Genomic DNA, 107,950 nt, shown 5'->3' on the forward strand with positions numbered 1-107,950 from the left:
TTCCGCCGGCAAATCCAGCCCGCCATTGCACCGACAAACCCTGGGGATGCTTGTAGTGTCAATAGCATGGTTCTCTAATTGTGTTTGGACACGTGGCTCTTGAATAGACATGCGCCACTTTTGAGGATATGATTCAATAATAGTTGAAAAGTGTGCAGAGATTATGGCTATGGAATAGTCTGAACCATCATTGCATATGCTTGGAACTATAATCCATTTTACTTTTTGACTTGGATATATTTACTGTATAACTTTGAGAATAAGACAAAAATGCAAAAAAAAAAAATTAAAAAAAAAAAATCCTGTTTAAAACAAAGAGTACACGTAAAAGCCCTAGACTCCTGAAATATAAGGACAAAAAAAAAATCTAGAAAGTAACGGCAAAACATGTTGAATCATTAAGAAATCCATATTGATTCAAAGTTATATGATTTTTCTCCCATATGGCATATTAGGGCAAGAAATTTCTTGACAAAATCTGATAATTTCATGGTTGGGTTCATTTTCTGAATCTAAAAAAAAAACCCAACCGACGATTCCGCTGGCAAATCTAGCCCGCCATTGCACCGGCAAACCCTGGCGATGCTTACAGTGTCGATTGCATGGTTCTCTAATTGTGTTTGGACACGTGGCTCTTGAATAGACATGCACCACTTTTGAGGATATGATTCAATAATAGTTGAAAAGTGTGCAGAGATTATGGCTATGGAATAGTCTGAACCATCATTGCATATGCTTGGAACTATAATTCATTTTACTTTTTGACTTGGATATATTTACTGTATAACTTTGGGAATAAGACAACAATGCAATATTTTTTTTTTAATTTTTCCTATTTAAAACAGACAGCAAGGCAAAAAATAAAAATAAAAAAAAAATTGTAAAAAAATTGTAAAAAAATTTCCTGTTTAAAACAAAGAGTACACGTGAAAGCCCTGGACTCCTGAAATCTAAGGACAAAAAAAAAATCTAGAAAGTAACGACAAAACATGTTGAATCATTAAGAAATGCATATTGATTCAAAGTTATATGATTTTTCTCCCATATGGCATATTAAGGCAAGAAATTTCTTGACAAAATCTAGGAATTTTTGGGTTGGGTTTTTTTTCTGAATCTAAAAAAAAAAAAAAAAACCCAACCGACGATTCTGCCGGCAAACCCAGCCAGCGATTGTGGCGGCAAACCCTGGCGATGCTTGTAGTGTCGATTGCATGGTTCTCTAATTGTGTTTGGACACGTGGCTCTTGAATAGACATGCGCCACTTTTGAGGATATGATTTAGTAATAGTTGAAAAGTGTGCAGAGATTATGGCTATGGAATTGTTTGAACCATCATTGCATATCCTTGGAACTATAATCCATTTTACTTTTTGACTTGGATACATTTACTGTATAACTTTGGGAATAAGACAACAATGCAAGAATATTTTTTTTCAATTTTTCCTATTTAAAACAAAGAGCACATGTAAAAGCCCTGGACTCCTGAAATCTAAAGACAAAAAAATAAAATAAAATCTAGAAAGTAACGACAAAACATGTTGATCTAGAAAGTAACGACAAAACATGTTGAATCATTAAAAATGCATATTGATTCAAAGTTATATGATTTTTCTCCCATATGGCATATTAGGGCAAGCAATTTCTTAATAGAATCTTGAAATTTCTAGGTTGCGTTCATTTTTTGAATCGAAAAAGAAAAAAAAAACCAATCGGCAATTGCGTCGACAAACCCTAGCGATGCTTCCAATATCAATTGCATGGTTCTCAAATTATGTTTGGACACGTGGCTCATGAATAAACATGCACCACTTTTGAGGATATGATTCAATAATAGTTGAAAAATGTGTGGAGATTATGGCTATGGAATAGTCTGAACAATCATTGCATATCCTTGGAACTATAATCCATTTTGCTTTCCGACTTGGATATAATTACTGTATAAATTTGGGAATAAGATAGCAATGCAAGATTTAAAAAAAAAAAAAATTCCCATTTAAAACAAAGAGTACACGTAAAAGCCATGGACTCTTGAAATCTAAGGACCAAAAAAAAAATCTAGAAAGTAACGGCAAAACATGTTGAATCATTAAGAAATGCATATTGATTCAAAGTTATATGATTTTTCTCCCATATGGCATATTAGGGCAAAAAATTTCTTAACAGAATCTGGGAATTTTTGGGTTGGGTTCTTTTTCTGAATCTAAAAAAAAAAAAAACTCAACCGACGATTCCGCCGGCAAACCTTAACAATGCTTGTAGTGTCGATTGCATGGTTCTCTAATTGTGTTTGGACACGTGGCTCTTGAATAGACATGCGTCACTTTTGAGGATATGATTCAATAATAGATGAAAAGTGTGCAGAGATTATGGCTATGGAATTGTCTGAACCATCATTGCATATCCTTGGAACTATAATCCATTTTACTTTTTGACTTGGATACATTTACTGTATAACTTTGGGAATAAGACAACAATGCAAGATTTTTTTTTTCAATTTTTCCTATTTAAAACAAAGAGTACACGTAAAAGCCCTGGACTCCTGAAATCTAAGGACAAAAAAAAAAAAATCTAGAAAGTAATGGCAAGTGAACCAGATGTGAGATATGTAAGCTTCTTTTCGTGGAAACGTCATTTCAATCGCCGGAAGTCAAAAGGATCCACTTGGTAGAAAACAGGAAGGATGGGTCGGCGACATTCACAAATTTTTCCTTTTATTGCTACATTTGTGTTTAATATTTTAAAATAAATGAGCTATGTATATTTGTTGCCAAATAACTTATATTATGTAATTTTATTTATTTTTGAAATATGAAAACATGTTATTATTGTGTAAAATAATCGGCCCAAAGGAAGATTATTTTAATATGATAATAAATAAAGTAGTCATAAATGTGTGACATATAAAGTTTACCTTGCATACTATATGTCAGTTCAAAGAAAGGCATATTGCTTCGATTTTATTGTCATATTTATGAACTAATTTTATAAAATAGTACCAATTACAAGTTGATATTTTTGTCCAAAGACTAAATATTAATGTTTGTGCTAGGTATCTTGTTATGGGCGCACACACACACACACACACATATATATATATGTGTGTGTGTGTGTGTGTGTGTGTGTGTGTGTTAAATTTTTATTTATTCATATATGTATGATATCTTTTGTGACTAATTGTGAACTTTATTGTTATTTTTCAACATCTTCTATATCTGCTAATGTTAATAACATTCTTGTGCTTAATGGTATAAACTTCAAGAAATGGAAGGAGCACATTATGATTGTGCTCGGGTGCATGGATTTGGACTATGCATTAAGGGAGGATCGCCCTGTAGACCTTATTGATGCCAGCACTACTGAGTAAAGGGCTGCTATGGAAAAATGGGAGCGATCCAATGGCATGAGTCTAATGATAATGAAGCACTCGATTCCAGAAGCTATAAGGGGTGCAATACCTGAGGAGTCCCGAGCCAAGACAATCTTATACCAGATAGTAAACCGATTTGCTGCAAACGAAAAGGTCGAGACAAACAGTATTCTTAGTAAGCTTGTCTCCATACGGTACAAAAGAAAAGAGAATATAAAGGAGTACACAATGGAAATGTCCAATCTTGTGACTAGACTCAAGGCACTAAAGTTAGAGTTATCAGAAGACATACTCGTGCACTTGGTCTTGATATTTCTGCCTACACAATTTAGTCCATTCAAGATCAATTACAACACACAAAATGAAAAATGGACTTTGAATGAGCTTATTGCTCAATGTGTGCAAGAGGAGTAGAGATTGAAACAAGAGAATATAGAAAGTGTTCACTTGACTTCCACATCTTAGGGACATGGTACCAACAAGAAAAGAAAGAAGGACAATAAGGGAAAACAAACTGCATATTCTGGGATATTTGAACAAAAGGGGCAGAAGAAACAAGATAAGAAGATCGCTTGTTTCTTTTGCAAGAAGGCTTGTACCAAATACGCCGCTTGGAGTGAAAAGAAAGGTACACTTCTCAATTTTGTTTGTTCAAAAATTAATTTAGCTATAGTGCCTATTGACACTTGGTAGATAGATACGGGTGCAACTACTCACATAAGTGTCACAATGTAGGGTTGCCTAAGGAGTCGAATGTCAATTGATGATGAAAGATACATCTATGTGGGAAATGGCAACAAGGTTGCAATGAAGGCTATTGGTCTTTTTAGATTACAGTTAGATTCTGGTTGTACTTTGGATTTAGAGGAGACTTTTGTGGTATCGTCATTTAGACGAAATTTAATTTTTGTTTCTTGTTTGGACAAATATGGATATTTTTGTTCATTTGGAAATGAAATGGTTAGTCTTTATCTAAATTCAAGTGTTATTGGTACTGGTAGTCTAATAGATAAGTTATACAAATTGAACATAAAGGCCTCTAATGGTAATGAAACATTGCATTCTAGTAATTATGACATTAAGCGAAAGTAACAAATGAGAATTCATCAATGTTATGGTACAAGCGTTTAGGTCATATTTCAAATCAACGTATTCAAAGGCTTGTGTCAGAAGGAATTCTTGATTCACTTGATTTGTTAGACTTTCAAGTCTGTATAGAGTGTATTAAGGGTAAACAACAAATGTGAAGAAAAAGGATGCCAATAGGTGTGGTGACGTCTTGGAATTGATACATACAGACATTTGTGGTCCATTTCCTACCCATTCTTGGAATAGACAACAATATTTTATCACTTTCATTGACGATTACTCACGTTAAAGCTATCTTTATTCGATTCATGAGAAGTCTTAGTCATTGGATGTGTTCAAGAATTTTAAAGTCGAAGTTGAGAACCAACTAGACAAGAAAATAAAGGTCGTTAAATCTGACCGTGGAAGTGAATATTATGGTAGATATGACGGATCCAATGAACAACGTCCAAGGCCATTCACCAAATATTTGATGGAGTGTGGTATTGTCCCTCAGTACACCATACCCGCTCTAAGCCAAAATGGTGTAACAAAGAGGCGAAATCGTACTCTTAAGGATATGGTAAGGAGTATGATCAGTCATTCCACCTTGCCATAATCACTTTGGGGCGAAGCTGTCAAAATTGCAGTTTACATTTTGAATAGTCCCAAGCAAAGCAGTAGCCAAAACCCCATATGAGCTATGGACTAGTAAGAAACCTAGTATTAGGCATTTGCATGTCTAGGGTTGTCCAGCTAAGGCTAGGCCTTACAAGCCAAATGAGAAAAAATTGGACTCAAGAACTGTGAGCTACTACTTTGTAGGGTATTCTGAAAGGTCGAGAGGTTTCAAGTTTTATGATCCCTCAACTAGGTATTTCTTTGAAACGGGTAAAACTAAGTTCATTGAGGATGTTGAGTTAAGTGAGAGAGAGCCATTAAGAAATGTGGTCTTTGAAGAGGAGTTTGTTAGTATTCTCATTATTGAAACTGGACATGGTCATATTATGTTTGATGGCACTATCCAAAATGTACAACCAATAACACAGATTGTAGACACACCTGAAATTCCTCATACTCAAGTTGTGGAACCAATTCAAGTTTATGAAGAGGTCACTCAACAACCTCAAGTACAAGTGCCACTGAGAAGATCCACTAGAGAAAGGAAAAGTACAATTTCAGATGATAATGTTGTATATCTCCAAGAACATGAGTTTGACATGGGTCTGGAAGATGATCCAATTTCAATTAGTCAAGTCAAACAAAGTTCTAATTCTGAAAAGTTGATAAAAGTCATGAAGGATGAGATGAAATCAATGAAATACAATGGTGTTTGAGGCCTAATAGATTTGCTTGAAGATGTAAAACCGATTGGTTGCAAATGATTTTTAAGACCAAACAGGATTCAAAAGGCAACATTGTAAGGTATAAGGCACGCCTAGTCGCAAAAGGTTTTACTCAAAAGGAAGACATTGATTATAAGGAGACCTTTTCATCGATTTCGTCAAAGGACTCCTTTAGAATCATCATGGCACTTGTGGCTCATTATGATTTAGAGCTACATCAAATGGACGTTAAAACTGCGTTTATTAATGGTAACATTGATGAGATAATATACATGGTGCAACTGGAAAACTTTGAGTCTGATGATTCAAAGCAACTTGTATGCAAATTAAAAAAGTCCATATATGGTTTAAAGCAGACATCCCAACAATGGTACTGAAAGTTTGATCAAGTGATTACTTCATTTGGTTTTGAAGGAGAACATCGTTGATCAATGCATATATCTCAAGTGTAGTGGGATCAAATTCATTATCTTGGTGTTATATGTAGATGATATTCTACTTGCAAGTAGTGATGTGGAACTTTTCATGAAACCAAGCAATTTCTATCCAGTAAATTTGACATGAAGGATCTTGGTAATGCATCTTTTGTGCTGGGTAAACAGATTTATAGGGATCATTCAAGAGGTATACTTGGGCTATCACAAAAGTCCTACATCGATAAGTTGCTAAGTAGGTTTGGCATGAACAATTGTGCACTAGGAGACACACCTGTGGCAAAAGGCGATAAATTTAGTTTGGAGCAATGTCCACGAAATGAACTTGAGAGGAAAGATATGGAGAGGTTTTCATATGCCTCGGCAGTAGGAAATTTAATGTATGCACAAATTTGTACGTATTTGGATATTGCGTACATTGTTGGAATGTTGGGCAAATATTTGAGTAACCCAAGTATGGATCACTGGAAAAAGGCAAAACGGGTTATGTGGTATTTACATAGAATTAGAGATTATATGCTCACATATCGAAGATCCAGTCATTTAGAGATCGTGGGATATTCAGACTCCAATTTTGCGGGATGTCTTGACAGTAGGAGATCCACTTCAGGTTACATCTTCATGTTGGCTAAAGGAGCAATTTCATGGAAAAGTGTTAAACAAACACTTATTGCTTCCTCCACTATGGAGGCAGAATTCATAGCCTGCTATGAGACATCAAACCATGGGATATGGCTACAGAATTTTATCATTGAGTTGCGCATTGTTTATGGGATTGAAAAACCATTGAGAATCAATTGTGATAATAAGGTCGTAGAATTGTATTATAAGAACAACCGATGTTCGTCAAAGTCTAAACACATTGACATCAAGTTCTTGGTTGTGAAAGAAAGAGTTCGGAGTCTTCAAGTATCAATTGAACACATAAGCACAAACTTCATGATTGCGGATCCGCTCACTAAGGGTTTGCTGCCCAAAGTATTTCATGAGCATGTCACACATATGAGTGTTGTACATATTAATGATATGCCAGTATAGTGGGATTTTGTATTTGGGTTTTGTGTTTGTTTTCTTGATGTATTGTTATGTTTGTGTTATCTGTACAGACTTTAGTTTTAAAGACTATTGTGTTTGAATACTCTGAATTGAAATGATGACTTTCAGAAGTAGTTTAACATTAAGTGTTGAAAGTGGAATTTGACTATTTTTAGTCATAAAGTAGGATCAATTGGAAATAGACATATTAAAGATCACATTTTATGTAATTTCCATGCTACACATCCATACTTGATCCATGTTGCTAGTTTTATTAATATTGTGATCATTGATGGGTCTAGTTATAGTTATTATTAACGAAGGCCGCTTTGATCCTGTGTTAGCATAATTAGTAGACCGGATTGTTTAAGGATATTTGGATGGGATAGCAATGATGAGCTCAATAAAGTATTATCATGAACATTATTCGGTAATATATGTGGTCCAAGTGGGAGATTGTTAGAATAACTATGGACTCACATATATTAATAATTGTTTATGATTAAGTTATCTATACATATTCAATTTATATTTATTAAGTATGGGTCACCTTATGTGTAGAGCCCAAGTCACATGTGTCTTACATGATGGGCCTAAGACACATGTGGCCCAACAACCCAATGGGTATGGTATCTAAGGCATAGAGGAAATTGATTTTTGGTGTCTTCTTAAGTTTTATTTTCTGAAAATACAAAACATTCCATCTCCTGTCTCCCATCACAAGAAATAAAACAGAAAGGTGGTTTCCTCCTCTATTGCCTTAGAAGAACCATACTTCTTCAAGACCGACAATGGATTCAGGTTTGTCTATATTTTCTAATCTAATCGACATGTTTTCTTTATATGATTTAGCAATTTTGTTTCGTGTGCTACCTCGTGATAATCTTATTAACATAAAAATAAAATAAACAACAACTAATAAAACATTTTTTTTGAATACAAATAGGGGATTAGGTTAATTTTCAATAATTGTTAATTCACGATAATCAATCTCATGCACAATAACACAAGATTTCCAATTGCACAATAAACATAGGATTTAACATTAAAAAAATAAAAATAAAAAACCATTTACGTGGAAAAAAACCCATTAGTGATCTCTCCATCATAAATTTAAGAAAATAGTATGTAGTTTTACTTGATTTGATACACTTACTTCTTAAAATCCTATAATCAATGATGGATGGATGGAGGGCCCTTCGACTCAAGCATGAAATCAATGTTGAGTCATCAATAATCGAGAGGGGCACCACTAAATGAGATTAAGACAAACACCTTGTATGGGTTGGGGAAAAGCCCCTTGACTAACAAGCGAGAAACTTAACTTTGAGAAAGAAAGGGACACTAATTTTAATACTTCTGAAGTGCTAATACCCTATCTATAGTAAGGTGCCTTTTCTTGCTCGTTAGCGCTTTAGAAAGACGCCTATACTCCTATTTATTGTTGTTTATTTTCCTTTAAAAAAATAAATAGAAAAGTTAAATTATTTGAATTGATTTTAATTTTTTAAAATAAAATTTACAACCAAGTACACTATAATAATTTTTTTTAATCTCACTTAATTTATTATGAGAATAATATTTATTTATTTATTCCTAATTGATATTCATCAGTAAATGTGTAATTTAAAACAATATAACTTTAAAAAATAAAAATAAAAATAAAAAAGCTATGTGACATATTCTCCACCATAGAGTTAAGAATTTGCAACATGTTGATATACTACTAAAAGGTAGAAAATCCTTTATCCTCTTCTAGAATGAAAATGATTCTAATAGGGGTTTGTTTATTAGGTATTATTATTCTTGGATCTTGATTATCAAATGTTTCAGCAAAATCTAATTTATATTGTATTACATTTCTAATTTGTTCATTTTCTTGTTTTAATTGATCTATTTCTTTCAAGTCTTCAATAGTTATAGGTTTTTGAATCTTTTTGAATCTATTAAAAATTTCATCAATTGAGTATTGTGTAGGTTTAATTTCTTCAGTTTTATTTGAATTTTCCGTGAGAATTAAATTTTTTAAGTTTTGTAAATAATTTTTTTGTGTTTCCTCATCTTGTATTTTGTCTATAACATAAAAAAATACTTGCTTATTTACTTTTGAAGATATTACATTTATTTTTTTAATTATTTTTGTTTTTTCTTTATTTTCTACTTTTGGTGTTTCATTAATTTCTCTTGTTGCTTTTTCTATCTTTGATGTTGTTGATTTGAAACAAAGTTTGACATAAATTTTAGTTGATTTTCTATTTGATTCAATTCTTCATCTAACTTTGAATTATTAAATTTTATATGATGACTATATGATGATGCAGTTGATGGTGCAGGTAATGAATTTATAAATATGTTTATCTCATATGAAGAACTTTCTAAATTATATGCATAATTATTTGATGCAGATGCAGAACTATCATGGGACTTATGAGATCTGGAAGAACTAGCTCTACTTAATTCCCTTATAATATTACTCATTGTCACATCAAATAATCACAACTTTGTCCTTAATCAATTCAAATAATTTCCTGAACAGGGACCACCACAAGCGGATCAACACGGGACTTACCACCTCTATCTAGGTTGACAAAACCGTTCACAAGAAATTCAATTCGAACTAAGTCATGACTAAATCAGTGATTAATTACTGTTCCAACTCGTAACACCACTCGGTTCTAAGGCAAAACGTGACTCTGATACCATTTGCACCTAGGACATACAACAGTTCATGCACACGGCAAATTAATTTTGTCTAATGAGCTCCAAACATAAAAACATAAATAATTACTATCTAATTCTATCTAATTTATTTCAAAAATTTAATCATAAAAACACAGATATTTGAATCTGAAAATATTGTTTGTTGAAAATATACCTTGATTATAGAGAGTTGATGAATACAAGCTTGTTAACAGCAGAGGGATGACTCAAAGTGATGAATACAAATGACAATAATTTTTGAAAGAGGAAAATACAAGAGGGAGAAATTTTTAGAACACTCTTGAGTTCTTCAGCTCTCAAGTTCCCAAGTTCTCTAGTTCTCTCGTTCTGCCTTGTGAGGAAGTTGGCTTCTCTACTTATAGACGATGAAGTCGAACTTGAGTCGATCTTGAGTCTTCATGCTTGAAAATTTTTGAAATTCGTCACCACGTGTAGATACAGCAGGAGCCTTGTTTATTCAAGTTTGTAGAATGAGAAGAGTTTTTGCATCTTCATCAGATAATTCTGCACAAACATCACTTACTCAAAATATTGTTAATAGTCAAGAAATAAATATAGCACAAATAGAAAATCAATTACATAATTGGTTAATTCCACACATGAAAATTCATACAATATATCAACAAAGAAATTTCAAATTTAATCAAAATTATTCAATTAAAATTGAAGAAAAAACTATCTCTCTGAATCAAAATTTAGAAAGTCTTCAATTGTTGAGTCAAAACATTATTAATCATCATAGGAAGAAATTTAATTATATTCATATAAGATTAGTTCAAGTTGCAATAAAACCTTTGTTTCGTTTAGGTCTAGATATTCCTGTTTTTGTCTATTTAAGAGACGCTAGGTCTACAAAATTTACTGATTCCATCCTTAGCATGATTGATTCAAACCTTGCAAATGGTCCCGTTTATTTTAATTGTTTTCCAAACTTTTCCATGAACATAAATGATCATAGTATGCTTTCTATTTTAACTTTAAACATTAAAACTAAAAATATGAATTTTGTAGAAGAAGCCCAAACCATAACAATAATTTATAGGATATATTATAAAGTCATGACCACTCAATTAAATCCTAGAGTTGTATGTTAATCTGTCAAAGATGAAACATTATTATTACAATATAATCCTAATAATACTCAAGCTTTTGTTCATAAAAAAACTAAAATTGAATGAAATTACTCAAGGAGGTCAATGGGAATTAAAAGATTTAACCCATCCAAAACCAATCAAACCTTTAAGAACTCCTTAAAAAATTATACAACATATAGATGGTACTATTCAAATAGAATTAGTCTAACTTTTAGATATTCATTTAATCAAGATTTTATGTTTGCAAGATCTTCTACTTCAAATGCAAGTTTAAATGGTGTCCGATTTTACTCCAAAAATTCCTATTCCAGTATATCAACAACAAGAATCTCTTCCTATGTCACCTACTCATTCGGATATGTATTTTCAAACACTTCCTCCTCAAGCTAGAAATGCATTAAGAAAATAATATGAAAAATATATGAATCAAAAGAAAATGACAATTCATTTTTTCTATTGGTTTTTCCTATTTAGAAAACAAAGAAAACAAATTATAATTTTAAGAAATGAAAAAGGACATCAACTAGCAATAAAACACACAGAAAATGTTCAAAAAAGAATTTCAACAATAACCTCAGAATTAGGTTCCCAACCACCCTTAAATAATCATCAATTTAATTTTGATAACAATTCAATTTTTGTCTCACCCTTCAAAATTCCAAGAACCAAATATGAACAAAGTCCCATAATTTACAAAGATATTAGACAAGTTCAACAACAATTAAATTATACAAATCATTATCTTCAACATTTAAATCAACAAACCTCTTCTAGATTGAAAATGATTCTAAATTATATTTACATTTTCATCTTTGTGTTAAAATATTTTATATGAAGGTAGAATATCTTATTTTCCTCTAAATGTGTTGTCAAATAATAAATTTTTAAATCTTATAAAGATTTCACATCAATACAAACTTTGGGTATAAATATAATTATTGGTTTATATTAAATTATATAAAGATTTAAAAAATTATGTTTATTTGAATCTTGAACTTTATCTTAAAAATAAAAAATTAATTTATTTTTCTTTTACCAAGGTCTTGTTTTTTTTTTTTTTTTTTTTAAATCAACTTATTTTCGAATTTCAAATAATTTTTATTTTTATCTTTTGTTAACTTATTACTACTTTTTTATTTTTATTTTTTTGACTTAAGAAAGTCAAATATTTGGATAGTGTTTTTTTTTTACTTAATTCTAAATAGAACTTAAAATTAAACAATGCTTAATAATGTTAAATATTAGGTAGTTTGTTTTTTAAACGTTTTATTTATATTAATATTAAGTATACAAAAATAAAGAAAACCAACATGTTTATTGAAAAATTGTTTTAAAAAACAATTGTAAATAACTCAAAAGATTTGTATAGAGTTTTTAACAAATTCTTAAATTGAATTTATCAAAGGAGAGTTGAATTCCCTTCCTGACTTCCTTACTTCCTTTACTCGGGAGTTTTTGCAGGGTAAGGATCAAAATAAAGAAAACCAACATGTTTATTGAAAAATTGTTTTAAAAAACAGTTGTAAATAACTCAAAAGATTTATATAGAGTTTTTAACAAATTTTTAAAGCACCGGATTTAATTAAAAATATATCAAATATATTTTTTAAATTATAAAAATGTTTTTTTTATGAAGATAACAAATAAATCCCAATTTTCTATGTATAATTTTTTTTTTTTTTTTACTTTATAATAAACCTCATTTCACATTAAACCAAAATTATTTATTTATTTTTTAAATAAATCAAATTATTTTCCATTAAATGAAAAATTTTAAATAAAAAAACTATCTCTTTAAACCCACAGATTTAAATAAAAATTCCACAATTATTAAATAAAAACAACACTATATTTTTATAACATAAAATAAAATAAAATAAAAATATATACAATAACATGATTAAAAAAATAAAAAAATAAAAAAATAAAAAAAAAGAAAGAAAAAAGAGGGAGAAATATGATATATGGGAAAAGTTTTTGGGTGATAATAATTATTTCCAAAATCTCTCTCTGAGACTCAGAACAGCTCTTAGCAAGCTCCGGCCACGCTGATCTGCAACCTCATCTCAAAAGAAGGAAAACAAAAAAAAAAAAACAAACCCTAGTTTCTCTCTCCTCAGGTATCACTCTTTCGCTCACTTCTTCTCTCTATCTACTTTAGATTTGCTCTTTCTTTTGATTTTTCTCTGGTCTGGTTCGGTGTTAGGGTTTTGTTTTGTAATTGTTCCGGAATGAGTGGTGTTTTTGGTGGGTATTTCCTATTTTTCTCTTTTGGCGGCATAAAAGGGGAGGAAAAACGGGAATTTTTTTTTGAATTTTAAATTTGTGTTGTGGGTTTGTTTGGGTTGTTTTGATTGGAATATCGGATTTCCGTGGCCGTTAAGTGGAGGAAAAAGTAGGGGAAGTTAAAGATTTTGTTTGAAAACAATTCGTCTTGTTTCGTTGCGGAGAGAGTGGAGGAGACGGAGACTAAATGAGGGTTTTTTATTGCGTGTTTTTTTTTGGGAATATCTGATTTTGTTGGCCGAGGAGTGGAATAAGTAAAGAAAATAAAGTTTTTTTTTTTTAATATATAAAATATTTTAATTTCTTGTTTTGAATTGGAATCTCTCATTTGGTTAGTGTGAAAATTGGAAGAAGAAAAACATGCCGGTGAATGTTTTAAAAGAGGAAGAAAAATTTGATTTCATGTTTTGTGTTGGAATATCTGATTTAGTTGCGCGAAAGAGTCAATTATTTTTCTATTTTATATTCGTTTGGTTGCGGAGAAAGCCAAGTAAGGGGAGAGAGTGTAGATTTTTATCGTGTTTTTCTTGGCTTAGAAAATCTAATTTGATGGGTCACTGAGTAGAGGAAAATATCAAAGAAATTGAATTTTTGTTTTTATTAAAAAAATTTAATACCGTGTTATATGTTGTTTCGGACTAGATGGTCTTCTTTTGGTCTGGGGGGATTGGTTTGCTTGGTTATCGAGGAATAGGAGGAAAGGGGGAAAACATGATTTCTTATCGTGTTTTGCTTTGATTCTTAGGATAGGATGTCTAATTTGGTTGGCACGAAAGTGGAGGGAAGTGAGAAAAAAATGAAGATTTCTGAGGGCATTTTGCTTGTGTTATTTTGATTGAAATATCTGATTCCATAATTTCTTTTAGGCTTTTAATTTAATGTTTTATACCATTTTGGTTGCTGAAATGGGTGTGAGTTTTGTTTGTTGCTGAGCAAGCCCAGAAGAGGAAATAATGAATTTTTTTTATTCTGTTTTACTCTCTGATTCTGTTGGGAAGAACATGGAGGAAAAATGAAAGAGCATTTTTTTTTTTAAATTCTATTTTTTTTTTTTTGTTGTTTTGGAATAAGGGGTTTGGTTGGGGAAAAGATGGAGCATTTTATGGTGTTTTTCTTGGGTTTATGTTTTCTGTTGCTTTAGAATAAAGGGGTGGTTTCTATTTGTTGTGGAGAGCGTGGAAAAAAGGGAAGAAACATGAAAGTTTGTATTATGTTTTGCTTGAGTTGTGTTGATTTGAACATTTGGTGAGAAAATGGAGGAAAAAGAAGAGAATACAGGTTTTAGTTGTTTTAGAATTTTAGTTTCATGTTTTCTGTTGGTTTGATGCTAATTCAGGGGGTGGGTTGGTTTGGTTGGAGAGAAAATGAAGACTTCTTATTCTGATAAAAAAAAAAAAAAATGAAAGCTTCTAATATTTATTTTAAAGTTTCTTGTTTTTGTTGTCTTGATTGCTCTCTGGTACAGGTTTCCAGGAACAACTAATTCTCATCCAGAGGCTTTTGCAGGAAGCAAACTCTTGTATGTCCTGGACTGATCTTCATCTGTCTCTGTTTCTGGGTATTAAAAAAATGAACGCTTATTTTTTGTTAAAACCCTAATTTATGGCATCTATAATTCCTTAAAATTATATGCATATATGCACACACTACATGTTCTAATCATGATAAATTGTATCACTTGTATATTTATTTATATTTTGGTTGATAGATGACTATTTTTTTTTCCTATTCCTGGGACTTAAACCTGGAATCTATCACTTCCTCACTCCAATCCCTAGCCACTGGAGATTACTTGTACATCTATCCTTACTTTGAGTTCTTTTTTCTGACTTCAATGGGTTATATTTAGTATGAGTTACCATTTGTTGTTCCATGTTGCCATTGTCTCAGATTTCAAACCATGTGCTTGTATAGTAAGATGAACTTGTGTGATTGCTTACATCATGGAAGAGAATGATATCTAGCTTAGTTATGTTAAAGTTAGAATATGTATACTGAAATTATTCCAATGGAAAAATATTTTAAACAAAAAGAAAGGCGGTTTTCCTTGTAAATGGTAAAAATATCTAGAATTAATGGGAGTATATATGCCACAGCGTACTTTTTCCTTGGCCTACAAAAAAAATTGATAAGAGGAGAGGGAAAGGGGGTTTTGGAGGCTTGGTGGTTGTCGCAGAGGTGGGGAGAAGGTGAGTTGTGTGTGTGGGGATTGAGAGGGGTCTTGAGTTTGTGAACTTTTTGGACGATCAAGGTAAGAGGGTGAAATAATCCTAGTTGAAGGTAGAATGGTGATTGAGTGCTTTCAAGGAACAAAGATCAAATTGGGTACTAAAGAAATGTTTAGGGTGTTGGTATTGAAGTTTTCTTAATTGTGTTTTATTTTAGGTGTTGTGAGCGCTTTTGGAGTGTTCTAGTTGTGGTGAAAATTTTATCTTGGGTTCTTAGCAATTTGTTGGAAGGGGATGAGTAAGACTTTTAAAAATTCCTTTTCCAATTTTAATTACAAGAAAATTACAAGCTTCATCTTGTAAGTCACTATTTACACTTCTTGTAGCGTAAGAGTTTAAGCAAAGACCCTTTTTTTTTGGATAGAGAAAAAAGTTTAAGCAAAGACTCGGTAGATGGATATGATATATTAAAAGAAACATGCATCTAATTAGGGAAAGAAAGACATTCAAGAGGGACATGGCTATACAACAATGTGAACATGTATGTGAACAACATAGAGTAACTTGGACCTTTTTCCTTTATATATATATATATAACACTATTAAAAAGTAGATTCACTTAAATGAGGATATGGAAGGGGATGAGGGCTAATACAAGGAAAGTAATACTAAGAATGAATGCATTCATGAGAAGTCGGAGTTGCACAATTTTGAGGAAAAGCTGGGGGAAACTTGTTTAGGTGGTTTGATCATGTGCAACAAAGTCTAATAAATGCCTTAGCAAGTTGATGGTCAACAAGAGTCTTGTGGGAGTTGCTGTTTGCCCTTTTTGGGGTGTCTTGGGTGCTTCCATTGTTGGTTAGAGAAACTCTTTTAGGGTGGCATGGGTGGTTTGTGGCCAAGGAGCGCAAGAAGGTGTGGAAAGCGGGACCATTATGTTTGTTTTGGATGAAGACAAGAAATAAAATTGCCTTTGAGGGGGAAGAGCTCTCTATCTAAAGGTTAAAAAGTTTATTTGTTTCTTGTCTTTGGTCGAAAGTAAAGAGGTGTTTAGATGATGTTCATCTAACTCTTTTTAGCTTTCTAGATTGGCCGGGCCCTTGGTGAGGGTGGGGTGGTTTTGTTCCTTTTGTCTTGTAATTTTGGTTTCCTGTGGTGGTGGTTGGTGGTAGCTGTATACTTTTTGTATACATTGGGCTGCTATTTTGGCAACCCTTTTTAATATATTCTTCTCTTTATTTATCAAAAATATAAAAAAAGTTGATGGTGCTAGAAATTTGAGAGGAAGGCCATCGATAATGGGGGTCAAGGTGGTGAGGGAAGATGTGATAGCCGATGATTTTATGGAAGATGTGGCTCTAGGTAGTTATAAATGGTGGAAGAGTATCTGTATAGTTGATGCCAAATTAATGTGATTTTGCAAATTGATTGTACTTTGCCCCCTCCCCCCCCTCTTTTTTTGGATAGGAAATAGAATGTATTTTTGATTAGAAATAGAATATATTAGAAAAGTACATAACAAAAAGGGGTACAACACAACTACGTGGGATATGCAAGCAGTTAATGTTTTAAAGGGCGAAAGACGGACTTGGAGCTTTTTGCCCAAATGAGGCGAGGTGTAAGCCTTAAGGCAAAACTAGGTGTAAGCTTGAACTCAAACAAATAAATAATTAAAAAAATATATATAAAAAAGAAAAATACTCATAAAGTCACAAGAAAATCAAATATATATATATAGAAACTGTTAGATAATGTATAGTTATTTAGGTTATTTACTTTTCTTTTTCCTTTTCTTTCCTTACTGTATTGTGGGTCCCACTAGCATGTATATATATACCCAAGTCCAATGTGTATTCTTCATAGTTTTTCAATAACAATAATTAGAGATTCTCCCTTTTTTTCTCTCTCTTCACATGGTATCAGAGCCAAGGGAGAAAAAAACCTAATTATTTCCGGTTTATCCGTGAATCCATTATGGGAAATCTTTCAGTGACTGTATTTCATTCCGGTCACCCTTCCCATCTCCTAAAGCTTTCCGATCAACCGTATCACCGTTAGAAAACCCTCACCGCCGGCGACTTTTCCAGCGACATCCTTTTCCGACACCGATCGTACCATCAGGTGCGCAAGGAGGAGGTCTTCAACTTTTCTCAAAGCACCGGAGGAAGAATCCCATCCACGCGTCGGCCACTCGCGTCTCTTATCCGGCAGCCTGAATCTCACGCGCCGGCGCGTGGGTCACTTTCCAGCCACGCGCTTCCACCTCCAGCCTCGCCTGACGCCGTCTAGCCACCCTCCATCTTTGCTTGTGTCATTCAAGCCCTGAAAGTGCATTTTTTTTGGGTTTTTTGTCTCCGCCGGCCCTCTAAACAGCCTTTCCGGCGACCTCCGGTGACTTCCTCTCCACCCCGAGCCTTGCACGTGTCTTAGGAAGTCCGCGATAAGCCGTATTAGGGCTCTCTTCAATCCAAACGTATTTCATTCTCCAGATAAGTAGATATGGCTACTAAAAGTTCCACTTTTTCCTCTGTCATATCTGGATCTCCTATGATTACTTCGGAGAAATTGGTTGGCAGTGAAAATTATTTGTCCTGGTCTACCTTTGTGGAGCTTTGGTTTATGGGTCAAGGTTATGAGGATCACCTTGTTACGCAGGAGGCGAATATCCCTGAGGTTGACAGAGTACAATGGAGGAAGATAGATACACAATTATGTAGTGTGTTATGGCAATCAGTTGATCCTAAGATTCTGCATCATCTTCGGGCCTACAAAACATGCTTTAAATTTTGGAATCAGGCGAAAGGGCTATACACGAATGATATCCAACGTCTTTATAAGGTGGCTTCTTCTATTGTCAATGTCAGACAACAAGACATGGATTTATCTACTTATATTGACCAGATTGCCTCTCTTAAGGAGGAATTCTTGACCGTGATGCCTCTTACTACTGATGTTGGGGATCAACGAATACAGATTTACAAGTTCTTCATGGTTCTTACGCTTATTGGCCTTCGTCCAGATCTCGAGACCGTCCGCGATCAGATTCTTGGCAGTTCCTTCGTTCCATCCTTGGATGATGTGTTTGCTCGCCTCCTCCGTATCTCCTCCACTCAGACTTTGCCATCTGATAACACTTCAGATTCTTCTGTGTTAGTTTCTCAAACTAACTCTCGAGGAGGACGCAGTGGTAACTGAGGTAGAGGCCAACGTCCTCATTGCACCTATTGCAATAAGATTGGCCACACTCGTGATCGGTGTTATCAGTTACATGGGTGGCCTCCTTGCACTGCCCACGTGGCCCAGTCATCTGATCCTCAGTCGCCTCAGCCTCCCAGTTCCTCCACATCTCAGGGTATTTTCCTAACTGACAGTGAGTATGACGACTATCTTCGTTATCAGACCACCAAGTCAGCTTCTATTGCCCAGACTGGTAATGCTTCTGCTTGTCTTACCCACACATCTTCTCTTGGACCTTGGATTCTAGATTCTGGCGCTTCTGATCACATATCTGGTAATAAGGATCTTTTCTCTTCTATTACTACTACCTCTGCCTTACCTACTGTTACTTTAGCTAATGGTTCCCAAACTATGGCTAAAGGTTTTGGTTTCGCTCATCCTCTCCCTTCCCTACCTCTCCATTCTGTCCTTTATGCCCCTGAGTGTCCTTTTAATTTTTATTTCCATCAGCAAAATAACTCGCACTCTTAACTGTTCTATCACTTTCTCGGATAAATTTGTGACCTTGCAGGACCGGAGTACGGGGAAAACGATTGGCATAGGATGTGAGTCTCAAGGCCTCTATCACCTCACCTCGCCTTCACCTGCAGTTTGCATTTCCACTGATGCTCCCCTCCTCATCCACAGTTGCCTGGGCCACCCTAGTCTATCCAAGTTCCAGAAAATGGTCCTTAGTTTTTCATCTTTGTCATCGCTTGCGTGTGAGTCCTGTCAGCTTGGGAAACATACTCGTGTCTTGTTCCCAAAGCGTTTGAATAATCGGGCAAAGTCTCCTTTTGAACTTGTCCACACTGATGTTTGGGGTCCTTGTCGGACCGCGTCTACTTTAGGATTTCAGTATTTTGTCACTTTCATTATTCTCGATGTACTTGGTTATTTTTAATGAAAAATCGAGTTGAGTTATTCTCTATTTTCCAGAAATTTTATGTTGAAATCCAAACCCAGTTCAATATTTCTGTTCGTGTGTTGCGCAGTGATAATGCCAGAGAATATTTTTCTGCACCATTTACTTCATTTATGTCCCAACATAGGATCATTCATCAGTCTTCTTGTGCTCATACTCCTCAACAAAATGGGGTTGCTGAACGTAAGAATCGACATCTTGTTGATTACATGATCAGATTCCTCATTCCCTTCTTTTCCCTGACCAACCACTTTATTTCCTTCCTCCTTGTGTTTTTGGTTGTACTTGCTTTGTTCATATTCTCACTCCTGGACAGGACAAACTTTCTGCCAGAGCTACAAAATGCATCTTCTTGGGATATTCCAGACTTCAAAAGGGTTATCGTTGTTATTCCTCTGAGACTCATCACTACTTTCTCTCCGCTGATGTCACTTTTTTTGAGGACTCATCGTTCTTCTCCACCTCTGAGTCTCTTCCTGTTTCTGAAGTCTTACCCCTTTCCATTATCTCCCCACCTGATGTAGTGCCTTCTCGCCCACTTCAAGTTTATCATTGCCGTCATCGTGTCGCTGTTCCTCCTTCTTTGGCCGAGGTACCTGCTGACTCACCTCCTATCCTTTCGGCTTCTCCTGCCCCGGCTCTGCCTCCTTCTGTTGACTTACCCATTGCTCTTCGGAAAGGTAATCGATCTACTCGTAATCCTCATCCCATTTACAATTTTTGAGTTACCATCAATTATCTTCACCCTATTCTGCATTTGTTTCTGCTATATCTTCTGTTTCTCTTCCCAAGAGCACCCCTGCGGCTCTTTCCTATCCAGGCTGGCGACAGGCAATGGTAGATGAAATGACTGCTTTACACTCCACTGGCACTTGGGATCTTGTTGTTTTACCCTTTGGTAAATCTACAGTTGGTTGTCGTTGGGTCTACACAGTTAAGGTTGGCCCTGATGGTCAGGTTGATCGCCTTAAGGCCCGCTTAGTTGCTAAAGGTTATACTCAGGTTTATGGTTCTGATTATGGTGACACTTTCTCTCCTGTTGCCAAGATAGCTTCTGTTCGTCTATTGCTCTCCATGGCTGCTATGCGTTCTTGGCCTCTTTATCAGTTAGATATTAAAAATGCTTTCCTTCATGGGGATCTTGCTGAGGAAGTTTATATGGAGCAACCACCTGGTTTTGTTGTTCAGGGGGAGTCTGGTTTAGTGTGCAGGTTACGCCGTTCTCTATATGGCTTGAAACAATCTCCTCAAGCATGGTTTAGCCGTTTTAGTTCTGTTGTTCAGGAGTTTGGCGTGTTCCGTAGTACAACAGACCATTCCGTTTTCTCTCATCATAACTCTTCGGGGCAGTGTATTTATCTGGTAGTTTATGTGGACGACATCGTCATTACAGGCAGTGATCAGAATGGTATTCAGAACCTAAAGCAACACATTTTCACCCACTTTCAGACTAAAGACTTGGGGAAACTCAAGTATTTCTTAGGGATTGAGATAGCTCAATCCAGTTCCGGTGTGGTTCTTTCCCAAAGGAAGTATGCTTTAGACATCTTGGAAGAAACCGGTATGTTAGATTGTAAACTGGTAGACACTCCTATGGATTCAAATGTCAAACTTATACCAGGACAGGGGAGCCTTTAGGAGATCTTGGGAGATATCGGCGACTACCTCACCATTACTCGTCCAGACATTTCTTTTCCTGTAAGTGTTGTTAGTCAATTCTTATAGTCACCATGTGATAGCCATTGGGATGCTGTAATCCACATTCTTCGATATATCAAAAGCACACTAGGCCAAGGTGTGTTGTACGAGAACAGAGGTCATACCCAAGTTGTTGGTTACACATATGCAGATTGGGCTGGCTCACCCACAGATAGACATTCCACTTCCGGGTATTGTGTTTTTATTGGAGGTAACCTAATATCTTGGAAGAGTAAGAAACAAGATGTAGTGGCCAATTCTAGTGCTGAAGCCGAGTATTGACATCTTGGAAGAAACCGGTATGTTAGATTGTAAACCGGTAGACACTCCTATGGATCCAAATGTCAAACTTATACCAGGACAGGGGGAGCCTTTAGGAGATCTTAGGAGATATCGGCGACTTGTAGGTAAACTGAACTACCTCACCATTACTCGTCCAGACATTTCTTTTCCTGTAAGTGTTGTTAGTCAATTCTTATAGTCACCATGTGATAGCCATTGGGATGCTGTAATCCGCATTCTTCGATATATCAAAAGCACACTAGGCCAAGGTGTGTTGTACGAGAACAGAGGTTATACCTAAGTTGTTGGTTACACAGATGCAGATTGGGTTGGCTCACCCACAGATAGACGTTCCACTTCCGGGTATTGTGTTTTTATTGGAGGTAACCTAATATCTTGGAAGAGTAAGAAACAAGATATAGTGGCCAGATCTAGTGCTGAAGTCGAGTATTGAGCTATGGCTCTGGCAACATGTGAACTCATATGGCTGAAACATCTTCTTCGGGAGTTGAGATTTGGAAAGGATGAACAGATGAAGCTCATCTGTGACAACCAAGCCGCTTTGCATATTGCATCCAATCCAGTCTTCCATGAAAGGACCAAACACATTGAAGTTGACTGTCACTTCATTAGAGAGAAGATCGCATCAGGATGTGTGACGACTAGTTTTGTTAATTCAAATGATCAACTAGCAGATATTTTTACTAAATCTCTCAGAGGTCCTGGAATTAAATATATTTGTAACAAGCTTGATGCATATAACATATATGCTTCAGCTTGAGGGGGAGTGTTAGATAATGTATAGTTATTTAGGTTATTTACTTTTCCTTTTCCTTTTCTTTTCTTACTGTATTGTGGGTCCCACTAGCATGTATATATATACCCAAGTCCAATGTGTATTCTTCACAGTTTTTCAATAACAATAAATAGAGATTCTCCCTTTTTCTCTCTCTCTCTCTTCACAGAAATAAAATGTATTAGAATTGGGTAAAACAAGTACATGAGAAGGATGAGGCATCCTCCTTAAATTTACAAAAATTGATAAAAAAAAATGGAAGAACACATGTCTATTTGGGAACGTTTTCCAAAACTCTTCTCGAAAAATAGTTTTTGAGAATGGTTTTATGATGTTTTCTATAACGAAGGTCTATTTGAGAACTTGGAATATTTTTAGCTTGATTTCTACGTTTTTGAATATTTTTTAAAAATAAATTTTATTATGTAGTGCTTTATTTTCAATTATTCTTCATATTTCTCCCATTATTTTTTAAAACAGACCTCAAAAACAAATAAAAACGACTGCAATATACTCAAAGAACACCTTGGAAAACTGTTTTGAGAACAATTAACAAATAGGCTCACTCCAAAAAAACCAAAAAAACCTATATATCCATATTGAACCATAGTAGAATATACAACATAAAACCTCTCATCTCTTCATAAGGATTAACATAGCTCCTTTGAATAGAAATTGAAACAAGAAAATTGAATAATACAAAATCCATAAACCTTATAATGATAAAAATTAATTATTTGTTATTGTTAATAGTTTCTAATTTAGTTCATTTTTTTTTCTTCTAAATTTAGCTCTCCCTCATGTTTTTATCAAATAATTTTCAACATTACTGTCACTATTACTAGTAGGATTCTCCAAGGAATAAAATCATATCGAATTGCTATATCCTCCTTTGTATTAGTGTTAAATACCCATTCTTCTTTGTCTATCAACGACAATGGTATTTTTTATTATCTATCAATAATAAAATAATGATTATATATGAGATCAACCACTAACACAGTCAACAACCCTTCTCTTTCTTCTCAATCTCTTGTTTTCCCTTCCATTTAGAAGGTTAATTGGAAGTCAATTAATTACTTATTTTATAAAAGGTTTAATCAAGTTGAGACCTAATACAAAACTCATGTAACCCATATCAAAAGCCAACAAAACCATATATGATGCAACCTATTAAAACTCATATAGAATATTGAGGCTTAAGAGTTAAGCCTCTTATAAAATATGTACCAAAAACCCACAAAGGCCAAAAAACCCTTTGGATATTTGAGGCTTATGCCACAATAGCCTTGGGGTTATAACGTCAAAGTTGTAAGCCTTGACAGGGTGAGGCTTAAGCCTCAATTACCCCAACTAAGGCTATAGCCTCAAGGTTAATTCATAGAGCCTTGCCTTGAGGCGAACCTCAAGGCCTCAATAACCTTTTCAAACGCCGCAAGAGAAATGACAAAGTGTGGAAAAAAAATGAAAGAGAAGAGAATATAATAGTCTAAAACCTGTAGCCCCTACCTGCACCTATTGAAGAAATCCAGAAGTGAACAATCCAGTTCCCTCAAGAGGTCCTCCCATCCTCTCCTAGATGCTTTCCGCACACACACTCCATCCCTTACTTCCCCTAACTGGTTTAAATGGAAGATATGATATGATCTGCAAATTAGGTGGCAACTTCGGTTGATGTGAACTTTCAGGGAATATGTAACATTCATTCTACTGGTTACAAAGCTTGTGTCAGAAGAGTGTCTCAATGAAGGTTGAATATTGACAATTGTGGAAAGAAGCATTTCTTGCATCTAAATTAATAGAGAGAAAATAATCTCCACTTTACTTGATAAGCGATGATAAGAATCTACACTTGTCTTAGATTTTGAACACTACTGTTGATGCCAACTACATTGGAAGTCTATTATTATGGTTGCCGGATGTTCAAGCAGGGGTGGCAATTTCCACAAAATCATGGGTTCTACACTCTTCAAAGTGGAGAAAAAGGTTTTTGAGGTCAAGTTTGAAGGCATTCATGGGGGTCCTTGAATCTCGGTTACAAAGAGGTTTCAAGGAAAAGCTTTTTCGGTGGCTTTTGAAGAGGAGGAAGTCATTTGGATAATGGAACAGTTGAAGAAAGCTATGGTGTTGGCAGGATATCGAGGTTTCATTCGAAAGTTTAGGGGTAAATCGAGGACACATTTGTTGGAGGTTTGTTTCAATAGCTTGAAGGTGTCAAAGGCCGAGGATGGGAAACCCTAAGGAAATCGTTGTCCTTAGTGTCGGAGTTCTATTTTCTTTCTGCTAGTGGAACAGAGAAGGCATAAGTGGTGACGATGAACAAGGTGGGTATGGGATGGTGTAGCGGGAACCATTCTTATGCTAAAGTTGTGGAAGAGGAGGGTCTAAGGAAAGGAGCTCTCTTGCCAGTTGGAAAGTGGGCTAGGGCTGTGATCTGTGAGTGCCAAGAAAAAGGTTCAAGATTGGGGTGTTGTTGGTAAGGTTCTTGCGAGAATGATGGGGGCGAGGGGAATGATCTCCATTAATCCTTTTACAAATTACAAAGGTGTTTTCTTCGTGGACTTTATTGAAAGAGTGGAGTGGTTTCAAGAGCGAGGAAGGTTGGTATTGAGAGGAGGAATGGTTTTGTGTTTGCGGAAATGGCCACTAAGAGAAAATGTAGTGGTTCTTGGAAAATTTAGAAGGGTTGGATAGAATTACGAGGTCTTCCATTCCATCTATGGGATGAAAACCAGTTACGGTTCATTATGAAAAACTGGGGGAAGGTGACAGAGGTTGCTGGTTGTATGTTGTCTATCCCCTCTACATCACCATGTTTTGTAGCATTTTCTACTACTACTGGTTTTATGATGTTAGTTTCTTTTCCTATTGCTGTTTGTATGTTGTCTACTTCCTCTACATCACCATGTTGGATCGAGACACCTTAAAGCTTGTAGATTTGTCTAAGGTCAAATTGAAGGTGGAGATGAACCCAAATGTGGTGTTGCTAGCGCTGTTGGAAGTGATAGATGGTGCTTGGGCTTTTACAATAGCAGTATTAGTTATCGGAGGGGAAGGAGAAGGGTTGCAAAGGAGGATTGAGTTAACTCGCTGTAGAAGTGAGTTGCTATCAGTGGGAGTTTACATGCTAAAATGTTCTTCACAGAAATTGAGGACACGTGGTGGGGCAGGAGAGAATTTAGGGAACAACTGCCACCCACTTTCTCTTGTTTCACACATCATTTCAAATTCAAATGGGAATATTAAGCGGGTTGTTGACTTAAGGGAGAAGGAAGCCTGTGCAGAAGGTATCACAGGCCCATCTCAGAAGAAAAGCCCAAGGTCCTCCAAAGTTTTTTTAAACGATGGACTTGGGTGTTTTGAGGGTGAGCCCAATGCAAGCAGGGCCCATTCCAAGGAAGACTCACCTCGCGGTTTACACCTTGGGTCTTTTTCTTTTGAAAAGCAAGCCCTTTTAGCTAGCCCTAGAGACGGAAGTGTGAGCTGCAACGTAGGTGACTCGTTGAAGGTTTCTCTCCCAAGGATTCTTAGCTCCTCTCTCCATGTGTTGAAGCCTCATCTTAGTCCAGACAGGAAGTTGGGCCGCAGGTGTGAGAGAAGTTTGCCCCCATCATCCTTCCTTGAGAAGCTGCGAAGCTCTTTGGGAGCATTGCCGTGAGGGCAGAAAGGTGTTTTCAAGAGAGAGAGCTCTCTTGGAAGGCGAAGATTTTCTTGGGAAGTGAGAGCCAGAGCTTATCCCTTATGGAGAGATCAAGGCAGTCAAAAGCTCGAGGGCTGACGGAGGAGGCAGAGGGAGTTTCAACCCTGTGTTTGGGGGATGGCCCAGGAGGGGTTAAGGTTAGAGGGGGTGCTCTTCATTGTAGGAGTCAAGCCTAGGTACAGTCTTTTTCTCCACTCTCTATGGTTGAAGGCCAGACTTTAGAAAGGGCTCTTGAGCTTTCTTCTCCTTTTTCCCCTATTGCTTTTCTTCAGTCCTCGGGTCTTTCTGTGGTGTTTTCAATCCTTCCTATGAGCTCTTTAGATTGTCTTTTGCCTTCATTGGCCAATCCTTCAAGGTCTAATAGGTGTCCTTCTGGTTTACTTAGGGGTTGTTCATGTCCCAAAGGTATGGTGTCCCTAGTAAGCAAGCCTAGCAAAGAGTTAGAGGACGTTTCTTTTCTCAGGTTACCACAAATCAACCCTAGTGGAGTTTCTTCCCCAGTGAGGAGTCTGTCTGTGGAGTCTGGTCCTGCTTAGTTGGAAGATTTCCATATTGAAGGCATCTCTTCTTCAAAATTGGCTTCCATTAAGTTGGTTTTGGAAACGTTGCAAGTTAGGATTGGCAAATATAATGAGAGTGGAGCTTAGTTGGCCAAAAGCAAAGGCATCTTTGTGCAAAAGGTCTACTCTAGAAGGAAGAACAACATTGCTTCTGTTGCCCCTAGGCTTCTTTAGGTTTTTGGGTTCTTTGGTATTTTTTTGGTTTTTTTTTGTAATTATGGAAATCATCAGTTGGAATACTAGAGGTCTTGGTTCCAAAAAGAAAAGAAGGGTCATGAAGGATTGTCTTTGTCATGAAAACCCGAATGTGGTTATGTTGCAAGAAACAAAGAGGGAGTCTTGTGATAGGAGGTTTGTGAGTAGTGTGTGGAAGGTAAAAAATAAAGAGTGGGTAGCTTTCCCAGCTTGTGGGGTGTTGGGAGGAGTGACAATCCTTTAGGATGCTTTGAGGTTGTTATGGGGTCTTTTTCTATAACAGTGAAGTTGGAGTCGGAGGATGAAAGGGCTTTCTGGTTAACTTCGGTCTATGGTCCTAGTTCGTCTTAATTGAGAAAGGATTTTTGGTTGGAGCTTCAAGATCTTTTAGGCTTAACTTTTCCAAATTGGTGCGTTGGTGGGGATTTTAATGTTATTAGAAGAATTTCTGAAAAGTTAGGGGTTCTAGGCTAACCACAGGCATTAGGGATTTTGATGACTTTATAGGAGATTGTGAGTTAATTGATCCTCCTCTTAGGAATGCATCCTTCACTTGGTCAAACTTGTAAGAAATCCCTTTTTGCAAAAGGTTGGATAGATTCCTATATTCTAATGAGTGGGAACGAGGTTTCCTTCAAAACATCCAAGAAGCACTTCCCAAATTGACTTCGGATCATTGCCCAATTGTGTTAGACACCAACCCTTTTGTGTGGGAGCCAACTCCTTTCAGATTTGAAAACATGTGGCTGATGCATTTTGACTTCAAGGATAATTTAGGTTGTTGGTGGAATGAGTGCGTTGGGAAGGTCACAAATTCATGAAAAAGCTTCAATTTGTTTAGTCAAAATTGAAAGAGTGGAATAAGGTGTCTTTCGGATATTTAAAAGAGAAGAAGAGAAGTAATCTTTTGGACATTGTGGAGTTGGATGAGAAGGAGCAAGAAGGGACCTTTACTCCTGAACTAGTAGCAAGGGAGACCTTAAAGAAGGGGGAATTAGAAGAGGTGTTGTTAAAGGAAGAGGTGTCTTGAAGGCAAAAATCTAGGGTCAAATGGATAAGAGAAGGGGATTGCAAATCTAAATTTTTTCATAGGGTGGCCAATGGCAGGCGAAATAGGAAGCTCATTAATTCCCTGGTGTCAGAAGATGGGGTAGTCTTAAATAACATTGAAAGCATTTTAGAAGAGATTAAGCGCCACTTTGGGAAGTTAATCTCTAAGCCTCCAGGAGGTTCTTGGAGGATTGAAGGTTTAGATTGATCCCCTATCTCATCAGTGAGTGCTGAGTGGTTGGATCGCCCTTTTTTGGAGGAGATTCACAGTGCCATGTTGCATTGAAATAAGGAAAAGGCCCCTGGCCAGATGGATTCACCATTGGGTTTTTTTCAGCAGTGTTGGGAGATGATCAATGAGGATCTTTTAAGAGTTTTCTTAGAGTTTCACAATAATGGGATGATTAATCAAAGCATGAACGCTACCTTCATTTCTTTAGTGCAAAAAAAAAAGTCAAACAAGCAAGATCTCTGACTACATACCCATTAGTTTGGTTACCAGTTTGTATAAGATTATAGCTAAAGTGTTATCAGGGCGATTGCGTAAAGTCTTTAAAGCCACCATTTTTTCTTCTCAAGGTGCTTTTGTTGAGGGGAGGCAGATTTTGGACGTCGTTTTAATTGCTAATGAGGTGGTGGATGACAGAAGGAGATCAAAAGAAGAAGGGGTAGTATTCAAAATCGATTTTGAAAAGGCCTATGATCATGTAGATTAGGATTTTTTGGATCATGTTCTTGAAAGAAAAGGTTTTAGTGCTAGATGGAGGTCTTGGATGAGGGCTTGTCTTTCTTCGGTGACTTTTGCAATCTTAGTGAATGGAAATGCCAAGGGTTGGGTTAAGGCATATCGATGTCCTAGAAAAGGTGATCCCCTTTCCTCTTTTCTCTTCACCATTGTGGTTGATGTTTTAAGTAAGTTGGTAGTGAGAGTGGAGGAGAGAGGTTTATTTGAGGGGTTTTTAGTGGGTAGAAATAGGACCAGGGCATCTCATTTACAATTTGCTAATGACACCATTTTCTTTTCTAGAGCATCCTTGGAAGATTTGCAAACTCTTAAGCAAATTTTGATGGTGTTTGGGCATTTGTCTGGGCTGCGGATCAATCTAAACAAAAACACTCTTTCTGGGATCAACATTAGTCATGATCAAACCACCAAGCTGGCTTCCTTGCTTGATTGTGCTGTCTCTGAGTGGCCTTTATCATATTTGGGTCTTCCTTTAGGAGGAAACCCAAATTTGATTTCCTTTTGGGATCCAGTTTTGGATGGAGTCTCTAGGAGGTTGGATAGTTGGAAAAAAACTTTCTTGTCCTTAGGAGGTAGAATCACCCTAATTTAGTCTTGTTTAATGAATATCCTGAGCTACTTTCTTTCTCTTTTCAAGATCTCAACTTCAATAACTTTGAGGATTGAGAAATTACAAAGGGATTTTCTTTGGTCGGGTCTGGGAGGGTAAAAGGGATTGCCTGGTCAGTTGGGACTTAGTGTGTAGACCTAAGGAGTTTGGTGGGTTAGGGTTAGGGAAAATTACTTCAAGGAACTAAGCTTTATTAGGGAAGTGACTTTGGAGGTGCCCTCAGGAAAGTTTTGCCCTTTGGCATCAAGTTATATTGAGTATCTATAGGACACTAACAACATGGTTAGATGGTCACATCATTGCCCCTGGAAGGCCATTGCACATATTCTCCATGTTTTTTCTATATACACCCGCTTTGTAGTGGGTGATGGGACCAAAATTTGTTTTTGGGAAGATTTGTGGTGGAGAGACCAATTGTTATGCTTACAATTCCCAAGACTTTTCAGAGTCACCACAACTAAAAAACTTTCCATTCAAGCCATTTTGGGTAATGATACTTCTTCATCTTGGGATCTTATCTTTCGTCGCAATTTGACAAATGTGGAGATTGAGGATCTTAAAAGACTAATGTCTTTACTTTCTCATGTTCATTTGACGCCTTTTATTCCAGATGCGAAAACTTGGGTTCCGTCCTCTTCAAGAGGTTTCTCAATTAAATCTTTTCTTTTAGTCTTATCCGATTTCTCAAATTCTACTCCTTTTTACCTTGCTCATTTTTTATGGAAATCAAGAGCCCCCTCTAAGGTTATGACTTTTGCCTAGTTAGTGGCACATAAGAAGACAAATACCAATGACATGCTACAGTTGAAAAGACTTTTCAAAGCCCTTAGCCCTGATTGGCGCATCCTTTGTAAGAGGAGTAGTGAGACAGTTAATCATCTTTTCTTACATTGTCTGATCACTTTGGCATTGTGGCATAGGATCTTCTCACAGACAGGGATGGAGTGTTCAACCAGACATTATTCGTGATATGATGGTGATCTCTTTCAAGTGTTTTGGAAACTCTATTAGAGGCAAGACTCTTTAGAGGATTGCGTGTCTCTCTTTGTTGTGGATTGTGTGGAGAGAGAGGAACGCTAGGATCTTTGAGGACGCTTCGAAGACGCTAGACATGACGTGGGATGTGCTTCATTTCTTTGTTTCTTTTTGGGCTTACTATACAAACATTTTTAAACCCTATCTTTTGAGTGTAATTCAACTTAGTTGGTTGGGTCTACAGGACCAGGAGTTGTCACACTTGTATAGTCTTTTGTTTGTTTTGTTTATACCCTTGTATAAAGGAGATTTACTTAGCTCTTTTTGATCAGGTCTGTATTTCATGAGGAGGATTTCTCATCCTTTTCATGTTTTCTTTTCTTATTTAATATATTTGTTTGTTTCTGATAAAAAAAAAAAAGAATCTACACTTATCTTCATGAATAATGATTCACATGTTACTTTATAGTTGCTAAAAGTGTGTTTATCTACTTTTAAAATAATATCAATTTTGTTTTACTTGTAGGGATTGCTGCAGGATATGTAAAAAATTGTTAAATAGCAGGATGAGCAACGACGTTTTTGATGGACAGTTGTTAGCCGAGAAGTTGTCGAAACTCAACAACTCACAACAAAGCATAGAGTGTATCCTTCATATTGAAACATCATACTTATATTTATAGTTATGGAAAACTGTGGCTTGATTTTATAAAACCTGCAAGGCTTGATTGCTTATTGGTCCTTAAATGGCATTTAACTGTAGTTAGTAGGTATGGGACTCTAAGAGGTTTTGATTTAAGATGAAATAGTTATTTTATATTTTCTGTTTTGTAGCTGGGAAAAACTGTGAGATGTTTTTTGTTAACCAATTTGGCCATGGCGAGAGACAATATGTTTGCCATTATGAGGGGTGTGGAAAGGCAAGAATGTCCATGTTATTCTCGAGCCTAGTAAAAGTGGTGTCTATGACTTTGACATTGCAAGGGGATTTTCTTTGGTAAGGATTGGGGGAATAGATGATAGACTACCTTGTTGATTAGGAGCATGTGTGCAAATTGAAAAGAGATGGAGGTTTGAAATTGCATAAGATCTTAAGGCTGAGCTGTTTTCAACTTTGTAGCAAGATGAAGTGCAAAGTTAAAAGGATTATTGTGGAGAAAAAGTCCTTTCAGGTAGAGTTTGAAGGATTGAATGGTGGAACTTGGGTATCAGTAACAGAGAGGAGCCGAGGTTTCGTAGTTTCAGTAGGATTTGACATGGAGGAGCTGGATTGGTTGATGGAGCATTTGAAGAAAGCTGTGGAAGTGGAGGCTTCCAGGGGTTTTGTTCGAAAGATCAGGGGCAAGACTAAGACCCTCTTGATGGAGATATGCTTCAATAACAGAGGGTGGTTCATGAAAATTACAGAATTGGTTACAAAAAGGAAACCTTTATTTCTTGTTGTCCCCGAGGGCGTCAAAGGGAAAGGGTGGGAAGATCTTAGGAAGGGGATCCTATCAGTGCAAGAGTATTCTGAACGAGACGGAGGAGCTTTGAAGGAGAAGAATGGTGATATCCGGATGAATAGGGACACTTTCAGAGGAGGTTGGTCATATGCAGAAGTGGTGGCAGAGGTTGGTTTTAGGACTGGAGGTACGCTATCAACTGGAAAATGGGCCAGAGCTGTAATATGTGAAAGCCAAGAAAAAGTCCAAGACTGGACTCACGAAGGAAGAGCCATTGCGAGGATGATGGGTATGAAAGGAATGGTGTCCATAAATCCCATTTCCGCTTTCAAAGGATGCTTCTTTGTGAGTTCAACAAGGAGAGCGGAAAGGGTTCATGATCAAGGAAGACTTTCAGTGAAAGGAAGGACGATTCTGCTAAGGAAATGGTCGCCTAAGGAAAATATGGTGGTGCACGGAAAGTTCAAGAGGGGTTGGTTAGTATTGAAAGGTCTTCCTTTCCACTTGTGGGATGAAGTTCAGTTGAATTTCATTTTGAAGAAATGGGGGAGGGTAACGAAGGTGGCAAAGGAAACTTTGAAGCTGGTGGACTTGACGAGGGCGAAGCTGTGGGTGGAGATGCTTCCAAATGTCGTGTTACCAGCGTTGCTTGAGGTGGAAGATGGGGATTGGTGCTATACAGTAGCAGTTTCAGTCACCGGAGAAGATGACGAAGCCGACGATGTCACGTTCGAGATAACCCGTAGCAGGAACGACTGGGTGAAAGCGGGAGGTTGCATCTCTTAGTCGTCAAAAGCTGCAGAAGGGCTACGAGATAGTATTAGGGACATTGAGTGCTACAGAAAGAGGCGTCTTTCTCGGGCACGTCATCGGCAGTCAAGGACGAGTTTGGCGGACAAAGAGGAGAAAGGAGGGGGAAGGAGCAGATTGGGCCCAGCAGAAGAAAAGTTTATTGGCCCGAGCTTGAGATCTCTTTTAAAGCCCACTCGGTAAGGGCCCAAAGTGGGATGAGGCATCGTGGGCTTCAAGATGGCCCAGAAGCTCCTCAAGCCCACCAAACTGCATCGGCTTTGTCCCCTTCTCCCCAGCGAGCTGTTTCCTCTGCAAAGGCGATTGGGAAGCTCTGTCCAGACGGTGCAAGGGCCGGCGCCGCGGCTTTCTTTGGAGAAGAAGGTCGGGCCGTTGAGTTAAAGGCCCAGTCCCTTCCCAACCCTAGTCCATCGTCAGACACCACCGTGGGCTGTAAGCTTAAAGGCCCGTCGGGGTTGGGCCAAAACTTAGGAGGATCGAAGCCCTCTGGTATGGATGTCTGGTTGCGAAGGGAAAAAATCGAAGCGAGGAAAGGGAAAGCCCCAGCGGTTCACACGAGAGATGCTACGCATGAGGAAGAGACGACAATTTCAAAGAAGACGTGGTCTACCCTCTTCCCTCCAAGCGTCAATCAACGACAGGGTCATCGGTGTAGCAGTGAGCCTATTTTCACACGGGGTTTGTCGTCGTCAAGTGAAGACCGCAACATGGAAGAGGAGTTTGGGATGGGATTTCAGAAGGAGGGAGGAATCAGAGTGAATCCTCTCTCCAGATGTCCTCTGTTTGGTAATCTTTCGAAGGAGGACACCTTGGCGAGCCGTGATGAAGTCAAAGGAGGGCTAACGGGACGAGTGGGGTTTGATTCGCGTGGCTCTTCAGACATGGTTTCACCTTTTAATTCAATAATCAGAGGTAAAGGACTCATCTTTGAGGGGATTTGCGAAATTCCGGGAGCCAAAAACTTGGAGGTATGTCAGCCCTTTTCTTCTCAGCCACCTGAGTCAACTTCTTTTCCTTCCTGTAGTCCGGATTCTCCTTTGACGAGTCCCTCCAGTCCACTTCTCCCCAATTCAGTCCCTTTTCCTCAGTTTCCTACGAAAAATCAAGTTATCTCAAAATTTTTTTATGAAAAAGGTGGTGTCGACTATTTAAAATATGGTGACATCCCTGACCGAGTTGAGGAGGAGAACCGGGGTGCTTTATCTAACCAGATGACTGAGAGCTGTACCCCTAAGGAATCTATTGTCAGGTCGCATAAGGAGGATTCAGGTGATTTCCTTATTGATGGTCTGCCCTACGAGAAAATGGCTAAAGTGCGAGAGGTTTTATGCTCTCTTGACATTAAGGTGTATTCCAGGAGGAAGAACAGAGGCCCCATAGGTTATTGAGACCTGTTGGTTTTGGCTCGAAAGGTTAGGGTCTTTGTGTTTTCCCATGAAAATTATTAGCTGGAACGTTAGGGGTTTGGGTTCAAGGAATAAGCGTAGGATGGTTAAAGATTTTCTTAGGTCAGAGAATCCAGATGTTGTGATGATTCAGGAAACAAAAAAGGAGAATTGTGATAGAAGGTTTGTGGGTAGTGTCTGGACGGTCAGAAATAAGGACTGGGTTGTTCTTCCGGCGTCTGGGGCATCAGGTGGGATTTTGATCATCTGGGATTCAAAAAATCTGCGTAGAGAGGAGGTGGTAATAAGATCTTTCTCGGTCTCAGTCAAGTTCTCTTTGGACGGTTGTGGACCTCTTTGGATTTCCGCTGTTTATGGTCCAAACAGTCCCTCACTTAGGAAGGATTTTTGGGTGGAACTTTTTGACATATATGGATTAACTTATCCGTTATGGTGTGTGGGTGGCAATTTTAATGTCATAAGGAGAAGCTCAGAAAAAATGGGGGGTTCTAGCCTAACACCAAGCATGAGGGACTTTGATAGTTTTATTAGAGAATGTGAATTGCTTGACCCACCTCTTCGGAATGCTTCATTCACTTGGTCAAACATGCAAGAGTCTCCCGTGTGTAAGAGACTGGACCGTTTTCTCTACTCAAATGAGTGGGGGCTGCTCTTTCCCTAAGGCCTTCAAGAACCTTAATCAGAAGGACCTCGGATCACTGGCCAATTGTTATGGATACCAATCCGTTTATGTGGGGGCCAACACCTTTTAGGTTTGAGAATATGTGGCTAAAACACCCTAATTTCAAGGAGAACTTTAAAGATTGGTGGAGTGGGTTTCAAGGAAACGGATGGGAAGGTCATAAGTTCATGAGGAGACTTCAATATGTTAAAGCCAAATTGAAGGAGTGGAATAAGTTTTCTTTTAGAGAGCTTAAAGAAAAGAAAAAAAAGTATTCTCAATGATTTAGCTAACTTTGATGCCATTGAGCAGGAAGGGGGTCTCAATTTTGATTTGTTAAGCCAAAGAGCCTCAAGAAAAGGGGAGCTAGAGGAATTAATATTGAGGGAGGAAATTCATTGGAGACAAAAAGCTAAGGTGAAATGGGTCAAGGAAGGGGATTGCAACTCTAAGTTTTATCATAAAGTGGCTAATGGCAGACGAAATAGGAAATATATCAAGGAGTTGGAGAATGAGAGGGGCTTAGTGCTGAAGAATGCCGAGAGTATCACAGAGGAGATCTTACTTTGAAAAGCTTTACACAAGTCCTACAGGAGAGTCTTGGGGTGTTGAAGGATTAGATTGGTCCCCTATTTCGGAAGAGAGTGCGTTAAGGTTAGACTCCCCTTTCACTGAAGAAGAGATTTCTAAGGCCATTTTTCAGTTGGATAGGGACAAGGCTCCGGGGCCTGATGGCTTTACTATCGCCGTATTCCAAGAGTGTTGGGATGTGATTAAGGAGGAGTTGGTGAGAGTGTTCGTAGAATTTCATAGGAGCGGAATTATCAATCAAAGCACTAATGTTTCTTTCATTATTCTATTACCCAAAAAGAGTTTGTCAAAGAGAATATCAGACTTTAGACCCATTAGTTTGATCACTAGTCTCTACAAGATAATAGCCAAAGTGCTCTCAGGGCACCTAAGAGGGGTTCTACAGGAGACCATCCACTATACTCAAGGCGCTTTTGTTCAAGGGAGACAAATATTGGACGCGGTTCTTATAGCGAATGAGATAGTGGACGAGAGAAGACGGTCAGGGGAGGAAGGCGTCGTATTCAAAATAGACTTTGAAAAGGCCTACGATCATGTGAAGTGGGATTTTTTGGATCATGTGTTAGAAAAGAAGGGGTTCAGTCCTAGATGGAGGAAATGGATGAGTGGATGTTTATCTTCGGTATCTTATTCAATCTTGGTGAATGGTAGCGCTAAAGGGTGGGTTAAGGCATCAAGAGGATTAAGACAAGACGACCCTTTATCCCCTTTTTTGTTTACTTTAGTCGCAGATGTACTGAGTAGGATGCTTATGAGAGCAGAGGAAAGAAATATGATGGAGGGTTTCAGGGTGGGTAGAAATAGAACTAGGGTATCCCATTTGCAATTTGCTGATGATACCATATTCTTTTCTAACTCAAGGGAGGAAGAGCTGCAGACTCTGAAGAGTCTTTTGTTAGTGTTTGGGCACATTTCTGGGCTCAAGGTCAATCTTGACAAGAGTAGTATTTATGGCATCAATCTTGATCAGGCTCATCTTTCAAGATTGGCTGTGATGTTTGATTGTAAGGCGTCCGGATGGCCTATTCTCTATCTGGGTCTCCCTTTGGGCGGGAACCCTAAGGTGTGTGGCTTTTGGAATCCAGTGATTGAGAGAATCTCATGTAGATTAGATGGGTGGAAAAATGCCTACTTATCCTTCGGGGGGAGGATAACTCTTATCCAATCTTGCCTTACCCATTTGCCATGTTACTTCCTTTCCTTATTTAAGATTCCCGCTTCAGTGACTGCAAAAATTGAGAGGTTGCAAATGGATTTTTTATGGTCAGGGGTTGGGGAAGGCAAAAGGGATCATTTAGTGAGGTGGGATGTTGTGTGCAAACCGAAGACAATAGGGGGTTTGGGTTTTGGGAATATTTCTTGGAGGAATCTCGCTCTTCTAGGGAAATGGTTATGGAGGTATCCTAGAGAGGGTTCAGCTCTTTGGCATCAGGTTATTTTAAGCATTTATGGTTCACACTCTAATGGTTGGGATGCTAACACTTTAGTCAGATGGTCACATCGCTGTCCTTGGAAGGCTATTGCACAAGTCTTTCGGCGGTTTTCCTTGTTTACTCGGTATGAGGTAGGAAACGGGAAAAGAATTCGGTTCTGGGAAGATTTGTGGTGGGGGGACCAACCTTTGGGAATCCAATATCCAAGACTATTTAGAGTAGTCGTGGATAAAAACATTTCTATTTCTTCAGTTCTCAGTCCATCTCGTCCTTTCTCTTGGAATTTGAATTTCCGCCGTAATCTATCAGATTCTGAGATTGAAGACTTAGAAGGCCTTATGCGGTCTCTTGATGATTTGTATCTTTCTCCTTCGGTCCTAGATGCCAGATTATGGCCATTATCCTCTTCAGGGCTTTTTTCAGTCAAATCCTTTTTTCTAGCATTATCTCAATCTTCTGGATCTCCTCAGGACTTTCCTTCAAAGTTCGTTTGGAATTCTCAAGTTCCTTTCAAAGTGAAGTCCTTTGTCTGGTTAGTGGCACACAAGAAGGTGAATATTAATGACATGTTACAAGTGAGAAGACCCTACAAAGCCCTTAGTCCTGATATTTGTATTCTGTGCATGAAGCATGGGGAATCAGCAGATCATCTTTTTCTTCATTGTTCCTTGACGATTGGGTTGTGGCACAGGTTATTTCAGTTAGCTAAGATGGATTGGGTTTCCCTAAGGAACATATATGATATGATGTTCATCAAATTTAAAGGCTTCGGTAATTCTAAAAGAGGGATAGTTTTGTGGCAAGCTGCGAGCATCGCTCTAATTCGGGTTGTGTGGTGGGAAAGAAACGCAAGGATTTTCGAGGATAAAGCAAGGAATTCAGAGTTCCTTTGGGACTCTATTGTTTTCCTTGCTTCTCTTTGGGCTTTTTGTTCCAAGGCATTTAAGGGGACTCCCCTTAATGTGATTCAACTGGATTGGATAGTGGCGTGTACTCCATAAGGATTGGTCCTTAGTGGGAGTTCGTTTGTTTTATGTGTATTTTCTTGTAATTTAGTTGTCTTTGGTGGGAGGATTTCTCATCCTTCTTCTTGTACTTCTTTTTTCTATCAATATATCTTTGTGTCGTTTCCAATAAAAAAAAAAAAAAAATTTGGCCAGGATAATGGGATATGGCTTTCTTTCATGTCTGCAACATTTTACTTATGTATGTGTGGAGGTGGGGGTCAGCTAATCTAAGTTACTATTAGTAAGCTAGTAACTTAAACAAAGAGGGTGTGTTATCTTCTATAGAGAATTTGATGAAGGTCTTTTTTCCATGAGGCTACTAGGATCTCTTCTTGGGGGGTGTTTAGGTTTAGGTTTTGTGGTTGTTTTGTTTTTGTTTTTGTTTTTGTTTTTGATAGCCAAAAAGTGAATATATATTGAAGATGCCTAGGCAAATGAGGCAGTAACATACAGTGTGTACGTTTGATGCCCATCAAAGGTGCAGTTAAAAAGAAGAGAAACACAAGAAACAATCTTCCTCTCATTAATGGTGCATGTTTTCAACTTCCTTTTTAATGATAGTGAATGAGACCCCTATTGATTTCTTTCAAAGTTCCAAAGGACTGAGGCAAGGAGACTCCCTTTCTCCTTATTTATTTGTATTGGCGATGGAGGCTCTTAGTTAGTTAATTGTAAAGGCTAAGGAAGGAGGTTTCATATCTGGTTTCTCGATAGGTAAGAGGAGCAGTGGGCTAGTAGATGTGACTCATCTTTTATATGTTGACAAAACCATCATCTTTTGTGAGACTAATGTTGAGCAGCTAAGGTATTTGAATTGGACTCTCATGTGGTTCGAGGTGATCTTTGGCTTGAAAGTTAATATGGAAAAGAGTGAGCTCATCTCATTGGGGAGGATCTATAACTCGGACAAGTTGGTAGCTATTTTAGGTTGTCGGGTGGGGTGTCTTCCTTCTTCCTATTTTGTTATCTTGTTAAGAGCCTCTTTTAAGTTGCTTTTGTGTGGGAAAAGGTGGAGGAGAGAGTTCAGAAAAGACTAGCCCTATGAAAAAGATTGTTTTTGTCAAAAAGGAGGAGACACACTCTCATTAAAAGCACCTTGTCTAGCATACCTATCTTTTTCTGTCCTAGTGAGGAGCTCTAGAGAAAAAACCTCACCTAGTGAGCTGGGCTAAAGTGTGCGTGGAGAAGAAAAAAGGGGGCCTGTGCATTAGGGATCTTTTTATCCTTGAGATGGAGCTCTTAGGAAAGTGGGGATGGAGGTTTGCCTTTGAAATGGAATCTTTGTGGAAGCGGGTGATTGTTGGGAAGTTTGGGGTGGAAGGAGGGATTGGAGTTGAGGGGTGTCTAGGAGGGGTATGGAGTCGGCTTTTGGAAGGCTATTAGAAAAATTGGGAGACTTTTAAAAGCATAACCCACTTCCTTGTGGTGTTGTAACACATCACTAAGAGTCTTTCTCCACTTTATTTGTTATTGCCAATTCAAAGGACGCAGGGGTAGCTGATATGTGGGAGCAGAATGGAATCCGAATCATTAGCATCCTAGTTTTTCCAGACAGTTCCATGATTGGGAGTTAGAGATGGTGGAGATCTTTCTTCGGAATATCCAAAAACATTCAGTTGGATGTAATGTTGAGGATCAAAAGATTTGGTTAGGTACATGAAATGGAAACTTCTCCATTAAAGCTCTCTATCCTTTCTTGGACTTTGGGGGTGTAGAGGCCTTCCCAGCTAGAGTTGTTTGGACGCTATGGGTCCCATCAAGATTGGGCTCTTTTGCTTGGGAAGCTACTTGGGAAGGATAGACCGCCTGAAAAGGAGGAGGGTGTCACTAGTAAATAGATGCTTTATGTGAACGGGAGGAGGAATCCATTGATTACTTGCTTCTACATTGTGTTATAGGTTGTCTTCTCTAGTAGTTGGTTTTTTCCTTATTTAGGTTACAATGGGTGATGCACTTCTCAGTTAAGATAATGTCCCTAAGTTGGAATGGGGCTCAAATAGGAAGAAAACGGTAGAAAGCTTGGTTAGCTGCCACTTTGTGTCTTTTTTGGATCATTTGGCACGAGAGAAATTGAAGGGCTTTTGAAGATGTAGATCTTTCAGATCATTTGCTAAAATCCTCTTTTCTGCTTTCCTTTATGGAGTTTGTTAGGCCTCATATAGAAGGAAAGTCCATGTCTCTACTCGATTTATCGATTGGTTAGTTGCTAAGTAAAAGTCGGGCAGGTTGTTTTTCCTTTTTTTATCCTCTCCGCTCCTTTCTTTTTTTCGCTTGCTTCCCTTTGTGTACTCCCGGTGTACTTTGGCGAGCTTTAATTGTTCTGCTTTGTACCAACCTTTTCATTGATATTTATCTACTCTGGTTGCTTATCAACAAAAAGAAAAAAAAAATCTCCTTATTTTAAGCTAAGCCAATCAACAAAGTCAATCATTGGGTTTTGTGGTTGTTGAGGGTCTTTTGCTCGTTTTTATTTTTCTTTGTTTGAAGGATTTCTCATCCTTGTTATCTTTCCATGCATCTTTATGCTTGTAGTCTATTGTTAGTAATATTTTCCTGTTTGCATTAAAAAAAAGAAAAATACTGGTAAAGGAAGACTACCTAGTTTTGATATCATGTAAAATCAAGTCTTAACGTGTTTTGATGTTCAAAACAAAGTGTACTACAATTAAGCCTATTTTCATTCCTGTGGAGCAGCATTAGCTCTTTCCTGCAAAATCTAGGATTATTAAAAACCTTATATCAATATTTTTCATCTTCAACCAGATAATATCCAAAAAAGAAAGCATGTTTCTGAAATTGATGCACAACTCATTGTTCTAAGATTCCAGGTTTAAAAAATAATACAGATGCAAACACCACCTGCTTACTCTTTTCTTCCTTTACATCTAGGTTCTTCGTTGCTGCTATGGCCAATTTATTTTAGTATGCATTTCTTTTAACATATGATCAGCACTGTCTCGTTGGTGCATTTCTCACCGGAAGAAAGCAAAACAGATTGTTGAAACATGGGATAAATTGTTCAATTCTTCCCAGAAAGAGCAGTGCGTTTCATTTTTATATTTGGCAAATGACATATTGCAAAACAGTCGAAGAAAGGGAAGCGAGTTTGTAAATGAATTCTGGAAAGTCCTTCCTTTAGCTCTCAAGCATGTTTATGACAATGGTGATGAATATGGAAAAAAGGCAGTCTCTAGACTGGTAAGACCTTTATTCATTTAACAGGAGTTTTTCCTTCATTCTTTGTGATATTAATATTGCTGATTGTAGTTGGATTGCTTCCTGGCGACCCCTCCTCCATTCACACATACTCCTCTCTTCTCTTTCCAACCAATGATCCTTAGTTAGCATGTGATTGCTCAAGACTATTGGTTTGAACTGGTCTTAGGTTTTAGAAATAATCTAGAAAAAATGGAGCAGATAGGTGTTGGCACTGTCCCAACTGTTTATGTGTTTGCCTTGCAAACATTTATTATAGATTGTGTACCAAATTTGTCGATTTCGTTTTTGTTTCATCCTACATGAAATGAGTTACCTTATTTTGCTTAAAGATTTTGTTTCCAATGGAAAGTAAAAGATTCTTTAGTAGAAATTTATAGGATCTAGAGAGGCTTTACTAGTACATTAGTTAAGAATTACCTAATTCTAGTTATACATATTCTAATAGACATCAGAATATTCTTGTCTTATTAAATCACAATAATAAATATGAACCTCTATTTGGGTGGTGAGGCTGAGAGACTGTTATCTATTTGTTGCTAGTTTCCCCCTCTTCATTTTCATTTTGGAATTTCAATTTCCCTGAGGAACTAGCTCTTCTTATATTTGTTTTTGTCCTTGTGTATTTGTTCCCCACTTCTTTTGATTAAGCGTTTGTCCTTTGACGCTTTCAACTTTGTTCTAACTTAGTCTCTTCTTTAAGGCTATATGTACTCTCTTCTTTGATGCTATCTGTACTTTTGCCAACTTAGTTCCTTTTATTTTTGCAAACTTCATTTGGAATTCCAAAGCCTTAACAAAAGTGATGGCTGGCTTGTGGTAGATAAGAAGGTTTAAAGGTCAATACCAATGATTTGTTCCAAGAAATGAGGCTGTTTAAAGCTCTTGGTGCATTGTCTTGTAGCCTTGACATTATGGTGTAGGTTGCTAGGATTGATTGGGTTCCACCCAAAAGGGTGAAGGACATGTTGATTATGTCCTTTAAGGGTATTGGGGGTTTCCTCGAGGTAGAACCCTTTGGTTTATTGCTTCAATTTGATTTGGATTATTTAATTGGAAAGGAATGTTAGGATTTTTAGAGATAGAAGGACGACTTTGGAAGCAAATTGAGACTTGTTTTACTTTTTTTCTTCCCTTTAGGCTTTTGCTAGTAAGGCCTTTGTAGGAATCCCTTTGAGCTTCATTTTACTAAACTACTTTGCAAGTTCATGAGGTTGACTAAAGAGACACTTCTTGAATGGTTACTACCTTGAATGAGTTTTGTAAACTAAATTTTGAAAGGTGTTCTTTGAGCAACCTCAGGTTTTTAGTAGGGATGACAAAATTTGGTATGATTTACCAATACAACTTGAACCCAACATGCTTTTCTTGAGTTTGGATTGAGTATAATCATGTTCAGGTAAAGTTCATGTCAACTTGCATAACCTATTTAATACATAGGTAGTTTTTGTGTTAAACCTATATAACAAGAATTTGACCTGAGTTAACCCATTTCATAATCATGCTGATTAACCTAATTATAATTCTAAATTATTTAATCCATATTTGATTCATTTTAATTTGTTTTTGAATAAAGCCATAAACATGTCTAGTTGGGATATTAATCATATAAACTTATACAAGACTTAACTCAACCTGATTATTAAATAGGAGAACTTAATCATTAAATGGATTACATGACGTATTTTTTGTTTAATAATTAGGTCGTATTTAACTTTATGTTTTCAACTTGATAATTATTTGTGTCGTGTTTGAGTTGACCTATTTAGTAGAATGTTTAAGTTTTGGCACGATATGAACATGACCCACCCACCAACATGAATTGCCACCTCTAGTTTTTAGGGATTCTAGGAGTTGTGCTGGGCCAAGGACCACTCTGGTATTGTGGTAAGAGGATTCTCTAAACTTGTAGGAGAGGGCTTAGTTATTGAGGTTGGGATTCTAGCCTTTTTGGAGGGTTTGTTGCAAGAAAAAGTTTTGGGTCTTTCATCTCTTAATAGAGGAGAGTTGTGCTATTATTGTCAAATCATGGAAAAACCAAGAAAGAAAGAGGATTGCGATAGTTTGATTGGTGTTTGCATAAATTATTGATACTTTTGTAGAGTCAAGATTTTCCTTTTGTTGGTTTCCTCGTATAGGCAATAATGAGGTAGATGTGTTAGCAAAATTTGGAGTGAGATATTTGGTTTCTTTTGCAAGAGATATATTACCTTTGTGATTTGTAGTGAGCATTTTCCTAACCATTTTGACATGTGCCAATAGATTTGCCTTTTTGGACCAATATAAATCTATTTTCCTTTTTTGATCAAACTTTGCATAGACAATTGTGTATGTGTTGGAAGGATTTTGTTATTTGACATCCTTCTTTCTACTTACAAATGCAATGAAATGGTTATTTCTAATAGAAGAGGAAAAAAAAACAAATATAAAATAATTTCACTAGTTAATTACTTGATAAACGATTAACCTAGATTTACTAGGGAAAAAAAATGTACATTTCCTTTGGTTGGAAGAAAACAATTCATTAATAAGGAAGCAAAAAATGTGTGGAGGATGAGCCATCCTTTGAACCAACGTAAAATTTAGCAATTTAATTTAGGGGAAAAATTGTTTAATTTAAAGATGCTGAGTCCACATGTATACTGGCGATGTATTCGCGAATTCGTGATTGAAATCATTAGACCATGACTGATTATCTTCAGGAAACCTTTACCTTCCTCCACTGTGAACCCAAGTATTGCTTGCAAATGAATTGATCATCCTTTATACAGATCTTTGAACAATCCAGAACCCTTCCATAACAATTATCAAACTGGTGAGCTAATAAAACATTCCACTTAACAGATGATGTAAGGAAACTGGGGTTTCTAAGTTTTTTCAAAGATTTGAAATCTACTTTGAGAACAAAGTGGAAGTTTCATTCTTGCATAGAAAACAGTCCATATTTTTCAATTAAAATTCTCTCAATATATTTTTTCCCCCTAAGAAAACTCAGAATTTTTTTATTTCAATCTCTTATTGCATTTCTAAGGTAGGAAAGTAGTGCTAATAGAGAACATCTTAGCTTCGAAAGGAGTCTTGAAAACCTAGAAGGAAAAAGAACGCATGAAATGGAAAGTCCTTTTTAATTTCTTTCATGAGCTCTCTGTATTCTTTTATCATTGTTGGAGTACACTCCTTTTGTATACGGGTTTTGCCCCATCTCGTGCCTTTTTTTTTATTATTTTTTTATTTATTCGTTTATGGGGTAAAGGCTGGTCTGGTCCAACCAGCTTTTCATGATTATTTTTAGCAGGGATGGAATCAGTTGTTCTTTAAATATATTCTCTATTTTCAAGGGTACTCCTCTTATTGTTATTCAGTTCAATTGGAACTTGGTGTTTAAATAGAGGTTTCAAACAGCAAGTCTTGGTGCAAAGCTTTGGCCTCCTTTTGTTCATGCATTGATTTCTCAGGAGAACATAACCTTAATTCTTCTGTTTAGTTGTGTGGTATATAGGAAATATGTTATACATCAGATCTTTTGACCAGAGTTTGTCTTTTCGGGAAGGATTTCTCATCCTTTTCATGTTCTTCTAACTTGGTAGTTATGAATTTTTGTTTCGGATAAAAAAGAAAAAAAAACCCAGACTTCTATATTTTTCTATTAAAAATATTTGAGGAGGAAAGGATTTCTGACAAGTATAGTTTAATTTGAACTCTCAAGGGTAGTTGACCTTGTCATAATGGGATTATGATATATTTTCTAGACTAAATATGCCACCTAAATCCTTAATTTATTTGGGAAGAATTTTTTTTTTTTGATAGACAACAAAAGCATGTATAAAGAAATTTGGATTGGATAGGCATGCTATTTTAATGAATCCTCAGCATTTGACCTTAGATATTTTTGACACTCAAAATCCTAATATTGGCAAATTGTTAGCACCGTCCTGCCAAATATCTGGATTTCTAAACATGTGATTCTTTGCATCGACCGATCATTTTATGATCTGTGCATTCCAAAAACTTGGGCAGTGAATGGTCAGGTTTTTATTTATTTTATTTTTATTTTTATTTTCTTTTAAGAAAAATTTTCTGATCCACATTTCAGGTCACTCACTGAATCCCTGGGTCATGTGTGCTTTACCGGATTGTAACCTTTAGTGATATGTGCTAGTGATCCATGTTGGAACATGGCCCTGCCTTTAGAATGGTGATAATGGTTATTGCAAGTAATTACAAAGTATCTCTTGAATGGTGCATCGTATACTGAAACTCCTTTTCAGTTGTGTTCCTCTATCTGTCTAGTCTTCCTTTGTCCATAAAGTTCTTTTAATATGGAAAGGATTTATGGGAATCGAATAGAGGTTGGGGATGGGGATTTGATAAAACTATTCTTGACATGGTAAGTCTGTTTTCATCAAAATCACCATGCAAATTGATGGCTTAAGTAGTAATCCCACTCCAGAGAGGTTTATTTGGAAATCTCAGCATAAGTTGTTTTCTCTTAGTGTAGTATTTGAAAAATGCAAAATAGTGCCCAACCTGGTTAGTTCTAGAAGTTACCTACTTTCTCCAGTTTCAAATGGCACAACATTTCATAGTCGTCACCCAAATTACAAGGTTTTGGGAGACAAAATGGAAAATCCTTTGTGATTTGTCCCACTACTTTGAAATGTTGTAGAATTTGTAAGTGGAGCCAAGGCAAGTAACTTTCTTTTACATCCAGATTATGGATTTGAATGTCAATGGATTTGACGTCCTATGTGATGGTGATGCCCACTTTGTTATGGGAATTATTGGGTGCTCGAGTTTATAGGGCATGTAGCTCTAAGGGGTGATTATTACTTTTTCTTTTTTTCAAAATTTTAATTAATTTTTTAGGTCATCTCATTTTGCAGTGTTATGGTCCCTGTGGAAGGAGAGAAACTGAAGTATATTTGAAATGTCAGAGTTGAGTCTTGAGGATGTTCAGGCTCAAATCACAAATTTGGTGGCATTCTGGTGCTTTTGCATATTGCAGTTTCAAGGGCCTTGGTTATTGGACTTCATAAATAATGATATTGGCTTGAGGGATAGATGTTATTGGAACATTGGCTTTATTTGATTTTTTTTATCCTTTTTCTTTCGGCTAGCCTGTCAGTCGTAGTTTATGAAGCATGTTACTCGTGCTGTTCTTTTGCCTTTTATTAGACAAGCATGCAACTTGTACATCTTTGAAGTTTTCTTCTATAGAAATTGAATTTAGCTCCTAATGAAACAAATTTTTATCTCATCATAAAACAATAAAAGAAAGAAAAAAGAATTGGTAATAAGAAATGAAAAATATATATTTTTGTGGACACAGAAATATTATATACAGAGAAAAAATATAATGTATTATTTTTGCATCCTACGATGAGCCACCAGACAGGCCCTACACACTTTACTCTTTTCCCAAAGTCTCACCCATCACCCATTGCTCACCATAAATATTTTTCAATGCTAAGATCTTACTTTGAAGTTGCTTTATCACAGCCATATCCATCCAATCCCCTCAAGGGATCCAACCTTCTTTGTGCCTCTCAAAAATAGGTGAGGCTATGGACCTCCTGAACCTTTTCTTGTGAAACTGCTGCCTATCCATTATGTAATATTTTTTGGGATCTTGTTGAACTTCCTCAGCTTTTAAACCACTCCAACTAGCAAAGATACCAAGAATTGGGATAGAAAATGGTTTGAGTAGGTGTGTGGAGAGCTCTTGAGAAGGGTTACTTATTACACAAGGAAGAATGATGCAAAATCTATTCAAAAAAATTTATTACCAAGTTCACTTAATGGGCTTCAATGTCACATGGGAATACTGTGTGAATGAATCTAAATCTAATGTAATGTAGTTTAAATTTGATAATTTTTTTTATGTTACTTGTAAGAGAGTGGAAAATTTTAATGTGTTACTATGACCTCCGGTGTCATTTCATCTTGCTTGGAAATTAAATCATTTAAATGTTTAATATTATCCTAAAATGCCTGTAGTCAAGGGAAAAAAACTAAATATCATTTTCACCTTAAACATCTTTCATCATCTTATCAATCTACTTACATGAAATCTCATAGAAGTTCACAGGAAAAGTAGGATGTTATAATAGTTATACTGGATAGGAAATGTCATGGTACCTTACAATTTTATGGGATTGAAATGAGTCACCAGTTTCAGACAAGAGGAATTTAGCATAGGTTGTGGGTATGACCATCGCGAGGTTGGATATAATGGAATGGAGTGAGTTGATTTTCATGGTATGCTAAGACCTTTTCAATCTCTTTCAGAGAATCAATGTTAGGTAGTTGAGCTCATTAACATCCCAGGATGTGTATCCATCTTTTAATCTTATACTGGTTATGAATGATTTTATCTTCGGGTTCTGACATTGGAAATATCATGATACACTAACAAGGAAAATGCTGAAAAGTGGGGCTCAGACAAAATGGGGACATATTATATGTTTATCTTTTAAAATTGAAATTTTATACATTAAGTTTAACTAAATTTGAGAAGAGTTAGGTGATTGGGTGAATAAGAATGGGTCATATGTTACATTTCTGGAAAAAGCACATGGTTGTAACAAAAGATAAGAAAATGGTTCCTGACGAAAAAAAGAAAAACAAATAAAAAATAGTTTCTAAGAGCGGCTTACTTAGGGGATAGCGTGGGGCTGTTTTACAAAATAGCAATTATATCATAATAGGGTTTCACCAACAAAATTTGTGTAATGTCTAGTCTCCAATCTAGGAAGATGGTTTTTCTCTTCCTCCACTTCTTCCTTTCTCTTTCTTTGAGACAATATTGTTTTATTTGTTTTTTTAATGGAGAGGCCTTTTCTACCACAGTGGTGTTATTGTGTGTCAACTGTTCTTAATATTTCCTTTGTGTTAAAATTTTCATGTTTCATACTTGGAGAATGGGTCTGTCATGTGTAGGAGCTGTGTCTGTGTTCAAAGTGCATCTCCATTGTCACAACTCCTTGGTCTTTTATAGTATGCTTCATTGGATTGGTTGTTATTATCCATTCTTTTAAAAGCATTAGTTACATTTCATTGGGAGATCCAATTTAGAACCAGTCTGGAGTGGTTTGGGTGTTGCATACCTCAGTCCAAGCAATGCTTCTTGGCTGGCATAGCCGATCCATTGGGAAGAGGAGAAAGAAGGTGTGAAATGTTGCTCCTCTTTGTTTGGTTTAGACTATTTGGAAAGAGAGGAATAGAAGAGCTTTTGATAATGTTGAGCGTTCAGATCAAGAGCTAAAATTCCCTTTTCTTTGTAATTTCTTTGAATGGACCAAAGGGGGTCTAGGGCAAGAGTCCTCTATGATTGATTTTATTAATCGGTTAGGTTGCCATTAAGAGGAGGGTTTTCTTGTTTTTTCTTTGGTGTGCACATGTATACTTCCTGTGTACTTGATGTAGCCTTTTTTGGCTCTTTAATATATCTGTTGCTCTTTTGCCTATCAAAAAAAAAAAAAAAAGGAAAAAGAAATTTAGAACCAGTGTGTCATACAATGTTTTTCTTTAATAATTAGCATTCTTAATGATTGTCTTTCAATAGTGAGTTTATAAGGATTATTCATAGTAAAGTTGAAGTGGCTGGTTTTATAGCTTGCTTTGTACTTTTGACTTTCCTGTTTGTTGTTTTTTCTTCTTGTTCCAAACAGTATTTAATCTTCCCTGGTTCTCTTAATAAAATTTTGTTGTTTATAACAAACATTTACACATTCATATATGTGCGTCTATGTATGTATGTATGTTGTACATACAACTTTCAGTTTGATTTGCATTGCAAAATTTTAAGATTTGATTCTTTAAACCTTTGGTAACACATTTAGGGGATAAAAGCATGTTATTTCTAATGTTGAACTTTTTTTAATTGCCAAGGGCATCTGCTCTTTAGATATGATGGGGCATAATTTTGTGGACCACACAAATCTGCACAACCTTATTTTAGTATTGTTTTGGTCCTTGTGGATGATGCAGTATCTGTGGCTAAAGAGATTGTGGATTGATATGTTCTCTAGAAGTTTGTTTTTAACTCTTATCTTCTTCTTTTCCTGACTATCGTGTCTGACTGCATTATCCCAAAATTTCATGCTCCAGCCTTTGCCCTGCCATGAATATTCTTATATGATAATGCTGCTTTCTGAGCTTTACTTCTCTATCTATTTTTTCGATCAGAACTTTTATAAAATATTGGTTCTTGGTTTAGCGCCTTTTCGTAATACATTACTCTCACTTATAAAAAAAAAATATTGGTTCTTGGTAATTTATTCAACAAATTGAAAATTTTCATTTTTTATATCTATCAATTTTTTCTTCCGAACCTAATTTTCTTTGTCCTTTTATTGGGCTGGGGGAGGATTTGTTATGTCATAATTCTTTAGGCTTTTTTGGGTGACTCCTGGTCATCCTCATACACTTCATTTGTAACATGTTTAACCCCTAATTATGCCTTTTTTAATAGCATTTTATGTCTAAAAAATCTCATAATTCTTCAGGTTGACATATGGGAAGAAAGGAAAGTTTTTGGATCTCGGGGTCAAGGTCTTAAAGATGAAATGCTGGGTAAGAGTCCTCCTCCATTGTTGGTGAGCAATGGAAAGAATTCCAATCCCATAAAGATAGTGAAGAGGGACTCTCAGTCAGTAAGAATTGTAAGCATTTACCAATTATTTAATTAGTTAATTCCTATCCTGATTTTAATTTTCTGTTTGTTGCATTTGATTTCAATATATTGCATTATGATGCTGACCTTATCTTTGCTTGGTCATTTTAACTTCAGAAATTATCTATTGGAGGTATGCCTGAGAAAATAGTAACTGCTTTCCAAACTGTTCATGATGAACAAGTCAACGAAGAGGCTGTCCTAAATAAGTGTAAAACTGCTGTCCAACATGTGGGAAAATTGGAGGTAGATGCTGGGAATACCTCTGGTGAAGGTAAGAGGTTTGCGATGCCATGTAATTCTGTCTGCATGATAGTTTTTTCTAGAATAAAACTTGTAAAGCTATATATTGCATGACATTTTTTTGATAGGAAACGACAAAGGAATATATTGATAAAAATGAAGTACAAGAGAAGGATGAAGAATCCTCCCACCAAAGAAAAACAAGACTACAAGTAATCAAATATAAGAAAATACAAAGAAAGAACAAGCAAACACTCTAGTTACACACTGCTAACCAATCAAGTTGTAACACGTTAAGAGGTATCCCCTTAAAAACCTTAGAACAAAAAGCCCAAAGAGAAGCAAGAAAACGAATAGAATCCTAAAGATACTCTGAATTCCTTGCTTTATCCTCAAAAATCCTTGCATATCTTTCCTGCCACACCACCCATATTAACTCGATGCACGTGTCTTGCCATAAAACAATCCCTCTCTTAGAAGATCCAAAACCATTAAAATTAGTAGATAACATGTTAGAGATGCTCCTTGGGGGAACCCAATCCATCTTTGCTAATTGAAATAATCTGTGCCACAACCCCATCGTCAAAGAGCAATGGAGGAAAATGTGATTTACTTTTCTCCATGCTTCATGCACAACTTACAAATATCGGGACTAAGTGCTTTGTGGGGTCTTCTCAATTGTAGCAAGTCATTAGTATTAACCTTCTTGTGAGCCACCAACCAGACAAAGGACTTGACTTTGAAGGGGACTTGAGAATTCCAGACGAACTTAGTAGGGAAAACTGGAGGCGAATCAGAATATTGAGATAAGGCAAGAAAGAAAGATTTGACTGTGAAAAATCCCGAAGGAGATAAAGACCAGGATCTCTTATCTGGAACCGAAGGTGATATGTGTAGACGATCAAGAGACCGCATAAGGCCTTCTAAATCTTCTATCTTAGAATCGGAAAGATTTTGACGAAAGTTGAAATTCCAAGAGAATGGGCAGGTAGATCTAAGGATTGATGAAATAGGAGTATTTTTATCCATGACTACACTAAGTAATCTTGGATATTGGACTCCTAAAGGTTGATCCCCCCACCACAAGTCTTCCCAGAACCGAATTCTATCCCCGTCACCTACCACAAACCGAGTAAACTTGGAAAACTCTTGGAAGACTTGTGCAATGGCCTTCCAAGGACAACGATGTGACCATCTAACTATATTGTTGACATCCCAGCCATTGGAGTGTGATCCATAAATGCTTAAAATAACCTGATGCCACAGAGTTGAACCCTCCCTAGGATATCTCCATAACCACTTCCCTAAGAGAGCGACATTCCTTACAGAAATCTTTCCAAATCCTAATCCCCCTTTCGATTTCGGCTTACACACTATGTCCCAACTAACCAAATGATCTCTTTTGCCTTCCCCTATGCCTGACCATAAAAAATCTCTTTGCAGTCTCTCAATTTTTGCTGCCACTGAGGCGGGAATCTTAAACAAGGAGAGAAAGTAACATGGCATATGGGTGAGACAAGATTGAATGAGGGTTATCCTGCCTCCAAAAGATAAATACGCCTTTTGCCACCCATCTAATCTCCTTGATATCCTCTCAATCACAGGATCCCAAAAACCACACGCCTTAGGATTCCCTCCCAGAGGAAGATATATTGCATGACATGGATAGCAATTTATGTGAGGTTTTAAGTAATTGCGGGACATTATGACAGTTTTTTTTTTTTTTTTTTTTTTTTTTTTTTTTTTTTTCTGATAAATAAAAACCAAATTCATTAAAAATAAAAAATGCCACAAGGACGTACCAAAGTACACTTGAAGTATACAAATAGCACCTAATAGCACAAAACCTGGAAAAAAGCGCCACTCTTAACCATAACCCAACCACTCAATAAAATCAAAGAAAGACAAACAATCTATCTCTATGTACTGCTTTACCCAAAAGAACAAATTCCTAAGAAAGAACATCTTTAAAAACTGAGCAGAATGCTCCTCATTATCAAATGCCCTGAGATTTCTTTCCTTTTGGACTGTCCAAAAAATACATAATGGAGCTGTTCTCTAAACTTTTTTTCTTTGTTTGCCCACAAATGAGCTATAGCCCCCTAATAAAGCCTCCTTAACTGTAGCAGATTGCACCTAATGGATACTAAAAAGATCAAATAACAACTTCCAAAGAATCCTGACTAGTGAACAATGAAGGAGAGGATTCTTTGTCTTCTTTGCAAAGAAAACACCCATTGACCAAAGACCACATGTGTTTCTAAAGCTGATCTAAAGTAAACCTTTTCCCCATGAAGCCTCCCAAGCAAAAAAGTTAACTTTAGAAGGGACCCATGAATTCCAAACTACTCGTGTTGGAAAAGAAACAACAACCCCTAGTTCCAAGACAACATAAAGTTGCTTAATAGAGGATCTCTCGCTTCAAAGGTTAAAATATTCTTTTGTATGTAATCTTTGGTCGTGGGTCAGGGGTTCCTTAGCAGAGAGTCATTCTTCTCTTGTAAGTTTTGTAGACTGGATAGGCTCCTAGTTAGGGAAGGTGGTGTGTATACTCCTTGTATACTTAGAGGGCACTGGTTTTTGGTGTTTCCTCTTTTCGTTTAATATACTTCTTTTTACTTATCAAAAAAAAAAAATAAAGTTGCTTAATAGAGAACTTATTATTGTCCAAATTCATCCACACCATCTTCTCTTTCCCTTGTCTATAAATTGCCAATCCATGCAATTGTAAAATTAAATCCTTAAATTCATCTACCTTTCAATCATTCAAAGGTTGATAAAAACAAGGGTTCCAATGCCCTCTCTCCCTTAACCCAAATATTTGCCATCCATGCCTCTTTTGAATCAACTAAGACATATAAAGAGAGGAAGGAAACACACAATGGTTCATAACCACACCATTTATTCGTCGAAAACTTCACCCTCCTCCCGTTACCCACCATAAAAGAAAAATGACCCAAGAAAGTGCTTTGTTCCTTCGTAATGGATTTCCACAACCCTACTCTATACCCATCTCTAACTTCACCAGACCACCACCCACACTCTTCCTCTCCATAGTTGCCCTTGATAACTTGTGTCCAAAAGGCACATCTTTTTGTGGCAAACCTCCATATCCATTTGTACAAAAACACCTTATTTAACAAAGAAAGACGTTGAATTGCTAACCCTCCCTTGCTCTCCTCCAAACACATAGTAGATCGCTTCACAAGATGTATCTTCTTCACCAACCCTTCACCTCCCCAAGGAAATCCTTTGAATTTTCTCTAACCGCAATTGGATTGACCTCGAAATATGGAATAAAGATATAAAATAAATGGGAATGCTAGTGAGAGTAAAGTTCCCCCCTTTAGAGATGAATTGTCTTTCCACAAAGAAAGTCTTTCACGAAACCTCTCTTCCACCCAATCCCATACCGCCACTGATCTAAAAGGAGCTCCTAGAGGCAACCTTAAATAGGTAGAAGGAAGTGTGCTAACTTTACACCCACGCACTGAGATCAACTCCTCAACTTGGTCCACACTACCAATAGGAATTGGCTTGCTTTTCTCCAAATTCACTTTAAACCCCAAACAAGCTTCAAACCATATGAGAAACCAACATAAATGAATCGTTTGATCTTGGGAGGTCTCATAAAAACAAGAGAATTATCAACAAACAACAAATGGGACACCTCTACCCCATCACCTCCTCTCCCCCTCACCTTTACCCCTGAAATATAACCACCTTCCATAGCTCTTCGAAGAAAACAACTTAGAGCCTCCATTGCTACAACAAATAAATAAGGAGATAAAGAGTTCCCTTGCCTTAAACCTTAGAGCACTAAAAGAATCAAGTAGGATAACCATTAATGATCATAGAGAACATGGTAGAAGAGATGCACTATTTAATCTAACCAACCCACCTCTGTCCAAAATTCATCTTTTCAAGGACAAACAACAAAAAGTTCCAATTCACATGATTGTAAGCCTTTTTAATGTTTAACTTGCACAAAATACCACAATCGTTATTCTTTAGCAATGAATCAATGGCCTCATTTGCTATTAGCATTGCATAAAGAATTTGTCTATGTTCTACAAAAGCATTCTGTGACTATGAAATCACCTTACCCAACACCAACTTGAGTCTACTAGCTAAGACCTTTGCAAGGAGTTTATACATACTACCTACCAAACTAATAGGTTTAAAATCTTTAAGATCCTCTGCACCCCCCTTTCTTTGGGATTAACACCAAAAAAGTAGCATTAAGACTTTTCTCAAACCTCCCATGATCTCAAAATTCTATGAAGAAACCCATCACCTCATCCTTCACAAAATCCCAACTAAAAAGCCAGAAAGCCAAAGAAAACCCATCCGACCCTAGAGCCTTATCTCCATTTAAATCCACCAAAGCATTGAAAACCTCCTCATCTGTAAACAACTCCTCTAACCCTACAACCTCTGCAACATCTAAAACTTTAAAATCCAAAGTATTGATACTTGGTCGCCAATATGGGGGTTCAAAAAGAATGGAAGAATAAGCCCTAACGATCCCTTCCTTTAAACCAATGTGCTCAAAGAATTCCCTATCAATTTTAATCCTAGTCAAGCAATTCCTCCTCTTATGAGCATTAGCCATTTTGTGGAAGTATTGTTTATTTCGCTTTCCCTCTTTAAGCCACAATTTCCTAGATTTCTGTCTACATGAAATTTCTTTAAAAAGTGCCCACTTACTGTAATCCCCTAAAGCCTGCCCATAGTTCTGAAAGGCGCGCCTAGGCTCGGGGCGGCGCGACGCCACCCTCCGGCGCCTCGCCTGAAGGGAGGTGACGCCCCTTCACGAAGGCGCCGCTTAAGCGCACAAGGCGCTCGCCTCCAGCAAGGCGCGAGGCGGTCGCCCGAGTAGCCTCCGACGACCCGACCAGGTACGCGCTCCTCCTCCTCCTTCTCCTTCTTCTTCTTCTTCTTCTTCTTCTTCTTCTTCTTCTTCTTCTTCTTCCTCCTCCTCCTCCTCCTCCTCCTCCAGTCGAGTTGTAGAGACGCGGCCAACGGCGCCAGCCCTAATTTTTTTTTTATTTTCTGGGCCCAAAACGAGGCCGTTTTGGACCTTGTTCACTTAAGTGCACAGGGACCAAAACGACATCGTTTTGGAGCTTGTTCATTTAAGTACACAGGGACCAAAACGGCGTCGTTTTGGACCCTGTTCTTTTAAAAAAAAAAAACAGGCCAAAACGACGCCGTTTTGGCCTGTTCCTTCCATCCAGCTCCCTTTTCTGGTCTTTCTCCACCCGAGACCACTGCCATTCTTTGCCCTAGCCTCTTCCGTGTTGGAGAAGTGAAGAAGAAGAAGAAAAAGAAGAAGAAAAATAGGGGGAAAATAGGAGAAAAATAAAGGGGAAATAGGGTGCGCCTCACTTCACTAAAGCCCGCGCCTTAGATGCGCCTTGCGCCTCAGGCTCCAGGACTACTTTGCGCCTTGGTGCGCCTTGAGCCTTTTAAAACTATGAGCCTGCCTTTTTGCATCAGCCTCCTCAGTGGTAAGGAACCCCTCCCTCTCCTTTGCATCCCAAAAACCTATCTCATTAAAAGCCACATCCTTCTTGAAAGAAACATTACCAAACACATCTTTATTCCACCTCTTCAAATCTGATTTCAAAGCTTTATGTTTTGAGGCCAAAATGAAGCTAAAGGATCTAGGGAAATGGTACCTTGACCACCACCCTTTGACAAGATTTGTGAAACCCTCCGCCTTTAGCCTCATGTTCTCAAACCTAAACGGAATAGGTCTAGTTCTCACTGCTACTCCATCTAACAGGATTGGAGAATGATCTGAAACCGGCTTAGGCAGAATACATTGAATCACACCACTGAAATGGCTTTCCCAAGTATCGAACACCAAAAAAGGGTCCAATCTAGAAAAGGCAAGGCTATTCAACCCACTGCTGCAAGTAAAAGAATCCTCTGACAAAGGAAGATCCTATAATTCCAATTCCTTAACAACCTCTAAAAATCTTCTCATCGTTGAAGTCATCTTATTGCCTCCATTATGTTCCCACGAGAATCTAACGATACTAAAATCCCCTCCCACACACCAAGGGTCAGCCCATAGTCCCTTAATGGCCCCTAGCTCTCCCCAAAAATCTTCTTTTTTACTTCCTAATGTAGGACCATACATCCTTGTAAAAATCCAAACAAAATGATACTCACAATTTTTGAAATGACAAGAAATCGTAAATTCACCAACTTCCATTCCCGGCATCTCCAAAGTTCAATTCTCCTAAAAAAACAAGCACCCCACCACCAACACCCTTGGCATTTACAACCCCCCACTCTAAAAATCTGCCAACTCCCAAACTTCTAACTAAATCCCTTGATATCAATTGGACCTTTGTTTATTGCCAACAAACCAAATATGCTTTTTGGGAATGAATCAAAGACTTAATGATCTTTTTCTCTTATCTGCATTGTTTATCCTATTAACATTCCAAGAGATGATTTTAATTTTCATTTACAAATTGGAATTGAGTTCCAACCTCCTCTGCCACTCCTGTTCCCACTGCCTATAACACCCAAGTAATTCATCGAACATTCTAACTTTTTTAATTCACGTTCAAACTTTGAGATAACCTTTTTCCTTCTTTTCCTAGCCTTGTTGCCCTTTGCCTCCCTTCTATCTTTCATTTTTCGAAAGAGCGACAAAATCTCATTCTCAAACCCCTCACTTGGCATACCCAAACAATTATTGAATGTTGTGAGACTACTGGTCAACCAATCTATCTTTAGTAACTCCTCCCTTAAGGTGTCCCCAACGAAAGGACCCTGAAGTTGAACCTCTCTCTCCAACGAATTGGCCTCCACACTTACCTCTTCATTTGAACACTCCACAAAAGTGTCATCCACCAAAACCATGCACAACGAACCCATCCCCTTGCCCTTTAACAATGGATCAGAAATCCTCAAAACACTTTGCCAGAAGAAGCCCACCCTCAGACAGAGAAGAAGAAAATGAGACAGCCCCCATGTCTAATGAAGAAAGAACTGCACCTGGAAATCGTCCTGCCTTCGCCAAAAGGGTCTCATCGACAATTGGGTGTGAGAGAGAACTCCTTTGGAACAGACTGTCACATTATTTGAACATGTCATTTCTAAGGTAGAATTGAGTGATTTTATAAGTTCTTAATGTTCAACGATCCTTGAAAAGCAGATGACTTATATGTCAAAGGTGTTCGCATTGTGACAAGATGTAATTCAGGATTGTGCTCGATTTCTTCGTCTTGTACTCTAACAAAAAGCTACAAGGATACTCTTCTTTTTAGCTGTTTTTGGTTTTCCTGACATCTAACATGTATTGATATGGCTATTGGAAAAATAAGGAAATAAGGAATCTTCTTATTCACTGATTGAAAAATTAGTACAAATAGATATACACCTTTTAGACTTGTACAATAAATGGAAACTATTTAGAGGCATTCACACTATTTAGAGGCGTTCACGCTATTTATCTGAGCAAAATAGTTATATCCTAATCTGTTCATTTCATGTTTAATCTCTTGCAGTAGCTTGTCTTACAGATATAAAATTTTCCTTTTCCTTTCACTTCATTTGTGTTATATTTGTGCTGATCAGGAAATCAGCAGCGAGCTGCCTTGGTGGATGAACTAAAGGAGCAGGAAAACATCCTCCAGCAATGTGTTGTGCAACTTGAAAGTTCTGAAGCAACTAGGGCTGCGTTGGTCTCTCAGCTTAAAGAAGCACTTCTGGATCAAGTACAGTTTCACTATTTTTTTATTTTTATTTTTCTGAAGCATGGACCTATATTTTTTAATTTTTTCACCATTGATGACTGCCGACTGAATCAAAGTCTTTCAGGAATCAAAGCTGGGACTTGTTCGCGCTCAGTTGCAGGTAAGATTTACTATCTTCTTTTTGAAGTCCCTATAAGTTACTTCTGTTTAGGGATAATCCTTGGCTAAGTTTTCTGAATTCCTAGAAGTTACTGCTGTTTAGGAACTAGGTTTGTTCCATGTGCAATGCACGTGGATAGTTAGGTAACAAAGTTAATATTATATCATTTTTTAATGATTTAATAAAACAATTTAAAAAGTAATTTAGTAAAAAATGAAATAAATCTTTTAAACCTTTAAGTATCTATGTTTAAAAAAATATTGTAGCGTTGTGAAAGCTCTACGTTGATAAAAAATCTATATATTAAATTAAAAGCAATTAATTATTTTTTTATTATTTAATAAACATGCATACATTTATTTTACGAGTTCGTCGTGAGTATGACCTTATTAAATAGGATTTGTTTGACAAGATTTTTCCTTAAAATTTTAAGAAATAAAAAAAATATTAGTCCTGTTTAAATAGGATTTCTTAGACACAATATTTCTTGAACTTTTATAAAACTAAAATAATAATTCTATTTGGATGAGATTTCTAACTCTTATCAAATTAAAATAAGAAGAAATTATACTTCAATCACAATCTTCTACAAAAAAGCATTAAAGCTAGGTATGGAAGTAGGGGCATTTATAAACAGCAAAAAAAAGGGTAAACCTCAATTTTATGACACATGCTATAATTAGAAAATAACCGAGTCTTAAATTTTTAAAAAATAAACTTAAATTTTAAATTCAAGTAATGATTTGAATTTCGAAAGCAATCTAGCTTTATCTATAATCCTATATAAATAAAGAAATTAATTGTGGAAAAAAAGAAAGAAAAAAGGAAAGAAAAGGGGAAAGGAGTTGGATAGAATTTTCGTAGTTTTGCTATATTCATGTAGGAGATGGAATAAATATTCTTTGTTCTAAAGAATATATTAGAAGAGTGTACCCATATTTTATCTCTTTTAAAGTGTTCTTTGTTGACATTTCCTTATTCTTTAATATTTGTATTTGATAAATATTAATTTCCATTTTTATTTTAACTACAATAAAAATGGAAAAGGGGATATGAAAGGACCAACCCCATGTGCCCTGACACTCTCTCACATGGTGTATGGTTACAGTCCAATGTAAAAAAGGGGTGCAAGTGATGTGGGCAGAGGGGGAGAGGTGTCTATTATTGGAGTAGGGAAAGGGGGTTGGAATGGGGTGAAATTATAGGAATGCCATTCTTAATCAGTCAATCAGTGAACAATACCTTACGGTTTGTGTTGCATTAAATGAAGGAATGACAGGTTGATAAATATTTGAAGAAAATAAGGATAAAAAAGTCACAACAAAAGTGCATCTTGACTTTTATTATATAGTATAGATACTTGGCTGAGTTTTTATTCTTCAAATATACTTCCATTTGCTATCAAGTCATAAAGAAGATTGCATGAAAAGGGACTATGAAATGGCATGCTTTGGGGCAATAGGTTGTTACAGACAGACAACCATTAGTTCTTGTTACATCTAGCACTGCCACCCAGTTGGATTGGAGGTCAATTCAAACCCAACCCAACCTGGTCAGGCCTAACTAAGGCTGTCCAATTGTGTGGTACGGGGTTGTATGAGAAAAAGCATCACTTTTACTGCATTCTTTTAACACCTGCTTCATGACAAGTTGTAATTGGATGCCAAGAGGCTTTTGTATTTAAGGTGCATGAACTCTGATAGGTATCTAATGGAGATTTATTATTGAATTTCAATAATTTCAAGAAACAAGAGACCTAACTGATACTCAGATAGCTATTTGAGAGGCTATCACTCTCCTACCAGACCCACACAATATCCAACCCTGGAATTCCCTCCTTTTCCTATTTTAAACCCTCTCAGCCGTATCCAGATTGCTCCCAGCCCGTATCCAGATTGTGACCTAGCCTATGCTAAGGCTGTTACAACTAACTGCCAGGTGGCAGTACATTCCTCTTCCCTTTTCTAGTATACACATAACGTATGGGAGGCCTATCATTACCCCCCTCAATGAGAGACACCTTGTTCTCAAGGTGGAAGTCAGGAAAGTGCTCTTTAATTGTGTTGGCTGATTCCCAAGAAGCTTCAAACTGAGGAATTCCTTTCCACTGAATAAGTACTTCAATATTAGGCTGATTGTTATTGGGAGATTGGCGAATATCTAAGACCTGATCAGGCTCCACCTGCCATTCCAAATCATCAACAAGAACAGGGGAAAGTGGCTGACATAAATCAGCTGAACCAAGAGCCCGCTTGAGCTGTGAAACATGAAACACTGGATGAATAGTTGCCGAAGAAGGAAGCTCTAACTTGTACGCCATTGGACCAATTTGCTGCACCACTTTGTAAGGGCCAAAATATCGTGGGGAGAGCTTCTCATTGGGTCGCTTGGCAAGGGAACGAAGACGATATGGATGAATAGACAAAATCCCTAACTTCAAATTGAACTGCATGACGATGGGCATCTGCAGATGACTTCATTTTGGATTGTGCACAACAGAGATGGTCCTTTAGTTCATTTCAAATTAGATCACGCTCTTGCAATAACCGATCCACTGCCAGAACAGAGGTGAAATATGATCCATAACGTAGTAATGGTGGTGGGTCTCGCCCGTAAACTATGCCATGGGAGCCATGTAGACTAACGTCTGGGCTTGTTATATGAAAAACATCGAAGGTATGTCTCCACACAACGGTTGACCACTTCCATTTGTCCATCCGTTTGAGGATGATATGTAGTACTATGGCAGAGAGAAGTACCCTGCAATCGAAATAGCTCCGTCCAAAATCGGGAAGATTTGTGGTGGGGGGACCAACCTTTGGGAACCCAATATCCAAGACTATTTAGAGTAGTCTTGGATAAAAACATACCTATTTCTTCAGTTCTCGGTCCTACTCGTCCTTTCTCTTGGAATTTAAATTTCCTTCGTAACCTGTTAGATTCTAAGATAGAGGACTTAGAAGGCCTCATGTGGTCTCTCGATGGATTGCATTTATCTCCTTCGGTTCCAGATGCCAGATTTTGGCCCTTATCTTCTTCAGGGTTTTTTTCAGTTAAATCCTTCTTTCTAGCTTTATCTCAATTTTCTGGATCTCCTCAAGTTTTCCCTTCTAAGTTCGTTTGAAATTCTCAAATTCCTTTCAAAGTGAAGTCCTTCGTCTGGTTAGTGGCACACAAGAAGGTGAATACTAATGACATGCTACAAGTGAGAAGACCCTACAAAGTTCTTAGTCCTGATATTTGTATTCTGTGCATGAAGCATGGGGAATGAGCAGATCATATTTTTCTTCATTGCTCCTTGACGATTGGGTTGTAGCACAGGTTATTTCAGTTAGCTAAGATGGATTGGGTCCCCCCGAGGAGCATCTTTGACATGATGTCCATCAAATTTAATGGATTTGGTTCTTCTAAGAGGGGGATAGCCTTGTGGCAAGCTGCAAGCATCGCTCTTATTCGGATTGCGTGGTGGGAAAGAAGTGCGAGGATTTTTTAGGATAAAGCAAGGAATTCAGAGTATCTTTGGGACTCTATTGTTTTCCTTGCTTCTCTTTGGGCTTTTTGTTCCAAGGTTTTTAAGGGGACTCCCCTTAATGTGATACAACTTGATTGGATAGCGGTGTGTACTCCATAAGGAGTGGTCCTTTTAGAGTGTTCGCTTGTTTTTCAGTGTAATTTACTGTAGTTTAGCTTTCTTTGGCGGGAGGATTCCTCATCCTTCTTTTTGTACTTCTTTTTATCTATCAATAAATTTATGTGATGTTTCCAATAAAAAAAAAAAATTGATTAAGAAATACTTTGTCACGATCACTAACAATGGAACGGGGAATTCCATGTAATTTGACAACATCCCGAACAAAGACAACAACCATCGTTTGAGCCGTGAAAGGATGCTTGAGCAGTGAAAAGTGAGTATATTTGCTCAATCGATCCACAACAACTAAAATGGAGTTATAACCCTCAGACTTAGGAAGCCCCTTAATAAAGTCTAGTGTCACATCATCCCATATTTTTTTCTGGAATAGGCAGTGGTTGTAGTAATCCAGCAGGTGACAAAGTTAGGGCCTTATTTTGTTGGCATACTAGACATTTTTCCACAAACTCTTTGATGTCATTCTTCATGCCAACCCAAAAAAAATATCGTGTGAGTCATTTGTAAGTCCGCAAGAACCTAGAATGCCCTCCAACCACACTAGCATGGCCCTCTTGAAGAAGTGTTGGAACAAAGGGTGAGGCCTTGGGAAGAACTAGGCGCTCCTTATAGAGGAGAACGCCATGATCCAAATAATACCGAGGATAAGCATCCGGATCAACCAGCAGCCTCTGCCGAATCTTAGCAAGGTGTGGGTCAGCTTCAACTTGTGAACTGATTAACGAAGTGTCTAAGCGACTGGGGTCCATGAGGGCAGCTAGCTCCATAGAAATGGGGATGCGAGATAAGGCGTCAGCTGCTTTATTCTCCAATCCAGGCCGAAATTGAATTTCAAAATTATACCCAAACAGCTTTGCGACCCACTTTTGGTACGACTCATTCACCACTCTTTGCTCTAGTAGAAACTTCAAACTACTTTGATCCGTTCGCACTATAAAGTGGCGACCAAGTAGGTAGTGACGCCACTTTTGAACTGTTAAGACAATAGCCATTAACTCTCTTTCATATATGGACTTTTGTTGCTCCCGTGCTGAGAGGACTTGGCTGAAATAAGCTATTGGTCTATGACTTTGCATCAAAACGACACCCAAACCATACCCCGAGGCATCCACCTTTATAATGAAAGGTTAACTGAAGTTGGGCAAAGCCAAAACATGAGTTGTTGTCATAGCTGTTTTCAATTTTCAGAAAGCCGCTTTAGCTTCTGGGCTCCAATTAAAAGCGTCTTTTTTGAGTTGCGGAGTGAGGGGCCAAGAAATAGCTCCATATCCCTTGACAAATCAACGGTAGTATCTAGTCAATCTGAGAAATCCTCGTAATTCTTTAAGGGATTTGGGTGTAGGCCACTCTACCATGACTGAAATCTTGTTCGGATCAGCAGCAATCCCCTTGGCGGAAACCAAATGGCCCAAGTATTCTAGCTGTGGTTTAGCAAAGAGACATTTCTTTCCATTGACGTGCAGTTGGTGGTTCGCCAAAATGGACAACATACTTTGCAAATGATCACAATGCCCCTTCAAGTCCTTACTGTAAACCAATATGTCATAAAAAAATACGAGCACAAATTTCCGAAGGTGTGGCCGAAATATACTGTTCATTAATGATTGAAAAGCTGCTGGTTCATTAGTTAGCCCAAAAGGCATCACCAAGAACTCGTAGTGACCTTCATGGGTGCGAAATGCCGTTTTGTGGATATCTTGTTGTCGAACTCGAATTTGGTGGTAACCCGATTTGAGGTCTAGTTTGGAAAAAATGGTCGCGCCATGAAGTTCATCGAGTAACTCATCGATCATCGGAATGGGGAACCGATCCGGGACTGTAACTTTGTTGAGAGCACGACAATCTATACAAAACCTCCATCCTCCATCTTTTTTTTTAACCAACAACACTGGACTAGAAAATGGGCTTAAGTTAGGCCGAACAATTCTTGCCTCAAGCATCTCTTGCACCAATCTCTCTATTTCATTCTTTACAATATGTGGATACCGGTAGGGACGGACGTTAACCGGAGATGCTCCCAGAATTAATTGAATGACATGGTCAATATCACGACTTGGTGGTAACCCTGTTATTGGCCCAAAAACTCGTTGATGTTGAGCTATCACTTCTTTGACTGTTTTCGGAACCTCTTGTTCTCCTTCACTCAAATCCAAAGTGGTGGAAGTCTGACAGAGTTCCACCCATACCCCTTGGCTATGGTGCTGCAGTGCTTTAGCCATTGCCTTAAGAGACACCTCAGCCCGACTAAGGCTCGGGTCTCCCTTTAACACTGTCACTGCCTTCCCCATTCTGATCTTCATTGTTAGCATCTTCCAGTTTACTTTCACGTCTCTTAAAGTCCCCAACCAAGGCATTCCCAGAATTACATCAGTGTTGCCTAATTCAAGTGGAAGAAAGCCTTCCACTACAGTGAGCCCCTGCATCGAAATACAAACTCCCCTACAAATGCCCTTTCCTTTCACGGATATCCCGGTTCCCATCATTGCCCTGTAATTGGTTGTTGCAGTTAATGGAAGTGCTAATTGTTAAACCAAATGAAGGGATAAAAAATTGTGGGTAGCCCCACTGTCTACAAGGATGATTACCTCTTTTGACCCGATCATTCCTTTGATCTTCATAGTCCCCGACGTAGTTATACCTACCATGGAATTTAGAGATAATTCCACAGCGTCTTTCAACTCGATGAGTGAAGGTTCTTCGGTTGCTCCGCCGTCAAACTAATTATCCTCCTCCTCCTCATCTTCGTGCACCAATAAAACCCTTAATTCTTTCTTACAACGATGACCGGGCGAAAACTTTTCATCACACTTAAAACAAAGCCCCTTCTCTCTACAGGCTTGAAGCTCCGATTCTGTCAGTCTCTTCATTGGAATCTCACGTTGTTGGCTCATCGTCTTCTCGCTAACAGCCACTACCCTAGTCTGAAAATTCTCCCCAATCTTCCAATCACCTCGAATTGCAGATGACAACATTTTGGTGCTCTTTGGGTCCTTTGGTTCACGGGCCGCCCTCATGGTTAAATTCATATCTTCGACCCGTTGGGCCATTTCCATCAAGTGGCCCAGCCCATATGGTTGTAGAAGACGTAGCTCAACCCGGATCTTAGGAAGCAACCCATTCATAAACGTGCTTTCCATTACCTCCTCTGAAATCCCTTTCAACGGAGTTGCTAGAATCTCGAATTCCCGCCGGTATGGTGCCACTGACTCCCATTGTCGCACTGCCAGGAACTGCTCACAAAGGCTCCCTTCTTGAGTCGGACGAAAGCGAAGCAACAATCGCCTCTTCAAGTTTTCCCAACTCCCAAACGCCTCCCTCGAATCAGTCCACTGGTACCAAGAGAGTGCGTTCCCATCTAAACTCATCGCGGTGGTGACTAATTTCTCCTCTTCCGTGAGTCCGTACGTCGCGAAGCATCGATCGACCCGGAAGATCCAGCCGTCTGGGTTTTCTCCCGTAAATACAGGCATCTCCACCCGTCGGCCGCCACACTCTTCCCCATTTCTGCCTTGCCTCGTCTCATCCGACACCATCCACCCCCCATTGGGTTCCCCAACTCCAAGGATCCATCTTGCATGGTCTTCTTGTTGAGTAGTAGTCGTGATGACCCGCCTCGATGACAATGCCGCCACCGCCTTTTGTGTCTCTTCCAATGACTGCAAAACTCGCATTACGTTCTAGGCAAGGTCCATCACCACCTTTTCCATTCCTTGTAAGCGCTACATCTGCTCTCTGATTTCTCTAACTTCCTTCTCTAGAAGATCCACCCGACCTTCATTCTTTTTTTGAGCCATCTAGATCGATGCTCTGATATCAAATTGATAGGTATCTAATGGAGATTTATTATTGAATTTCAAGAATTTCAAGAAACAAGAGACCTAATTGATACTTAGCTATTTGAGAGGCTATCACTCTCCTACCAGACCCACACAATATCCAACCCTGCAATTCCCTTCTTTTCCTATTTTAAACCCTCCCAGCCCGTATCCAGATTGTGACCTAGCCTATGCTAAGGCTGTTACAACTAACTGCTAGGTGGCAGTACATTCCTCTTCCCTTTTCTAGTATACACATAACGTATGGGAGGCCTATCATTCCAATCACCCTTATCCCTTACATCTCGCCAATTTCCTTTTGGGACCACCTACTACATTCATGGGGGGACTTCCCACCATCGCTACATTGCAAAGCAAACTGACCCCACTGCCACTTGCATAGAGCCAAAAAGCTTTCTCCCATCAGATAGGCAGTATCTTCATCCACTACCACGAAACCACTGCACTTGTCTCCTAACAACTGGAAAAACTCCATGCTCGACAAGTGCAATAGAAGACCTAATACTCACCCAAACTTCTTTGGCTTGAAACCTATTTCGAAAGCACCCCACTTGAGGGTCCCACCTATTTAAAGACAAACACTTGTTTTCAAACAATCTCAACCCCCTGTTAAGCACTGAATTTGCCTCTGAAGAAGCTTCAAAGTCAAATAAAATAAGAGAGCCCCCAAGCAAAATAAAGACACCCCTCTCAATTGCTAGTTCTGAACAGCCCACGTCTTTAAAGCACCCAGGTCAGGCACTGGGTCTCCAAGATCCCCCCCACCTGCCCACCAAATTGGACTTTAAAGATTGGACCCTTGAGAGAACCTCCCTTTTTTCAAGTTGAATCAAAATCGCCTCCCCCACTTCAGCCAAAATTGCGTCCCCCCTAGACCCTTGAGAGGGAGGAACCACCCTAAGTTTATGAAGCTTCATAGCCAATGTTCACCAGCCCCGTGGAACTCCCTTGCCTTCTAGAATGACTAGAACAAATTTCTTTGTCTTTGTAGAGGTCATTGAACACCGAAGGAACCTGCTAGCACCATTGCTGCGACATTGCAACCTAAAACTTCTCTCCCCTTCCTCCCACTCCGAAGAAGCCAAAAAACCTTTTCCCTCCTGGCAGCACAAATCCAATCAATCCAGTGGAAGAGACAAGCTAAACTCCCCAAATCTGAAATCTAGATGCTCTTCTATCCATTGTTTGTCCCCTTGACCTTGGAATTTAAATTTTTGTTGAATCCTTTTGGATCATGAAATTGAGTAATTAAATTTTCTTATTTTGTCTATAAGACAAGTGTATTTATTAGCTTCTTATTCTGATGTAAGGTTCTGGTCAAAGGCCTCTTTAAGTTCGTTCTGTGTACATTCATCCTTCAAAGATCTTTCCTATTCTACCAATTTTATTCTTTTTGCTTAAGCTAATTTTAATTTGAGATTCAAACCAACACCTAAAGTAAAGGCTTTTGCCTAGCTTGTTGTTGGAAAGAAGATTAATAACAATATTATGCTTTAGAATTGGAGGCCTTGCACAACCCTCAACTCAAAGTGGGTGTCATGTGAGAAGATGGTGGAGAATTGGTTGCTCATCTTTTATTTTATGGACTAGTTGCTTTGAGTCTGTGGTAGAGATTGTTCATCCTTGTTGGTTGCGACTGTGTCCCATTGTGTAGTGTGGCAGAGATGTTGATTATTTCTTTTAAGGGTTTTGGGGGACTTCTTATGAATGGGTTTTTTTGAGTATTACTAGCCTCTATTTGATTTAGATTATATAACAGGAAGAAAGGCGAGGATTTTTTTAGAATGTTTGGAGAATAGTAGATGCGGTTTGGAACTCATTTTGCTCCTCCCTTCATGGGGGCTTTCTTGAGCCCTTTTATTATTAGACGAACCTTGTTGCAGGTCTAATACGTTCAGTAAGGAGACTTTTCTTGTATGGTCATCACCTCTAGATGGTTAAACTTTAATGGCTATTTTTTAGCAATCTCGAAGTAGCTTTTGATGGGAGAAGTGTTAAGTGATTATTGGAATATAACGATAGACATATTCTAAACCGGTAGGTGAAGCTTCATTTTTGAGGTTAAAAGCCTGATTAGTAATGTTTTTGAAACAATTCTTAAAAAACAATTTTTGAGAATAGTTCTTAAAAGTTGTTCTCAATTGTTTTCAAGAATAAAATTTTGTTTAGGAACTCAAATATGAAATATAGTTTTCTTAGCTTATTCTCTATGAAGGTATTGTATGCTTATAAACAATACAAAACTTTCCAAAGTATTCATCTTTTCAATTATTGCTCAGAACACTTTACAAAAACAATTGTAAACATCTCTAATTTCTTTTACAAAACAACTTGTTTTTTAGAACAAATTGTTCTCTAATTTGTATTTTTTGGGAGATTATATGACCACTCCATTAGGTTAGGTTTTGAGGATACTATGGTGTGGTTGGGGTCAAAGAATCGTAATTTCTCAGTTAAGTCCTTCTACTCCTCTTTGGCTAGTAGGAGATTGTAGCATTTCCCTCATGATATAGTTTGGAATTCTTGGTTCCTGGTGAGAGTTAGCTTCTTTGCTTGGGAAGCTACATGAGCTAGGATTTTGACTTTGGATCAGCTCAGAAGGAGGTTGGAGGATCCCTAATAGATGTTACATGTGCAAAGAGGATGAAGAAATAGGTGATCATATTCTCTTTCATTGCACGAAAGCACGCAATTTGTGGTGATTAGTTTTTGCTTTGTTTGGTGTATAGTGGGTGATGCACTCTTCACTTTAGGGGATTTCTCTTAAGCTGGAACAATTCTTTTGTTGGGAAAAAGGAAAAAAGGCTTGAAAGGTTGCTCCGTTATGTGTGTTTTGAACCATATGGAGGGAGTGAAATAGGAGTCTTTGATAATTGTGAAAGCTTAAACCAAACAATTAAAAATTCTTTCTTGAACCTTTTTTGGGATTAGGTTAGATTATATCTTGGGGATGGTTCTTTGTCGGTTTTAGAATTTGTGGATTGGTTAGGTTCTTTGTAGGATGTGTTTGCTGGTTTTTGTGTCTTCACGCTTCTTTTTTGGTTCTTTTGGTTTTTTTGTATACATCGTGTATACCCTCTTTTATCATTAATACATTTTCTTTATCTATAAAAAAAAAAACAAATTCTGAAACATTGTTTTTTGTCAAAAGTTTGTTAAACATATTTTCTAAGTTATAAAACTGTTTCAAAAAGACAATTACCAAACTGGCCCTAAGATTTTAGCTCTTTTGAAGAGTCTTCTGTAGGCTAAGGCTTTCTGCCTTTCCTATCTTGTTGTAGAGGTAAATATTTCTTTGGTCATTTTGTTAGTGAATAAGAAGGAAAGAAGCTTATGTAGGTCTGATGATGGGTGACTTCGCTAGATTATTGATAATGCTATAGAGTTTAAGTGTTCACTTTGTTCAGCTCCTTGCTTAGCCAATTAAATGAGGGATCTTTTAGGCAAAAGAGGAGCAAAACTTTTCATGTCTTTCTTAGGATATTTTTCACTTCCCTGAGTTGCAGTTAGTGATTATTTTGGTTCATTTTCTGGGCTCTTTATATATATATCTATATGCAGATTGTGTTGCTTCTCCTTTTGGAGCTTTTTGCATTGTTTCGATTGGATTTTGTATATTTTGGAGGGATATCTCATCCTTTTTTATTTTTATATTTTTTTTGATAAGTCCTTTTTTATTTTTATAATTAATAGAAATGAGTTTTAGTGTTTCTGATTAGATACAAAAAATCATGTCTAAGCCTAGGCAATCTATGATAAATGGGCAAGTGATATTTTTTGGTCATGACAAGGCTTCAAAATAACATGGAATCACCAATAAGTGTATATTTTATTTTTTATATAGATAAGGAGATTTGGGATACTATTTAAGAGATGTAATTTATGGAGAAAAATGTTTCACATGTACAAGTTGTAGGAAATATCTCTCTTCTATAGCAGGAAGATTGAAGCTTAGGTGAGTGTTATAGTGCTTTTAAATGGATGCTAGCTGAATTGAATCAAATGTCATCCTTTAACTCCTGATTTGAAGAGCTAAAAGAGACTATCATAGAAGTTTCAAGATTTCTTTCTAAACTTAATTTTAACTTAATATGGTAATAGATAATTCTACTTTGATATTAACACTGTTAGGATTCTTTTAGAGGTTATTGGAATGCTATTAATGGTTGTAATTGTTTTATGACCTATGCTGGTGCTAGTCTTTGGCTTGGTAAGTTGGTTGTGATGGTGGTGGTAACTTTATTAAGGGTTGTGACCATGGTGAAAGGAGTTACTATGGTAGAGGCTACAATTATATCACTTGCATTATGGATGGGTAATACATTTGATAATTAATGATCTAATGAGAGGGTGCACTCATTTTAGGGGGTACTTCTCATTAGCCACTTTTGAGTGGTTCTATTTCTCAAGTGAGCCCTTCAGCTAGTTGTTCATCATTCTTTTGTGCTTTGTTGGAAACAACACAAGATCTGTCTACTTTTGATGCTGTCATTTTTGCATACCGAAATAGCTATAACATTTTCTTTTTCCTTGCTTCCAAATCATCGACAAGGTTTTTATTTTTATTTTGTATTTATTTATCTTTTGGAATAGAAACCACCATCTTTATTTATTTTAAGAAGATAAATACAAGACGGATGAGCAATCTTTCATGGATGTACAAGAAGGTAATAAAGTAATCAAGCATCAAACTATACAAGGGGGAAGAAATACAAAGAAGAGAAATACAATACACTGAAGGGGAAAGAAAGTCCACTGCAAGGGAGGCCCAATTGCTTAGCTCCTTGTTTAGCAAACTGGTTTGTGACTTGGTTGGCTGAACTGGGAACCCAAGAGAGGGAGCAACTCAGCTCACTGACAACATCTATGATTTTGCACATCCAATTGTCAAACTTCCATAAACCTTTTCCTTATTAATGACCCATGATATAACACCAGTAGAATCTTCCTCTACAGTTAGGGTGGAGAGGCCTAAAGCTTTTGCCTATTGCTAACCCTCTAGCAAAAAATCTCTGCCTCAATAGTCAACCCTGCACCCTCTTGCTTAAAGAAAGCTCACAACATTGTACCAGAGTGATCTCTAATGACGCCTCCAATACCCATCTGACTAGGGAACCCAAGGAACATCCATTAAAGTTTAACTTTGAACCTACGAGGGGGGGGGGGGGGGGCACATCCAATCCCAACTTTCTTCCTTGACCTGTTTGAGAAATAGACTCTTTTCCAATCCAACATTAAAAGAAACAAAAGAATATCTGTAAAAGGCTTGGTGACCGAGGCCCAAAGGGAAGAAAAAAAGTAAATCAAGTCCCAAATGGCATCCACAGATCTCCATTTATCCTTGAATATCCTTGCTTCCTCTCCCACAGATCTCCATTTGTCCTTAAAAATCCTTGCTTTCTCTCGAACCATATAAACCATATCAAGGATAATACGACCACCTACAATAGAATTTTCTCTTTTGGAAGGCTCCCAAAGCCCTTAAAGAAGATACCCATCATTTTTGCCATGCCTCTAGGAGGAACCTAATCAAGATTTGGCAAGTGAAACAATCCTTGCCATAGTGCTAGACTGCTAGTGTGGTGGGACAGTAAAAAACTATGATCTACTGATCACTATTCTTCAAACACATAACAATATGATTCTACAAGAGAGCTTTGTAAGGCCCCTCAATTGAAGCATGTCCTTGGTATAGACCTTATTAGCCATAAGCCAAACAAAAGCCTGAACCTTTGGTGGAGCTTTTGAGTTCCAAATTAAGTTAGTAAGAGCAAATAGGTGAAGATAAGAGAGGGAGGGGTAACTGAAAGGGCTTCGTAAAATTAGCTAACAGTGAATAGCCCTGAGGATGTCAATGATCTAACCCTTTCATCTCTAAAGGAAGGTGATAAATACACATGACGTTGGGAAGAGAGGAGCCTAGTTAATTCCTTAATCTCTGTATCAAAGGGGTTTCAATGACAATTGAAATTCTATGATGGACTAATAGAGAACTGATCTAAACAGGGAAAATAAGCATATTCCTCGTCTTTATGACTCAAAACAGATTTGAAAATTGAAACTTGAGAGGACTCTTGCCCAGCCAAGTATACTCCAACCGGTGAATTTTTTTGCCTTCTCCCACCAAGTACTAGGTGAAACTTGAGAAATCATTGAAAAACTTGAAAAATGACTTTTCAAAGACAACAATGCGACCACCTAAGAATCGTCTTGGTGTCCCAACCATTGGAGTGCAACCTATAAATATTTAGGATGACCTTATGCCAAAAAGTGTTACTCTCTAGGAAACCTTCACAACCACTCTCCAAGAAGGGCTTTGTTCCTCAAGGAGATTCCTTTAAGCTCAATAGATCCCTCTTCGGTGCACACACGAGATCCCACCCAACTAGGTGGTCTGTTTTCCTTTTCCTAAACCTTAACCAAAGGAAGGCTCTATAATTTCTCAATCCTATAAGCCACTTTAATTGAGACCTTAAACATGGAAAGGACATTAGTGGGGATAGAGGCAAAGACTTTCTTCCAACATCCAAACGACAAAAGATCCTAACACTAGATACTAGAAAGAAGCAGCTTTAGGATTTCCCCTTAAAGGGAGACCTAATAGGTAAGGTGCCAAATAAAGACTCTACAATCTAACATCAAGGTTAAGTCTTGAATAGATTCCTCACTCACATTAATACCAACCAAGGAACTTGTTTCTAGATTGATCTTTAAGCCTGATATGCGTCCAAAAATCATTAAGGTAAGCATGGTATGTGTCCAAAACCATTAAGATAAGCCTGATATGTGTCCAAAAATCCATTAAGATAAGCCTGATATGCATCTAAAAACCATTAAGATATAATTAAGGTTTTGTAACTCATCCCGGTTAGCTTTTGAGAAAAAAATTGTATCATATGCAAACTAAAGAACTGACACCCTTGTCTTGTCCTTCCCCACCAAAAAGGCTTCCAAAAACCCTTTATCTTCAACTCTTACAACCATCCTACTCAAAACATGTGCAACAATAGTGAAGAGAAAAGAGAGAGAGGGTCGCCTTGTCAAGCCTATGGATGCTTTAACCCAACCTTTGGCACCCCCGTTCACTAGAATGACAAAACTTGTAGAAGATAAACATCCTTGAATCAGCAACCTCTACTTTGAATTGAAGCCTTTCTTTAAAACATGATCCAAAAAGTCCGGATTCACATGGTCATAAGTTTTTTCAAAATCTATCGTAAAGACAAGTCCTAATTTTCCAGAGTGTCTTCTTTCATCTACCACTTCATTTTCCACTAGAACAATGTCTAGGATTTGTCTACCTTCAAGAAAAATCTTGAGACCAATGGATAATCTCATGCAAAACCTTATGAATGTGGGGAGAAAGCACTTTGGCAATGACCTTGTAGAGACTAAAATCAACCACTGTGGATATCTTATTTCTCTTGGTGACCAAGGGAATAAAAGTAGCATTGACACTCTTATTAATGACCCCATTGTTTTGGAATTCCAAGAAACCCTTTTCAAATCCTCCTTGATGATGCCCCAATAATCTTGATAGAAAGCTTAGGTAAAACTGTCACGACTTGGAGTTTTTTCCTTGTCCATTTGAAGAACTGCTCCTTGAATTTCCTTTTTTGAAAAAAAGTGCTCCAACAATCTGACAGTCTCCTCAGATATTGGAGACCAATCCAACCCTTCTATCCTCCAAGAATCCTTGTCAGGTTTGTTGTAAAGACTACCAAAGAAACTCAAAAACTCCTCATAAATACTCTATTGATCCTCCAATTTGAGCCTTTCCTCAGGGGGGGTTTGGAAAATTTCTTCTTCCTCCTACCATTAGCCACCTTATGGAAATACTTTAGAGTTGTAACTCCTTCCTTGACCCACTTTACCTTAGTTCTCTGTCTCAAATGCACCTCTTCTCTTTGTAGCAATTCCTTTGGTTCAATCTTTTTAACAAGCCTTAATGCTACTAATTTGCTCATCAAAGCTCTTTCCCTTTCATGAGAATCTACCAAGGTAATATCTTTTAAGATAGCATCTTTCTTTTCTTTTATATCCCCAGAGATTTCCTGCTCCAAAATTTTAATTTTGCCTTGATGAATTACATTCTTTGCATGAATTTATGACCCTCCTTAGCCTTCAACACACACATCCACTCACCAATCTTTAACCTTGTCCTTGAAACCAGCGTAGGACAACCACATACTCTTGAAGCTAAAAGGACTTGGGCCCCATTTGAAAGGATTGGAGTCAAGAACAATTGGGCGATAATTAGAAACCAATCGAGGTATAGTCTCTTGAAGGTAGTGGGAAAAGTTGACATCCTACTCATTTGAGAAAAGGAATCTATCTAGCTTGTTACAAACAGGGGAGTCTTGTAGATTTGACCAAGTGAAGGAAGAATTACAAAGAGGGGGAATCGGTTAATACAAACTCCCTAATAAAGCTATCAAAATTACACATATCAGGTGAGAGTTTGGATCCCCAGAATTTTCATATACCCTTCTAATGATATTGAAATCACCCCACACACCACCTCAAGTACATCAAACCAAAGAGGGTTGAAAGTTCTTTCCAAAACTCCTTTCGAAGGGCTGACACAGTTGGACTATAAACAGTGGAAAGCCAAAAATCTTCTCCCAAATTTGAGGAAAGTTCGGCTGACATGGAAAAAACTCCATTTACCACCTCAGAACACTTAAGAGCTTAGAATCCCAAATAATCAGAACACCTTCAGAGGCCCCATAAACTGATGGCGCTGCCCATTTCCTGTTTCTGATCCTCCACAAACTACTTACATGGTGCATATCACGCATCTCCTTCTTAATCTCTTGCAACATAACCACATCTGGACCCTCCTTGCATAGGAAGTTCTTTATAACCCTTATTTTATTTCTTGAACCCAGCCTGCAGATATTCCAGCTTATAATCTTCATGAAAACCAGGTTGCCCCACAGACAAAAGACCAAATTATTGAACTCCTGATCCCTGTATGTCTATGAATGAACGTATCAAAACTGAACTTCCTTCTATGGTAGACTTTAGCTATAGGCTTAGACCATATATTTTTCCTGATTGGAAGCTGAGGAATCTCCTTGCAATGAGGCTTATTATACCCATAGAGGCTAAGAGTGAGCTAACCTAGTCCATTTTGCTAGGAGTAAGACCTCTGCTGTGAAAACCATCTAGAGAAAGGCAATTGGAGTTCATGGTCTGATCTCCTAGAGGAAATAAGGACTGATTAGAAGAAGTTGGGAAGGGAGTAGAAACAACAACATTTTCTGGCACAGGGACAGGGTTGTCTCTAACAGATGCACCACTGACAGGTGGGAGAACCAACTGGAGAGAGCAGGGGTGAACACCAGTGCCCTTGGATAGCAAAATATGGGGACATAACTCATATGATGTACAAGGCGTGTTCTCCAAATTCAATATTGGTCATAAATTTTTTAATGTACTTGTTGAGATGGCCTGCTTATGATAATGATATCATAATTTACAGATTGAGCTCACATTGACCTCGTTAAAGGCCTCTAGAAGTAAGACTCACTTTACATGTTCCTCCTCGTTGTTGTGATGGTGGTGTTCAGCAAGTTGCATAGAGCTATAGGTGGCTATGTGCAGGATTTTGGTCAAGGGTGGGGGTGGTGAAGAGCTTCTTGCATTTCACTTTCTCCAGTTAAGGTGTGAAATATTTAGATCTTCCTTTACAGGCTTCATTCAAACTAAGGCAATTTGGACCCAACAACAGGCCGAGTGGGGACAAGACTGGCTAGGTGGAACTTATCAGAATGATTTGAGAAATCTCACATTATTTTAGATTGTACTAACTATTTATTTTCATTAATCGATAAGAAAAGACATTGCATATTTTGAAAATTTTGTAGTTTTCTAGCTGTGGAATGCAGAGTTGCAGCATTAGGCATCCTTGTCCATGTTAGAGATGCTTTGTTTGCTTGCCCAATGTTTCATCCTGTGCAGCATCTATTTATTAGAATGTTGTCATTAGCATATTTTCTGGGATTAACAGTGAGAGTTTGTTGTTGCAGGTTGCCAGAGGTCGGATTGAGCAAGCAAGCAATATGAGGCAGAGACTAACATCACCCACTGTTGCCGGCCCCCAAACCATCCGAATGAACCCGCAAACAGAAGCCCCAATGGCTGTAGAACCAAACATGCCTTCAGTTCAAGCAACCACCACCCCTCCAAAAGCTCTTCTTACCCAACCTGTGATTTCTTTTGCACCTCTGAAAACTACTGAAGAAGATAGCAAAAAAGCAGCAGCAGCTGCCGTTGCTGCTAAGCTCGCTGCCTCTACATCCTCCGCACAGATGCTTACCTCTGTGCTCTCTTCCCTTGTTGCAGAAGAAGCTGCCTCGAATGGTGGTTTAAAATCATCTGGATTTGCCTCCATTTTTAGTCCAGAAAAAAGGCCCAGGCTTGAGAAGCCGATGCCTGTTTCTGATGGTAACAATTCTGATGCAGGCAGTGCCTCATATTTTACCCCTGTACAACAACAATCAATGGCCAACATGCCACTTGCACCCCCAACAAGCGTACCGCCAATGTCCCAAGCCAACCAGATGCAAGCTCCATTCCCTCCACCACCACCTCCCCCACCACCTCTACCCCTGGTGAATCCACCAGCGAAACAATACGTCCAATCCTCCGGTATGATGGTCGGAGTGATGCCCTATGGGTATGGTACTACCAGCTTGCCACCTCCACCTCCCATGCTTTCTCATGTTCCAATGGGTTTATCAGCACCAGCCCCACAACCACCACAGCAGCTACAATCTCCACAACTGCAGCAGCAGCAGCAGTCACAGCAGCCAGCCACCGGAGGAGGCTATTACCGGCCACCTGGCATTGCATTCTATGGGCAAAGCCATCAGCCAACACCACCCCCTGTGCCCAGGCAGTGACCACTCAAAAATCGATGCCACCCAGGTCTTCTCTGATGGGAAAAGCCCATCAGCCAGCTGCACCTCCCATTACTTCAGCGGTAAGGTCCTGTGTTATTCTGTAAATTAGTAGACAACTCAAAGCAAAGAACAATATAATTCTCTACGATCCCCCTCCTAATCTTCAACTGGAAGCTCTTTGACCCCACTAAAACCCAAAAAAAAAAAAGTTAATCAGATAGATAAATCTTTGTCTTATATGTTAAAGTAGCAGATTTTCAAATATATCTGAGCTTTTACGGGAGATTCGACTGCTGTAAACACCACAGGATCCATGAAGCTTGTGGCTAAAATTTCATAGAGAAGCTCTTAATACACTGTTTAATTTTCTTATCGGCTTGTTTGAATCTTCTGTGCCCTTATTGATGTAGCCCAGAAAGTGGTTTCTGTAAATTTAAACTGTAGGTTCGGTTGGTTTTTTCCTCTTCTTTTCTCTTCTTTTCCTTTTTGGGAGATCAGGAATATTAAGAGAGACATAATTTTGATAGTGGCTACTCTTAGCTTTGCTTGGGCTTCTGTAAACCGCCCAAGTTGGAAACACAAAAAGTGATGCACAAAACAGCTTGGTTTGGTTCAAATAAAAAACTTAGGATCGAAAACCCCTTTTTATTAATGAAAATGCTTGTCAATGTATTATTATTATTATAAAAATCACCAATAATGTATGAATATAAATCTTAATTTTTACAATGACATAATTGTTGTAAAAATGTTATAATAACATGTCACATCAGTGGATTTCTTATTATTATTATTATTATTTCTTTAATTTATTTATTTTTAAATATATTTTGCAGTAAAAGTACAAATGGGAGTGACATTTTTAGTGGATAAAAGGTAATTTATACTTCTGCAGCTTTGCTTAAAGAAATGAAATTACTTCCAGAAACTTCTATCTAAAAATAGACCATTTTGTAAAAAAGCAAAAAAAAAAAATAAATTTATCTTATATTTATAAAAGTTATTTTAAAAAAATTTAAAATTTGAAATGTATTTTTAATATAAACCTTTAATATTTTTTTTTTTTTGTATTTTATATAAAAGTTATTATTATTTCTTATTTTAGAACATAAAAAATTGGAGTTGTAAAGTTTTGTTTAAATTAAAACCATAGCTTAAAGATATAAAAGAGAATTATATTTTTGTGTCACCCATTACATTTGTAAAAGGAATTAAAATAAATAAATAAATAAAAGAGGATATCAAATCAAACTTGTCACCTCATAATTCTACAAAGACGGCTAAACACAAAGGTCGCCACATGATCATTTCTCAGACAAACGTGACAAAAAACACAATACACCACTTGTGGTGGAGTAACTTTTGTGAAAGCGATTTAAATTTATAATTTATTTTATTAACGTTAATTAGTATTTGGAAATGACATAATAATAATTTGACATTTTTTATGATATATTTTGTAAAAAAAAAAAAATAGTAATTTGAAGGGTGTGAGTGCTAATATAAAAACGTTTTAAGAGATTTGGGTGTTCTGTAAAATTTTAAAAAGTGGAAAAATACTTAGTGTGTGTTAGATAAACATTTGATTGAAGGTTTTTTTAAAAAAACATTTTAAAATGTATTTCCATTGAAACGTTTCGAATAAAAACACTATCAAATGCATTTCACGAATTATTTAAATAATTCTTTAAAATTTTTAAACATTATTTTCAAAAGTTTGTTAAATGCTTACTTTTATAAAAACAAATAGTACTTCAAATAAATAAAAAAACGTTTAGTACTTTTTTACTATAAAAATACATCGCTAATATGTGAAATAAATCACTCAAATGATGACTTTTAAAATAAACTTATGAAATATGATATCGAATGTCATAAAGATCTGGACTACCATTATTAGATACCAATTGAACCTATATAATATGAATTTGATGCCAATCGACTTGATCATAACTTCAACATATTAAATTCATATTTGATTCATTTAAAATGTGATTTAAATAAGTTAAAATTAGTTTATAAATATAAGAGATTAGAAAATTAATCACATAAAATAATGCAACATCTAATTCAATTTGATTACTATTTTTGATTAGTCAACAAATCAAGTAAATTACGTATTTGAATTTATGTTTTTAACTCGATTATTAATTATGTCAAGTAAAGTCGGGATAAGTTTGTCTAATGGTGGATTTAGAAGATACGTCTACCATTTGAGTTTCAAAGCCAAATTGAAACTCTTTTCCTTAAGCAAAGGCTAAAAAATGTATCCCATCAATGATGAAATATTGAATATGATACTTTGTCGTCACATCATTGTTTTTGGCATCCATCACAAGTTTCATATCCAAACCGACAAAACTATTCAATGCTCAATCACTTTTAATTATTATTAGTATTTTCACTTTTTTTTTTTACCTTTCTTTTGTATATATCATTTTAGTGGCTTTTGATTTCTCAATTATCTTTTCATCATCCTTAAGTGGGTGGCTCTTCTCCGAAGTATTCGTCAGAGAGACGACCCACAAGCAGAAAAGACTCTTCATCCATCCATGTAAGTTCAGTCTTCTCTCTTTTTAATACTTTCTGCAACTTTTCTCATATTTTCTTCCTTTCCAATCACTCTTGAATTGAATTTATAGACTAATCAAGAAAGGTCAGTATTTTTATTCAATTATAATAGAAAGTTTTATTTAAGAACTTAACCAAAAAAAAAAAAAAAAAGCGCCATGGTGTCTATTTGTTTTTCTACCTTTTATTTTTTTTTCTTTAGTTGTTTTTTTTTTCAAGATTGGAGGATTTCTGAACTTTTTCTTTTTGTTTTTATTTAATTAAAAGAAAATTTAAAGGATGAAAAGTGCCTTTTTTGTATAATTCTTGTCACTGCACTGCACTGACTAGTTAATAAAAACGTGAAATGAAATAATAGAAATTTTTATTTAAATTAGGTGTAAATATTTTCATGGGTTGGAATTTATAGGTGTTATAGGGAATTTTTAAATATTTTATTATTTTCATCAAGGTTTATTTTATTTATTTATTTTCTCAAAATGATATTTTAGAAGAAAAAAATGGAAACTAAGAAATTAATTATTAAATTAGTTTGCTTCTCCTAGCAAGGCTTTTAAATTTTTAAATGCATTATTTCTTTTTAAGGAAGTTGAGACTTCCCCCCCCCCCCCCCCGCCCCCTCTTTTTTTTTGTTTATTTATGTGTAAATAATTGTTGATAGGAGACCTCTCGTCGTATTTTAAAGTGAAATGTGTGTGGATGCCAAAGATTGTTGTATATAATTAATTAAATGAAATGGACCCCTCGACCCATGAATGATCACTAATTAAATTATTAGATATTGTCTACTATTTGCATATATAAAATTATTATCAAATTATAGGAAGTACTATAAATATTATTATTAGCTTTAGTTTCTAACTCTTCTTGTCCAAACCAACCCACTCACACATATTAAATAAGTTGTGCTTTACATGATAATGATATAAACACGAGATTTTTCTATTATAATATATGTATACATATTAGATATGTCGTCTATTATATGATATGAATAAAAACACAAGCTCCTTATCTAGACTTGGGTCAATGAATTCTTCACTCATCAAGTGGTTTTAGTTTTACATGTCTACACATATAAAATGAGTTATTTCCTAGATAATATATTTCACAAGAATTACCACTCAAATATTAGTTTAAGATTTAGAAGTTGCTTGATAGATTGTATATAAAATGTAAGAATTCTTATATATATAATACGAATTTATCTTATATTCTTAAAAATTATTTTTAAATTTGAAAACTTCAAGTTTTTAGAATTATTTTTAAAAGTAATTTATTAAATACTTATGTTTTTTTTTTATTATTTTCTTTTTTAGGAAAAACACTTTGTAATGAAAAGATCAGCATCATTCCCAAATTGGATGGAAACATTTTTAACCTTGGAATCAACATTAATTTGGCTTCCCCAACAAGGTTGTTGGCTTATCAAAATCCCTTATATATATATATATTGGTTCTTTTGGGAGTTGGTTTCTTTGTGGTCCAATGAAATTGATCATTTTCTTGGCTATTTAATAAAATTAAAGAAATTGTGTGATAGTTCAATATTAGGGTATATTTGAAAATAGTTTTCTAAAAAGAATAGAGTTTTTCAACTAAGGAAAGATATTTACTAAACTAAAAAAAAAAAAGTTTCAAAAAAATTTATTCTAAAGTATTATTTTTTTACAACAAATTTGAGATGTTGTCAGGCATTTTTAAAGTATTTTGAGTGACAATTAAAAATATGAAAAAAAATTAATATGTTTTTAGAACAAATTTGAGATGTTTAAAGATATTTTTAAAGTATTTTGAGTTATAAGAAAAAAAATATGAAAAAAAAAGGTTTTTAAAAATGTGTTCTAAAAAAATAATATTTTTAGAACAAATTTGTGATATTTTAAGATATTTTTAGAATATTATGAGTAATATGAAGAATATTTTAAGAATTTTTACATTACAAGAATAAACCTACAAAATTGTTTGTTATATGAATTTTCAAATAAAATTATATTCCTAAAAAGAATTGAAAATTGTTTTTAAGCAAAAGTTATTTTTTGAGAACAATTTTAAAAAACATTGTCAATTAAAGCCTTATATTTTTTAGATCAAATTTTGCTTGTTTCTTCTAATATAACATTAATAAGTGAATAACAAAGTCAATATTTATGAGTTGAAAAAAAAAGTCGCATTTGTTTTATATCTTAAATCTGAATTCGTAAAATAGAAATCAATATAAAAACATCATTTAAAATTTTAAAGTTTTTTCTTTTTTTATTTGGAAATAATACTTAAATTAAAAAATAAATCGTACTAAAAACCAAATAAAAAAAGAAAAGAAAAGAAGAAGAATTTTTAGCTTTTTTTAGAAAGATACTTTGATTGTGTTTTTTTTTTTTTTCTAAAAGGAAAAAAAAATATGAAATAACTTATTGTATAAGTCAAAATAGAGCTTACACAAGAAGTAATTTTTCTTATTAATTCCATATTAAAATCTTTTTTTGAGTCCGAAGTTCTTTAAATAAAATATAAAATTATTGATACAAAACTCTTATTGAACTTGAAAAAAAACTTTTGGTTTTTCAAAATAAATCCAAATAGAGTCTTAATCGTGAATTATAAATTTATGTTCCGCTTAAGAGCGGTTCTATAGCTCTCAAAATAATCTTTTTTATCATTTTTTTTAATTAGTTTATTTGATAATGATAAAGAGTGTGATATGTATATCGAATTCAAATTTTATACATTTAAATTTTTTAAGAAATTGGTAGTTCAATATAATATTAGAACTTAGTTTGATAGGAGACCTTCGACATTATATTTCTTTTATATATTTATTAGATATGAATCTAAATTCTATTTAAATTTATTTGTTTAATATGTACAATTAGAGGTTATATATATATATATTTTTTTTTTTTATCATGAGACTGCTTTTTTAAAGCAAAAACACTTTATTAATTATCAAGGCTTTCCCAACACGGTTTGTCAACTTTTCTTTGTAGTCCAATATTGGATGTGAGTATAGCTTATGTATAGTATTTTCAAATGAAATTGACCATTTTCTTTCCCATTTAACCCATATATTGTATAATAAAATTAAAAAATTAAAGAAATTGTGTTGTGAGAAATAGTTTTTTAAAACATTTTATGAAAAAAAAAAAAAGGAAATCCTAATTTAGAAAATAAGTTTACAAATATTTTTTTTTTTAAAAAAAGAATTGGATCTAAAATATGTTTTTTAGATCAAATTTGAGATATTTTCATTTAGAATGTTTTTAAATAATAACTAAAAATATGAAAAATATTTTAGGATTTTTACATTACATAAATGACAATAGTTTCGTAAATAACAAGACAATTTTTTTTAATCATATTTAAATTCCCAAATAAAATTATTTCTAAAAACAGTTCATATATGATCATCTTTTTTCGTTCTAAAAAGGAAAAAAAGTAAAATAAAAAATAAAAAAAATAATTCACATAAATTTATTTCGTGCATTTTTTTTAAAACTATATATATATATATATATATATATATATATATATATATATATATATATTAACGGAGAAAACGATGATATCAGGATGTAAAACCCTAGTCCTGCAAAATGACAGCCGAACACATGGTGGACATGGATTTTTCCTGGAAAACAAACATATTTGTAAGGAAAAGAAAAAGAAAAAGAAAAAGAAAGTAATACTTGTCCTAGACTCCCCACATGACAGTTTCTGTCCCAACTTTAATATTCAACAGGACAAAAATATTGACTTTTAATCACCTTTTCAATCATTATCTTTATTTATTTTTCTATTTATATTGTATTATCCATCTCTAGGGTTTCTTGTGATCCAAACACCCACAGAGAGAAAGACAGTCAGAACCCAGAAGAAGAGGAGAGTCGGTGTTCTTTTGGATTCTGATTAACAATCCTGTAAGTTCATCCCTCATATATATATATATATCTTCTCTCCTTTATTTATTTATTTATTTATTTATTTTTCATATATATATTCTCTTTTTTTTTCTATTGAAAGAAAATTAGTGGACAAAAATGCATTTTTACGCATGACACTGCAATGATACTCATCTCCATCTAAATTGCTTGGTGGGAAATTATTTGATTGTTTACAAGGAAAATAATGGAAATTTAACTCTTACAAAATGCATCGGAATGTGATGATCGGTATGAAATTCTTAAAATTTCTTATTGCTTATGGAAGAGTGCATTTGATATTCATTGTTGGAAGCGTTTCTACGTATTTAACACTTAAATATTTTTATCTTTTAAGTGTTAGAGGTAAAAATGCTTTTAAAACCACTAACAAATAGACTCTTAAATATTTTTAAATGTAAATGTGTTTCTGTGGTTAATTTTTTTTCTTATTTAATTTTAAAATCCACGAAGGGATTCAAAATTTTAAGTTTTTATATTATTTTTATTTTTCTCAATAATAATATTTTAAAAAGTGAAAAATTATATAACATTAAAACATTTAGCAGTATTTCATTTAAAAAGCTTTTAATAATAGTGATTTTTTTTAGAAGTGTTTTTAAAAAAATCACCTCTCAAGTGTTTTTTAGAAATCACTATGAGTTTGTAAGTGCTTTTCTTTTTTTCTTTTTTTTTTTAAATTGTTTTCTAAAAAAAAAATCTTTTTTTATACCACAAGTGCTTTTTAAAAGCGTGACCAAGATGTTTTATTTGGATTAGCTTTGATTTTTTTTATTTTTTATTTTAGTAAATATGGAAAATAAATATTTACAATTTTATAAAAATAATAATAATGAAAATGAATCATTTGTACTATTATCAAGTGAAAAATGGAATTCTCACCTCATGGTATTTTTTTAAAGAAAAAGAAAAGGAAAAAGAAAAAACAAAGAATTTGATCTAAAATATGTTTTTAAATCAAAGTTGAGATCTTTTTATATATATAAAATTTTAAATAATAACTAAAAATAGGAAAAATATTTTAGGATTTTTACATTACATGAATGACAAATGTTTCATGAAGAATAAGCCAAAGAAAATTGTTTATGATATTTAAATTCACAAATAAAATTTTAGTTCTAAAAAAATTAATATTTGATTGAAAAAAAAGTGGAAATACGAAATAGTTTTTTATATTTCATGTTTATCTTATTAAGAATATAAATAAAAGTTTTTTTTTTTAAAAAAAATCTTATCAAGTGAAAATATTTTACTTCCTTATCAATTTTAAAGTTTATTTGGAAAAAATTAATTCACATATATTTATTTCATGTATTTATTTTTTTGGTACAAAAAGAAATATGGATTAAAATGAATTATTATTGGAATCTTTACATATCGTATGTAACAACTGGTGTCCAAATATTGGGGTAAACCAGAAAAGTTTAGATAGAACTGGATGTTAAGTGTTGGCTATAGTATAGATATTGTTTGCCATGAACCCAAAAAAGTCATTACGATTTTAAAATAAGATCATATGGTTAAGAGAAACTAAAAGTAATATAATGTTAGAAACTTTTTTCTTTATTCCACGTGGAATATCAATACATAGAAAACTAAAATATAAATTTAAACTTAATAAATATTTTCTTAAATATTTTTTGAAACTTAATTTTCATCTCCCCTCTTCTATTAGAATTATAGAGTATTTAAAAGTATATAACAAGCTATTTGGAATTGTTCTTGAGAACAATTTTTTGTTCTCCAAAACAAAAAAAATATAGAAAACACATTTGATAATTAAAAATTATTTTTTACTTTTCATTTTTAAGAATATAAAATATTTTTAAATGTTTTATGTTGTTTTCACTTATTTTTTGAGGATTATTTTAAGAAATAATTATACATGTAAAATAATTAAAAATAAAATACTAAATATAAAAATTATTTTTAAAACATATTTAAAGATATTAAAAACATGTTAAAAACATTTTAGGTTTTTAGACATATTTTTATTTTATAAAAATTAGAGAACAATTTTCAAAAATTATTCTAAAAGGCTATCTTCCAAAATTGTTTTTGAAAATAGACCCTAAAAATTTTAAATAATTTGTCGTATATTTAATCTTGTAAAATAAAACCCTAATCCAGCAAAATGGCAGATGGCCATGGAATTTTCCGAATTTTGACCCAAAATAATATATTGAAAAAAAAATTCAAAATTTTTTTTTTTTCCAAAATAATGTCTAATAACCGTAGTTGGTGACTACGGTTTTGTTTTTCTAAAATTGTTAGAAACTGTAATCACCAATCACAGTTTTAACTTTAAGTTTAAAGTCGCAGTTGGTGACTATGGTTTTGAATTCTTTAAAAAATGGTCAAAGTCGTAGTCACTTTAACTTTATATATATATAACTTTAATTTTTTTAAATAAAAATATTATATTATTTTGATTTTAAATAAACTTATTTTATTATTTAAAAAATAATAATATATGAAATTAAATAATTGATATTTTTAATTTGATGTAAAAATATATTTTTTAAAATTTTATTAAAACAATAGGCACTATATTTAATATAAATATATTTAGTTAATTATATTTAAATATAAATAAAATATAATAAATTATGAAAACCTATTAAAAAAACAAATAATATAAATTATTATATTAATTAATAATTTTTTATATACTATGTATAAGTGGTATGTGATATCACATGTATATAAGTTCAATTTAAGTTTAAAATTTATCATATTTTAATTTAAGTTCATAATATCATATTGATATGATAATAATTTATTTATATATTTAAATAAAAATATGATAAATTTTAAACTTAAATTAAATTTTAATATATATGTGATATTATATACCACTTACATATAATATATAAAAAATTATTAATTAATATAATAATTTATATTATATATATATATATATATATATATAATTAAAGTTTAAACCGTAGTTGGTGACTATAGTTTCTAACCGTTTTTAAAAAATAAAATCGTAGTCACCAATTATTGACATGACCAACTTATGTGACATAGACGCATTAGATTGAGTATTATTTTGAAAACAAGTTTATTTTTTAGATTTTATTTTTTAATGTATTATTTTGGGTTAAAACTCGAATTTTCCTGGAAAACAAATATAGTACAAATAAAAATTAACGCTTTATTTATTTAAACAAGCAGCATATGTAAGCAATGACTTCAAAAAAAATAAAAAATAAAAAATAAATAAAAGAAATTGTGGCCCTAATACTTGTCTGGACACTTCCACATGAGAGTCGGTATCTGTCGCAACATTAATATTCAACACGACAAAAATATTAAATTTCCATCGCCTTCTCAATAACTTATCTTTATGTATTTATTTATTTATTTATTTATATAGTAGTATCCATCCAAGGTTTCTTGTGCACCAAACACCCGCAGAGAGAAAGACAGCCAGAACCCAGAAGAAGAGGAGAGTCGGTGTCCATTTGGATTCTGATTGACAATCCTGTAAGTTCATCCCTCATATATATATATATATATATATATATATATATATATATATATATATATATATATATATATATATATATATATATATATATATTCTCATCTTTTTACTATTGAAAGAAAATTTAGTGGGCGAAAATGCATTTTTATGCAAGACTCTGCAATGATATTCATCTCCATCTAAATTGGTTGGTGGGAAATTATTTGATTGGTTACAAAGAAAATAATGGAAATTTAAAATGTCATGATTTGTGTGAAATTCTTAAAATAACTCTTTGAAAAAATATAGAAAAAAGGGTATTTTTTTTAAGGGAATATTCAAATATTAATATTTCTTGTTCAATATGGAAGTATCTTTAAATGTAAATGTTGTTAAGTGGTTAATTTTCTTTTTTTTTTCTTTTAATTTTTAAATTATTCAGTCTACTTCATGATTCAAAATTTAAGGTTTTGATTTTTTTTCTTTTAATAAGATATTAAGATTTTGAAAATTTATATCACATTAAAGATGATTTCGATGTTTTTGAGAGAATCTTCTTGGAAAAACACTATAGGTGATTTTTTTTTTTTTTTTAAATATTAATTTTATTTTCAAATATTTTATTTTTCTTTTAAAAAACGCTTTTTATGGTATAAGTGTTTTTCAAATAATGAAAACAATAATTTATACTATTATCAAGTGAAAAATGAAATTCTCACCTCAAGGGTAGTATCTTTTTAAAATCAAAATAATAAAGATAGAAAAATTATTATTTATACATTTTCACTAGTTTTTTTATCCTATTGTTAGCAACCTTATTTTATTTATTATTCTCATGATTATTTTTAAATTTAATATATTAAATTTGTAAGTTTGTTTTCAAAATAAAACTAATTATATTACCAAATAATTATTTTACAATAAATTTATAGCAAAAATGATAATATGGCAATGACACATAAGAAATGAAAATATTTGTCCAAAAAGTAAACAAAAATCATGATTTGTATATCACATTTCTTTTTTCCAAAAAAGTTTTTTGACTTTTTGTTTTTTAGTCAATAAAAAAATTCATGATTTTTGTTTAGTCAATATATAACCTTTTATGGATAAAAAATTATTTGGTAAATATAAAATATTTGGTAAATAAAATATTGTATTTGGTATATATAACCTTTTATGGATAAAAAATTATTTGGTAAATATAAAATATTGTATAAATAACCAATAATTAATTAACTTATAGATATCATCTAGAAATCCCTAATATAAAACCCTAAAACCATAACTTCAACAAAAGGAAATAGGGAAAGTAGAAAAAAAATATAAATTTTCTAACTTTATAATCTTATTAAACTTTTAGATAAAGAATGAATAATTTTAAAAAATATAAGTTTAAAATAATTTTATTATATTTCATTTTTTTTATTTTTCATTATAATTAAAAAAAATACTAGACTATTTTTATTATATATATATAAGATAAGATAAGGTTATTCTAGTCATTATAAAAATTACAATAATTAGTCTATTTTAATACTTTGGATTAAAAAGTATAAATGTTAGTTGTAATTTTTCAAATATTTTTATTATGTTGCTTCTATATCAATTTTTTCAAAGTTTAAGGCTTGTTTGGGAATTATTTTTTAGAATAGTTTTATGTTCTTCAAAACAAAAAACACAGAAAATATGTTTGACAATTAAAATTTATTTTCTACTTATTATTATTAAAAATTAAAAATAAAGTATTTTTGGAAAATATTTTTTAATCATTTTTTTATATTATTTTTACTTGTTTTCTAAGGATTGTTTTATAAAATAATTATACAAATATGTAAAATAATTAAAAATAAAATACTATATATAAAAATTATTTTAAAACATATTTAAAATATTAAATTAGGTTAAAAATATTTTAGATTTCCAAACAAACTTTTGTTTTATAAAAATCAGAAAATAAATTTCAAAAACTGTTTTAAAAAACTATTTTTCAGAATTGTTTTTGAAAATAGTAACCAAACAAACCCTAATTATATATTTTCTTTTTCTTTTTTAATTTTTATATTTAATTTTCTATTTTCTCTCTCTCTTTTTTTTTTTTTTAAATTCACATACCCAACTAATGTTTTTAAAAGTTTAAATAAAAAATATAAAATAAGAAAAACCCAAGCCCCTCTTTAGTAGGAAAAATGAAAATTTAAAAATAAAGTAAACAACTACAAGAAGAAAAAATTTAGATGGCACGGATTAAAAATGTTTTTAAAAATAAAACCAAACATATTTCTTCTATTTTGAAAAAATATTCCACCTTAGCCTCATTATTATTTATTTAAATAAAAATATTATTTCCATTTTTATTATTAAAAACTTAATGACAATGAAAAATTCTCCTCTCTAATTTATTCATACATATATATATATATTTTCCTACTATATAAAGAAAAAAAAATTATTTTTCTTGATATCTATAATGATAATTGGACAAGAGATTTTGTCCACAGCTGTGTAACCCACAAATCCCAGGTGTCATACACATCTTTCCATTTTTTAATATTCATATTCGGGTTGGTCAAAAAGTAAGCCATGGTCATTCAGAGAAGCACTATGTGTTGTTTGGTAGTCAATAAAAGGCAAAAGTCAATAAATTTTATATTACCCCTTAATTTGAATTAAAAATAATAATATTTTCTTATATGATATAGATTCCAAACACTCATGTTATAACAAAAGGTAATTTGAAGAAAAATATTAAATTATTGTACTTTATCTCAGACGGTCCATTTATTTTAATGCAGATTTTAAAAGATTCACATGCTACCAATTTTTTTTAATCCCATCCATCCAGCAATGATTTGATTTATCTTTTTATTTATTTATTTATTTATTTAATGCAAGCACGTCATTTACCTTTTTTACCTGTACTAGTGTCAAGAAAGAGAACAGTACATCTGTCGAGAAAATTGCAGAGATAGAATATAAGAGTTTTATTTCACCATTGTTGTATGCTGTAGGAGGGTTTTCGGGCAACCGAAATGGAGGGAGAGATGAAGAAGAAGCTGCTGAACAAGGAGGACAAACCAGGAGGAGAAGTGGAAGTTGAAGAAGAAGGGCAGCAGAAGATCAAGGAGAAGGTTTGGGGAGAGACAAAGAGGCTTTGGATTGTTGCAGGGCCCGCTATCTTCACTAGATTTTCGACGTTCGGCATAAACATCATCAGCCAGGCGTTCATCGGCCATATCGGCCCGACTGAGCTTGCTGCATATGCCCTTGTTATCACTGTCCTCTTGAGGTTTGCTAATGGCATCCTGGTAATGTTTCTCACAAAAAAAAAGGATTATTTGCATTTGTTCGCCTCTCTCCCCTATCTCTTTATATCTCTCCATCTGCAGTATTGAACCCAAATTTTTCGGAAATCAAGGAATGTGAGATAAAGAAGGATGAGATATTGATATGGTTGTAGAAAATGAAAATATACTTCCTATTTTTAGTAATATTTAATAAAAATATAGTAATAGAATAATCCGAGAAATTTTAATGTAACCAACTATATTAAATAGGTTCTTCCAAGTTCGTACATAATTCCCTGTTCCCTTCACTTTCTCCAACATTTTTCTTTCCTTCTTTTGATGGGAGGAATCCCACCAGGACAGCTTTTGAGATGTGTTATTGCATCCCAATGATGGGCACCTAAAAGCACACAATAGGAAACAAGTTTCCCACCTTGTGAAAAACATTCTCTCATTTTTTCGTGTTTGGCTCTTTAACCCTTTCATATCATTTTTGTGATTTTTTGTTCTCAACTGTTTCAAATAAAAAATAATATTTGTTTCCATTATTTGTCAGTGAATTCTCATTTTTGTTGGGAACTTGTAGTGCATGAAGACGAGGGAAAATGGGAAAAGAAATGTAAAAGGGCAAAACTAATTAGTACACCATGGATCCATGGAGAGTTGGTAAGATATCTTTAGCAGCAGTACATGTAGTAGCATCCGGGCTTGTATAGCCTTGGTCTAATTCCTACTTTAATGAGGGTTTTAGCTTTCCCCAACTCCTACAGTAATTGAAATTCCTGGGGATTTACACATTTGTGCATTGATAAGACCATTCACTATCCCTTTCTTGGATGAACCATGGAGCCAAGAGAAACCATGAATCTGAATAAAAGAACTTGCCCCATGTAGTCATGATCAGTACTAAATTGCATTGTAATAGCCTCATTATAGCTACATAATAGATAGGATTATACACTGAAACATTCTAGAGCTATAAAGATAGCTAATTATTAAATTGTTAGCACCATATAAAAAGCATTTCTCCTAGGGTAGTTGCTAATACAAATAAGATGAACTTTGTTGTAGCCAATTTTGCATACTCTATCAATAGAGTAGTATATAGCATTGAATACAGTAAAATAAGAAATTAAAAGATTTCATCCAAATTGTTTGGAAATTTCCTGAAAAATTAATTGTAGGCTTTTCTCTCCATCAAAACAACGGGGTTGTTATGCTTATTACTAAACTTGTTGAAGAGATGGAATAGACCCAAGGTATATCTTTTTTATTAGAGGTTCAGTCACAAGAATTAGGCTAAAAATTAATTAGGATACATTATGGGAAAACAAAACTTCCTTCAAGGAGAAGTAAATGAAAGACTTTCATAAAAGTTCTCATAGAATCAAGAAGAAGAACCCCGAGGACCTTCTTTCCCTGGTTAAAGGAACTACTCACAGTGATCAGCCATAAGTGCTAGACCCAAAAAGCACAAAAAGAGTAGCTGAAAACATTACTAATAGCTGAAATAAATGAGATTCAAGCTTACTAATAGTGAAGAACTGGACCAAATGTAAAGTTACTGCTGAAAAATAGCTTGGTTGGATGACGAGTTTAATCTACGAAAAATTCATCCATCTTTTTAGTGTAATCTGATAAGCTTTTACAGTCTGTTATGGAGTCTGAATGGTACAAGTTCTCATGCTTTAATCTTCATTTTGAATGTGTAGTTGGGCATGGCGAGCGCCTTGGAAACTCTATGTGGACAATCCTATGGTGCAAAGCAGTACCAAATGCTAGGCATATATCTTCAAAGATCATGGCTAGTATTGGGCGTAACATCACTCTTTCTTCTCCCAGTGTTCATTTTCACCACCCCGATTTTGAAGGCTTTAGGCCAGGAAGAGGAGATTGCAGAAGTTGCTGGATACGTTTCTCTGTGGCTAATCCCAGCTATGTTTGCCTTCATTGTGTCCTTCACCTGCCAATTTTACCTACAAGCGCAGAGCAAGAACATGATAATAGCCTATTTGGCAGCATTTTCCCTCACTATCCATGTGTTTCTCTCCTGGCTTTTAGTAGTAAAGTACCAGCTTGGACTCCCTGGTGCATTGTTGTCCACAGTCCTGGCGTATTGGATCCCGAATATCGGTCAACTCATGTTTATTTTGTGTGGAGGATGTCCTGAAACTTGGAAGGGTTTCTCATCCTTGGCTTTCAAGGATCTCTGGCCTATAATCAAGCTTTCCCTATCATCTGGTGTCATGGTCTGGTAAGGCCTTTTCAGTTGTTTTGTTGATTAGTTTTCGGGAAATTGCTTTCACAAGTAGAGTTGTTAAGGTTATGTTTAGTTTTAGAAAGTACTGAGGAAAAGAAAAAAAATATCAAGAAAAATAATTTTTCCATGGTTGTGCAATGCAAAATACCGAAAAAATCAAATATAATTAAAATTAGTTAAAAACTTATCTATTTTCAAACTTTTTCTTTCATTTTACTTTTTCTTTCTATTTTATTTCTTGGGAACCAAATATAACTTAAAAGAAAATGGTAAATGAATGAGAAAGGAAAACAAAAGGTTTGAACCTAATGAATATTTCCTCGATCATTCTCAACTTTATTCCTCTAGAAATACGTCTTCAAATAAGCATTATTATATTTCTTTTCTTTTCTGTTTTCCATGATAAACCTAATAAGAGAAACGCTTTTCGGGATCAAGTATAGCATTAAGATTTTGAGGTAGTTAGTAACTTAACATGGTGGTAGACAATGATCTGTTTTAAACATTATGATTTTGTTGTGAAGTATTAGTCCAATTGAGTACATTGTTTGATAAAAATGTGGAAACCTGATTTTACACATATATATGTGCTGCCATTGACAGTCTTGAGCTATGGTACAACACAGTGTTGATTCTACTAACAGGAAACCTGAAAAATGCCCGGGTTGCCATAGATGCTCTGTCTATCTGGTAATTTGCTTAATCTCCCCTTTGGTTGCCGGGTTTCTCTTCGCTCCTTCGCTTCATTTCTATCTTCACAACCTTGTTGATCTGGTTCAACCATACTCTTATTTGCAGCATTAACATCAATGGTTGGGAAATGATGATCTCTCTTGGTTTCATGGCGGCCGCAAGGTATACTTACTGTTGAATTGCCCCCGTCTCATAAACATATAGCTTGAAAATTTTATGCAGGTGTATTAACCAAGTCCAGTACTATATTTTGGTCGGAAAATTTTCAGTGTTCGCATCTCAAATGAGCTTGGAAGGGGGAGCTCAAAAGCTGCAAAGTTTTCAATTGTGACGACAGTGATTACATCCTTCTCTATAGGATTTGTACTATTTATATTCTTCCTCTTCTTGAGGGGACGCCTCGCATACATTTTTACAGATAGTCAAGACGTTGCTAAGGCGGTAGCAGATCTGTCTCCTCTATTGGCTTGCTCCATTCTTTTGAACAGCGTTCAACCAGTTCTCTCCGGTAAATTCTTGATCTCTTTTAGTGTATAAAAGATGCCGTGAAAGGATAATTTGGATGTGAACCATTGTAGATGTATAATATCTTGACAGGAGTTGCTGTTGGGGCTGGCTGGCAAAGCATTGTAGCATATGTTAACATAGCAAGTTATTACCTAATAGGAATACCTATTGGAGCTGTGCTCGGTTATATCCTCCATCTTCAAGTTAAAGTGAGTTATCCATCTTCTCTTTATTTTTCATGCTAGATTTGTAGTGATCCATATATAGAAAGTTTGTAGAGGAATAGTATATATATAGGTTATGTTTGGTTTCCTTGAAAATTTGAGAGATAATGTGAGAGAAAATAGAAAAGAAAAAAAAAAGAGAGAAAACGGGAATGAAAATAAAAAATAGATATAAAGTTAATAAATTATTTTTATATGTTTTCTATACTCGTTTTACTTATTTTCCACCATTATATAAGTATTAAATAATTTAAAAACATATAAATTACTAACTAATTTTAATTATATTTGATTTATTTTTTATATTTTTTACAATAAAATCAAATATGATAAAATAATTTTTCTTAACATTTTTCTTCTTTACTAAATATTTTATGAGAACCAAACATAGTCTTATAGAAAGTTTCTAGAGGAATCATCAAATTCTCCCATTATATATTTTTCAAAGAAGTTAGGAAATTGACCAATGATGTATATTAAGTCAACATTTTTTTCAAAACTACACATGTTCTCGAGATTGTCTTCTAGATTTATCTTTTTAAAGTTAAATACTAATGTCTCATTTGGATTGGCTTCTAAGAAGTTAAAAACTTGTTTTCAACATTAGTAAAAGCTTTTAGACCTATTTAGGTTATTTTGTTAAAATAATTTATAATTCAAAAAGAGCCAAACATGGAATTCAAATAAATATTATATATGGGTAAAAATCATTTGTATAATAATATTATTGTTCTTTAAGAATTATGACTTGATTTTAACCTCGACTTTCATTTTTGTTAAGGAAACATGATATGCATATTGAACCAAAATCTTACAAGTTTTAAGTTTTTAGGAAAATTGGTAGTTCAACATAGTATTAGAACTTAGTGGGAGGTCTCGGGTTCAATCCCCCTCTTCAGAATTACTGTTTATGTTTCAATTTGATAATTTGAATACACTTAACCTAGTTCTCATGCTCTTGTACTAAAATAGTCTATGATCTATATGTCATATGATCTTCAATTTTCCATTATACAATTGTAGTTATTAGAACAAATTAAGATGTGAGTTGTTACTTCACTAAACTATATTTCCTTTCAATGGGTGTGTCATGTAGGGTGTTTGGATTGGAATGTTGATTGGAACATTTCTTCAAACTGTTGTGCTTGTTATAATCACGTATAGAACGGATTGGGAAAAACAGGTACTTGTTTTTTCTTTTTTGCCAAATTTTTTCATTAAATGTATAGAATCATAAAGCTTGTGTCTTGACATATTTGTAGGTATCTATAGCTCGTGCTCGCATAAGCAAGTGGACTGTAAAAGATTTCTCAGATGCCGAGGCTAATGCACAAGATGCTTGAGACATCGCATTATTATTCTTTGTATGAAGAGAAAAATATTAGCCTTATTTGATTTAGGGTTTCATATTTTTGCAAAATCTTAAAGCCTAAAGCCTAAACTTGAACTTTTAATTTGGTCCAAAGGATGTAATTGAAAATTTCTTAGTATATAGTTTTATATATTAAAGGAAGTATTACTTAAATTTGCAATGGTTTGAATTTAATGCTAGTCGTAAATAAGTAGAAGAAAATCCCAATCAACTATTCACATCTTAGTCCGTCAATGATTCCTTATATTTACAAGAAAATTTCAGAGTTCTCATATGATCACATAAAAAGAACTCTATCTATTACATAACCTTATATTTACAATAATAGTGACTAACAATGTCTTTAATATTCTCTCTCAAGTTGGTACTTATAATGTATAAAAGAGTTTTAATAAAAATATAAGTCGACTTAGCTACAAAGTTGTAGAAGAAGAAGAAACACTTGAGTTGTGAATTTCTTTTTTAAAAAATGAAAGTCAATCTCTATGGCTATGTTTGATTTCCAAAAAGTACTAAGAAAAGAAATTTTTTTAAAAAGAAAATGATTTTCTCATGTTTGGTTTTACCATAAGAAATATGAAAAAAAAAAGTTAAATATTATTAAAATTAGTAAAAAAAATTAATATATTTTAAAATTATTTAGTTTTTAGATAGAGTAGTTAAATAAGTAAAATGTATTTAAAGTAATACATAAAAATAATGTATAGACTTTAAATTCTTTTTTTTTTCTTTGGTTTTTTCTTTCTTTCTACGTTTCCTCTCTATCTTATTTCCTTTACATTTTCTTTTCCATCAAACTTTCTGGAAGCTAAACATAACCTATATGCTTTGTCTCTTCATAGAAAATGGGATTAGATAAAAGGTAATGGTTGCTTGATCATCAATGTGCATGCCTACACACGGGAAGGAGATGGAACTAGAAAACCCAACTTAACTACCAATTTTTTAATTTATATACACGCAAGAAGGAGAAGAAACTAGAAAATCCAACTTAACTACCAAATTTTGAATTTAGGAAGAAGAAGAAACTAGAAAACCCAACTTAACTACCAAAATTTGAATTTATATGCATACAAGAAGGAGATGAAACTAGAAAACTCAAATTAACTACCAATTTTTGAATTTATATGCGCACGGGAAGGAAAAGAATCTAGAAAACCCAACTTAACTACCAATTTTTGAATTTATATGTGCACGGGAAGGGGATGAAACTAGAAAACCCAACTTAACTGCCAATTTTTGAATTTATTGCATGTGGAAAGGAGATGAAACTATAAAACCCAACTTAACTACCAATTTTTTAATTTATATCAGTTTACTACTTGTTTGAGTCATTAATTTGTATTCAACTTCAACCCTTATATGAGTAATGGATAACCATGTTATCATGTATCAAGTTACTTTCCAAAAATGTACAAAACCCTATTGTAGATCTTTGGTCATTTGATGAACAAAACCAATTTGCATCTAAATTACTAACAATATTTTAAGGCCTTTCCTCCATTTCCCTGGAAAAAAATTTATGTACTAAAGAATATGGTCAACTACTTCCAAATGTTCCATATTTTGTGCATGTATAAACCAACTGGGTAGGTTAGATGAAGACAAGTTATAATGAGATACAAGTTTACATGCATACCCACTAGGAAATGAGGATTAGATAAAGGAGTGTCACTACTCTTGTAAATAATTTTCTTTTTGTATTAGTAGGAGTATCACTAGTCTACATCCAAAATAATATTTAGTTTTTTTATAACCAAGGCATACTTCCATTAACAAAAGAAATGTTTTTCTTAGAGTAAAAACTTTAAATATTTAGGATTATTCCAATCCTTTATATCAAAAGTACTCCTCAAAGAATTCTTTGGAGTAAGAAAGTCATGGGATTCATCAAGTGATAATCCACATCATCAACGTGCATAAAAAAATGTTTGGAAATAAGAATAATTTGTCTTAAGTCTGTTGAAATTAAGCTGCAAAAGATGAGAACTATAAATTTCTTAAATCCCATTTATTATGTTGTCGATTGACATACTTTAACTCCAAGAAGTATTAGCCAATTTTTCACTAAAAGAAATGTTATGGCCATAGTCTTTTAGATCGCATGTCCTTTGGATCACGTAGGGGGACATATTGTCTAAAACCTATGAAATATTATGGTGTCTCTATTGAAAATACCTATTGTCATCAACCTTCATTAATAGTGACTAATAGAGACATATGATCACTTTAAGGTATCATCCATAGGTCAAAGCCTTCTATTGATTTTGACACAAACTCAATATCACTCAAGGTTGAGAGTCCATACAATATAGTAACTTGGTGAATCATGACAATCAATAAGCCTTATGTCATGATTCACTATAGGTCTTGTCTAATGTACATCACATACACTAGTGCACTCACCATGGGAAACCTATCCTAACAACCAAGACAAGTTATCCTTCCAATTAGGATGTGGTACACTATAGTCTTTACTAATTGCCCAAATCCATAAACTGACTGTGAATAACTTATCTACTTATAAGGAACTCATGACTTGTATCCTAACTTTGTTACATTATATCTTGTTTTTAAAGGCTCAATCTTAACAAACTCTCACTAGCCCCAAAAGCAGATTAGGTACTATAGAAAGAATTTACTCCATAGTCACATCATCTTTCTTCACTATTTTACAAAATAAGTAGTACTTTCTCTCTACGTGTTTTCTCTTCTAGTGGCACATTGGTTCTTTAGATTGTGTCACTATCCCACTATTATAAAAAAAATGGGATCTTAAATAGTATAACCAAGGGAACAACCCTTAAGCTAAATAACTTCCTTTGTTGCTTCAAAATCAATAAAAATCACGTAGAGTATACACATACCTATAGGTAGACTTCTAGAGTCCTCATCAGATTGAAAGTCTAATTCCCGGTACCTAACAAGTACTAACTCCTCACAAAGACTAACAAACATATAATCATTTGTTCTCCAAAGATACTTAAGTATATGCTTGACATTTACCAAAAACTCTAATACTGGATATGACTAATATCTACTCACTATTCCCATAGTAAAGCAAATATTTGATCTAGCAAATACTTAAGCATCGCATACATAAGGTTACTAATTACAAAGGCATATTTCTCTCCTCTGATGTCCAAGTACATTGATTTTGAGAAAAACAACTCCAAACCTAATGGTAGAAAACCCTTCTTGGAGTCTTGCATCATGTACTTACCATTTTTTTTTTTTATTGTGGGAGACATACTGCAATTTTCTTATTTTTACAGCCTTGAAGGACCCTAAACCCAAGAATATATTGCGCCTCTTCTAGATTTTTATCTAGAACTAAGTAGACAACCAAATCTTGACTAATGACAATATCGCTATATCATTCCCAATGAATAGATTGTCATCTACCTATAAGATCTAAGAGTACCACCATGCTTCCCTACATTTTCTTGTACACATAAGACCCTATGTTATGAAAATGTTTGGTTGTTGCATCTCATAAGTGAGATGCATTGCAATAGATAGGAGTACTCCAATGAATTTGAGTATGAGTACTGTTGAAAAGGTTTTCTATAGTTGAAACAAAGTTTCAAACTATAACCTTTAGCAACAAACTAGTCACATAAAACTCAAACTTTCCATCTACTCATTTTTTCCTCTTGTAGACTAACTTACGCCTATGAGTTTTATCCCTCTAGGTACTTCTAACGTTACTCAAACTATATTAGAATATAAAGATTTTAACCATACCTTCACTACTCACTACTTCATCATAATTCATGGTATATAAACTTTCCATTATGATGAAGTACTTGTGTACTAGAAATGAGAAATGGTATGCCTCTATACCTCCAAATCCATAGTATCTTGTCCAATATGGGACTATCTTCTAGTGTATTCCAATCTATATCACTCTTTATCTCATTCCTTATCATATGGTCTTCATAAAAAATCTGACATTTGTATCAATAAACACCTCTTGATGATCTTGACTATAAAGGCAAATGACCCTTGAAATTCTCTTAGATATATCATAAACTGATATACTTCTTAGGAAAAAGAAGTATTACGTGGTTTTTAAGATATATCTCCAAAAGAATATAGGAAGTGACAAAAAACCAATCATCGAGCTCAATATGTCTATCAAAGTTTGATATCTTATTTCCATATTTCCATTTTGCAATGTAGTCCTTGGTACACATAACTATGATATAATCATGTGCTCCTATGGAAAGAATCAAACTTATTAAGCATACCACCTCGATCTAATTGAAGTGACTTGATATGTACACCTGATAGGTAATTCGATTTTGCCTTAAATTCAAAGAATTTATCTAAGGCATCAAATTTCCAATACACATATCCAAACCCAGAGTATTTATAATAAAATGATGAAATACCCACACTTTCCATGCATAAACACAAAAAGGTCTATACAGATCAATATGTACTAACACTCCAAACACCTTGGTTCTAGTTTTCTAGTTCATTTTGCCATCTATGCAAGATTTGAATCCTATTTATATTAATATGACCTAGGTATAGATATCAAATATTTGATAGTGCTCGTTCAATCTTGAGATCTGATTATTCTCATTACTTGGAAAAAGTGATAATGAAATACACCTAAAACAGGAAGATATTACATCTCATTAGGATATTTGATATTTAGAGTAATAGGGATGGGTTTTCCATGGTGAGTGCACTAGTGTATGTGATGCATAATGGACAAGACCTACAATGAATCATGACATAAGACTATTAGTTATCATGATTCACCAAGCTACTTTACTGCATGGACTCTCAATCTTGAGAGGATATTGAGTTTTTGCCAAAATCAACAAAAGGCTTTGACTAATAGGTAAGACCCTAATATGCTCAAATATACCTATCGATTGGGTCATTGTTGATGAAGGTTGGTGGGAATAAATATTCTCAATAAAGGCACTATGATATCTCATGAGATTGAGATAGTGTGTCACTTTAGGTGATCCAAAGGACATGTAATCAAGAAAACTATGGTCATAACATTTCCTTCTATAGAAACTTGACATATGCTCCTTGGAAGTAGATTATATTAATTGATCAAATAATAGGTGGATGTGTAATTCAAATATTTGAGAAGTAATCTTATTAGGTTGATAACACTATCTTGTTAGATTACAGACACTAGTTCATAGGGAGTTCACATGTAGTACATAGTAAAGTATGGACCCAAATTTTGCCTCATTGTAATTTCATAGGATATTAGAGTGCAGTTGATTTGATTTAGTGGAATGTTAAATCAACTTTGAAATTGGGTTATAAGGAGCCAGTATTTTCTGATAGGTCCTAGTAGTCCCTACTCGAGCTCCTATTTTATGGTAGCATGTTTGTTTTAAGGAATTTGGGTATCTAGTTCATAAATATGCATAAAGGTTGTTAGCCCAAGGGTTCCCCTAATCGGGTTTTGATGATAACAAACCATGGTTAAGTGACTAATCGGTTTAATGGTTAAGAATCTCAAACATAAATTTGAAAATTCATCAAATGACCAACTGAATACAAGATCGTGACTTTTGGAAGATTTGTGATCATAGGAAATGAATGTGAGATGAATGCATGAGTACACTTAGGTTTTTCATACCGTTTCATGCAACTTAGAAAACTTGTTTTATCATTTAAAACTTCATTTTTCTTTAAAACTCGAGTTTTACCAAATATACCTTAGGCAAAATGACTTAAAATTGACATATTAATTCACTTAAAGACCTTGTCTAAGTGTTAGAAAAGAAATAAATTGAAAAATATTCGAGGCCAAAAGGCTCAACCGGTCGAGGCTATGGCCAACCGGCTCAACTGGTTGAGGAACCGATCGACCGGTTGCCCTTGTCCGGTCAAGGTCCAGTCGAGGGGGGCACAAAATCTTCTCTCTCTCCCAGTAGCCTTCTCTTCCCAGTCGAGGTCCGGTCGATAACCAGTATAGGCAATGGTAACCTGTCAAGCATTAAATGCTCCAATGGCTAGTGATTTGGTCAACCCCTAGCTCTTCCGGTCGAGGTTACCTTTTGCCTTTTTTTGACTCCCGAACTTAGAAACCTATAAATAGAGAGCTTCACTTCATTTATTGATAAGAGAACACTTGCAATCAATTATCTACCTACCAATTCTTAACCAAAAAGCTCTCATTTCTTTCTTAGTGCATTAAATCACCACTTGCATATCCTTTAGTGCACTCTTGTGTGTCATCCTAGCTTTGTCTTGTATTTGAGCTATTCTTAAGCTAGGTTGAGAGGTTCATTCTTGTGAAAGTTGAGTGTTAAAGCCTTCAAGAGGTTTGAATCTTGAAGAGATTGTGTAAGAACCCATTGGATTCGGAATCCAAGTGTAAAAAGATTGAAAACTTGATTGAAACTTCAAGTTAGTGAAACCCTCACTCGGTTAGGAGATTGAGGAGAGTGGATGTAGGCAAGGAAGTGTTGAACCACTATAAAACTCGAGTTTGAATTCTCTAACTCTATCTCTTTATTTTTCTATAGTGCTTGAATTTGTTGTGTTTGAAAAGAATTTTGAAAAACCCAATTCACCCCCTATTTTGGGTGTTTTCCTTAATTTAGCATAGCTTTTGTTTTCTTAATTGGTATCAGAGCTAGACCTCTTGTTTAAGACTTAATCGTCTAAGAGGAAAATGGTTATTCCATTAAGCTCATCTCAAACTGAAATTTTTTCAAAACATAGAGCTTCTTTCTTTACGAGAACCGACTATCCCTATTGGAAAACTAGAATGACTTCGTACTTACAATCAACTAATTTAGATGTATGAGATGTCATTAAAGATGGCCCAACTTTTCCCACTAAATTAGTTGATGGAGTTTTGGTTCCAAAACCCAAGCAAGAATGGAATGAGCTTGATAGAAAAAACTTCCAATTAAATGCTAAAGCCGTTTTTACTTTGCAATGTGCTATGGATAGAAATGAATATAATAGAATATGCCAATGCAAATCGGCTAAAGAGATTTGGAGGTTGCTTGAAATAACTCATGAAGAAACAAATCAAGTAAAATAGTCAAAAATAAATTTACTTGTTCATAACTATGAATTATTTTCAATGAAAGAAAATGAAACTATTGTTGAGATGATTACTAGGTTCACCAATATTGTCAATGGTCTTGAAGCATTGGGAAAGACCTACAAGGAATCCGAAAAGGTGATGAAGATATTGAGATCCCTCCTATCAAAATGGCATACAAAGGTCACCGCAATTCAAGAAGCAAAAGACTTGACCATGCTGCCTATGGAAGAGCTCATAGGGTCATTAATGACATATGAAATCAATTTGGCAAAAAAGTTACAAGAGGGAGAAGATAAAAAGAAGAAGAGCATAGCCCTCAAAGCTACAACCAAGGAAGAAGAAGATGTTGAAGAAGAAAAACCAAGTGATGAAGATGATGATTTAACCCTCATCACAAGAAAGCTCCACAAATACATGAGAGGTGAAAGGTTTAGAGGAAGAAAGTTCACCTCTAGAAGAGATTCTTCTAAAAAGGAATCTTCATCTCATGGTGACAAGGAGAAATGGGAGGAGAAAAGAGATTTGATATGCTTCAAATGCAAAAAACTAGGACACATTAAATATGATTGTCCTCTCTACAAGAGTGAAGCCAAGAGAAGAATGAAGAAAGCAATGATGGCCACTTGGAGTGAAAGTGAAGAATCCTTCGAAGAAGAAAAGGAAAAAGAAGTGGCAAACATGTGCTTCATGGCAATAGATGATCTTGATGAGGTAAACTCTAATTTTAGTGATGAAGATATGCATGATGTTTTTGAAGAACTATATGAGGATTTTGAAAAACTTAGTTTGAAAAATAATTCTCTTAAAAATAAAATTCAAGAATTTGAAAGAGAACTTGAAGAAGTGAAAGAAAAATTCTCAATTGTTGAAATATCTAAAACTCAACTTGAAAAAGAGAATGAGATTTTGAGAAGTGAAAATGAAGTTTTGAAAAAGAAAAAAGAATGGTTGACTTCCTCTCTTTCAATTTTCTCTTATGGACAAAAGTCTTTTGAAATTATCTTAGCTAGCCAAAAATGTGTTTTTGACAAACAAGGGCTAGGATTCAAATCTTCAAAAAATCAAAAGTATTTTAAAAACTACTTTGTTAAAGAGTTCGCAAGTGCAAGCCCTTCTACCACTTGCAACTTTTGTGAAAGAGAAGGGCACATTAGTAGTACATGTCCCTTAAGAAATGATTCTTAAAAGAATTCAAATGCCAAAGCTAAAAAGGTTTGGGTTAAGAAATCTAAAATCACTAACCCTTAAGGACCCAAAAAAATATGGGTACCTAAATCAATTTAAATTTTGTTTTGTAGGGTTCAAAGAAGGATAAATGGTTCTTGGATAGTGGATGCTCAAGACACATGACCGGGGATGAATCCAAGTTTGCCTTTCTTACAAAGAGAAATGGAGGATACGTTACCTTTGGAGATAATGAAAAAGGAAGGATCATTGGTCAAGGCAATATTGGTAATGACACACCCTCTCTTATTGAAAGTGTTTTATTAGTGGATGGTTTAAAACATAATCTTTTGAGCATAAGTCAACTTTGTGACAAAGTTTTTAAAGTAATTTTTGAAGCATCTCATTGTATCATCAAAGATATTCAAAATGATAAAATCATCTTCATGGGCCATAAGTGTGACAATGTTTATGCTATAAATATTTCAAAATATGATGGTCATGATAGATGTTTTTCAAGCATGCATGATCAAAGTTGGTTGTGGCATAGGAGGTTGGGACATGCTAACATGGACCTCATTTCCTAACTCAACAAAGATGAACTTGTTAAAGGCCTTCCCAAAATAAATTTTCAAAAAGACAAAGTTTGTGAAGCTTGTCAAATGGGAAAGCAAATAAAAAACTCTTTTAAAAACAAAAATTTCATTTCAACATCTAGGCCTTTTTAATTGTTGTATATGGATTTATTTGGTCTCTCTAGGACACCAAGCCTTGGAGGAAAATCTTATGCATTTTTAGATACACTTGGATCTTATTTTTAAGTCAAAAGAATGAAGCCTTTTATGAGTTTTCAAAGTTTTGTAACAAGGTTCAAAATGAAAAAGGTTTTACAATTACTTGTATAAGAAGTGATCATGGGAAAGAATTTGAAAATATTGATTTTGAAGACTATTGCAATGAGCATGGTATTAACCACAATTTTTCAGCTCCTCGAACTCCTCAACAAAATAGGGTAGTTGAAAGGAAAAATAGAACTCTTCAAGAAATTGCTAGAACCATGCTAAATGAAAACAATTTACCAAAATATTTTTGGGCCGAGGCAGTTAACACTTCTTGTTATGTGTTAAATAGAATTTTATTAAGGCCTATCCTTAAGAAAACTCCCTATGAGCTTTGGAAAAACAAGAAACCCAACATTAGCTATTTCAAAGTCTTTGGGTGCAAATGCTTTGTATTAAATATTAAAGACAATCTTGAAAAATTTGATGCAAAATCAGATGTTGGAATTTTTCTTGGTTACTCAACTTCAAGTAAAGCCTTTAGAGTTTTTAACAAAAGAACCATAGTTGTAGAGGAGTCCATCCTTCTTACTTTTTATGAATCTAACAATTCTCTTCAAGAAAGAGAGAGTTTTGATGATGATTTAGGTTTGGAGACCTCCATGGGAAAATTACAAATTGAAGATAAAAGACAACAAGAAGAAATCATAGAGGATCCCAAGAAAGAAAAATCACCTTTGGCACTACGTCCTCCTCAACAATTGCAAGGTGAATCAAGCCAAGATCTTCCTAAAGATTGGAAGTTTGTCATCAATCACCCACAAGATCAAATTATAGTGAGTTCGAAATGAGCATGATGGGAGAACTTAACTTCTTCCTTGGACTTCAAATCAAGCAACTAAAGGAAGGAACCTTCATCAATCAAGCAAAGTATATAAGAGATCTTCTCAAAAGGTTCAACATGGAAGAAGCCAAAACGATGAAGACTCCAATGAGCTCATCCATCAAGCTTGACAAGGATGAGAAAGGTAAGTCCATTGACTCAACTATGTATAGAGGCATGATAGGTTCTTTGCTTTATTTGACCGCTAGTAGACCCGACATCATGTATAGTATATGCTTATGTGCTAGATTTCAATCTTGTCCTAAAGAATCCCACTTAAGTGCTGTAAAACGAATCCTTAGATACTTGAAAGGGACAATGGACTATGCTTATGGTATCCCAAAAGTGATAACTTTGAATTAATTGGATTCTCGGATGCCGATTTCGCCGGTTGTAGGGTTGAAAGGAAAATTACTAGTGGCACTTGTCATTTCCTAGGACACTCTCTTGTTTCATGGCATAGTAAGAAGCAAAATTCAGTAGCTTTGTTAACGGCGGAAGCCGAATACATAGCAATCGGTTTATGTTGTGCACAAATCCTTTGGATGAAACAAACACTTAGTGATTTCAATTTGTTTTTTGAGCATGTTCTTATTAAATGTGATAACACTAGTGCCATAAATATTTCAAAAAATCCTGTGCAACACTCTAGGACTAAGCATATAGAGATTAGATACCATTTTCTTAGAGACCATGCATAAAAAGGTGACATTACACTTGAATTTGTAAGCACAAAAGATCAACTTGCCGACATTTTTACAAAACCCATAAGTGAAGAGCAATTTGTCGATATTAGAAGACAATTAGGGGTGATTTCTCTATGATAAAATGATTGCCTAATGAATTCTTGTTAAATATACATTATAATTGCATGAATTTGATATCATACGCATCATATAAAAATACTCTTAGGAAAAAAGTCAATTTTTGACCAAAAATCAAAATTTCCTTGGCATTGGACATAAAAAATTGGGGATTTCAACTGAAAAAGGGCGGGAGGAGGATCACGAGACAAGAAAAAGGGAAAAATTCCAAGCATTGACCGTTGATTGTTGACTGTTGACCGTTGACCGTTGACCAACCGGTTGACCGGTTCGTCAGGACTGAGGATTTAAAGAGCCTCTCGCGCTTCATTTTATCCACTGTTCTCCACCATTCCTCGAAAAATCTTCACATACCTGCTTCTAAAGACCATTTTGGGTTGGATCTTGGACCGTTTGAAGGCCCTGGAGTTGCTTTTGGGACACTTTTGAGGCTAGGGTTTCAATATGAAACCTAGGGTTTCCATCTTTGGGGGCGATTCTTCTCTAACCGCGCGCATCAGCCAAGTTCAACTCCATCTCAATGCGTTTAGGGCTTCGGGTTGGTTTCGTTCTCTCTTGTTTGGTTTCATTCTCTCTTCGGACTTCTCTTTCTTCTTTTTTCGTTCTTTGGATGGCGCCTAGGAGAGAGACAACTACCTCCAGGCCTCAGGGCAAGCGCCCTGCTGAGTCATCTCAGCTTGAGCAGACGGAGGCTCACTGAAAGGCGAGGTATGACACAACCCTCTTCAGTTCCGTCGAAGATTATCAGAGATACAAGCAAAAATTCGCCAAGAGAAAAGTCGTGCTAGGAAGAAGTATCAATTTCTCCCAACTTTAGTGCTTCGGGTTTGGTTGATTTATATTTTATTCAAACAATTATTAATATATCTGATATAAATCCATTAGATACTTTTTAATAAAACAAAAAAACATGGCACTCATATATTCTACACGCATTCATAGGATTTTTTTTTTTTCAACAATCTCATCCCACTAACATATTCTGTAACTAGCTACATTCTCAAATGGAATTTTCAAATCAACTTTTCAATTTCTTATTATTGTTTCTTTCAAAGCCAACAAGTCACTAACATACCTTCATGGATTCAAAATTTTTTTATTCACAAATCAACATCCTGCAATATGCCACATTTCACACCTTATAAAATTCATACCATTAGTTCTTAGAGTTAAAAAAAGATATCCATTAACATCCATTTATGTTAGACACATTCATTTCGTTCATACATAAATAAATAAACAAATCAATTAAAGCCACTATCTTGTTACACGCAGATCATGCATTTATTCCACTCATTCAGTTTTTATTTTTTTGGAATTGCAGACAAACATCACCCACTGACGCCTCTCACTACCGACCATATTGTTTTAAATACATTTGATTATATAAATATTTTTTAGTTCAAGAAAAGTCATTAACTCCATCATAGCCTGTCATAATCTCCTTCTACACTCACTTGATCTTTAAAGTTCAACAAACAAAAATAAATAAATAAAAAATAACAAGATTACTAACCTGTGAGTTGTCAAAAATTGATTACCCAACTTGGAGCTTGTTCAGAAGCCATAATTGATGGTGCGTGGATGTATCCTTTTTCCTTTTCTCTACAGTGCAGCTGCACCTCTCTACTTGTCAGAATCGTGTGGTACTCTCTCACTTCCGGAATTGTGCGGTTGCTTCGGAAATTCTCCAATGGTGCTCTCTCACTCCCGGAATTGTGTGGCTGCTCCGAAAATTTTCTAATGGTGCTCTCTCTCTCCAAGAATCGTGTAGCTGCTCCCATGCTCCAAACTTTTCCTCTTTTCCGTCGGTGCGGCTGCTTCCACTTTGCGACTCCTTTTTCTGTTTTTGCTCTCCTTTGCTTTGCTTTGCTTTGCTTGTGGCCCTCCCTTAGCCTTTTCCTCTCGCTTACCTTCTGAAAACCATCCAAGAAGTCCTCCCTCTGAAAAACAATCTCCCCAAATTTCTATATCTCTTCTTCTGAAAACAATCTTTCTATCAAAACAGTCTCCCAATCTCCTCTATTTTTCCCTGCCCTTTAAAACCCATCTATTAGAGCTATTTATAGCAAATAGCAGTCTTTCTACGTGAGGAGTCTTCCTCTCTCCAAATTTTATCTTATGCACCAGTAAAACTCTTTTTTAAATTTCAAACTATACCAATCCATGCATATCACCTACAATCCATGCATATAATCTAAATAGTCTTACCGTTTTCAAAACTTCTCCATTGGTAGACTTCTTCCATAAAAATTTCAAATTATTAAATTAAATAAATAAATTGGAGAATGATAAAATAATAATAATAGATAAATGAATAAATAACAAGATAATAAACTAATAAATAAGAATAATAAATAACTAAATAATAAAAATGATTGATAATAATGAAAATAAATTAAAATACATAAATAAATAAAAACATAATAAATGATTAAATAAAAGTGATTGATAATAAAAATAAAAATAAATAAATAAATAAAATGAGCCACACAAGCCATGCAACCATGCAAGTCATGCTAAGAATGTCCAATGGGCCAAGTGGGCTTAAGCGGGCCTAGATGGGTCCTAGGTGTCTAAATGGGCTTAAGTGACCTAGGTGGGCCTAAGGTAGTGCCTATTGGGCCAAGTGTGCCTAAATGGGCTTAAGTGACCTAAATGGGCCAAGGTGGTGCCTAATGGGCCTAGGGTGTCTAATGGGCCAGGTATACCTAATACGGGCCTAGGGTGAGACTAGATGGGTCTAACTAAGTCTAACCTTAAGTGCATCTAAGTGAAGCCTAATCTAAACTTGAAGGGCAACCAAGGTCATAATGTGGAGCCGGATAAACCCCTCAACCAAAGTATCCAAAGTGGCTAAAAAAAGATAAGCTACATGAGTAGTAATGGTCCATC

The 107,950-nt window shown here is 35.2% G+C and overlaps 2 protein-coding genes across 5 annotated transcripts; both read left to right on the forward strand.

Moving 5' to 3' along the window:
- The first annotated feature begins 13,066 nt into the window (after nt 1-13,066).
- Nucleotides 13,067-76,498, forward strand: LOC117921195 (regulation of nuclear pre-mRNA domain-containing protein 1B-like). Of its 2 annotated transcripts, none has more exons than XM_034839014.1 (9): nt 13,067-13,185; nt 14,817-14,909; nt 30,798-30,916; nt 40,575-40,822; nt 49,348-49,503; nt 49,632-49,788; nt 57,360-57,499; nt 57,603-57,638; nt 75,158-76,498. In XM_034839014.1, exons 3-9 carry the CDS (start codon nt 30,838-30,840, stop codon nt 76,031-76,033), a joined length of 1,692 nt encoding a protein of 563 aa, XP_034694905.1. In that variant the 5' UTR covers nt 13,067-13,185; nt 14,817-14,909; nt 30,798-30,837; the 3' UTR covers nt 76,034-76,498. The 2 variants fall into 2 exon arrangements, with proteins under 2 accessions (XP_034694905.1, XP_034694904.1); XM_034839013.1 differs by having other exon boundaries at nt 14,817-14,870.
- A 1,994-nt stretch (nt 76,499-78,492) lies between these two features.
- On the forward strand, nt 78,493-94,494 carry LOC117919669 (protein DETOXIFICATION 21-like). Of its 3 annotated transcripts, none has more exons than XM_034836886.1 (11): nt 78,493-78,587; nt 82,426-82,521; nt 85,925-86,034; nt 89,026-89,322; nt 91,014-91,555; nt 92,165-92,251; nt 92,360-92,416; nt 92,524-92,762; nt 92,852-92,970; nt 94,082-94,168; nt 94,248-94,494. In XM_034836886.1, exons 4-11 carry the CDS (start codon nt 89,047-89,049, stop codon nt 94,326-94,328), a joined length of 1,488 nt encoding a protein of 495 aa, XP_034692777.1. In that variant the 5' UTR covers nt 78,493-78,587; nt 82,426-82,521; nt 85,925-86,034; nt 89,026-89,046; the 3' UTR covers nt 94,329-94,494. The 3 variants fall into 3 exon arrangements, with proteins under 3 accessions (XP_034692777.1, XP_034692779.1, XP_034692778.1); XM_034836888.1 differs by having other exon boundaries at nt 85,928-86,034; XM_034836887.1 differs by having other exon boundaries at nt 85,940-86,034.
- Nucleotides 94,495-107,950: the final 13,456 nt, after the last annotated feature.

The sequence above is a fragment of the Vitis riparia genome, chromosome 8, assembly GCF_004353265.1.
Source record: "Vitis riparia cultivar Riparia Gloire de Montpellier isolate 1030 chromosome 8, EGFV_Vit.rip_1.0, whole genome shotgun sequence".
NCBI classification, from domain to species: domain Eukaryota; kingdom Viridiplantae; phylum Streptophyta; class Magnoliopsida; order Vitales; family Vitaceae; genus Vitis; species Vitis riparia.

Coding starts and splice junctions, on each gene's coding strand:
- LOC117921195 (XM_034839014.1), top strand. CDS start 30,838: ATGAGCAACGACGTTTTTGATGGACAGTTGTTAGCCGAGAAGTTGTCG. Junction 40,823..49,347: donor AAAAGGCAGTCTCTAGACTG/GTAAGACCTTTA, acceptor ATAATTCTTCAG/GTTGACATATGGGAAGAAAG. Junction 49,504..49,631: donor ACTCTCAGTCAGTAAGAATT/GTAAGCATTTAC, acceptor TTTTAACTTCAG/AAATTATCTATTGGAGGTAT.
- LOC117919669 (XM_034836886.1), top strand. CDS start 89,047: ATGGAGGGAGAGATGAAGAAGAAGCTGCTGAACAAGGAGGACAAACCA. Junction 89,323..91,013: donor GGTTTGCTAATGGCATCCTG/GTAATGTTTCTC, acceptor TTGAATGTGTAG/TTGGGCATGGCGAGCGCCTT. Junction 94,169..94,247: donor GAACGGATTGGGAAAAACAG/GTACTTGTTTTT, acceptor ACATATTTGTAG/GTATCTATAGCTCGTGCTCG.